General features: G+C 38.8%; 9 protein-coding genes across 14 annotated transcripts; 5 read left to right on the top strand and 4 right to left on the bottom strand.

Annotated features, from left to right (window-relative positions):
• Positions 1-24,239: 24,239 nt before the first annotated feature.
• On the bottom strand, positions 24,240-30,828 carry slc16a7 (solute carrier family 16 member 7). 2 transcript variants are annotated; one of them, XM_080295302.1, is made up of 5 exons: positions 30,709-30,828; positions 26,798-27,028; positions 26,526-26,669; positions 24,910-25,770; positions 24,240-24,787 (listed from the first exon to the last, which is right to left on the bottom strand). In XM_080295302.1, the coding sequence occupies exons 2-5, from the start codon at positions 27,012-27,014 to the stop codon at positions 24,564-24,566; spliced, it is 1,446 nt and encodes a 481-aa protein (XP_080151428.1). In that variant the 5' UTR covers positions 27,015-27,028; positions 30,709-30,828; the 3' UTR covers positions 24,240-24,563. The 2 variants fall into 2 exon arrangements, with proteins under 2 accessions (XP_080151428.1, XP_026016599.2); XM_026160814.2 differs by lacking the exon at positions 30,709-30,828 and adding an exon at positions 27,143-29,054.
• On the top strand, positions 29,020-31,155 carry LOC145423123 (uncharacterized). The gene is made up of 3 exons (XM_080295304.1): positions 29,020-29,299; positions 30,451-30,639; positions 30,730-31,155. The coding sequence occupies exons 1-3, from the start codon at positions 29,168-29,170 to the stop codon at positions 30,922-30,924; spliced, it is 516 nt and encodes a 171-aa protein (XP_080151430.1). The 5' UTR covers positions 29,020-29,167; the 3' UTR covers positions 30,925-31,155.
• A 1,291-nt stretch (positions 31,156-32,446) lies between these two features.
• LOC145423119 (uncharacterized) lies at positions 32,447-38,595 on the top strand. The gene is made up of 9 exons (XM_080295298.1): positions 32,447-32,763; positions 33,523-34,958; positions 35,093-35,245; positions 35,328-35,485; positions 36,060-36,154; positions 36,251-36,422; positions 36,520-36,577; positions 36,732-36,926; positions 37,723-38,595. The coding sequence occupies exons 2-9, from the start codon at positions 33,606-33,608 to the stop codon at positions 38,179-38,181; spliced, it is 2,643 nt and encodes an 880-aa protein (XP_080151424.1). The 5' UTR covers positions 32,447-32,763; positions 33,523-33,605; the 3' UTR covers positions 38,182-38,595.
• A 1,941-nt stretch (positions 38,596-40,536) lies between these two features.
• Positions 40,537-57,957, top strand: nfascb (neurofascin homolog (chicken) b). The gene is made up of 28 exons (XM_080295297.1): positions 40,537-40,992; positions 41,677-41,821; positions 42,657-42,784; positions 42,885-42,990; positions 43,094-43,284; positions 43,644-43,766; positions 44,861-45,079; positions 46,199-46,310; positions 46,469-46,656; positions 46,740-46,871; positions 46,968-47,111; positions 48,086-48,197; positions 48,287-48,450; positions 48,547-48,694; positions 48,850-48,974; positions 49,065-49,166; positions 49,294-49,491; positions 52,322-52,392; positions 52,489-52,711; positions 53,156-53,271; positions 54,033-54,243; positions 54,380-54,502; positions 54,742-54,915; positions 55,116-55,247; positions 55,495-55,564; positions 56,322-56,333; positions 56,463-56,498; positions 56,637-57,957. Exons 3-28 carry the CDS (start codon positions 42,709-42,711, stop codon positions 56,866-56,868), a joined length of 3,540 nt encoding a protein of 1,179 aa, XP_080151423.1. The 5' UTR covers positions 40,537-40,992; positions 41,677-41,821; positions 42,657-42,708; the 3' UTR covers positions 56,869-57,957.
• A 3,168-nt stretch (positions 57,958-61,125) lies between these two features.
• On the top strand, positions 61,126-64,026 carry LOC145423122 (acidic mammalian chitinase-like). The gene is made up of 7 exons (XM_080295303.1): positions 61,126-62,006; positions 62,117-62,282; positions 62,437-62,561; positions 63,019-63,142; positions 63,255-63,437; positions 63,544-63,660; positions 63,857-64,026. Exons 2-7 carry the CDS (start codon positions 62,127-62,129, stop codon positions 64,007-64,009), a joined length of 858 nt encoding a protein of 285 aa, XP_080151429.1. The 5' UTR covers positions 61,126-62,006; positions 62,117-62,126; the 3' UTR covers positions 64,010-64,026.
• A 7,093-nt stretch (positions 64,027-71,119) lies between these two features.
• LOC145423121 (chitotriosidase-1-like) lies at positions 71,120-76,078 on the top strand. The gene is made up of 11 exons (XM_080295301.1): positions 71,120-71,236; positions 71,321-71,347; positions 71,434-71,638; positions 71,720-71,776; positions 71,872-72,037; positions 72,105-72,229; positions 72,309-72,432; positions 73,463-73,645; positions 73,769-73,885; positions 74,008-74,140; positions 75,591-76,078. The coding sequence occupies exons 1-11, from the start codon at positions 71,134-71,136 to the stop codon at positions 75,848-75,850; spliced, it is 1,500 nt and encodes a 499-aa protein (XP_080151427.1). The 5' UTR covers positions 71,120-71,133; the 3' UTR covers positions 75,851-76,078.
• A 274-nt stretch (positions 76,079-76,352) lies between these two features.
• On the bottom strand, positions 76,353-87,751 carry LOC145423120 (N-fatty-acyl-amino acid synthase/hydrolase PM20D1.2-like). Its single transcript, XM_080295300.1, has 13 exons — positions 87,476-87,751; positions 87,308-87,394; positions 78,963-79,198; positions 78,790-78,876; positions 78,561-78,694; positions 78,362-78,481; positions 78,146-78,221; positions 78,004-78,065; positions 77,832-77,910; positions 77,661-77,732; positions 77,418-77,583; positions 77,231-77,330; positions 76,353-77,009 (listed from the first exon to the last, which is right to left on the bottom strand). The coding sequence occupies exons 1-13, from the start codon at positions 87,693-87,695 to the stop codon at positions 76,880-76,882; spliced, it is 1,569 nt and encodes a 522-aa protein (XP_080151426.1). The 5' UTR covers positions 87,696-87,751; the 3' UTR covers positions 76,353-76,879.
• Positions 87,752-93,682: 5,931 nt separating this feature from the next.
• Positions 93,683-99,651, bottom strand: LOC145422670 (N-fatty-acyl-amino acid synthase/hydrolase PM20D1.2-like). The gene is made up of 13 exons (XM_080294253.1): positions 99,330-99,651; positions 99,162-99,248; positions 96,604-96,839; positions 96,433-96,519; positions 96,205-96,338; positions 96,006-96,125; positions 95,790-95,865; positions 95,648-95,709; positions 95,476-95,554; positions 95,305-95,376; positions 95,062-95,227; positions 94,856-94,955; positions 93,683-94,349 (listed from the first exon to the last, which is right to left on the bottom strand). The coding sequence occupies exons 1-13, from the start codon at positions 99,547-99,549 to the stop codon at positions 94,220-94,222; spliced, it is 1,569 nt and encodes a 522-aa protein (XP_080150379.1). The 5' UTR covers positions 99,550-99,651; the 3' UTR covers positions 93,683-94,219.
• A 93-nt stretch (positions 99,652-99,744) lies between these two features.
• On the bottom strand, positions 99,745-111,357 carry lemd1 (LEM domain containing 1). Of its 5 annotated transcripts, none has more exons than XM_080294258.1 (11): positions 111,130-111,357; positions 104,492-104,618; positions 102,636-102,744; positions 102,342-102,485; positions 102,202-102,254; positions 101,879-101,923; positions 101,614-101,757; positions 101,359-101,434; positions 101,166-101,257; positions 100,515-100,588; positions 99,745-100,349 (listed from the first exon to the last, which is right to left on the bottom strand). In XM_080294258.1, exons 3-11 carry the CDS (start codon positions 102,715-102,717, stop codon positions 100,139-100,141), a joined length of 921 nt encoding a protein of 306 aa, XP_080150384.1. In that variant the 5' UTR covers positions 102,718-102,744; positions 104,492-104,618; positions 111,130-111,357; the 3' UTR covers positions 99,745-100,138. The 5 variants fall into 5 exon arrangements, with proteins under 5 accessions (XP_080150384.1, XP_080150381.1, XP_080150380.1 ...); XM_080294255.1 differs by lacking the exon at positions 111,130-111,357 and adding an exon at positions 105,206-105,240; XM_080294254.1 differs by lacking the exons at positions 104,492-104,618; positions 111,130-111,357 and adding an exon at positions 103,722-104,048.
• Between the last annotated feature and the right edge of the window lie 7,715 nt (positions 111,358-119,072).

Raw genomic sequence — 119,072 nt, 5'->3', positions numbered from 1 at the left:
AAAGTCAGGATGTTATGTTACCAAGTAACAAAAGATTCGGGAGAAAATAAAAGCAGTCCTCAGCATACCTTTATTTTGTTGTGGGGAGGTGTATAAAAGAAGATGAAGAACATGTTTCCACATGCTCAGAAGAAAAGAAAATTGAAATTGGGTTGTTTTGAGAAATAAAAATGTCCATTCATCTGAAGGCAATCTTCACCTACTGTTGGAGGGAGTTCTTCAGTACACCATTATGGAGATATAATGATGATCATAGGGGGGTGAGAGCTGTAATATGAAGTAAGTCAGTTCCCATCTGGATCAGTGGAAAACAGCTAGATCCTCCCTGTTTTCCACCACCTTCATTATATGGTGATCTCTACTTTTGAATTGTGTCTAGATGTTTTTTGTTTTTTTTTATCACTGGCATGCAGAACATGCCCAAGGCCTGCAGCTCACACTGCCATCTCTACGGCATGGAGACATCACATTTTATTTTGATGCTTGCTCAGGAAGACAGGGTGCATTCCCAGTTCAGGAAGGAGCGAAGAATACCCACAGTGAGAGAAACTGCAAGAAACTGCTGGAGATGTATGCACGTTACAACACAGCATTAATGTCTGTGGCTTTGGCAGAGTCAACTGTGTGGGGGTTTGGGACATATAGGAGAAAGCCAGGCAGCATAAATTGCTGAGTTGTTCAGAGCAGAACAATAGTTTCCAGAGATGAGGAAGTCATTAATAGTTTATAGAGGTTTTTGCATGATGACACTATTTTTTAACAAAGGGCTGAACTTCATTCAAGTCACCTGCTTCTCAAACACAGAACCCTGAAATCAATACTGCCATTGATCTTTATTCCTGTGACTCACACAGACAATTACCCAGAACCCAAAGCAAGACGTGGGCATATGGTCATAGTTAAATATTTGCAAATGGTGTTAGTGATACCGTCAGATTACTTTTTGATATGTGACCAAGTAGCATGAATAACTTAAAATGGATTATTGAAAGTGACTTATTCAGTATAGTATCAAGAAAAGGTGAAAGATGCACCATTACGTCTGAGTACATCTGATTAATGTACCACTGAATCAACTGTTAAACATTTACTTGTCTCTGTGACTTTTATAAAAGTCTATATTAATTCTCTGAACTGACAGGCAATCACTGCATTCAGGAACGACACAAAAGCGGTACATGTGCAAAGGACACTCAAGTATCAAAAGCGTATTGCAACGTGAGACTGAACAATTATTCTGACATTGACCCGACTGAACCTGGTACTAATGCATCCCTGATGTCCAACTACTTGATGAATGGCTAATAATGAATCTCTAAACATGAAATAAATTTAGACACACATATACAAACATGGTCACGTGCACACACAAACAACAAAGCCACACAAACTATGCTGTCAGCAGACTGAAAGAGGTTAGAGCCTAGTGATGTGCAGTGAAGAGCTTGTTTGCAGCCCAGTCAGAAATAATAAATCTTAAACATAAGCTACATAAACAATTTTGGTATTTTGAAAGTTGTGGTTTTGTTGTGTTTAAAGCCATCTACAGTATTATGAAAAAGTCTCAAACTGCTCCTTTAAATTTTTCTTTCAAGGAGCCAGACTTTTTTTTAAGCTATTTTAAGCGAGAGTTCTTTAGGCTCTCTAAAGGTCTTTCAAACATTGGGTGCTTTTCACTCTTTTTCAGTCTAGTCCTTGTATCTGACCTTTTTTTTTTTTGTTAAGCCACTTAACGCTGACCTAGTGTACGAATCATTCAAGTGAGGTGTCTACATATACAGTAACAGACAAATCAAATCTTTAGACACTTTGTGACTAGCAGCCTGTTGCAAAAAAAAAAACATAATTCACTCCTACTTCTTTAGCTGAAAAAGGTTTCAGTTTGTCCTTCTACTGTTTACTGCAGCCTCGTCTAAAATGGTCTCACTGAAAGGTTGACTGTGAAAAAGTAATTCTTAAGGAATGAAAACAGGGTGAAAAAAAGACTGAGGAATGCCAAATTACATAGGAAATGTGCTGGGAATAAGTAACAATAGGTCTTATAAAGTGATGAGTGCAAATGTAAAATTTTTGGTTCAAATCGTCATTAATAAGTTCAGCGAGTATCATCAACCATTTTTAACCATGCTGCATTTCAGTCACTGGAGTTGGGGATGTTGTCAAAAACACAGAAAATTACCATCAGATTTTTGTCCACCAAGCAATACCATCTAGAAAGTGTCTGATTGACATAGGCTTTATTATTTAGTAATGACAATGATAACAACACTGCTACAATGAAAGCACAACTTGGTACTCCTAGAGCAGGGGTGGGCAACTCCAGGAATCGAGGGTCGGTGTCCTGCAGGTTTTAGATATTACCCTGGGTCAGCACACCTGAATCACATGATTAGGTCGTTACCAGGCCTCTGGAGAACTTCAGGGCATGTTGAGGAGGTCATTTAGCCATTTAAATCAGCTGTGTTGCTTCAAGGACACATCTACAATCTGCAGGACACCGGCCCTCGAGGCCTGGAGTTGCCCATCCCTGTCCTAGAGTATTTAAAAGTAGAATGGGAGGCAGAGGCTTCAGCTTTCAGCCCCATCTTCTTTGGAACCAGCTTCCAGTTTAGATTTGGGAGACAGACACCGTCTCTACTTTTAAGACTAGGTTTAAAGTTTCCTTTTTTATAAAGCATATAGTTAGAGTTGGATCAGGTGACCCTGAATCCTCCCTTAGTTACGCTGCAACAGGTCTAGGGTGCTGGGGGATTCCCATGTCTCTTCTTCAGCCACCTTTTTCACTCACTATGTATTTATACACCTCTCTGCATTTAATTATTGGTTATTATTAATCTATGGCTCTCTTCCACAACATGTCTTTGTCCTGTTGTGTCCTGGCAGATGGCCACCCTTCCCTGAGCCTGGTTCTACTCGAGGTTTCTGAAAAGAAGTTTTTCTTCCCACTGTCACGAAAGTGCTTGCTCATAGGGGGTCATATGGTCATTGGGGTTTTCTCTGTTTTCTTTGTATTTTTGTCGGGTTTATACCTTATAATAAAAAGCACCTTGAGGCAACAGTTCTTGTAATTTGGCGCTATATATTGAATTGAATTGAATTGAATTGAATTGAATTGAAAAACACACAATGGAACACTGAGTCATGGATTGGCCTCCCCAGCAGACTCACATTGGTGAAGGAAGGTGGGATTACCTAAGAGAGTTCAGACTGTGTTGAAGAATAAAAGTGGTGATATCAAATGCTGACTTTCAAGCTTGTTAGAACTGGGCAGACTCTGTTTTTTGCCTTATACCCTCTTATTTCTTTCTGTGTTTGCACATGTTTCAATAAATGATTACACTTATTTCCTATTTTCCCAGCAAAATATGAAGAATTTAGGGGTGACTTGAGACTTTTGCAATAGTGCGATAGGTGAACTCAAATATCACACCAGGGAAAATAAGTTGGAGAAAGTAAAGAAATGAATTTCCTTCCTCATGTTCTGTAATTTGTTATTGCAAACGTAGGCCATAAAAAAGGAAACAACATGTTGTCTCTCAAGAGTTTCTATACAGCCTGTGTCATCACTTTATCTTTCCTCAGCTGAAAGTCCACTAGCTCCCACTTTAAAACACCAAATCCTTCAAAACAAACAAGTATATACTTTCATTTTTCAGTTTTTTTGGACACAGCTAGGCACTGTAGGTTTGACATTTTTGACACTCACACAAACAGTAGTAGCAAGTGTGTATGCCAGGGGATTAATTAATACTTGCACTACAGAGGCAGGCTGTTATTTATATACAGTCACTTCAAAATAATTTACAGTTCTTTTCATGGATGCATTCAATTCAATTGTGTTGCTCACTGATATGTTTTTAAAAGGTTTGGAGCAGCAGTGAAACTCACATCAAATGAATGCACTCTGTCAGATATCAGACATTGTTTTGTTCTTTACCGGAGATTTTTTTTTTACAATAAGTAATATATAGAGTATCAGTAGGAAAATGACTGTGTAGATAATTATAGTGCACATCAATCGCATGCTCATTTAGTTTGACATTTGCTGAGGCTAATATATTTATGCTCTGATAAATGAGAACAAACAGCACAAGAAAAATTTACAAAACTCTCTAATTATTGTGCACATGTTGGGTTTTTCCCCTCCTTTCTTAGTTTGCTCACAGCTGAACAACAAAAAACAAAAAAACAAAAACAAACTTTGTTGTGAATTGAGAAAAAAATCCCCTGAATCTATATCTATCATGTTTGCAGTGCAACAAGCCAATCAAACATACTTTTTCCTGACCGGCAGACCACCAGTATCTGTCTGAAGAAGGTTCATGCACTGCTGATTCAATGGACTCTTTCCTGAATGGTTCTGACGGCTGCTCTCTGAAAAGCAAGGATGATTTTTGTGAGAATGGCCACAAGAGTTGTCTCCTAAATCTAAAATGGTGGGTACAGATACATGCAGGAGGTACACAGCCCTGAGCTCCCAAGAGCTGCTGGCTCGAATGTTACGTCGAGGGTGACAAGGTTTTTAGGGGCACGTCATGTTTGCTCTTATATTTGCCAAATGACATGCATAAAGTCAAGTATTTTACAAATAATGGCAGCAATATAGATCTAGTGATGCCAGATTTCTCTTCCGAATAGCAAGCCTACAAGATAAGGTGTTGGCTGTTACTTTGTCCAGAGGGGGAGGCAGAGTAAAAATGTCAATAAATCATTGAATTTTGCTGAGGGTGGGAACGCTGGAGATAGCTCAGGAAAAAAAACACATAGCAGTTTTGTACTTAGCTTCGCCCTCAGCTGTGTCTACTCTTTCAATGTTTCCTATTATGTCACCTTTAAAAAAAAATGACATTTTATTAAGATGATATTACTGCTGATTACAATGACACCATTCCCCCGAGGCTGATTTCTATCAGACACAGAGAACATGTCATACTGTAGATCATTTTATGCATCACCACACAATGCCTTTTGAACAATAGTGTGTGTGGGTGTGTGTTTTGGAGGGGGAGTTTGGTAGATAAAAGTCATATACTTCTATGGGCATTCCTGCTATAATATCACACACACACATAAATTAAATAAATAAATCACACGCACCTTCCATACACAGTGTGTTTAGTCCCATGGCTCTGACACAAGAAAGACAAGTGGTGTGCAAACAGTTTCAAAGATTCAATAATAGAAGAAGATAATATCTTGCTGTTGGTTTAACAACTCAAATTTCTTTTCCCTGAGATCAATAAATCACTGCCAGCAAACAACTTACATTTAAATAGTGGGGAATGCCTTTCAAGTGATTCATTTGCATTTCCATTGAATGTTTTTGTTTTCTCAAGCATTCTCCTGCTCCTTTCTGGAAAGGTCAATGGGAAACAGTTGGTGTCTATTTTATCTGCCTGAGCCAACTCTCAAGTTCAGCCAAGTAAGAAATAAGATTATCTTTATAGAAGGCAGTGTGAGAAGCTGGCCTTTGAATCTTATTCAGTAGAGTATTAATGTCTTAGTGGGTAGAATCAGCCAAAACTGCTATTAAAATAACTGAAGTCTTGAGCCGGATGTTTTTCAATTCGCCGAGCTCCTCATGTTTAATGGAAATTGAGTGTCTCACCTTTTTCATCAGTTGATCTTAACATTTAATAGATTCTTTTAAGGATATCAATCTTTTCCATTATATCTTTGTCGTGGATAAGACTGAGGCACATTTCTCTCAGGCGAAACAACTCATTAACTTCCCAGACACAAACCTTTCTACACCTGAAGTGTGCGATATGAAAAAAGGAAGGTGAAAAGCAGAATAAAAAGCTAACACAGTGCACACCTTGCTCTTTTATTTTTTTATTTTTTAAAGCCTTCATGCAAATGGCTTTTTCCTCCATTATTTCCCAAGTCCGACTGACATTTACTGAGTGCTACTTGCTCTGTTATTTGATCCCACCATTGAGTCAAATGTCACTGCATGCACATTATGAAATTTTAAAATTAACAAAGAAAACTACAGTATTGCAGTGTCAGGGGAAAAAATAGACCCGGCGCATAGACATTTCAACATAAGTAGCCATTCTTTTAGGCCAAACTGCTGATGACAGTCTCCAGAGAGAGCAGATGCTGTTGCCTTCTGGCTCCTCGCTTCACCACTCCATTCCAGCAACTATCTCTGCGCCTCCTGAGATTTGCTACAGTAAAAACGGATCTCTCTCGTGGCATCCAGGTGAAGAAAAATATCAATAGGTGCCTTTTTTATTCCCATCTTTATAAATGTCATCAGCAGTCGTTTTTATCTGGGTTAAGTGCACAGGACTGTGTTAATAATTGACATTAAATGTATACTGTATGCCAACTGTCATGTGCTTTTTTTTTTTCATTTGCTGTCTTAAAGATTATAGACTCAGATATGACAATGTTAAACATAGAGATTACATTATCTTTAAGGCATTTTGAAAGGGAAAGAAATCTTGTGGGAAGACATTTTTCTCCCCAAAGTCACATTCAATCAATTTCATTGCCTTTATTGTGCCTGCCCCAGTTCATATGGTTGACATGGCACAATGTATTTGTGCTGGCTCCATCATATCACATGACAACCCCAAAATTGCTGTTGCTCGCGTAATTGAACTCGCCAGTCCTCTTCTGATGCCTGTATTCATCTCGTGAGACGAAGCCACGTTTGCCCTTCAAATGTTTACATTAACACCTGAAAAGCATGAACATAATCATTCAGTCATGTTTCCCCATTGGTTATTTGTTACACACCAGAGATGCCCAAACTAGATAACGTCTCTGAACAAGCTGGTGCTGCTGAAAGATGCTGAAAAGCATTTTTTTTTTTGCAAGCTATCTACTGGTAGTCACAAAGCTCGTATAATCCAGTCAAATTCAATCCTTTCAAAACTGTCATGCATACAAGGACAGAAAATTCATGCATTATTTCTTGTGGTATCAAGTTAAAGATACATAATTCAAGAAGAAATCAGTGAGAGCTTTGTCACATTGCTGCTGGTCTCTTCTGCAGTCAGAAAGGGATTCTGTGAAATCTCCTTCTAACCCCCTTGACAAGGTCAGAGAGTCTCATGCAACCTTTTGTGGAAAGCACTCAGCACAACAAATAGACCCTAAACTGTTTGATACCTGCTGTTTGCACTCTAAAGGCAGCCCACTAGAGTTGATTATGGATACCCACCCCGGCACTCTCCATCCCAGACTATTTTGTTCTGGGCCAATGCTTACTGAATATGACTTGAACAGCTGGAAGAACCTTACCAGCAGCAGTCGGAAAAATAACAACCTTTTTTTGTAAAGATAATATGATGCTACCTTGCCCAAGCAAGGTAAATCTATATATTTATCACGAGTTCTTGTTTTGACAAGACTTATTTTGTACTTGTGTTACTCAAGTTATTATTTATAAGAAAAAAAAATCAAATACATTTTTCTCGTAAAATATCCTGCAGCAAAAATCTTATTTCTCACCAAACGTTCTTTGAATGATGAACTCATGGTAGGTTTAGGATTTATACAATATAATTTTGTCTGCTATTTGACTTAATTTCAACAATACCCTTCACTCTAAACTGTTACTACAAAGACAAAGCAGGGGGGAAGACCAAAATGCTCCACTGACTTTATATTGCCTGTCACTTGTGTTTGCTATAAATATGTGTTTGTGGTTCTAGTCCTGCCAAAAGTCACAAGCACAATAACAAAAGCTGACAAGAAAATCATTTTAATTTTGTCTGCTCAGTTATTTACCGTTACTCACACTATATAAGTCGTTGCAGAAACAGAATGCAACTTAGCGGTATCTGCTACAGGATGCATGCCCTCCAATCTGAGAAGCCAACCACCTGCGTAGCAAGCAGATATCTGGGTAAAGACTCCCATTTATAACTCCTGGACATTGTTTGCAGAATAATCCATAATAATTAACAAGAAAATAAACTTATATACTGCCAAACTGTCAGATGATAGTCCATATCATCATAGCAGTTTTTGGTCCTTGTGCCTTTTAGTTAATTGCTGTCACACAGGCTATTTACAAGCATGCATTTAGAACCTGAAGAACTGAACAGAGAACTGAAATTTTATATGTGGCAGTGAACACTTGTATTTTTTTTTCTTTGCCTGTCCCATTTAGTTCTTTAGCCATCAGATTTGTTGTCTGAAGACCAACAAGGATACCCAATGGATTTACTTTGCCGAATGGATCATCACGGCCTTGCCATATTGGTCCATTTGATCGAGCTTTGTTGTTATTGTTTATTTTATTTTATTTCCAGTTGTTACAGACGGGACAGACATGACTGGGGGATAGGCAAGGGAGAAAGAAAGATGAAGGAAAAGAAAGACAGAAGGGGAGAGGGACAGTGAGAAAGGGCACTTAAAAAGAGAAAGAAGAAAAAAAATTCTCCTGGATCACCTGTTGAGAGAAAAAGAAGAGAAAACAGGCAACAACAAAAAAACAGAGCAACATACTAAACACAACACCATCGCATTAATCTAGCGGCAGTGAACACTTGTAAAGATGAAACTGTAATACTACTTTGCATCGTTTTATCAAAAGGTAAATTCATATTTGTGTAAGTTAATTTACAGTTATAATTTGGATAACAATGGGATATTTACAAATCAGAGAACTACACAGAATGTTATAATGTGACTTTGCTATCTATAGTAGCTCACTAACACAAAGCAAGTGCTTTTCAGCCATCTTGCCCTATTATTCTTGTTTGTATCTATATCCTGCTACCTTCTGTATCTGGCTCTACGGGTATTTTTGGTAGGGTTTCATATGCTATAGATAAAAGATAGATGAAGACCATTCCCACTGGTTTGCACACTGCCATAATTAAATCCTCAAGTTCAACATTTCGATCATTGCTCTCTTAGTAAAATCAAATGTGACAACCAGTGTTGGTCAAGTTACTTGAAAAAAGTAATCAGTAACTAATTACCGATTACTCCCCCCAAAAAGTAATCCCGTTACTTTACTGATTACTTATTTTCAAAAGTAATTAATTAATTATTTAGTTACTTAGTTACTTTTTAAAAACACGATTTACAACCTGAATAGGTGATAAAGCGATAGATCTTTCAACCCAATTCTACTTTTTCTACATAATCCATCATACAAAATGTAATCAAATGGAAAAGTCTCTTTTTTTGACTTGTTTTATTAGTTTTAATCTTTTAACTTTATGCATCAAGCAAAAATTTTATTATATGCAACATTCTCTGACTGGAAGAAATTTGTTTAACATTTAAACTTATTTTCTGCACATTCCAGCACATAAAATATATATTTTTTGTGTGTTTACACTCACTCTTTCAAATAGATGCAAGTAAAACACAGCAGAAAATAAATAACATCAAAGACTAGCGGTCCTGTTGCTCTATTTTCACCTGTAAAGCAGGAGTAGGGTAGGCGGAGGTTTACCCTGGTGCAGGTGTGCCGCAGCGGTCAGTGGAAGAATCCACGAGTTTCTCTGTGAGTTTCCCATTACGTGGTAGCGCACTCCCGGTGCTTGCATGGAAGTTTAGGGGGTTTTTTTTTTCGCTTTAAAAGAAGTTTTCTTCCCACACACAACGGACACAAATGTTTTTGTCACTTTTTATGGAATCAAACTCAAAGTAAGGTCAGTACTTCCACGCTTTAAACGCTGCACGCTCATACTCTCTCCCGCAGTCAATATATGATGCACTGTTGATCTGCACACAGCTGTTGTCACGAATGGCGCACTCGCTTACGTCACTCTCATGAGACATTCTCGCAAAAAAATCACGGTTTTAGTAACGCAGTAACGCAGCGTTCCTACGGGAAAGTAACGGTAATCTAATTACCGTTTTTGCAATAGTAATCCCTTACTTTACTCGTTACCTGAAAAAAGTAATCAGATTACACAACCATGGAGTGGATCTGACTGACACCCAAGGGCAAAATCCATGTCCTCTAGCATACTCTCTTTTATTATCAGGGCTCCAAATGTTGAATACTATGTCTTTCATATTTCAATGGTAAATATAAACCGACAGCCCACAGCTGGTTAGCTTACTAGAATACTGGAAACCTTGTGAAACAGCTGGGCTCCATCTGACACATATGATGCGTTCATATGAAAGTTTCATTTCTTTATATTTTGCTAAGAGATGGGAAATAACCTGCTGTTTTCAGGGGGTGCTCCGCTGTGTGTGACTCAGGTCGCTTAACTCAGTGTTGGTTGATCTGTTCCTTGACACCCAACAGTGTGATAAACTTTTATAGACTGGAGGTTGTGTGAGTTTGATTGTGTGAGAAGGTTGTGTGGGTAAGTTGCAGATGAACTGCCTTTTCTTAGGATTAATAAAATTATTTGAATCTCAATCTGAAATAGGTGCAATGCGTGAAAGATGCAAACACACGTTTAAATAAAGTATATAATAAAGTATAGAAGGCAAAAAACCGTGTCTGGCTTGACTTTATTTTTTATCCAGATATGCTTTTAGTTATTTGGCAGTGAGTCATACTGTAAAATGAAGCTGTTGCAAATCAGTATTTCACGGGTGGATCAAAATATGGTGGTTTTTTTTGCATTTATAATTCAATCGCTTTTGTGAAGAACCCTTACACCACTGGCTGAAATGCAGTCCAAAACCATGACAGAGCCCCCACCTTGTTTTACAGATGGATGTAGACACTCTGTTGTACCTCTCTGCTAACCTCATCTCTATATACACTGACATATTTGAACCAAAACTTTTAAATTTGGATTCCTCACTCCTTAAAACCAGTTATGATTGATTTTCAGCTTGTTTCCTGTGTAATATGACACCCCGGCCCACGAGAGTTGAGGCTTGGGTGTTAAGTTTAGGGTTTTCAAGGTTTTTATCGTTAACTCGTTTTCCCTGGGTCTTTTCCTGTGTCTTATTTTGAAAGACATATTATGCATTACCATAGCAATAAGAGAGCATTAAGGGACAAAGAGGAGGATGTTACTCTCAGTGTTGTTGGCACATACAGGAGGACGCTGTTAATAAACAACAATTACACCCTTAATTCACTTTTATTATTATATTTACAAAATACCACCATTTTTGTCTTGGTGGTAGCGTTTTATTTTGTTGTATTTAACTGTGACACCTAAAGGCCGGTCTGTGAAAATATTGTTTGACATTAAATCTAATATGGCATGCTTCAGCATTCTCTCCCTGTTTCTCTTCCTTAGTTGTGGTTTCTTGACTGATTCTGATGAGGTTTTTTTTTTTCTTAAGGACTTTTAGATATTGTTAATCTGTTTTTTTTAGGTCTGCCACTCTTCTCAGGCTGCTAGTAACAATTTAAAATATTTTTTCTGCTAAGAACCAGTGTTGTGTAGACACATAAGGTTTTGGGGGGTTTATTTTAACATTTTTTATGTTTGAATGATTCATACATCAGCGGCTTACCAAAGTACGACAACAACAAACAATAAAAAAAAGAACATTCTTCTGAAACTGGTCAGGTACAAGGACTGGACTGAAAGTGAGTGAAAAACGTCCAACATCTAAATAAAAACGTTCATAGCAATTTTTTTGTTACAAAGAAGGCCCAGCCTTGGCATATCTTTCTTTATCGTCCTTTTTGAGTCTCTTTGAGTCTCACTGGGATCATAGCTATGCTATTAAATAAGAAGTGGAACTAGCAACTGAAAGCAAAAACTCATAAGGAAATGTGGGGGCACAGATTAAGTGAGCAGCACAATCATCTCCCCACACTCTTTACAATCAAACTCCCTTTTGCAGACAAAGGAGGGACCCTGTGCTGGACATTAGAAAGAATTAAAGCTGAAGGCACTTCCTCATTGTCTTCACGACATCCATTTTTTTAAAAAATTTACAGTGTTTGTTCTAAAACCACAAACATTCATTTTTTACCAGTTTTACTTGTTTTTGAAAATTAATATTGTATATTCTACATTTATTAGTTGACCCAAAGAACTTCTACTTTATTTTCCAAAAATTTGAAGCTCACCTGGCAATAGATGATATGGACATCCTAATTTGAATTCCAGTATTTTGATTCCCAAGCAAAAAAACTAAGATTTTAAATTATAATGAAAGAAACATGATAAAATATTTTGGGTTTTTTTTACTACACAGCAGGCTGCATAACAGGATTCGAAGATGACTGAAGTAAAAGAATTACCAGAAATCATTTCTGAATACCTTTCCAAGCTGTTCAGCTGAACTTCATTTCACCATTGCTCACCATTTCTCCCCACCTCCACAGGCATAATAGGAAAATAGCTCATATAAAAACTGAAATTGTATTCTTTCCTCTGTAAAGAGAGATGATTGCATATCAAGTTGGCTGGTTGAAGTACCTCCTGTGTATGACTCCTGTGTGGTGGGAGAGGAAGCATTTTTCTTCCAACCAATGGAAGAGTGAGTCAGGTTTATGACTATGGGGAGCAGAGGGTGGCCTTTATTTCCCTGAGAAGAGTCATTATTATTGCCCTGCAAATTTATGGCTTGCTTCTGGAGAGAACCTACCAGCAGAGTGCCTGTCATTTCTCTCACTATCTTATGCATTATTGATAAGTCTATGGTCCTATCATCCATTGTGTGCTATTGCCATAACTCAACAGCAAAAAAACAACATATACAGTATTGTAGATGTGTAGTGCAAGTCTTTCTTTTGTTCTCTCCACTATATTTTACACCACTATTTTATGAGGAATTTCATCTGTTAACCAGAAGTTATGAGAATACCTATAATGTCAACTTAACAACATAATAACACTGACCACACTTAAAGAAAATAAATATTACCACTTCTGTCTTAATAAAAATGTTGTCCAAAATTCATGACTGGAGGGAGAATGTATTGCACAACCACTTTTTCCTGCATAATTCTCATTTGTAAAAACAGACGAGTCAAATCAAACAGTGTGTTGTGAACCAGTTCACATGGGTTTGTGCATGGAGACAAAGAGAGTGGCTTCAGAGAGAACAGATATACAGTTTAATGATTGTGCTAATACGCTGAAGAAACTGGCTCAGGCACAAGGAACAAGAGCCGTTGCTTGTTTTCTAAAAAGAAGGTGAACCTCCATTACATATAATCTGCTCAAAAATAATTTAAAGGGATACTAATGTTACATATTTAAGTGTAATAAATCCTGACAATTATGTGGTTACACTACTTTGGAAGAAAACAGCTGTTTTATTAGGCTATGCGAGAGTAATTTGTCACATGACAGCTGATTAATTGTGGTAGTCGTCTTTTGTTAATAAGTCATGATAGATGCTTGCTATTAGCTATACACTTGGCAGTTACAAGAAGAGGTAATTAGATCATCATATTGTTAAAGGCTAATAAGGTTCGGCCATAACAAATAGATACTCTCCCTTGACCCAGTCCTTCACCTGGCTGTGATGCAGCTGCTGCTCAGAGAAAAGGTGAGAACAAAGAGCATCTGTGCCCAGACATCTTTCATTAGCTTTTGTTAAAAGTCCAAGTAAATGTGCCAATTTTAGATGCGGGAATTCACACAAATTGCAGTTTGTATACTGCAAGCATACATACACCACAATCACTGCGCAGCACTGAACAAGTTAATCAGTGATGTTTTATTTGGCACCTCCCACATATGCTACCTCTTTCTCTGTCTCTTTTCTCCAAAGCTCCTCTCACTGAAGGACCCTTCAGGCCAGCAGCAATCATCCTATTTAGACAGCTAAGAGGGCTGCTTTTTGAAACATGCTATTGTATAATGCTGCCAGTGCTTGCAATCATGCTCTTCACTCTGTGATGATGAGGTTAATTTGGGGTCTTTTGTGTATATTTTGCTGATTTTGTTGTTTACATAAGCTGTTTAATTTAGCTGCAAAACAAGCACATGTTCTTAATGTCCTTAATTGTGAACTATCAGCTTCCAATATCTTATATTTTTGGAAATTATGAATTAATTGGACTGGTCTTAGTTTCTCATTCAGATTTCAGTTCCTTTTGTTGCTTATGTGTGTTGTAAGAATTGACCTCTAAAGTATTTTTGCACACCATACATCCACTGTTAAGATTTTGTTTTTATTATTCTTTATAAAATTGTAAAAAAAAAATAAAATGTCCAAGTGACAGAGTTTAAACTGTACATGTGGTGATGCATCCAGACCTACAATGGTAGAAGATTAATACTTAACAAGTTTGTTTATTAGCAAACCCCTTTAAGCTCAGCAAATCCATCACCATTGAACGACCTTATGAATACATTACAATACATTAATGCCGACTGTCAGCACACGGCTCACTTTGTGAGTTATGTTGTTTCTAATTCTGTTGCATTTGCACCCTCAGGTGACAGTACATACTCATCTTCATTATAAAGAAAAGGATCTCTAGTTTGTATTGATATTTTTCTAGATAGAATTAATAAACTAAATACTAATACAATTAGCATTTTAAAATTGAGCATTCATTTTTCTTGCCAATAGGGCTAAAGGGTTTTATCCACTTGTATCATTAAATGGTATATGATAAGCTTGTTATTGCTGCAGATTCTTTGCATCATTTTGTGACATGTAGTCTTTAAAATGCTAAAACATACCCAAACTTTTTCATGTGTCATTTAACTTTGAAAAATGACACACAAAAGGCATAAAGTGTGTCGACATGACAGGCAGTTGGTGCTTCTGCTTGTTTATACATAAACCCATTATGCCATATCTGATCTTATTTGACGACAGCAGATGAGTAACATAGTTTCACACATTGTGCAGTCATAGACTACTCATAAATTACTATCACGTATAATGTAAATCTTTAGAAATCCAGTGTGTCACTGAATACAGACATTGAAAGTGCTACATTCTCCTAAAATGTGATATTTTGACACCAGTTGCACAGTACAAGGGGAATAACATGTCAACCAAACTGTAATTATGAGGAATGATTTTAGGTAAGTGTTATTAGAAATAGCAAATAAAGCAGTGGCATGTTTGAAAAGAATACATTAATATGCATTAGTTTGTATTAGCAAGCTGAGTTTTCACTGTTAATATGTCATATAAAGTGCATAAAAAGTGCATTTGGGAAATGCTTTAATGACAACCTGCAGTGAGAACCTTTAATTTTCTGTTTTCAATTCTGATATTAAAAAAAATAGCTGATATTGTTTTCATTTGGGGTTTTTTTTCCCAAAACATTTTTCAGTTGTTAATTGGCAGCTACATTATAGTAAGTCTTTGTCTGTAAGAGCCTCCCAGATCTGCTGAAGCCCAGGTTGTTTGTAAGTTGTTGAATGGGTTATTTTTGCTCCTCTTTAGAAACAAAACATCATCATTTCAGTAATTTGTTTTTAGTTCAGCAAATTAGACTGCCCTACAAATCAAACTGTAATTTGATTTTATAAACTGTACTAGTAGATGACAACAGATTTCCCAGGTACCCCTGTGGGCAATTTAAAATCACCAATTAACCTAACCCCATGCATGTCTTTGGACTGTGGGAGGACGTCAGAGAAAACATGAACTCCACACAGAAAGGCCCTAGGCTCGATTCAAACCCAAAGTCTTCTTGCTGTGCGACAATAGTGCCTGCCACCACACCACAGCAGTATCTAACACTCACACACACACTTCGACACACTCAGCATCTTGCCCAAGGACACCTCTACACATGGACAGGAGGAGCCAGGGACTGAGCCACCAACCTTCTCATTTGGACGCGACCCACGCTACCACCTGTAGTATTTGTTTAACAGAGCTGCTCTAAATTAGCACTACTGATAATTACCAAAATATTTTTTCTCTAATAGCTAATCGCCAGCAGTAGAATGTAGATTGCAGATTGCTCTGTAATATAAATTATACTTTTAATGTTAAAGGTATATGTATATTATTTGCATTCCTCAAAAGAAAAAATTGTTAATTTGTTACTTCTCAGAGAATTCCAGCGTACCCACCTCAAACTGGGGTATTAAAACTTAAATCCAGTTTGTTATTTCATGATAATAGAATTTTTAGTTTTGAACAAGTTTTTTTTATTGTTTATATCATCGTCTTTTAATAAATAATTTATCTATAATTTTATATCTTTAATTTACATATTCTGTGAGGTCTTAAATAATTAGTGAATCATTACTCATTTATTACTGGCAGGCAAGAGATTGAAGAAAATCTGAGGACTTTAGCACTTGGAAAACATGACTCAATGGGGTAGTTTGGTGCGCTACTAGATATTTGCAATACTAGATTAGTTGAGAGTGACTCAAGATAAACTACCACTACATTTTACTTTGTGTTTTGTCCTGCCTGCCTGTGCTCTCTTTTTCTTTTCTCTCCACTTTCTTCTTTTCTCTTTGCCCTCAGCCTCAAACTGGTCACAGCAGATGGCTGCCCCTCCCTGACCCTGGTTTTGCTGGAGGTTTCTTCCTGTTAAAAGGGAGTTTTATCTTCCCACCATTGCAAAGTGCTTAGCCCTAAGGGGTTGCTTGACTGTTGTTTTTTTCTGCAGAATACTGCAGGGTCTTTGCGTTATAGTATAAAGCCACTTTATCCAACTGTTGCTGTGACATGGTGCCATGTTAAAAAAAAAAAAAAAAACTCAATTGAAATGATTGAAATGATTGAATTTTAATTTTACCAACAAAATGCAAAGCTGTGCTAAAAAAAAGAAAAAAAAAAGAAAAAAAAGATTAATAAGATCAATTAACTGCTTGTTTCAGTAACTTATTGGAATAAAATTCAAACAATAATAAACTACTAATTATACTGAACAGATTGTGTTGCCCAGTGTTTCCTATTGCAACCAACCTCAGCTCTCTGTAGCAGCCTTAAAAAGTCCATATTATTTTTAATAATATGGCAAAACCGTATACATTGGTTGTTTAATGGTTTCAGCTGGTTCTTCGAAATAACATAAAAAGAAAAAGAATGGATTCTTCAACCTGCAAAGCAGAAAATTAGGTTGACTTTCCACCTGTGCAGCTATTGACAGCTCCTTTAAAACTGTTGCTCAACTACATGAAAGGGGAAAAAAATCCCTCTGTGTTCATACATACTGTGTGCTGCACACAAAGACATCCTTTTTCTATTGTAATTTCCTTCTGAGAGAACCTATAAGGTCTGCTTTAAAGACATTTTATTGACTTGTCCATGTGGTTTATAGGTTTCTAAATGGCTCCACTTCTCTTTAGAAAAAGAATGGGAATTTAATCACACACCTTTGGCGGGCTTAGTGAGGCAGCTGTGACAGTCAACAACCTCATCATGTCAGGCAGAGACTCAGGAGAGACTGTCCTTGAAACACAAAGAACCTCGGAGGACATTGATTCACTTCAGCCACTGTAGCGCTCATTCACAGTTACAAAGGCCAGTGTTCACCAAACCTTTCAGCACCAACAAGAGACAATAAAACAACATAAATCAATGTGGGTATCAAAATAAGTTAGTCATTAATGCCTCCCACATTTCCAGAGAAAGCTGCTGTCACTGCAGCTCCCTGCTCATGGACAATTTCAGTTCAGGGTAATGATACACTTAATTATTCTGGGTCCTGGCCAGAAATGTTCAAATGGCACAATTTGGTAACAGAATTCCAGTAATATGAGGTTCTTGGTGTGTAATTACACAGATGTTATGAGTGAATCAGGTACTGTATATGGGCTTGCAGTTGATTTGTGTCATCATGTTTCATCCTGCTTTTCATTTTGAGGCAAGGACAAGCCGATACGCCTCAGTTGCTCTCATAATTATTTCTGCTCCTCTCCCTTTTTCCATGCCTAGTGTTTCTGTCTTGCTCTCAGTCTTGGCCCAGGCCTGGGTGTCGATCCCTGAGGATATGATGCTGGAATGCCTATCACAAGCGTCTCCAGATGGGTATTGGGAACCATCTTAGATTCGATAAAATTTTACAAATCAAGACTGAGGAATTAAATGAAATCTTACAATGTTATCTCTCGGGTCGAATTGGTCACTGAAGTGTGCTGCCTTGATAGACCGATAATGCAAGCCACTTGCTTTTTATCATCCACATGTCATAGATTCCATCTGAGTGCTTATGTGCACAATGTGTGAATGTTAAAGTCCTTGCAGGCAGTTTATGTCATCCTTCCATTCTTCAGTTCTTCAATCAAATTTGTTTATATAGCAGTGTGGTATTCAGTGGATAGATTATAATCCGCAGGACAATCCTTGTATTCTCCCTGTAATATGCATAAAACAGCAGCACCTTCCCCAGACGCACAAGCTTTCGTCGTTGGCTGCATTCAACAGATAAAGAGGAACAATGGTTCTAATAGGCTGCACAGAGTCTCTGCAACCAGTGTTTCGGCAATGCACATTTGTTCTCACAAAGGCTAAATGTATTTTGAGTGGCAGATTAAGGATATTGGTCAGAGGCTCTGCATTGTCAACTCTGAAAAGTGGGGTAAATGTGTGCTTGGATGATAATTCACACATTCTTAAGCTTGACGGCGAACAAAAAAGCAGCTCTGTTCTTGGTTTTGGGAAATGTGTTTCACAGATTGTTAATTATGGGTAGCATAATCTCATTAAGTCCTTTTGCTTTGCGACTCAATTTCTTTTACAAGCATTAGTCATGATTGAGTAGTTTAGAGGTTTAAGTTCCTCTTTTGTCTGAGTTCAAAAAATGTCCGTCTTCATAAGAGCTGTTTTTTTGGCCCATTTGTATTCCACAAGGAAACCTGATGTCCACAGCACCAGTAGCACAGTTTGCCTGCTTGAGTGTCTGTAATATTAAACTGTCTTGGCTTATAAAAAACATAAACATTCAATGTTGCGATTCTACCAAAAAATAAGGGAATGTAAGATTTACTGCTACCATCTGACTGTAGAATACAATATACCAGCAACCTCTTATACAACCTCTTTTCACCAGTGATGTTTACTTCGTCACGTAACAAATGACACTGTGAAAACAATATGACAATGTGAGAGGGTCACTCGTAGTGACAAACCTATAGAAAATTGTCCCCTGAATCTGCAGCTTCCCTCTGCTTTACAGAATTTTAGAGTTTTAACTTTTTGTTTTGCTGCCTGGCCTGTAACTTTGTTTTGTTCAACTTTTTTTTTGGTTCACCCTTTCTGTGAAGTTTTAGAAAACCTCAGTTAGTGTTTAGCTGATAAAAAAAAAGTGCTTCAAAAGAAACATGGACAGATGCTTCCCTTAAGACATGGTATAGATCAAAAACAACTAAAAGGAGAGTGAATGTTGAACGTATTCTCTTGTGGAGTCCCCCAAGGCGCTGTATTAGGACCACTGTCATATAAAATTTATGAACTGAACAGTTAAGCACTGAGCTAAAACTGGCTCCATAAAGCTAAAGAGCTGCAGATAATGATTTGCTATGGATTTAGAGTAGTAGTCGCTTTTTTATTCTTACACTGTATACATATTCTCATATGATACACTGGTAGAGAGACAGCGTAATGAATGACAAAGAAATTGCTCTGCTTTAGTATTGTTGGGTCACAGTAAAGCCTTGATGCACCAGACGCAGGCAACGTGTCAGTATTTCTGGGTCAGTTGCTGTTTTTTTTCTACTTCTTAATACAGGTATTTTTCAGATACTGTTCTTAATTCTACCACCTCATCTATCTATCTATCTATCTATCTATCTATCTATCTATCTATCTATCTATCTATCTATCTATCTATCTATCTATCTATCTATCTATCTATCTATCTATCTATCTATCTATCTATCTATCTATCTATCTATCTATCTATCTATCTATATATATTCTTTTTTCATTTTTCTTTCTTTCTTTCTTTAGCCTTTTAACTGGAAGATAACTACTGTAGCTAGATGCATGTAACAGTATTAGATATATTCAAGAAACGTACAGATACCTCACATTTTTACCAGTGTAATGTACTTGAGCAAATTCACTCTGTTATATTCCATCACTGCTAACAGCTTACTGCTCATATGTCTGTGAACAGTCCTTTAAAGATGAACCAGTATAATCAGCCATGAGTGTTTCGTAGAACAGATAAACTTTCATCTGATTCAGGTTGCCCTCTTTGGGTTTTTGAGGGTGAAGTAATATCTAGATTCCCACCATGTTACCCTCTTTATATTCAGATGTTTACTGCTTTTGCAGGAGAAAATCTATTTTTCTAAACATTTGTGATGTGCGTATGATTTTGATCTACATATATGTAAATCAGGGTGATTATGGCCTAAAACAAGGCAGTATTCTTTCAAAGTGTTTGATTTTGAGAGTAGAGTACTGCCTTATCTTTGATGATCTGATATATCTAGTCTCGGTTGGATATAATCCTTGGGGACTCCTTGGACAGGCTGATGTAGCAAGTGGTCCTCTCTCTGCAAGAACATGTCAACGCATCTAATATATCTATGCATAGCCAGATCTGGCTATCGATGTTTATTTTTGACCAGTGATGTCTTGTTAGCAGCTTCATCCACAGGGCTGATGAATAAACTCTTAAGTCTCTGGTATATGCACGATGTTGCCCTCCCTCAGAGTGTAAACAATGTGCAGACAGATTAGTTCTGCTGCTGTGGGTGAAGCAGATTAGCAGAGATTATTAACAAACATGTTGAATTAAACAGACAGTATCACTTATTTCTTTGCAAACATCCCAGCTGTGTGGTTAAGGGTGCAAGTGCTTAAACCAGCATGGTAAAAACACCATGTCTCCCCACGGGAGCAGTCATCACCTTGATTGGACACAGAGCTGCCTGGATTCAATCTTCTTGGTCCCAATTACGGTCAGATTTACTGACATCAGTCACAGTTCATCACAGTGATTATGCTCAAGCTGTTCAGTGAGGAGATGATACAGAGCTTATGGGAACCACCACTAATTGGTGGTCTTCACTCTCTCACTTTCTGTCTACTCATATCTATTCCACTGGGATACATACAGATTTGTCATATCTACACTGCATAATCCTTTTGGGTTACAACAATTTTATAATAATGTATTCGAGTTTTCCTTTATGTACTCTCCCAACTGTCTGAAAGCCTCCACTATCATTCTCATCCCCAAAAAGACTAGTATAAACAGGCTCAATGACTACAGACCTATAGTCCTCACAGCAGATAATGTTAAAGTACATGAGAGATTGTCTATCCCCCTCCCTTGACCCCCACCAGTTTGCTTGCAGAACTAATCGGTCCACGGAGGATGCCATCACCATCACCCTTCACAGAGCGCTGAGCCATCTGGAGAACAGGAAGAGCCACGTGAGGATGCTCTTCTGGGACTACTGCTCAGTGTTTAACACCATAATACCAGACATCCTCACCAAACTGGACCACCGTCAGATACCCCCTGCCACCTGCTACTGGATCAAAAACTTCCTCACCAACCGACCTCAGTCAGTCCAACTCAGCCCCCCGTCACTCAGCACCAGATCTCGCTGGGCTGCATTCTCCGCCCTCCTACTGCACACCAATGCATCCAACCAACGTTATCGTCAAGTATGCCGGTGACACCGGTGACGGTGGTTGGGTTTATCTCTAATGGAGATAATACAGTGTACAGGGCAGCGGTAGAGAACTTGTCCTGCTGCTGCTCAGAAAATAACCTGAAGCTGAACGTCCATAAAACAAAATAACTCATAACTCATTCCCCACTCATTCTAAACAGAGGACGGGTAGAATTCGTGTCTACCTTCAGGTTTCTGGGCACCCACATCTCAGCTGAGCTCATCTGGACCCACAACATCAACACCCTGGTGAAAGCCTCCTGTCTCAGAAGAACGCCTTGCACCCCACCCACCACCTGTTTGATCAGCTGTCCTCTGGTCAGCACCTCAGGTCAATCAGGTCCCACACCTCTAGACTCACAAACAGCTTCTTCCCTCTGCCATTTGGAGTGTCAATAAACACTATCCCCCCCACACCACATCCCTGTCCACCCACTGCACTAATCTGAGCCATGGTCTGAGTAACCCCCATCATTCAGGTCACTCACACACAGACTCTATTCAGATCAAGTCTTGTCTTTGCACTACTTCCAAGCACTTTTCAAATTGTATGTACCTCTACAATGACATGGGGCTATTCTATTCTGTTCTATGCTATTCTATTCTACTGATACTCCACTGGTACCATCATTTTCTCCATGGTTTGGCTTCAAATTGTATTTACTCCAGTTTTTGTAGATGTACATGACTGTTAATAATATGCTCTTTCCCCTTTTAATGTCATGTTCAGAGTAGTGGAAATTATTCATGTTCAGTATTAAGAAGAAATGTGTCGCTTTGTGAAATATTGTCTTCTTTACTTAGCAGCAAGATAGAGTCATTCTTTACTTTTTAAACTTATGAACAAAAACACGACTTAAAATGACAAAAACTGGACTAAAGTTACAGAAATTATTTTGGACTTGGAGTATTAGTCAGGTAAATGAGGACAACTGAAAATGTCTCTTTGAGGTCTGGGTAATTGTGATGAAAATGTATTCCTGGTTATCTTCCATTTTACAAACCACAAAATGAATGTGCTGGTGAGAAAATAACAGACAGAGATAGAATGATAATGATCATGTTACTGATAAAAAATATAAATTCATTAAAAAAAAACAGAAAATAAATAATAACCCTTAAAAACAAACTCCTCAACAACGATCAAATTTGTAATTAATTCACGAGAAATCAAAACATATGTAAACCAGAGTATAATATATTTTTAGACGTATGGAAATTAAAGCAATTTTGTGGTCGTATTCGAGTGATCTTATTCAGCTGTCTAATGAGTGAGTCATCGCTTGCTATGGTATAATCAGCATAAGGCACCAACTGAAGAGGAGCAAATGGAAGCAAATCGAAACAAGCCTTTGTTACACGATCATGACCACTTGCTCTTGTCAAACAGAAGGACTTAGAAAGAAAACCCTGTCTCTGATGCAAGCCTGGCTCAGATATAGTGCTGTTGCTTTCTGCAGTTGAGATAAATAAATGTCCTGCCACTGAGAAAATGCAGTATATACAGTGGATACATGGATACATGCTTTTGAGACTTTTCATTTTCAATACTTCTCTACAATTAATAATCTTACCAGTTTGGCTCATTTGTAATTCTACTGTAGAAAAAAAAAATCTTTAGGTCAGATTAGATTCTCATACCATTAAAACTGGATCAAAACAACCCAAAGTCAATCAGACTTTCATTGTTGCTACTTTTGCCCAAACTGGATCTGATCAAATGATGCCTAGTTGACTGAAATTGGACTAAAATCCAAAAAGAAGTTCATTCAGCCATAACAAAGGGATTTACACTGTTTATCTGATTTTTAAGTAACATTACTTTACACTATACATTAAAGTATTGATTCACTCACATGAGCAATTTTTGTTCATCCAGAAAGGGAGTCAATATGCACCTTACAGGCACATGATGAGGATGGATCATTTAAGCATACATCTGTAATAATAGCATTGTTCATTTTTTATGGCTTGCACATGAATCTTGTATTGCATTAGTGCTTGAGGATGAATTCTAAGGGTTTAAAATCATGATGTGTGTGCAGAGAAAGGTTGACCTATGGAGAGACGGGCTGACCTGTCTTGATTGTCCATATGACAGCAATGTATATGTTCATTGCAGATTCACATTCACATATCTAAAGGTCTGACCTACAGCTTAAATGTGTTATATGCACAATACATTTTTTTCTATGTCTGTGAGGATAAGTAAAGCGTTTCATTTCCTCAGCCACACCTGCAAATCCAATCTTATTAAATGCACATTGGGTTCACCACACTTATTTAAAAGTTAATTCTCAAATATTTCCATAACTTCATACTGAATTTTTATGACTTCACTGAAGCTATGCTGCAGTGAAACAACTTTTACAGATCCCCATGACATTCAAAATGTGTTTTACTGTAGACTAGAACATAAAGAATGAATCTTCCTTTCGCCTTTTTAGAGTGAGAAGGATTTCAGGGAAGCTATTTAAGTCAGAAACTGCAGTCTTCACAACAGACACCTAAATTTTGTTTTTACTGTTGCAAATGTTGTAAACTATTCAAAATAGCTATCTTCCCATTGGGCCGGGGGTCATGACCCAGATTATGGAAAGCGATGCTGTAGAGAACTGAGCCCGAGGCATGAGGATGCCTGTTGTTTAATTGAAGTTTAATGGAAAAGATGTGTGTGGCTTCAGTTTTCATGTGATAGGGTTCAGTGCCATCTAGTGGTAATAAGTAACACAGTTTAGTAACACTAAACTGTGACTGCATGTGGGTTTGGACTTCTTTTCTTACATTATTCAGAAATAAGAGTCAGAAGATTTATTATTATTTAATTGATGAAGAAACCAAATGAACTGCTTAAGTTTATAAAGCCATAAGGATTGCATTAGAAGGAACATAGTTAGTTCCTGGAGATTTATTAACAAATCCATGAGAGTTACATATGCCACACACTGTAATAATAATAATATACGTAATATGAGCATTTACAAAATAACAAATGTGAATCTGCAAATATGTAAAAGTCTAACTACTCTAACTAAGTCATTTAAGGTACAAAATACATTTACATACTGGATAAAAAGCCTTTGTAGTGTCATTTTGTATGCATCCACTGAAATAAAGTCATAGTCAGCAAGTTCATTCATCTGTTTCATTCATCGTTCTATCAGCCTGGTTCATTTTTAGTTGTACTGCCTCGTCAGAATTCCTTGTCTCCATTGCTTTGCTCTTTCCGCGCTCCTCATCCAGTTTTTTATAGTTGTAGTAATGCATAACGAAGAAAAATATGCCAGAAACCAGCATGAATACACCGCATGCATAATATATGTATTTGTAATCACCAAAATAATCAACCAAAGCTCCTGAAAGAGAACACACATAATCTGTTAGTAACTCCATCTTGGAAATTTCTATACTTTGCTTATGTGTATAATCAAAATCACAATTCAATGGAAAAAAAGAGAAGAAAAAAAACACCACAAACCTGCCATTGGAGGTCCCAGAAGCACTGGCCCACACTCAATAATGGTGACAAGTCCAACGGCAGTGGAGAAACGAGGAGCTCCAACAAGGTCCATTAGAACTTCAAAAAGGAGTGCAGAAAGCATCCCAAATGCCAAACCAAAGAAGACAGCATATACAACTAGGCCCGTATAGCCAGATGCCAGTGGGCACATTAGGTGACATACGCCATTGTATGAAACAGCAAAACTGAAAAAATACTGTATTCTCGGCCTGATCCACTTGGTGTTGCCAACTAAGCCAGTTGTCGGTCTAATGAACATGTCCGCCAGAGCAAAAATGGAGAGCAAGAAAGCTGCTGAATATTCATCAATCCCTTGATGTTTGGCATATGGAGCCATGAAAACCACAGGTGCAAAAAAGCCAAAAAACAAGACCACATTACCAATTAGATAAATGAGGAAGCCCCTGTGTCTGAAAAGTGAGAGATCTATGAATTTCTGCACAAAGCTGTGACCCTTGCTCTCACTTTGATCTTCAGTCTGAAGGTTATCGGAGTGGGTAGTGGTGTCTTCAGCAGCAGCGTGTTCCTGAGCTTCGCTTTCACACTTTGATGCCTCATCTATTGTTTTCCGTGGTATGCTTTTGTTGACTGGTCTCATCAAAGCACCAGCTACACAGCAGTTCAAAACAATGGATCCCAGGATGAGGAAGCTTCCCCTCCAACCAAAGGAATCAAACAGAAACTGATTGAGAGGCGCCAGAGTGGAGAGAATAACCGGACTTCCAGTCATAGCGAGTCCATTGGCCATGGGCCTTTTGACCTGGAAGTAAGTGCCTATGATCGTCAGGGAGGGCTGCAAGTTGAAGGCGAGACCAAAACCTGTTAAAAATAAGGTTAAAATTACACACAGTAATTTATGAATTATTCCCTTTAGAATATTTTGAATAAAGTGCCTAAAGTATCAGTTTAAAAAGTACTTTTAGACAGTTGAATGCACCTCTTATTATTATCTGTGACATTAGTTTTATATCGGTGATGATTTGTTTACAGAAAAAAAAATATAACTAGTCCCATGGTTTGGGCATTTCTTTTCTGTACGTCTCTGACTGGTGCAGTGCTACTAGATTAAAGATTAGGTTTAAAGTCTGAGAGGTTTGTTTGCTCTCAGTTAGTAAAATGATCGTGTGGTTTTGCCTGCACATGTGCATGTGTGGATGTTCCAAATGCACCTGAATTAACAGGACAAAAAAGGTTTTACCCAAATCTAAACATTGCTTTGATGTTGTAAGAGGGGATTATAACTTATATTATATCATAAGGGTCATTGTACTCGCTGCACTGAACGACCAACTCTGCTTTACACAGGGACATAAACAATCCCTGTGGATTGATCCTGATAGTAAAAGACTGAATGAGAGTTACAACACAACCACTCCTTCCTTCAGTGTAGTCCAGTTACAACCAGGTATCATAAAGCAAACATTATAAAGGACAGAAACAGCTATACCAGAAAAATAACACAAAACTGAATTGAACATGTGCACTGTAAGAAAGTGAATCGTTTTAAAGGATAGTTTTTTAAATTGTTGGACTAGCCTATCTGACTGTTAACAAAAAAAGGAAACATAATTTACCTCCAATTACTCCAACACAGAGGTACAGATGTATTATATTAGTTCCAAAAGAAGCGAGAGCCATGCCAGTGCAAACCAGGACCCCGCCAACTATAACCACAGGTCTGCTGCCATAGCGATTGACCAGTATACTGCTGACAGGGCCTGCACACAGGAGAGAAATATCTTACATTTTTGGCAACGTTCTGAGGGACAAATTTTTCTTGACAAATCCGGTCATGGGATACGCTGCTTGGGAATGTGCCAATACTTGAAGTATGACGGCCACTAACCTCCTGCATACATAGAAGCAAGCATGACTGAGGACACCCAGGCAATCTCACTGTAGGAAACTGAAAAATATTCCTGAATCTCCTTGAAATAGATGGTGAGGGACTTAGGAAAGGCATACGAGAATCCTATGGAGATGAAAGCGCCGAAGACGACAGCCCAGCCCCAGCCTCCGTCTGGTGGGGTGTAGCCTAGATTGGTTGCTGCTGCGGGGGGCATGTTCAATTCTCCGGCTAGAAAGTGGGAACAGCAAAAATAAGTGAACAGAAAATAAACAAGTGCAACTTTTCAAAGAAAGAGTTAGATTCACATATTTTGCATCCATTATAAGTTTCACAAGACCTCACCTCGGCCCAGTCCTTGAAACTGTATCGCAAAGTCTATGAACTCAGTCCATGTGACACAGTCTTGCACTGGGACAGAGTTCACTCTGCTGTAAGCTCTTTGATCTCATCACGTGTGCTGTCATGCAAAATATGAGTGGCCATACAAAATAGAGCAATAGCCAAGCACTAGATATTGATGACAATAAATGCTTGTAGGAAGTGTAATTCAACTGCTAAAATATGTTTCTTTTAACATACGACCCTTTCATAGACATACATTGGTTTTACTGCCGAGGCCCTTTGAACTCATGTAAGCAGTGTTTGTCTACTCCTATGTGTTTGTGCACTGCAGGTGGGTTGGTCAAAATGACATGCTCTTTTGGGAAACCTTTAAAGCTGGGATTTATGTTTTGATGTCATGCCCCCAATACAATGGCACCCCCCGATGGCAGGGGGTCTCCCTCAGCAGGGCTAACTGAAAAAAAAAATGCTTGGAACTTCGTGCCAATCTAACTAGATCCCCAGAGCTGTTTTTTCAGTACATGTGGGAGGGACTTATACAATATTAGGAAGGCTTTCTTAATTTTATGGTTTGTCTGCACGCTTTGATTAAGTAAAAATTAATTAACTGAAAAACTGTGTTTTGTACATGTTGTGAAAAACAGCGCTGGCTACAAATTCAATGTCAGCAGTGTTGGGCCATGTGGTTGCTGAATGTGAATGCTGGAAATAATTGGTCTCTATTTTATTTTCTTAAAATCATGAGTTGTTTAAATTGATGTAGTCACTGGATATTCTTTCAGCTTAGCACAAAATCCCTAGTTTTTATGCAAATTAATCCGGTATGGATTATTGGTGTATCTTTTAGAGGTGCTGTGAGCTCTGTTTTTTTTCTTTCATGAGTTATTTAAAGATGTCTAGATGCTGAGCGATAATGTGCTCCAATTCAACCTCCTCATTAATCAGCTATTGAGACTGCAAACCGCATGTTTTGAAAGAAATACAACAAACACTACATAAAATTCAACTGAGAGAATAATAATTACAATTTATGGATTAGAATTTAAAGAAATTAAACAGCTGACATATCCTCACTAACCACTTCATTAGGTACGCCAGAGTTGGGCCACTTTTTTCTTTCCGAACTGCGTGCATAGATCATACAAAGGTGCTGGAAACATTCCTCTGAGATTTTAGTGTATAAAAGTATGTTAGCATCACACAGTTGCAGCAGATATGATGTTGCACAAACATGATGTGAATCTCCGGTTCTACCACATCCCAAATATGCTCTGTTGGCTTAAGATCTGGAAAGTGTGCCAGAGAAACCAGTCTGCTCAGTTGGTACTAAAGGTCTCAAAGTGTGTCAAGTTTGGTAAAGATGTTCAAACTGTAGCATCCCTTTCCTGTCCTTATCTTTCACAACCGGCACCAGGTGTGGTCATCTGCAGCTCTAACCCATCTGCTTCAATCTTTAACTTGTTGAGCATTTAGACATGCTCTTCTCCATGCCTTGGTTGTAATCAGTGGTTATTTGAAATGCTTCATTTTGGCTCAAAGCACCTCTGGCATCAACTTCATCAATCAAGTTTCCACTCGGAAAACTGGTGGTCACTGGATATTTCTCTTTTTTTTTGACCATTCTCTTTATGGTTGTGTGATCCAAGCAGTTTCAGACCAGCCATCTGGATACCTGCAAAGTCACTAAAATCTCATTTTTCCCAGTTCTAAAGCCTGTTCAGTTGGCTAATTAGATGTGTGTAAAAATAAAATAAAAAATCAAACTGAAAACTAAACGTACAAAAACATGGAATGTGGAAATGTAAATAAATACTCAGCATTTCTGTTTGTAGACGTAAGTCAGGGAACTTCTCGCACTCCAGTCCACTAGATGGCGATAATAAAACAAAGCCTAGATTGCCTCAAAGGGGGAAGAAGAAGTTATTCAAGAGTTATTCAAACGCTTGTATAATCTGGTTGTTAGTTGGGGAAAAGTCGGGTTGATTCCAGTGCAAGTTAGAGCTGTGTAGCCATTTGTAGCTTCAGATGTTTTCAAAAGTGAGAACATGTTTGACTTCGGGTTTAGCCAGATTGCCCAGTTGTGTAAATTCAAGAGTAACATCTGTGCTCTGCAAACATCAGCATCGCACCTTCAGTTCTGAGTCTGCTGGTGTCAGGGTGAGTTGCTCCCACTGTCTCTCTGTTTCTGCTAAACTTGTCTTTAAAATTTTAGTTAGCGGTCTGTAAAACGGGTAAACCGTTTTTAGGATAATATACTGGTTAATATGTAAACCCTGTAAAGTAAATGATTCCGCGTTACTGGTTGAAACGTCTCCAGTTTGGCAGTATAATATAAAATGATTTAAAACCACGCTTACGATTTCATAACGCTTATTTTACATGTGTAAGACTCATTTTTGACCTTGTCCTCACTGTGTGGTAGTATCTGTGCCAGCTGAGCAAAATGAAAGTTGCACTTTGAACGTTGTTAACTTAAGACAACGCTGTGGCAATACGCAACTCAATTTTTAGTTGATGGACGTTTTCCTGGACCAAATTCAAATCATTCAGGATCTTTGATGTAATGACTATTAATGAGGTAATCTCATCAAGGTTAACATGCCTTTTTGAAAAAAGATTATGATTTCTCATGTCAGTCACATGTGTTCAGTGTGAACCTGCATTTATTTGTGAAGCGAATGGGGTCCATCGGTGGACCTGCCAGTCCTGCTTTTCTTTGGTAAACTCAGTTGAGCTGCAAGGTCAGGCCCTCATGTCATGCACGTGGAGTCTGGTTCTTCTTACAGTTTGATCAAAAGCTGGCACAAGTAGGTCATTCTCAAGGGCTCTGTTCCTCCTCGAACAAAGGCGCAGTTATCTCTCCTGCTGCTGCGTTGATGCCCTTGTGCAACCCTGTCCAGCTCTTCTTGTGTAGCAGCCCGTCTCCTATATGTCCTCCACTCTCCTGTGCTGAGACTGAGACTGTAAACCATCTTGTGATGGCATATTAGTATATGGAACTACCTGTGCAACCTGAATGGGCTGCAAGTACCACCTAACGCTACCAGTAGAGACAAGGAAACTAGCAAAAAGGAAAGAGAAATATCAGTCAGGAGCGATATGGGGGAGAGCAACAGTCTCACCATTTTGCTGCTTCTCCAATGCAACTGTTGTACTTTCATTTGAACCAAAGCAGGTTAAATGAATCCACAAGGGTTTATGCCTCCCAACAGGATTGATATCCTTCAAGTTTAACTGAATTTTGGAAAATTAGGGATAAAATATCAGACAATTCCTCATGTAAATGTCTGTTCTCCACTCTTTTCCAGGTTCTGTATGATGGGCTTTGTCCAATATGTGTGACTGAGATCCGTTTGCTCCAGTTTCTGCAGAGAAACCGGCCTGAGAAAGTACATTTCATTGATATCTCTCTGCCAGGTTATGATGGAACAAAATACAAGGCTATCACCTATGAGATGGCCATGAAGGAAATGCACGTGATTGATAAGAAAGACAAGGTGATTATTTAACCAAGATTTTAATGAACCTCACAATATGCAGTTTAACCTAAGTGTTGTATTATGCACCTTCATGCTGTGTGTTACCAGGTTCACAGCGGAGTCCCAGCGTTTGCAGTCATGTATAGCGCCGTAGGCCTCGGTTGGTTGGGTCGCTTTATGATGTGGTCACCTGTGAGACCATTGATGGACAAATCCTATGACATCTTTGCCAGGAACCGCTTAAAGTGGACCGGACGTGGAGAGGAGTGCACCACAGGACGCTGTGAAAAGAAAATACCCTGACGCTCCAGCACTGTTTTATAAGTACTGTAAATATATGAAGAACTGCATAAATATCATGCTGATAATCCTGTAAAAATGGTTATGTTGGTTATGTAGTTCACCTAAAGTAATTTAAAATAACAACAATAATGCAGAGATAAAATTACAACTGTAAAATAGAGCTGAAGATGAATGTATTCAAAGAAATATTTCTGGATGTACAGGTTTCATTAAATGCAGTTTGAAAATCTGTTTTTGACTGATAACAGCATTTTGTCATGATTTTTATTCTTCCTCTGGTGTGTATTCGTATCAGCAGATTGGTCCAATCTTACTTCTAACAAAATCACTGGGGAGGTGGCAGTCAGACCCAAGATAGTGGCTATGGAAACAGATTTTTAAAAAAGAAAAAAGCTTTGCTGTACATGGAAAGAATCATTCTTGACAGAAAGGATTGTGTGTTCTGTAAAGGACTGTCATGTATTCATCATATACATGGTGCAGAGATAAGACTCAAAGTCACTGAAGCGGAATATGATCAATTTCCTGTCATGCACAGCGGTTCATTCAAAGCCGATTAAGAACCAAACTGTCAAGAATCTGCCACTAGATGTCATTGTAAGTCTGCGAGAGTGAAATCGTTCTTTAGAAATTGTGCTGAATTGTAGCAAACTGATCAGATCATAGCCAGAAGAACAAATACGAGCAGAAATGTCAAATTTAGTGGATTTGTTTAACAAAAAAAATTCAAAACTACTGAAGCTCTCTGATTATTTATGTCTTTTTTATGACTATTGTTTTGAAAGTAACGTCAGTGTCTGTGTGCTGGAGAGAAACACGTGAGCCCCTCCTCTTATGTTTCACCAAAAATAAACAGCTGTGTAGAACGGCATGTGCTGGTGAAAGATTACATGAGATCCTGCAATAGGACAAAAGTGTTTATAAAACACTGTTGGTTACAGCGTAAATGTCAAATGGAATTTACTTGTGTGGCACTTTTTTCTTCTTACTTAATCAATTTGAGCATTCGAAGTGTTTTCTTGCTACGAGCTTCATTCACCCATTCAAACATGCCTAAGCAATTTGCATAAAATTCACAAACACACTCGTGCTCCACTGGGGGGAAATTTGGGGTTCAGTAATTTGCCCAAGGATACTTACACGGACACTTACAGACCTGGAAGACGATACTCCGAACATACACGCCAGGGATCGAACGCTCTAGGTAGGGGACTTGCTTCTGCCTCCTTGGGCACAGCTGCAAAGAAGGAACATGACACAAGGTCACATAAGCACATATTTAATTGTTTTTGCTGAATAACATTGGCCCATTTAAATCATACATCCAGGCTCTAATTTAAAACATGAGCACACTTCATAATATCCATTTACAACTGTAGACTTCCAGTTGTTTGCATCACATGTACCTTCCAGCTTGGGCACAGCTTCTAAGAATTGGAGTGCTGTTTGCAGTGATGAGTCACAGCTCTGTCTGTTTGGTGTGTGTGATGTGTGGTGATGTTTAAAGCACCCAACATGAGTTCACTGAGACCTTAAGCTGTCACCCCATCCCTAATTTTAGACTTGTGCTTGTCAGCAGTGACAACACATGACCTTAAGCCTGTGTGTCTTATTGAACACTGGCCGAGCCAGTTCGCACCCCCCATACACACCCCCAGCCCAGCCCAGCAAATGAGATTAAAGTCCTGCGTGTAGGAAGGATTGAATCAAGTGTCAAAACACAGCAGAAAAAAAAAGCGACTCTGACAGTCTGTCAAAACTGCTGTTCTGGATTTTAGAGAGCAGGCATCTGCACGAAGAGGAATTGTGAAGACAGGAAAACTTGGTGTTATGTTTCAGGTAAATCTTTAGTGTGTACGCTTTCAACACATATTCTGTCAAGGTTACATTTTCTGTCATTCGTGACCTCTCCTTGCTTAAGTGGAAGACTTTAACCTATGTCGATGTTTGATTATTGCATACCCGAGCTGTCTGCCTTTTAGTTTGTATAGCCACCTTAGTGCATGCACTTCATTTTACATGGTATTAACCATTCCACCATTATTGATAAGGATAAGAGATTAACTACAGGCAAAGCCGTGTGTGTGTGTTGTCAAAATGGAAATATGGAAGTACAGATACACCATAGAGAGTTATTTATAGGCCACGCTTTTTTCTGGAGGTTTCATGTTACATTCTTGTGGAGACAGCATAAGGAAAGAAAGGCACCAGGCTATTGTAAAACATGATGCCTGTAGTTTGATCAGTCAGAGTTGTTTATAGTTGTTTATGTGCATGTCATCAGCGCAGACAAGCTTTGGAAACATGAATGCAATAATTTTATAATTTTATGTAATATCCCTAGTATTAATATTTCATCTTTGACTCATAACTTTCCCATAATTAGATTTACAAGTAAAAATGACGAAACTATCATGAGCTGCACTTCTTTTTGTTATAATTAGCAAAGTTTCTGATCATGTATGACTACTAAAGCTCAACATGTCAATATCATGTGTCATGTAAGCATTTTGTTTAACACACTCCTGCAGCCACAGAGCGTCATTATTGTGTAGCGCTGACTTAGTTGTTGTTCAAATGTTTTGTTGACTTTTCCAGATTCCTGCTGAATATGCCACTGCAAGCTGACTCAGTGCTGAGTGATATTTAGGCTTTGACTGAGTGCCGCTCATCAAGACAACATGGGTCGTTACCTGAGCACAAAATTGTGTTCATGTTGTGTGAACAGGACATTGAAATTGTACAGCAAATATAAATACACAATGAACCTTCTCAGAAAGGACCATGGTCTGACTAAAGCACCACTCTGCCTTGACCTACATAGATATTTACAGCTGTCACCTCCTCAACCTTCCAGGTTTGCAACAAAAGCCACTTTTAAAAAAGTAAAGCACAGCGATACAACCTCTACCTTTTATAGCCTCCTTAGAGACCTTACAGAAAAGGCGAGACATCCTCAGGCTCTGCGTTTTTATTCATCTTCTAATAAGGATGTCTTCAAAGCCAAAGCTCCAGTTGGGATTTTTGACGAGGCTCAGAACAATTCTCTTTTAAGTTCGGTTGGAGGGTGTCTTGGTCAATCATTTAATCAATTGTCCAGACACATTAACATTTATTTCAAAAGAAAAGAAGTTTTAAGTCTGTCTGAAAATGCCAGTGTTGTCATGTCTACTCCAGAGTATGCTTGCAGGTCACAGAGGATTAGTCAAAGTCAGCAAGCAGCCACAGAGGAAAATATACCTGAAAGCAAAGACACAACACAGACCTTGAAATGTAAGGACAAACAGTGGGACTCTGTAACAAGTCATTCAACTCAAGAAACATCTGGACTGCAGTTATTTCACATCAGCTCTCTCACGACAAGATTTGGTGAGGGTTACAATTATGTTGCTCATCACATTAACACAGTTTTCTCTCAGGGTTTGGCAAAAGTTCAAAAGCAGGAGAATTTGGAGCCTCCTTCCAAAGAGACAAACAGAAGGGAGAAGAGACGAAAAATACAAATCAGAGGTAAACAGTCTCAAGTAAAGGCAGCACTGGAACCCGACAGTAACTCCAGTACCTGGGAGGAAGGATACCTTCACTTTGCAAGGCACATTAATAAATACTTTGGTGCCAAAGTAACAGATGAAGCTCAGAATACGAAAGAACAACCTCTCATAGAGAAGGATTGGACTTACAAGAAACACCTTTTAACACAATCCACCTCACAAACTCACAGTGCCAGTTTACAACTGAAGCAAGAAGAATCTATCACCCCAGGAGCTGCAGGCAGTTTCCACAGCAGCTGTAATACAACTAAAATCAGTGAGAACTATTTCCAAACATCCCAACACACCAATCAGTATTTCAAGGGTCAAAGTGGAGTGAATGAGGACACTGAATCCCAGAAGTCCCCCAAGAGACTGAAGAGTGTATCTTTTATGGATTACCTCTGCAACCCCACAAGTACCATTCCAGAACTGCTGGGTGTTTATCGAAAAAGCAACTCCAAAACTGCCATCTCTGCCCCGCAGGCAGTATTAAATAAAAAGGTGAGTTAAAGTAACATTTTCATTAATTCCCAGTTAATGCCCCGATGAACTAAGTAAGATAAAAATCTGCTCTCATTAGTAAGAGGCTAAAATACATAAAAATGAACTTTGATGCGATTCTGCTTGTTTGTCAGCTTGTCTTGAATAGGAAACAAGCAGATGAAATGACATGTGTGTTCGCTGATAGCCTGAGACTGGCTTCTACTCCAGAAGATCTGACTGACTGCGTAGAAGCACTCAATGAACACCTTATCCACTACCCCTCATGCAAAGCCTTAATCTGGAAGGTCTGTTGAGAATTAAACACAAATACTTATATTTAACAGTTGTTTTAACCTCATTAAATTTAAAACATGATTTTGTTTCCAGGAGAAAATTGCAGTTTCAATGCTGAGACAACGGAAGAACTATGAACATAACCAGGAACTTCAGGCTGCATTAAGAGAAACTTTGGCTCTTATCGGATATGCGGATCCAGTCAAAGGCCGTGGCATAAGAGTCCTCTCAATTGATGGTGGTGGAACGAGGTAAATGTAAGAAAAAATAGATCATTAAGCACTCAAAACAACTTTAACTACACATTCATGAAGCATTTTGTTTAGTACACATTAAGCACCATAACTAGCTAACATTCATGGTCAATTCAGAATTACCAGTTAACCTAGCATGTATATCTTTGGACTGTGGATCACAGGTATTACTTGTATGTGAAGTGATAAAGTACCTCCTTGAACTCTATCATTCAAAACCACCCTTTTCTTTGATTTGATCCATGTCGGTTAGGCTAAAATCCATCTGAATACATATAGGTGAAATCTGACCTGGTACAGCCTCTGTGCAGAAAGATTTGAAGCACCTGTACAAACTACAAATATTTTTCATTTGCGTTTCTTTTGTATTTTGGGTCACTCCAGGAAAAATCAATCAAATACATTTATTGTGTTTTTACTGCTGTTAAATGTCAAAATGGGTTTAATTTGAGCCAAACAGTATATAAAGGTTAAGCTGTGCCTGATGGTATCCACTGGTTCTGTGTATGACTATGCTAATGTGTTCATATTTCTGGGGGTTTATGTTTTCCTTTTTCTTTGCATTTTTCAGAGGTGTTGTGCCTCTTCAGATATTAAAGCTGTTGGAGGATCAAACAGGCAAAAAGATTCACCAGCTGTTTGACTACATCTGTGGAGTGAGCACAGGTGACATATAGTAAACTGAGACTAACATTTTAATGCATGCCTGTCTGAATCTACAACTCTATTTAAAATGCATGTCTCCGCATCTGTTTGTTGAAGGTGCTGTCCTAGCCTTCATGTTGGGTTTGGCCCGTTTTTCTATAGAAGAGTGTGCTGACATGTATCGTCGTTTTGGTTCTGAAGTATTCCGGCAAAACCCGCTGGTTGGTACTGTGAAGATGGGCTGGAGCCATTCTTACTATAACACTGAGACCTGGGAGACGATACTCCGGTTTGCACATAAGAGACACATTAAATGTGCTTCAGTCCTTCAAAGGAGTAAATTTTTAACAAGTTAATAAGACACTGCTTGTTTTCATTCTCATTAGAGAGAAGCTAGGTGATAGAGTACTTATTAAAACAGCCAGAGATTTCTTCAGTCCCAAGGTAAGAATATTGCACTTTCACAGAACACCAATAAAAGGACTTCCAAGCTGCTGTATTGGAGCACCCCGCTGTGGTGAGATTCCATGTTTTGATTCCAGCTTAAAAACTGGAGCTTGCACAGCTTTAACAATTGGTTTTGTTGGTGTCTGCTCAGGTTTCTGCAGTCAGCACAGTGGTAAACTGGGGTACCAGCCCTAAGGCTTTTGTCTTCCGCAACTATAACCACAAACCAGGTTCTCTCAGCCATTACGCAGGAGGCTCAGGCTACCAGATGTGGCAGGCAGTGAGGGCATCGTCAGCCGCCCCAGGATACTTCCAGGAGTTTACCTTAGAAAATGACATTCACCAGGTTGTTAATGACAGTTTCCAATGTTGACATGTCCTTGTTTTGTCTCAAACGTGAATAGGCGAAATAAACATGTGATTAACTGAAGGACTATGAAGGGGGTGAAGGTTAACCTTACTTTTTGCTTTAAGAAAAAAAAAACATTAATAAATAAAACGCCCCAATAACTAGTGGCAATTGTTAGCCATTAATCTTTTTTCTAATGACAGTCAATGAAGTGAACACAAAAATTGGTGAATTGCAGTGATGATGCAGGCACACACATAATAGATGTGTGTGCCTGCATCATCACTGCCTGCATCATCACTGCAATGATGCAGGCACACACATCATTGCAGTGATGTGTGTGCCTGCCCCAATCTTCAGTGTAAGAACGTAAGTGAAATAGCATTAATGGAGTTGGTTTACAAGACCTTATGTGCAAAAAAGCTCCAAACAAGTGTTAAACAGTATAAAAGCATCATTGTAGGAGCTTTTCAGTGATGTCAACACACTATGGTCATCCTTTATATACAGTCTTTGGTTGGATACAAATTCCATACAAAAACCCAATTCAACATATCGCATTCCGTTCAGGAAAAAAGAAAAATGCCAGTCGCTCCCTTTCCTATCACTCACACCTTAATACTTTTCTACAATTCTTAAATCAAAAATATAAGAACCTCTGTTGATATTGTATTTGTTTTACTTTAAAGGAGTTCTAATCATTCAGGCTTTTTTTCTTAAGCTTTTTTGTGCAGGTTTGATTTGAACAAAATGCTAATTTCTCGGCTTTATAGATTAATTTGTGTCTTATTAGGATGGTGGAATCACCCTGAACAATCCCTGTGCCGTGGCTGTCCATGAAAGCCATTTGCTGTGGCCAAACCAGGACTTCCAATGTGTGCTGTCCCTGGGCACAGGTCGCTATGACAGTGCTAAGAAGGGACCTGCTACCTCCACGAGCCTGAGGGCCAAAATCAGCAATCTGATCTGCAGTGCCACTGACACTGAAGGTGTTCACACCCTTTTAGATGACCTGCTGGCCCCAGATGTCTACTTCCGCTTCAACCCCATGCTGAGCTCTGATGTGTCGCTTGACGAGAACCGGCCGCAGGCCTTGGACCAGCTGCAGAGAGACACACAGAACTATCTGGAGAGAAACCAGCCAAAACTGGCCAGACTTTGTTTAGTGCTTTCAGCAGAACGCTCAGTTATTGGGAGAACTAAGGACTGGTTCAGTGAGAGGGCCTGGGAGATGAAACAGAGATTGATGTGAGTAGGTGAGGTAAAAGATGTCTACAAAGAGATGTATATCATATGCATAGAAGCACACATAACAGAAACACTTTAAAGGCAACATCCATGATATAAACGCTGTTTGACAAAATTTCGTTTTTTGGCTTGTGGTATATGTCATGATTTTGAGTTTATGTGAGGCAACCAAAAGCTCATCATCTGAGCTTTGCTAAGCAGTTCAAATGTGCAGAGGTTTTGTGTGTTTTTGTCTGATCTTTTGATATATTTTCTTTTGACTTTATGACCTAGACAGAACAAATACTCACAAGCACTTTGATGCACTTTTTAAAAAATGCCTAATGTATAAATATAATTCACTATAGGTCTTTCTGTCTTTGAAAATCAAAGAATATTTATTTAAGAGTCTATGTTTCATTAAACATATTAAATGCCACTCTTCAGGGTTTTATTTTTCAGATTACTGCAGTCTTTAAAAGTTTATAAGTGAAAAAGAAGTCCTCCAATCACTTGACTACAATGGGTTAAATCCCCCCCATGTGCCTGGAAGCCGTGCCCCCGTGTCCACAAAAAGCTGACTTTGTTTCAGACAGAAACGCTTTGTCTAAGAGAGAGTGTGTATTCGTGCCAGCCAGTGTGAAGATACAAGGTCAATGACCCACCCCCCATCTACCATCTATCTCAAAATCAGAATCAGCACAGACAAAAGAAAAAATATCACCTCTTACAAAGCTTTAAATTATTTTTAATAGATGCTGGCTGGATGCCCCCAAAACCTAATCTGGTGCATGATATAGCAGTTCTGTTTTAACTTCCCACCCATCACAATGAAGATGACGTTATATTTATGTGTGGATTTCACAATGGATTTATTATAACAAGCTCTCAGGGCCTGTTCGCCAAGCGTGTGACCCAGGCTAAGGACAGCCATCCGAATCAGACTCCCTTGCCAGGCTCTGTCACCTTTTTTAACATAATGGAATAAAAGAATTGTACTATACTCAGATGTTGCTGGAGAGGTAAGGCACAGTGTGGACATGTTGCTGTGACAGAAGATCGGGAAAAGGTAGGGATCTGCTTTCAGCTGAACACGAAGTGGAAGAAGCAACCAAAGACCAAAAAAGACTTAAAGGTAGGACACTACACATTTACCAACTGTAATTAGGACTACAGTATATGTGGTGTTATAAAGAACATTAGAAAACTTTCGATTAGCATCAAGTGTCTTGTTGGGCCAATGAGTGTGTTATTCCTTGCATCTGTCTTTCAAGGAAGTCTTAATGATGTCATAGTGTGAACTGAGATGTGGGGCTGGTCGACAAATGCATCAGCAGATTTATGTGAGAGTGAGCACTATGTTGTGCAGTTCCTGCGCCTGACATTTAGAGAACTGATATGCATTAGCATCATTTTTGGAGCGGTGATGTTATAACATGAGGTGGATTCGGTGTTCATGCATGATGTCCCAGGAACAAATCCATATGACTCATGTAATCCTTTGGCTTTTCCTCTAACACCACTATCAGGTCCATCTTTTGAAATATCTATGGAAATGTGCCACAATTTTCTAGATTAATTGACACACAGAGATTTTGTACAGATGGCCACTGACTTCTTCCCATGAAAGTGACATTTGTAGTTTAATTAGTAAAATTTATAACATCTATGCATACCCCCATGTACTTTGTATTCAGTGCAAAATGACAGCTAAGGTACAGTAGCTGATACCTTTTAAATATTAAAATATGTGTGCATAAGATGTTAAACATTTAGATCTCATGTATTTAAAATATGGTAACATGTGTAGTCATACAAATATAAAAAAAATACAGATATTATATTGTATTTCATTCAACTGAGCACTTCTTCGTAATAAAGTGTATGCATTTTTTCCACATGGACATTTTTGGGGGAGAAATGTTGTTACAGTTTGCGCTCATCAAACTATAAAATGAGTATTCAGCTCAGTGAGGCAGTATTGTTTTGGCTGCACAGTGGTGATGATGTAATTTCGCACTGTGTCCTGCTCAACAGAAGTTTCTTTCCATCCTATTCTTCTGCTCTCTCTGATGCAGTGACGTCAAAGCGCAAACGATAGGTGCTCTGACTCTGAACAAGCATCTTGTGTGGTTGAACACTCCCTCTCACATGCCATCTGCTCTTACCCGAGCCCTGGGCACTCGTGCCAAAGGGGACCTACGAGCATAGAGACCTTTTTGTCGTCACCGAGCTGGCCTCGTCTGCCTCAGTGCCATGCAATCTGGTGCATGGCACTGATCACGGCTCACTGTCAGGCCTGCTTCAGTCCAATCTATGGGGGGAAAATGCTTATTCTGAGAGCCAAAGGGCTTAACACACCCCTTGTGCTTTTGTGTCCTATGTGAGCCAAGTCAAGATGTGTTTCTGATGTTAATGGAGGATTGTAATGGTTTCCATTGTAGATGCACTGATATTCTCTCTTCTCTGAATGCTTTTTATTCAGTAAAAAAAAGAAAGAAAAGAAATCTATTACCATGATAAAGCACTACTTAATCATAATATTTAGTTTTAAAGATTTGGAAATACAAATTTTGACTATACTTTTATTTTAATCCTTAGGTTGCAGTGCCACCTCATATTACCCCACCTCAACACCGAGCTATTGTTCTATCCAGTCGGTGCTGGTCTGTACATGCAGCATGTGAATGCCTGAAAGCCTACACAGGTCAGGACACTGTCAACAGCCGTGAGATGGCTTTTGTCTAACACAAATACAGCTTCTCCTGCATCTTTGGCACCTTCTAGAAAAGAAAACTGCTCTCCGCCTACCCCGTAGGATTTTCTCAGATGAATGGTAATGACCTTTTCCTGCTTTCCAATGAGTGTGAATGACTGAGTGTAGAAAACTCTCTTTCACAAAAAGTCAATCAAATCATAATTGGTATTTTGAAAAACAAAAAAACAAAAACAAAACATTAGTCTTGTTTCAATTGCCTTTGTCAGGATGTCATGTGATACGAGATGTGCCAGATGCAGTATTCATACACTGGAAACAGATATTGCTTTCATGCTCTGCTTCCCAGTTCTCTGCATTCAACAATAAAGCCCACATTTTGATGTCATCATAACCAGCAAGAATGCAAACTGTACAGAATCTGGGTTGTTCTCTGCTTTCATGTGGTCCAGCCTCATTTTTACTAAACAGATTTTGCTCACACCGGATCAAGCAAACATTTTTCAGCTGAAGAAAATACAGGTGCTGCCAAAATATGCTCAACCATGTGACAAGCCTCTCTTGATATACCGTAGTCATTTTTTAAAAGTTATTCTTTGAACTTCAATTTATTTATTGTGCAAAATTAGTTTTGTGACCACGTTGATGAAGTGTTCAGCATTATGACAGCCTGGTCAGAGCAGTGAAGTGGGTGAGGTGGAGGTGTTGTGTGGTGCTCATTCATTATTCATGAGATGGGTGGGCAGAGTGTAAGTGGCAGTGACGGACAGAAACTCAATTACTGATGTGTATGAACTCCTCTAGGGTTCTTGACCTGATATTTGAAGGGCTGGAGTATTAATTTCTACACTGCAAGAACAAGAATAATTTCCTGAAGTCATTGGATTATTGTTGCTGTGTGAAAGTAACAGAGATGGGGAGGAGAAAACCCTGATTTGGCACAAGTGAGGTAGGTTCGCATAACTTTTTTGTTTCGAAGTCCTGACACATTCCACAGTTCATTACATATTAATAGCAAACAGTTTTAAATATAGGCATCGAATGAATTGGTTTTTGTTCACACTGGCAGATTAATTGTATTCGACCTTCAACATGAACTTAACCACAATTTATTCTTGTCAGGCATTCGGAGGATTCATTTACATATGTGGGAGGCAGTCACTTGTAGACAGCTTAATAACCACAGATTGTGTTGTTTGTGTAGTTTGCTCGCAGTTGTGAAAATATTCTGTTAGTAAATCTAACACAGCAGCAGCTTCTAAACAAGTGTTTCTAAGTACAAATACACATCACGTATACTGCAATTTTATGTCACTTCTTTTAGGTTTTCAATGGGAAATATTTTACTTACTACATCTACAAGATTTTTCCTTAAAAAGAAAACAGTTTAATGCTAATAGAGTTTTAATACTACATTGTTTTATAGTAAACCAGTTATTCCCACCCTATTATGCTTAGACTCAATTGTCACATGTTTCAGATATGTACTATCTGACTGTCAGATTATGCAGTATTTCACGCAAACAAGAAAAATACAAAACTGTGTAGCAAAAATTATGTTTGTCTTATTTCCATACTTTTTAAAAAATCTCATAACTGCACCTCAAGCGCCACTCATAATAACTACAATATACGGCTATCATTTGTCACAGGAAAATTTGAAAGTATATTTGCTTAGGTACAGTTTAGATTGTGAACTATGAGTAAAATGTTTTCTTCACTTTATAATTTGTTCAAGATGTAATGTCTTCTAGATGTCTTGTGTTACTTTTCGTTCAAACTAGGAGTAGAGAAATAGGTGACCACAATCAATTCTGGACTAAATGAAATATAAAGATGGGGACACTGGTCAAACCAGCGCTGCTGCTACTTTTATGGCAGAGTGTTGGGGCTTTGAACGTCCCTCTCGAAGGTAAGCGAATATCTTAAGACCATTGGCTAGTTGTAAATTTATGTCTATGAATTGTTTTTTCACATTACTTCTTAAACTGACTTTATTTCTCTGCCTGCAGTCAGACAACCCCCTACTATCATAAAGCAGTCAATGAAAGAGCACATTGTTGACCCCAAAGGGACCATGGTAATAGAGTGTGAAGCCAAAGGAAACCCTCATCCTATGTAAGACCTAAATAATCCACTGAACTGATTTTTTTTTTAAACTTAGATTGGCAAACCACTGATTTTTTTTTCCCGGCCTTTTTTCATTTGCTCATTTATGAAGTTTCTCATGGAGGCGTAATGGGAAGTATTTCAATGTGGCACGTGACTCTCAGGTGTCAATGCGCAGGCGCTCAGGGACTCTGGATATCTATGCCCGGAACAATCCAGAAAAGTATGAGGCAGAGTATCAATGCATTGCCTCCAACCAGTATGGATCTGCATACTCCCACAAGATCATACTACAATTATACAGTAAGTTTGTCTGAATCTAGCAGTGAAAAAGATATACAATGACTTCAGTGTATTGGTTAAAAATATCTGGGATGTATAAATAAATGACAACAAACTGTTTCCATCCCAAAAGGCTTTCATTGTTTAAAGAATAATTTGCTATGGTCTTTTCCATTTATTAAATTAAATTTAAACTTAAAATACAACTAGAAACACAGAAAACCAGAAGATCCAAGACCCAAAACAACAATATGTATATTAAATATTAGCAAGTATACCAGTAATTGGCATGGGGCCAAAACATCCAGCATCAGCCAGAATTTAATGAGCAGTGTCAAGCAAACTTTGCAGCTGAGAGGAGTTTGATTCTATTTGTGCAGGACCCCCTGTGTGGCCAAGAGAGATTGTGGAGCCTGTGGTGGTGAGTGCTGGCTTACCACTTGTCCTGTCCTGTGACCCTCCACCTGGCCCACTTAAACCTGAAACATACTGGATGTCCAGTTGTAAGTGTCTGATACCAAATGAAATGCTAGATCAAGTCTAGGGTCAAATGAGCAAAAACAGGAAGATTTTGATCATGTGGTATCTATGTTGGCCCTAAGAGGTCAAATGCACTGCAACCTAAGAAAACATCAGCAAAAAGAATAATGCTACAAAAGCACTTAAAACACAACAAAAGTGGAATAAAACATAATGAAAATAGAATAGAGGGAGATAATAGCATGATGTAACAGCTTCAGATTGCACTGATATGCACTGAGAAGAACTGCAGGATTGATCTATGTTGTGAGGGAAATGAAGATGCAAAGTTTTGTGTGTTCTAATCGCATGATTCATATAATACTGTAAATACATGCTTGCTATTATTTGTAACCAGTTCCATCTGTCACGGTGGGGTGTGCCGGTGTTTTAGAAACAGGACCCAAAAGCAGAAGCTGACAGAGGAATTGCAGGTTCTAACACAAAACGAGCCTTTATTTTGGCTGAAAAAACAGCAGCAAACAAGAAACTATTAGAAAAAAAAACTAAGAACACTATGAAAAAACTGTGAACAATATGACAGACTATGAAAACTGTGGAGAGAATAACAGACAACCTGACAATGAAACACAGAAAACAGAAGACTTAAATACACAGGAGCTGATCAGGGGAAGTGAGAACACATGGGGAAACAGCTGACTGAAATTAAGCATAATGACTCACAGGGACATGAAGCTAAACACAGTCACAAAAACACCGCAGACTCTTTCAGAATAAAACGGGAGACAGGGAAAAATACAATAATCCACGAAATAAAACTAAAATACACACACCACTGGGTCTCAGTACCATGACACCATCAGGCTACTGTCTCACCTAAATAACTTCTATTGTTTTATGAGCTTTTGTGGTGTTTTTCTACATCTGTTGTGTTGTATTGAGGCTTCCACCGTGACTTTTTTTCTACTTCTGTTGTATTTTGTGCACTTTTGATGCATTTGTCCATTTGATGGCATTTCCTTGGGTTGCGGTGCATTTTACTTTTCAGGGCCACCATTGGCATTACACTTCTAAAGCAATGTGAATAAGGAATTTTTAACTCTGTCCTTCATTTCAGGTTCATATGCGAGACCTTTCAACTGGCCCATTCAGACAGCTTTCCCCACCATGCAGCCTGTGCGGCAGGACCGCAGGGTTTCCATGGGAGTCAATGGAGATCTATATTTCTCTAATGTGTTGTTCAATGACTCTGTTGCTGATTACTGCTGTAATGCCCGATTCCCGTACAAAAATGTCATCCAGCAGAAGATGCCTGTAGTTGTGAAGGTGCTTACGAGTGAGTATAACTGTGTTCATAATTATTTCTAAATGTCCTACATCCTCAAGGCTTTTCAGTTTGGAGGTTCTGCACAATATCTAATCCTGAAATCAGCTGGAACCACTCTTCCAGTTTCCCTTTCACAGCACCTAATAGTCCTATTACATGGGTCTACTACTGGGACCCTTCTGGACTTTATCCTCCACATCTGCTCCTTTTAATATCTCAGCTCTTGGTACTTCTTAGTTCCATTGTGCTAATCCTTTAATGTGGCTGTTGGCTGGTATTAGTTTATCTATCAGAGCTGCTATCTTTGGGTTCTAGTCAACCACTGGTATTTCAGACTGGTTTGCCAGAAACTGTCTGGAAGCTGAACTTCTGTAGAACCTTACCCCTGTTTTTCTTAACCATCTTTAGAGGTGTCTCCCATCAGGACTGGAGATATTCAACTACATAATCATGATCACATGATACTGTATGCTGTCCAAGTTTGCATCGTACAGCCTGCTACTATGTGCTGGACATAGCATTTTTGCACTATCTGCAAACTGGATCCTGTATGGATCTGGTGCTTAGGCAGAGTCTCTGTGCTGTCCTTTAGACTGCCTGGTAGGATGTCAGCCACTTCTTCTGTCTGTTAGTAATACAGCCCATGGAGGGGGTGAGGTCTCCCACAATACTATTTTGCCCCGTGTCTTGTCATTTTGCTCTTATTCCAGATCACCTTTCTACCATTTGTCACTGTTTGAAGCCACTTTATAGACACCCACCCAGCCCTTTACACATAACATGCAAATAGCACAGGTACATTTCAAACGTTGACCAAACATAGAGTACAGGCACAGCACATTAATAAATGCAGTAGACAAAAATTAATCAAATAACAAGTTGGGATGTTAGCATATGTTGTTTGAAACACAGGAAGATGCCACTAAATATAATCACTACCAGCACATGACAAATTAAAATCCTATTCCTTTTGGAGCTAGTTTAGCTCACTGGTTGAGTAGGTGCCCGTGTGCCACAAGGCTGAAATGTTAATTATTAATCTTTTATACTTGCTGTTTTGGATGAGGAGTGTGATGACTCAATGTTTGAGGTATTTGACGGGGATTTTCTGGTTATTTTTCTCCAAAGCTCATGCAGTGGTTGAGGCTGCTCCCACCTGGCTGTCTCCTACAGGCTCATCAAGCTCAATATTGGTCCTGCAGGGGGAGGAGCTGCTCCTGGAGTGCATTGCTGCAGGAATGTGAGTCTTCAATAAGGATCACACACACAAAAAAATTTCTAATTTCAAGTTTATGCTACAAATGATTATACAACAGTTTATTTTGTGTTTAGTGTAAGTATTTTCACCTTGAATTCATGAAAGTTATCCTGTGTAAAGCCTTGTTTGTGATTATTAAGGCCAACTCCTCACATTACCTGGGCCAAGGATGGAGAGGACTTGCAAGTGGCATCTCGCATGAAAGTGAAGAACTTCAACAAAATGATTCAAATCCCAAAAGCATCTTTTGAAGATGCAGGTGAATACACCTGCACTGCTAAAAATAGGTTAGGCTACGCTGAGCACACAATAACTGTCAGGGTCAAAGGTGAGTTCTTCAGAAACATAGAGTATTTTATGTTTGGACTGATCATTATAATCCAAACTAATAACATATTTTCTGTTTGACAGCGACTCCTTTCTGGTTGGAAAAACCCACCAACCTGATTTTGGCACCAGAGGAAAATGGACGGTTGGTGTGTCGCGCTGATGGGGCTCCTCGTCCCACAATCAGCTGGTTCATTAACGGAGAACCGATTGAAAGTATGTTTTAGGAGATCTTGTCTAAAAGGCATAAAAATGAATAAAAAAATATTGTGCCTAACTTTTATTTTTCCTTTTTGGTGGGGTTTTTTTCAGCTGCTACACCACTGCCTAACAGACAGGTTTCAGGAGAAACGCTAATCTTCCGCAGTGTAACAACTGAAAACACTGCTGTCTACCAATGCAATGCTTCAAATCAGTACGGCTACTTACTGGCCAATGCATTTATTAATGTGCTACGTAAGTTACCAGCCACTGTCATTCATAACATTAATTAAAACAGAGTTATTTTTAAAGAAAACGAATGTGTACACTTATGTCTGCATTTTTATTTTGTTAAATATGAACAAAATTATAGCAGAAGTGCTGCTACATATCTGGCCAGAAAGACCAGTACCAGTGTGTTAATTTGATAGTTCAATAAAAGGCTTCATTTGGTTAAGAGTGAGAAAAAAAAATGAATTCACGTTTGCAATTTTGTCTCGTTATACAATATTTTAAAAAACAAACAAAATGCTAGATTTTTGCAAATATTTATGGGTGTTTTCTTGTTTTTTTTTCTGTGCTACTTGAACACTAAAGTGGCCCTCCAATGAGATGACAGTGCCAGCAGTGGCCCACAGCTCATTTAAGTTTGAGACCCCTGCTTTACACCGATTTATAATTACTCATTTGAAAAGTTACTCTTTAGGAGAGTGAAACTGTTTGTTAGCATTTTTTTTTAACTTTCTTTACTCAAAACTACATTTGAAAATGTAATAGGTCAATTTATTAAGCACAATAGGCAGTCACAGTTCCATATTTTATATAGTAAATATTACATTTAAATAATAATCCTTTAATTTCGCTGCCGATTGTTTTGACGTAACATTGAGTTTTTATGTGTATCAGGTTTAAAGATTTGCAGTTCAGTATAGGCTTAGGATAATAAAGAGTAATAAAATCAACCATGCACATCTATCAACAATGGCAAAATACTTAACAAATTATGTAGTTCAGTTCTTACAGATGAGGGTTTAATTAAATAATCACATTTTGGACCGGTCATTCCCTATCTGAGGTAGAAATAACACGTTTTTCTACCGCTCGTGTCCTTGCCATGATGCATTGTTTAGGCCAAATTTGCTTTTTTTTATATCATGGGAGAGTATACTGGGTGCATATTGAAGTCAAATAATCACTGATGATGCTGCAGTTGCTCCCTTTTCCCATAGATGCAACGCCACGAATCCTTGGGGCAAGAAATGAATTCATCAAAGTGACTGAGGGTAGTCGTACCTTTTTAGATTGCCAGTACTTTGGTTCTCCAGTGCCTGAGTTGAGATGGTAAGATGGCGTGTGACACTGTTATGATTTATAAATCCACTCACAGTAAGTGTGTGTCTTAACATATGTCCATGCTTCTTCTTACACAGGTCCAAATATGGGCAAGGAAATCTTGAAGGAAATCGTTTTAAAACCCACAGCAATGGGACTCTGGAGATTAAACATATCAAGATAGAAGACCAAGGAACTTACGTGTGTGTAGTCAGCAACATTGCAGGGAGAGATGAGGATCAAGTCAGAGTAGAGGTCAAAGGTGAAGAGTCATTAAAATAAAAAATAATTGAATTGGCAATAAAATTTGACATAATTTTTTTTTCATTGTACATTATTGTATTTATTTTGTTTGCAGAACCCATATTAATTGTCACAAGACCACAGAGTATGAAAGTCATGCGTGCAAGTGATGTCCGCCTGGAGTGTGGTGTAACAGCAGATGTCACGACTCCTATCACAACCACTTGGCTGAAAAACAAAAAGCATCTCACTCTTGGTTGGAGGTAGGATTATTGTGTATTATTTACTGTTAATTAAAGTACATTTATGCATATATGAGTACATATATGAGGCCCGTTTGTGCAACTAAGTTCATATTATTAGTTTCAGTGTAATCAAATGAGCTTCTAGGTCTCACCAATTTTATTCAATTTCTCAGAATCTCAATGGATGAATCAAATCTAGTGATTACTAATGTAAACACAGGCGATGAGGGAAATTATACATGTGTCATCAAGAGTGAGCTTGAACAGAAATCTGCCTCAGCACACCTAATGGTGATGGGTATGAAACACTGAAACCAAAGATATTTTATCAACCATATGACATGCTGAAATGTCTTTTTAATTATTTCTGTATTTAATTTATTTATAGACCGTCCAAATCCTCCCACTAACTTGGAGTTATCTGATCCATATGAACGTACTGTAAGACTGAGCTGGGTTCCTGGAGATAGCAACCACAGCCCCATAACAGGTAAAAGATGAAAACTCAAAAAATTACAAAAGTAAACACTTTTTTAAACATTATTACCATTTTTGAGGACTCTTTTGCTGTATTGACTAGCATTTTGGTTGTTTTTGCATTCTTTGTTCTCTCGCAGAGTTCTTAGTGCAGTATGACGACGATGATTGGTTGCCTGGAAAGTGGAGAAATCTTTCAACGTACCCAGGGAACCTCAACTCTGTCATTTTGCATCTCATACCTTTTACGTACTATGAGTTCAGAGTCATCGCTATTAACGAAATTGGAGCTAGTCGCCCTAGTCGTCCATCTAAGCGTTTTCAGACCAGCGGTGCACGTGGGTGTCATATGTTTTTGTTTGGGACAATAAATACTCAGAGTAAAGACTGGGATATATGACAATGTTGTGCAAAAGTTTTGAAGTACCTCTTATTTCTTTATATTTTGCTAGGAAAATTGTAAATGTGTGGAAATACAGTATATGAGGCAAAAACAAAGTTTTTATAAGTCTAATGAGCTTCAAAGTTAGTATTTGGTATGACCACCTTTATTATTTAACAAAGCCTGAACTCTCTTAGGCAAGCTTTAATGTAATTTCTATAGGAAATCTTCTAGAATAGTTCTCTTTTTGGATATTTGCAGTTTTTTATTTTTCTGTCAAGAAGATCCCTACAAGCTTCAATAATGTAGCTTTCCAGGCTCTGGGGAGGCCAATCCATGGTTGAAGTGTTCCATTGTGTGTTTTACTATCCAGGTATGCTTTTAGTGCACTGGTTGTGTGTTTGAGATCATTGGCGTTGCTGAATAATGAAGCCATTGCCAATCAAATGCTTTCCAGATTATACGGTAGCTCATCTGTCATTACATTTATGCTATCATAATTCCATCAATCATGACAAGATCTCCAACACTGCTGACTGAAATGCAGGACCAAACCATGACAGAGTCTCCACCATGTTTTACAGATTTGAATCATTACTCCACAAATCGCTACCTTATCGTGGTGGAGGGGTTTGTGTCCCAGGGATCCCAGGGGCTATGTTGTCTGGGGGCTTTTGCCCCCTAGTAGGGTCTCCCATGGCAAATTGGTCCTGGGTGAGGGACCAGACAAAAAGCAATTCAGAAGATCCCTATGAAAAGACCATCGAGGGAACAGTTCACCCTGCCCGGGATAGGGTCACAGGGGCCCCGCCCTTTAGCCAGGCCCGGGGAGGGTGCCCGAGGGCAAGCATCTGGCCTGGCCGGGCCCCATGGACTAAGGCCCGGCCAGGCACAGCCCAAAAAAGGGACATGGGCCCATCTTCCTGCAGGCCCACCACCCGCAGGAGCCACCGTAGGAGTCGGGTGCAATGTGAGCCGGGCAGGAGCCAGGAGCGGAGGTCCTGGCTTCCAAGACTGGCAATTGGGACATGGAATGTCACCTCTCTGGTGGGGAAGGAGCCTGAGATAGTGTGTGACCTCACCTCAACGCATGGTCTGGGCTCTGGAACCAGCCTCCTGGAGAGGGGCTGGACTCTGTCTCAGTCTGGAGTTGCCCCTGGTGAGAGGCGGCGGGCTGGGGTGGGTATCGTGGTATCCCTTGGGCTTGGTATATTGGGGTTTCTCCCCAGTGGATGAGAGGGTTCGTTCCCTTCGCCTTCGGGTCAGGGAATGGGTCTTGACCGCCGTCGGCACTTATGCGCCGAGCAGCAGTTCAGAGTACCCAGCCTTCTTGGAGTCCCTGGGTGTGGCACTGGAGGGTGCTCCTCCTGGGGACTCCGTTGTCCTACTGGGAGACTTCAATGCTCACGTGGGCAATGACAGTGAGACTTGGAAGGGCGTGATTGGGAGGAACAGCCTCCTGGATCTGAACCCGAGCGGTGTTTTGTTATTGGACTTCTATGCAAACCACAGTTTGGCCATAATGAACACCATGTTCGAACATAAGAGTGTCCATCAGTGCACGTGGCACCAGGACACTCTAGGCCACAGGTCGATGATCGATTTTGTAATCGTATCGCCAGACCTGAGGACATGTGTTTTGGACACTCGGGTAAAGGGAGGGGCTGAGCTGTCAACTGATCACCACCTGGTGGTGAGTTGGATCAGGTGGCGAGGGAGGACGCTGGACAGACCTGGCGTGCCTAAACATACAGTGAGGGTGTGCTGGGAACGTCTAGCAGAGGCCCCAGTCCACGAGATCTTCAATTCACACCTCCGGCAGAGCTTCAACAGCATTCCGACGGAGACTGAGGACATTGAGTCCGAATGGACCATGTTCAGCACCTCCATTGCCGAAGCCACTGCACTGATCCACGGCGTCAAGGTACTTGGTGCCTGTTGTGGTGGTAATCCCCGAACCAAACGGTGGACCCCAGAGGTGAGGGGAGCCACCAAGCTGAAGAAGGAGTCCTATCGGGCTTGGTTAGCCTGTGGGACTCAACCAGTCTACATGTGTTTTGTGGACTTGGAGAAGGCATTCAACCGTGTCCCACGGGCTTGCTCCAGGAGTATGGGGTGTCTGGCCCATTGCTACGGGCCATTCAATCCTTATACAACCATTGCAAGAGCTTGGTCCGCATAGCCGGCAATATTCAGACTCGTTTCTAGTGGGTGAAGGGTTCGCCAGGCCTGCCATTTGTCACCAATTCTGTTCATAATTTTTATCGACAGATTTTCTAGGTGTAGCAAAGTGGCGGAAGGCTTTCACTTGGGTGGCCTCAGGATCTCCTCTCTGCTTTTTGCAGATGATGTGGTTCTGTTGGCTTCATCGGGTGATGGCCTCCAGCTTGCCTTGGAACGGTTCGCAGCACCTCCAAATCTGAGGCCATGGTCCTCAGCCGGAAAAGGGTGGAGTGCCCACTCCGGGTCAGGGACGAGTTCCTGCCCCAAGTGGAGGAGTTTATGTATCTCAGGGTCTTGTTCTCGAGTGATAAAAAAAGATTTGTTACTTTTGCAGTTATTTTTCCTTTTGAGTAAATAAATGACAAGTAATAAGTTAATCACTAAAAGTCCCAGAAATAAGCTTTTAGATGTTTTGCAAAACCAGGCACCTCCCAACTCCCAACTTCTGATCTTTATGCTAAGCTAGGTTCCATTAGCTAGCTAGCTTATGTTTCAACTGTAGTAAATGTATCTCTCTGAATCACAAACAGTTTTTCAAAATTGTGTTCATTTTTTTTGCACAGCTCCAGATATAATCCCAAAGAATTTAAAAGGCGTTGGTACATGGAGAAATAACATGGAAATCAGCTGGGAGGTAATCAGAATTTACATAATCCTTTTATTTATCACTAATATCTTCACATATCTTCGCACAATAAAGCTTTCTAATTTTATAAAAACATGCTTTTAGCCTCTAACCTACAGAGAGTGGAATGGACCCCATCTAAAGTATCTGGTCTGGTGGAGAAGGAGAGATTCTCGAGAGGAGTGGAAGAATGCAACCACTAAGTGGCTAAAATATTACATCTATGATGCGGATACCTTTACTCCTTATGAGATCAAAGTCCAGGCAGTGAATGACTTTGGGCTGGGACCAGAGTCTTCTGTTGTCATTGGTTATTCTGGTGAAGGCCGTACGTACCTACATTTCTTTTATCATAACATAGTAAGGAGTAGGAATTTTGGAAGGAAATCAATACATGTTGGTGAACTTCATTGTACTTCGGTAGATTCTCTGCTTCACTACATTAGAGATTACAAACTGTTCTATAGATAGACTTTCTTTAATTTGGTATAAAGCACCATCTAAAGCCAGACTGTTCCCCTGATTAATTTTTTGCATTTAGTTTTTTGTCAGACTGGCTGTCAGCTGATATTCAATTTACAATAATGGTGGGTGTTCAGTATTAACATGGGCAGAATCTCAAATAATGAGGTCAGTTTACATCCAAGTATTCCTGGTGAGACAAAAGCAGGGAATCATGAATAATTTCGGAGGAAAACGGTTTTTGTCATTACATGTTTTATGCTCACTGATAGCAAAGACGAAATTCAGTGCCATCTCTGTTTTCCCCAAGGCCCAACAACAGCACCCCTGAACCTGAGAGTGTCCGACATCGAGAGCACTCAGGTGACTCTACACTGGGATCCAGTGACAAGTGACACAATTATGGGAGAACTGAAAGAATACAAGGTGAATTCAGCATTTGATAATGGACAGTAAATTTGCACTACATTTTTATTTATTGACATTCAAAACTAAGGGCATTTAATCATTTTAATTTAATGAAATGCAGCTGGTGATGAACGCAATCAAATGACTAAAATATGCCAGGTTTCATTTGATATAATGGTGTCTAAAACATTAATACCAGCTGAGAAAGAAGTCTCAGAGTGTGCTCTGTGTGAAAAGTTATATACTATACATCTAAAAGAATCAAATGCAAAACAGTTTTTAAGCTAACCCAGTTAACCCATTCTGCATTTTCCATAATTGCCATTCAGTTAAATTACATTTTGAGCTGTTGCTTTATCATTTGATTTCTAAAATTTCATTTTTCACTGTATTATCAGTACACCGGGAGAGCAGCTTGCAGCAACCACATTATATATTAAATAGTGGGCCTGACCATCCAGTAATTAATCAGTTACACTATACATTAGATATTACTGAAATTCTGAATAATAATATAATTTTTTATGTATGAACTTATCTATCTTTTCGGCTAATTTCAAGGAAAAAAAAACCTTTACCCTCATGTAAAAGAAACTCTGGCTTAATTGGTCTGTCATTGTTTTATCTGCTTTTGCCATCTTAAGAGGAAATCAAGCTTAGGTTGATAAAATCATACAGTAGAAAGATTACTGAGTTTCATGTTGCTATGTAACGTGAATACTCGATTGCTTGTTTGGAGAGCAGAAGATCTAAAATGTGTGTTGTCGCTCGTCTCTCAGGTCTACTACTGGAGGGACAGCAGCCAGCTGAGGTGGCATTGGGTTGACAGAGGGATGAAGTCCAAAGAATTTCCTATCAATGGCCCAGACCCCTCTGGGGTCCTTGATGAGCTTATTCCCTACAGCAACTACAAAATGTACATAGTTGTGGCAAACAGTCGATACGAAGGGCCGCAAAGTAATAACATACATTTCTCAACACCTGAAGGAGGTAAAAGTGTTACCACTTTGTCAACAAAACAATAATTTTAGAGATTAGCCTCTATCAATCACAAGCAATTCACAAATTAATGTGTTTTTCCTCCCCCTGGTATGTTTATCATCTGCTGCTGTGTTCTCTCCTGTAGTACCATCTGCTCCTAGATCCTTCAGGATCCAACAGCGACATCTGGACAGTATTTATGTTGACTGGGGCCTGCCAGCAGAGCCCAATGGCATAATTACTGGGTATTCCCTCAAGTACCAGACAGGTATGAGCTGAAAACACTCTGAAAGAACAGGAATCTGATTATTCTAGTAAAGCTGGCAAAGGTCCTCATCTATGTAACTCAACAGTGCTCTTAAATAAGCACTCAAAGATCAGAATATGACTAAAGCACGTTCTTATGAACACTTGCATAGTCACTCTCTGAGTAGGGGAGGTAGTTAATAGCTCAGCACCAGTATCAACAGTTCTCCCTATAAAAGGAAATGCCCACTCTCTCCACAGTGAACGCCACCAGGGGAGAGGAGCTGCGAGTTGAAGAGCTTCCTCCTAATGTGACAAGCTTCTCAATCCGCCGATATGACCGATACACTCGATACAGATTTTCTGTGGCAGCACGAACTCGCCTAGGGATAGGCGAATGGCATACAGAGGAATCACCCCACTATACTACAGAGAGTAATTAAGTCCTTTCTTCAGCTAAAACTGCTTAAAGCTGCTCCATTGTCACAAGGGGTCACAGCAAGTAGCTCAGCACATGCCCAGCAAATGTGTAAATCACAACACTTTAGAGCCACCTACTCAGACAAATAAAATAAACACTAAATGACTATGTTCACGTTGGTTTACTTAATGATGTGTGCCCTTGCATGTCTCAGTTTATGCTCAGGATCAGGTGGATATCACCACTCAGGGCTGGTTCATTGGGATAATGTGCGCTGTGGCTCTCATCGTGCTAATCCTTCTCATCGTCTGTTTCATCAAGCGGAGCAGAGGAGGAAAATACCCAGGTAGGGTGGTGATGCCTAACTGTATCTGTAGAAAAATTTTAAGGCCTTACATTTTGTAGTGTTGGTTGAATAGAATTTTAAAACATCTTGGGTGTTGTCATTTGGGATGTTTTACCAAATTTTAATACAGTATAAAACAAACAATTAATTTATTTTTTAAAAAGAAATACAAACTATCAAAAAAACTGTTAGTTATAGTCATATTCAGGCTCCATGGTGTTAATAAAGCTCATTGGTACTATTTCAGTACGGGATAAAAAGGACATTTCACTGGAGCCGGTGGATGACAAAGATCAGGAGGGATCATTTGATTATCGGTAAGTTTTACCTTCTCTGGAAAATGAATGAATTTTTAAATTCAGACACTAACAAAAACTTTTACTGCTTCTCCCTGAGGGAAGTTGTGATTTAACAACACCTCAAATCAGTAAATAATATTATCTTACCAAACTGCTTTACAAAGTATTCAATGTTTGCAATGTTTCTTAAGTCATGTAATTTATTTTGTAATTGCACAGTAATAATACTCGACAAGGAAGATGTGTATTATGTTTGTTATTGTTATACTGTAACACTGCACCACACTATCACTGTTGAAAACTATAACTAAAATTAAAACTTTGAAACCCTGAAAAATTAGATAAAAACAGCCTATTTGTTTACCTATTATCCATTTGCTCCTGTGCATTTTTCTCTTGGTTTCATAAATTAAAGCTGCCCAGTGGAACTGCTGTTCCCGTGTCCTTCATCATAAACACGTTACACTTAACATTTTATTTTGCTAGCACATTGCACCCTCCTTCTGCATGTATGTGATCAGTGGAACAGCAGGGAACTAAATACTTATATACCATTATTTCTTTATAACTTTAATGTTGATTTAAAACTCCATTGGGTATCTTTAATTTTGATTAGATTTTAGCATCACAATGCACAGGTTCAAATCTTATTTTCATTTGATTTATAATAACTCTTTGATCATAATTACATTAATCTGTGTTTTTCTTTTTTTTACTCTGCCTTTTCTATCTAAACCCTTCCCCTCCAAAACCTCAATCCTTTTCTTTTTCAAAGATCCCTTGAAAGGTATGAAAAAAAACAAATATTGACACTTTGATATTATACCTGTGCGATCCTGGAAAGATGCAAAAACTGTATTTGTACTTGCAATATGTAGTCAGTCCTCTGACACACTGAATTCTTTTCATATTTTAGAATAGCACGTGTGTCCACTCTCCCCTACCCTCGCAGGTATGATCATTTAGTACTGCAAATTCTTTACAACTACTTTATAATAAGATTGAATCATTTTATTTTTTTTATCTTTTCCATAATATCTTGAGTTTTTATTTATTTTTTAATCATTCATTCCTTCATTGTTTTTTGTAGAGAAGAGGAACGAGGGCTTCAAAGAGGTCAGCCATCTATTGAGGCAATGATGAAGCGATCAGACAGCGATGACAGTCTGGTGGAATATGGAGAAGGGGGCGAGATACCATTCAATGAAGATGGCTCATTCATTGGCCAGTACACAGGAACCAGGAGAGACGTCAGGGAGTTGGACTTTGGTGGAAGTCTGGAGCTGCACTCACCAATAAATACCATCTATTCCCTGGCTTAACACTCAGATGTCAGACTGTGCTTCTGAAATACACAGAGCTATTTGTCATGTGGTTTCACTATCCCTGCATCCTCCACCTTCAATTTAGAACCTGGAGGAACTTTTATTTGTCAGCAGGACACAGCTTGAGAGTAAAGTGCTGTTTAAGCCCTCCCTATCCTTGCAGACAGCACAACTTTCAGGCATTTATGGAATAAAATGTAGAAAAGTTGGAATAATTTTTCTATAGAGATGTGATTTTCTTTTTAAACAAAGCTTTTATCTCTTTTGTAAAATACAAATATACATTGTTCAGTTATCCTATTAGGAAAGAGACACTTGCTGCGGATCACAGGAGATGGAAGTGGAACAGTTTATCATGTTGATAAAAATGGGTTACAAGGACTGATCTAGATTGGTTCTATCATTTTTTTTTCCTGCTAATTTCAAGAAATCTATTATTTTTGAATACTTGCAGTTTCATAGAAGGGAAGTATCCTACTTTCACCTGAAGGGGAACCATCTATCAATTCAATTTTTTTTCTGCTTATCCAATTCACAGTCGCCAAGGGGGCTAAAGCCTATTCCAGCTGTCCTAGGGTGACAGGTGGGCTATACTCTGAACAGGTGCCCAATCTGTCACAAGGCTAAAATGCAGGACAGACAACTAGTCACATTCATACCTATGGGCAATTTAGATAATAAAATATCCTAACCTCATGCCTGTCTTAGGACTATGGGAGGAAGCCAGACTACCCAGAGATAACCCACACAGACATGGAGGTTATCGTGTCCGCAACTGTGCCACAAAAAGGGAACTACAAATAAAGGAAAATAAAATCTCTCCATGGACTAACAATTCATTTGTCAGTTTCAAATCTGATTCTGTATGAAACAAGATGTCAAACCATTTGAGGAATCAATTGTGAGCCATAAATCAACTATAAAATCAGAGGTCACACATGAACCGGTCTCCTAATTTCACTCACAGTAAAAATGATTAATATTTATGTAACAGCAGGTTTTTTTGGGTTTTTTTTTTTGACTACTAATGCCACCTCTGTATTAAGACTGTTATATCTGATTTTAAATAAAGTGAAAGTATTTCTAGGATGTTTCATATGACTAAATATTGAAACCAGCTTCTGTATCTTGGAATTTTAAAGGGATACCCAAAACTTTCTTTTATTATCATTCTTAGAGTTAGCTTTTAACATCAATTTAGGGTTAACCACTGTAACACATAACCACAAAATAATGTTCAGTCATGTTATTGCAGAGTGGAAAGAACATGAGTAACGCACACATGTCCAGATGTTACAGTCACATGAGATAAGTATATATATATATATATATATATATATATATATATATATATATATATATATATATATATATATATATACTTATCTCATAGTGTAATCTATCATTCTAATTGTCCACAAGGATGTTTCACAAGTGGAAAACATTCATGACAGTTGGTGGTCTTCCCAGTCAGCTTAAACTTTGTCAAAATTGGGTCATGCAACAGGGCAATGACCTCAAGCACACCATGAAATTTACAACAGAATGACTGAAAAACAACAGAATGAACGTGTTGCAATGGTCCAAAGTCCAGCCTCCAGCTTAATCCAAATGCTATGACAAACAGGAAAGTGAACTGAACTTAAGCAACACTAAAAAAAAGAGTGGGTTAAAATTCCACCACAATGATGTGAGAGGCTGCATGACTGAAAGTCATACAGAAAAACATTAATATGTTATTGCTCCTAAAGGTGAATCTAGAATCTAATTAATCTTTCATACACTGCTTCTGCATTTTGGCTTGATTTTTGTTAAATAAATATTGACTTCATATATTATATCATGTGTTCTTGTTCACTTGAGGTCGTTTTAAGGCTCAATGATGGTGTTAAAATTACAAAAAATCGAATTGAAAGAGACTGTTAATTACAAATTGCACTAAAAAGATAAAAACACTTTAATTCCCCTGAACCTTGGACAATTCACTACGATGTGGCAGGTTCACTGTAATCCATCATTACACCATTGGGGATTAACTTAAAGACAAAACGATATGTTATCTAAAATCTTTCTGGTTTATCTGCTATAGCTCTGAGTTATCTTTGTCATGCCCCTCCAATCAAGCATACCTAGGGGTTAGCTGGTAATGTTAAAGGGTTCAAGACTATGAGAGAGCTGAAAGAAAAACAATGTTAAATGAACTTCAAATTATCAAAGATGTTAGATTTGGATCAGAAGGTTCCAAAACTAGATAAAAATTAATCCTTTGGAGGTTTTTAATCATGTATCATATAATAACATTCACTGAGCTTATCAATTTACTTTAAGTTTTTTATTTAGAAAAATATATGTTGAGATTAAAGAAAAATAATAAGCTGTTTTTTTGTTTTTCTTTTGTTTTTCTGTGAGAGGAAAAACATCTAATAATATCCTGAAACTGTCTTTCTTGTTGTTCTTATCCTTCTGAAAATGTTCATCTTTAAGCTTGGGACTGATAAATGCCAACAACTGAACAACAACTGAACAACTACAACAATGATCCAAATCATTAATTAAACCTCTATTATCAATTATTTTATCAATTACATCTCATTTATAAAGGTGATTACGTGTTTATCATATAAAAATTACAGAAAAATGATCATCTTTGGGTTTCGGACTGATTATTTGTAATTGCAAATAAACACCAACAAACTATTTTTTATCGACCAAATGATCCAAATTATTAAATAAACCATCAATTATTTGATCAATTACTTCATAAAATAATCTCATCATTAATAATCTCATTGTTTACAAAAGTGATACAAAGCTGCAGCGCTAATTTATTTGAGGCATAACACGAAGCAACAGTGTGTAACTAAACGAAAGACCACTTTGAAGTTTGTTGTTAGCTGTTTATCAAGACATTTCTATGGAAACCAGTATGATCATGATGTTCTGTAAAATACGATGCATCGGCTCACAATGTTATCAGGTCCTCTTATCAGCAGGAAATGATCTGAGGTGATTTCACTGTAGCAGGTTGAAGAAATTTGGAGTCAGATTTATCAGGTAATAAAAGCTATAAGCAGTCATCTTATGACTGATGCATTTATTACATTTTGTTGGCACACAGCCTTTGTCCCTGCCCTATCGGAACTATAAAAAGGACTCCCTAGAATATTTGTGTCAAACTACCTGTGAAAAGTTCATCATCAGCGCAAGAAGGTTTTCGTGACTTTAATATGCGTAGCAGCAGTTCACAGAAGAATTAGCTGTAGAACGCAGAGTTAGTTTGATTCTGTCAAAATCAGTCTTACAGTGATTCATGAAATTTTGAATAATTATCGTAAATAACTATTTGTTGGTGTTGCAGATCACATGTTGCAGATAGAAAAAGGATCAACTGATTCAACATGGCTCAAGTAACAATCTTGGCTGGTAAATAAATCATCATTATTTCAGTTACTAATTGATTCAAAAGTGTAAAATTCTGCAAAATAATAACTAATATATTTGTTTTTCCAGGTTTGTCCCTTTTGATTTGTCTTCAAGTTGGTATGTATTGATCATCTATATGTATTACTGACACGTGTTTCTGAATTACATGACTTAAAATGAGAAAAAAAAATTCTCCTCTTTGCAAAAGTGTCTTCAACCAAACTGGCATGCTACTTCACCAACTGGTCCCAATACAGACCGGGTGCTGGGAGATACATTCCTGAAAATGTAGACCCCAACCTGTGCACACACCTGATCTACGCCTTCTCTGTAATCAGCCCTTCAAATGAGATAACAATGTACGAGTGGAATGATGATGTTCTTTACAGATCCTTCAATGCCCTCAAGAACCGGTGCGTGGTTGAAATATTACTTTAACCGTGGCTTTGTTCTCAATCATTAATAACAAAAGTGTGCAAGGTTCAGCAGCTGTTCTGGCATGAACGGTGAAGTGGTATTCAAATAATTTTTAACCCTAAGCACTTAATTATTGACAGATTTGTTTTAATTTTACTAGTGCAGCCAAAATAAAGAGGAAAGAGGAAAGAGTTACATGCAAAAATCTCAAAATAAAACAGATTTAACAAGACAGTGGTCTTTAAATGAACACAGAACCTATCATTTATATATATATATATATATATATATATATATATGTTTAGGAAATTTTGGAGAAAAAAACCTTTTCTTAACTAGAGATGATGACACTGATGAATATTATGTAAATATTATGTAAAATTATTATGTAAAATTGCCCCTTGGGGATAAATAAAGTCTTTCTGATTCTGATTCTGATAATGTTCTACGAGTGTGCCACTGTTTTTATTGCATTCTTATCATGATTCTGATATCCTAAAAATCTTTATACGTATTAAGTGTTCTTATAGAAACTTATATTAGTTTCTGTTATATATTTGTATTTATACCAGGATAAGAAGCTTTTTTTATGAAACACACACCATTTCTCAAATGTAGCATTCTTGTGCTTCATTCGTTTTTGCATCAAATTGGATAAATTTTAAACTGTGTTCATATATAAAAGACATGTCACATGTTAATGATTTGTGGAAACAAACTCAAGTTGAGCTTTTGGTAGTCAGCATTTTGCTTTTATTAAATGAGACATAACAAGAAAGGAGTGAATCTGACTAAAACAAAATAGGACACTGTATCCTCACATAACCTGTTTTAAGGGGTTCAAATTGACTCAGTACTGAGATACAAAATCCAGTTAGCAGTACTGTGGTTTTTTTCAGACCTATACAAAATTCAACCTGTTTATACAAACAGAAGAGTCATTCCCTGCTGACCAAAAACAACCCAGGTTAAAGACAACTTCTGCCACCTCGAACCACAAAGAATTATTAAAGGACTATCACTGATCATCACTCCTTACACAATTTTTGAAGTAAAGGGTTTCTAATGCAAAATTTTCATAGGAGTTATGTTAAATGAATAAAAAAATTGGTAAACAAATAAAAAGAGTTGGATGATTTTACATGACATGAGGAATGAGGACTTGCAAAATGTAGCATTCTTGTCAAGTCACATGGTTTAATTATAAATCTACCTGTTTTTCTACATCTCCATCACAGAAACCCCCAGCTGAAGACTCTGTTGGCTGTTGGTGGCTGGAACTTTGGCACTGCACAGTTAGTCTACATGACAACAGCATCACAAAGCTGTAGAATTACATTATTTCACATAACAACAACAAATTCATCATCACCTCAATATATCTATAAACTTTCCATCTCAATAGGTTTACCATCATGGCTTCAACTCCTGCCAGTCGCCAGACATTCATCCAGTCTTGCATCAGATTCTTGAGGCTGCACGGCTTTGATGGACTTGACCTGGACTGGGAGTATCCTGGAGCACGGGGAAGCCCACCAGAGGACAAGAAGAGATACACAGTGCTCTTACAGGTTAGTCTGGAAATCAATGTATACTTGTTAATACTATGCACATTATATTTTAGTATGTTATCGTTCCTTTTATATGTATTTTACATATAAAATATGCTTTCTTATTAAAATGAATGCACAATATCATCCTTGTCTACTGTATTCTTGCGTCTAGGAATTACTTGCTGCCTTTGAAAAAGAAGCTACTGAGACCAAACAACCACGGCTCTTGCTCACAGCTGCAGTGGCCGGTGGGAAGGGGAACATTGACAACGGCTACGAGATTGCCGATGTGTCAAAGTGAGTTTATTTGATAGGAAGTCACTAACGTTCCAATCCTAAAGATTTCATCCCACTTTTCATTTTGCAGCACTGGAGATTACTTAAATAAATGCAAGTGTTAATTCATACTAAAACACTGACGGTCCCAGATTTACAGGGACAGCAAATATTTGATCAGAAGAGCTACCTGTGGTTTTATTTACTATACACACATTGCTTAATGTGAAAGGCTTAGACAGCACACCACAGTAATAACATGAAAAAATGATGTAGAGAGATAGTTACATAATGTGAATACACTGAATGATTTTTCTTGAATGATACATGCTGATAAAAAGTATTAAAGTTACAGTTTGAATACATGGGCATTTTTAAGGATTTTTACTTTAAATATGTTCAAGTTCTTAACTTATTTAACTTATTATTATTATTGATATTATTTTGTTACATTGTATTTAATGGTGATGTTTTACAGGTTTCTAGACTTTATAAATGTCATGACCTATGACTACCACGGAGCTTGGGACCCATTCACTGGTCATAACAGCCCTCTGTACCGCAGCTCCGTCGATCAGGGTGATAACATATATTACAATGTGGTGAGTGAAACTTTCATCAACATTCATATATATATATATATATATATATATATATCACTATAAAATATCATTATAATAATATTATATAATATACTATTTTTTTCTCTCAAAGGATTTTTCTATGAAATATTGGAGGGACCAGGGAGCTCCTATGGAAAAGCTCTTAGTCGGTTTCCCCACATATGGACGCACATTCACCACATCAACAGCTGCTAATGGTCTTGGAGCTGCAGCCACAGGACCAGCGAGCGCTGGGCCTTACACCCGTGAAGCTGGGTTTTGGTCTTACTACGAGGTCAGCTAATATAAAGCAGCTTATGTTCAGATTTATTACACCACAATGTTTTCCATAAATCGCAAACTGTGTGAAGGGTGTTGAAGTATTATTTTCTTCTCTACAGATTTGCACATTCATCCAAACAGGCAGCATAAAGTGGATTGATGAGCAAAAGGTGCCCTATGCCATTAAGGGCAATGAGTGGGTTGGCTTTGATAACAGGCAGAGCTTTGAAATCAAGGTACCAATGCCAATTTATGTTTAAGGTGATAATACAAAACAAATCATAATGTTCTTATTAACTGGAAGCTATATCTTACTGCTCTTAAAGTAGTACAGACATCAGGTAAAGTTTGGTCACATTTGGTTACTTTTGGATTGTGCACTGGTGGAAATGTGGTAGTTTTAAATTGCAACTCACAGTTTATATTTCACAGGCACAGTATGTGAAAGACAACAGATTTGGAGGAGCATTTGTCTGGTCTCTGGATCTCGATGACTTTGCTGGACAGTTCTGTGGACAGGGACATTATCCTCTCATTAGTTATCTGCGCACTCTTTTGAATTCAGGTAAACTGAAAAAAGTATAAACATGGACACTTTAATATTCATCAGTGTCATCATCTCTAGTTAAGAAAAGGTTTTTTTCTCCAAAATTTCCTAAACTTATATATATATATATATATATATATATATATACACACACACACACACACACAGTGGGGCAAAAAAGTATTTAGTCAGCCACCGATTGTGCAAGTTCCCCCACCTAAAATGATGACAGAGGTCAGTAATTTGCACCAGAGGTACACTTCAACTGTGAGAGACAGAATGTGAAAAACAAATCCATGAATCCACATGGTAGGATTTGTAAAGAATTTATTCGTAAATCAGGGTGGAAAATAAGTATTTGGTCAATAACAAAAATACAACTCAATACTTTGTAACATAACCTTTGTTGGCAATAACAGAGGTCAAACGTTTACTATAGGTCTTTACCAGGTTTGCACACACAGTAGCTGGTATTTTGGCCCATTCCTCCATGCAGATCTTCTCGAGAGCAGTGATGTTTTGGGGCTGTCGCCGAGCAACACGGACTTTCAACTCCCGCCACAGATTTTCTATGGGGTTGAGGTCTGGAGACTGGCTAGGCCACTCCAGGACTTTCAAATGCTTCTTACGGAGCCACTCCTTTGTTGCCCGGGCGGTGTGTTTTGGATCATTGTCATGTTGGAAGACCCAGCCTCGTTTCATCTTCAAAGTTCTCACTGATGGAAGGAGGTTTTGGCTCAAAATCTCACGATACATGGCCCCATTCATTCTGTCCTTAACACGGATCAGTCGTCCTGTCCCCTTGGCAGAAAAACAGCCCCATAGCATGATGTTTCCACCCCCATGCTTCACAGTAGGTATGGTGTTCTTGGGATGCAACTCAGTATTCTTCTTCCTCCAAACACGACGAGTTGAGTTTAGACCAAAAAGTTCTACTTTGGTTTCATCTGACGACATGACATTCTCCCAATCCTCTGCTGTATCATCCATGTGCTCTCTGGCAAACTTCAGACGGGCCTGGACATGCACTGGCTTCAGCAGCGGAACACGTCTGGCACTGCGGGATTTGATTCCCTGCCGTTGTAGTGTGTTACTGATGGTGACCTTTGTTACTTTGGTCCCAGCTCTCTGCAGGTCATTCACCAGGTCCCCCCGTGTGGTTCTGGGATCTTTGCTCACCGTTCTCATGATCATTTTGACCCCACGGGATGAGATCTTGCGTGTCTTCCATTTTCTGATGATTGCTCCCACAGTTGATTTTTTCACACCAAGCTGCTTGCCTATTGTAGATTCACTCTTCCCAGTCTGGTGCAGGTCTACAATACTTTTCCTGGTGTCCTTCGAAAGCTCTTTGGTCTTGGCCATGGCGGAGTTTGGAGTCTGACTGTTTGAGGCTGTGGACAGGTGTCTTTTATACAGATGATGAGTTCAAACAGGTGCCATTCATACAGGTAACGAGTGGGGGACAGAAAAGCTTCTTACAGAAGACGTTACAGGTCTGTGAGAGCCAGAGATTTTCCTTGTTTGAGGTGACCAAATACTTATTTTCCACCCTGATTTACGAATAAATTCTTTACAAATCCTACCATGTGGATTCATGGATTTTTTTTTCACATTCTGTCTCTCACAGTTGAAGTGTACCTCTGGTGCAAATTACTGACCTCTGTCATCATTTTAAGTGGGGGAACTTGCACAATCGGTGGCTGACTAAATACTTTTTTGCCCCACTGTATGTATATATATATATATATATATATGAAAAAAACACCCAGCACGCCCCTGCGGGCGGTTTATCCTTCAAGCTCGGGTCCTCTACCAGAGGCCTGGGAGCTTGAGGGTCCTGCGCAGTATCTTAGCTGTTCCCAGGACTGCGCTCTTCTGGACAGAGATCTCCGATGTTGTTCCCGGGATCTGCTGGAGCCACTCGCCTAGCTTGGGAGTCACCGCACCTAGTGCTCCGATTACCACGGGGACCACCGTTACCTTCACCCTCCACATCCTCTCGAGCTCTTCTCTGAGCCCTTGGTATTTCTCCAGCTTCTCGTGTTCCTTCTTCCTGATATTGCTGTCATTCGGAACCGCTACATCGATCACTACGGCCGTCTTCTTCTGTTTGTCTACCACCACTATGTCCGGTTGGTTAGCCACCACCATTTTGTCCGTCTGTATCTGGAAGTCCCACAGGATCTTAGCTCGGTCATTCTCCACCACCCTTGGGGGCATCTCCCATTTTGACCTCGGGACTTCCAGGTTATACTCGGCACAGATGTTCCTGTACACTATGCCGGCCACTTGGTTATGGCGTTCCATGTATGCCTTGCCTGCTAGCATCTTGCACCCTGCTGTTATGTGCTGGATTGTCTCTGGGGCATCTTTACACAGCCTGCACCTGGGGTCTTGCCTGGTGTGATAGACCCCAGACTCTATGGATCTTGTGCTCAGAGCTTGTTCTTGTGCTGCCATGATTAGTGCTTCTGTGCTGTCTTTCAGTCCAGCTTTGTCCAGCCACTGGTAGGATTTCTGGATATCAGCCACCTCCTCTATCTGCCGGTGGTACATACCGTGCAGGGGCCTGTCCTTCCATGATGGTTCCTCGTCTCCCTCCTCTTTCTTGGGTTTCTGCTGCCTGAGGTATTCACTGAGCACTCGGTCAGTTGGGGCCATCTTCCCAATGTATTCTTGGATGTTCGTTGTCTCATCCTGGACTGTGGTGCTGACACTCACCAGTCCCCGGCCCCCTTCCTTCCGCTTAGCGTACAGCCTCAGGGTGCTGGATTTGGGGTGAAACCCTCCATGCATGGTAAGGAGCTTTCTTGTCTTTATGTCAGTGGCTTCTATCTCCTCCTTTGGCCAGCCTATTACCCCAGCAGGGTACCTGATCACGGGCAGGGTGTACGTGTTGATGGCCCGGATCTTGTTCTTACCATTCAGCTGACTCCTCAGGACTTGCCTGACCCTCTGCAGGTACTTGGTGGTTGCAGCTTTTCTAGCGGCCTCTTCATGGTTCCCATTCGCCTGTGGGATCCCCAAGTACTTGTAACTGTCCTCTATGTCTGCAATGTTGCCTTCTGGTAGTTCAATCCCCTCAGTTCTGACTACCTTCCCTCTCTTTGTTACCATCCGACTACACTTCTCCAGTCCGAACGACATTCCAATGTCATTGCTGTATAGCCTGGTAGTGTGGATCAGTGAATCGATGTCTCGTTCACTCTTGGCATACAGCTTGATGTCATCCATGTACAGGAGGTGGCTGACAACTGCTCCGTTCCGTAGTCGGTATCCGTAGCCAGTCTTGTTAATGATCTCACTGAGGGGGTTCAGGCCTATGCAGAACAGCAGTGGGGACAGAGCATCTCCTTGGTAGATCCCGCACTTGATGGTGACTTGTGCTATGGGCTTGGAGTTGGCCTCTAGTGTTGTACGCCACATCCCCATTGAGTTCCTGTATATACATATACATATATATATATACATATACATATATATATACATATATATATATACATATACATATATATATACATATATATATATACATATATATATATATACATATACATATATATATATATATATATATACATATACATATATATATATACATACATATATATATATATATACATACATATATATTAGAGATGGACCGATCCGATATTACGTATCGGTATCGGTCCGATACTGACCTAAATTACTGGATCGGATATCGGAGAAAAATAAAAAATGTAATCCGATCCATTAAATATCACGAAAGCACCTCGCAAAACTTGCAACACGCCGTAACTCACCTCAGAACGTTAGCAGTCGGAGCAGTATGCATCACGTGATAGAGCAGCTGTGGCATGCGGGACCTGTCAATAGCATGTGGAGCTTCGCTAGCAACCCGGCATTTCATCTCCGACAAAGTTATCCCCGAGAGAAGTAAAGCAAGTGTGTAAGTCCATCTCTGAATGTTTGTAAAGCATTCCCACGTTAAGCTTAACAAGCGACTGCCTCTCGCTCTCCGGCTGCTACTTCAATCGTGAAACTGCTTAAATGATCAGCTGATCGGCTTTTCTGTCGCGAGTCCGTGTCTCTTGTTTGTTTTTGGCCCACTTTGCACCAGAAAGAGGAAACCAGCGGCTGAACAACAGCAGAACGTTTAAGCTTGATCAGCTGTTGTTAGAATTTATTTATTATTACTTTCTACTCGAGGATCTTTTTCTACGTAGCTGACGCTGGTAACTGTGCAGGGGCGGATCTAGCAAAGTTTAGCCAGGGGGGCTGATAGGGCATGAACAGGGAAAAGGGGGCACAAAGACATACTTTTCTTTCTTATTCTCATTTAAAATGTCGAGCTTTTAATAAATAATTATCTGACACCCAAAGTTTTAATTTGATGTAAAATGAATAGAAGTCAATTACTGTATATAGTGACTATTAAGTCTAATATATACCCTAGTAAGCTATAGTACTTTTTACTTTGGGAAGGTACCATCTGTGCAGTCTGCAATTTTGTTGAAGAAAGATGTTGAATCTATTTAATATTTCTTGAAAAATAATTGATTTCTGTGCATTTTTTTTCACACTGCATCAAATTAAGGTTGATTACGTCGATTAAGCATCATGAGGTGGCGCGTGAGGGGTGGTTCCTTATTTTTTATTTATTTCTTTTTGTTGTTGCTGGGAGTTGGAACCCTATTAGTTAGGTTGCTTAATATTTATGCTAAGTACTCTTTAAAATACCAGAATAGGGAGGATGGTGTAGGTCTAAGTTTATTAGATTGATCAGTATTGCTGAACTATGAAATATTTTTTTTGTATACAGGTATAACAGAATAGCTTTAGTGTAGTTGTTGTTTTAAACTTGAGTATGAACTTGCAGACTTGCAAAATGCAGCAAGATATTTTAAAAAACAGTTTTGTTGATTAAAAAACACTATATCGGATTCATATCGGTATCGGCAGATATCCAAATTTATGATATCGGTATCGGACATAAAAAAGTGGTATCGTGCCATCTCTAATATATATATATATATACATACATATATATATATATATATATGTATGTATATATATATATATACATACATATATATATATATATACATACATATATATATATATATATATATATATATATATATATATATATATACATGTATGTACTTACTGTATTTACTAGATTCTCCACCACCTCCACCGGTAACCACACATCCACCACTCGTCTCTACGATCCCTCCTGGCCCAACAGCTACTACCACTACTACGGCTACTACCACTACTGCTACTACTGCCAAAACAACCTCAAGTCCTGTTTCTGGAAGTGGATTCTGCGCTGAAAAGCCAGATGGCCTGTATGTAAATGATGAGGATCCCCACACCTTTTATCAGTGTGTCCATGGACATGTCTACATCCAGACATGTCCAAATTATCTTGTTTACAGTGATGCATGCAAATGCTGTACCTAATTGACACTGAATAAAAGTTGTCTTGATCTAGCAAAAATGGTTTTTTATTCTTTTTATTTTTTATGAGAACCACACTGCCTGGACAGTCAATAAAGCCATAAATTCTAAAAACTGTATTAACCATTAAGCAAATGTACCCAGTGCTCTGCAATACACATTATGTAATGCAGCTACTATAGCCTGAACTACATATAGGTCCATTTTAAAGCTAGGATGGGTTTGCCAAGATTTGCAGCTAGCTGTAGATTTTTTTCTTTAAAGGTTAGAATTAGATGAACAATATTGAATTTTTGGTCTCTGGATTGAAAATTGTACACCCAGTTAATGTACTTGAAACTGGAGCAGGTTTGGTTAAACTTTACATGAAGGTAACTAAAAGATTGTACAACAAATACAAATCTGGCCATGTTTCCTTTTTTTCTGTTTGTCTGGCATTTATCTGGCATTTTCTTTTCCTCGAAACCTGCTGTGGCTGTCCCTGTGCCAGCATTGTAACGGCTGGCTCAAACACAATAAAGGTCTCAACACCACGGTGAAAGGTTAAACCATTATTTGAATAGTTGAATTAATAAAGGAGAAGAGTGGCTGCTGCAGCACGGTAGAAAGAAAGAGTGAGTCAGAGCTTTACAAACAAACAGCTGACATAAATTGAGCCAACAAGTAAGCACATGCACTTTCCAGCCATCCGACCAAGCTGAAAATTAGGTTTTGTTTTGAGGAAACACCAAAATAAATTATGTGTCAGTATAATACTCGCTGCAATTCCACATCATTGGTACTCAAGCTTTTTCAATGCACAGCTCAATATAATATTTAACAATTGCTAACATTAAAAATGGCTTTGAGGTTTTTTTTTTTGCAAGGTTGAATTTTAGTAAAACAAATGTTGTTGCAAAAGCATCACTTTGACTGTTGTGGTGCTGCACCACTGTTACCATCGTGGTGCTGCAGTAGAATGAAAACGCTTTCCTTTTGCTAAATATTGTTGCTTGACCCTGTTAGGATATCTAATAAAGCATAGGCAAATTATAGAAATTACATTTTGTGGGTCTTCTGCAATGTTCAGGTCCTGCTTTACTGTCATTTCAGTCTGTCACTGGGAAGCTGCCAGACAACATGATCAGACCATAATATATTCATTATAATATTCAACATTTGTGCATATAATTTGATTTTACTGTAATGAAATTAAGATGCTAAGTTTCTTTTATAGGTGTATAACTACTAAACTGCTGCTTGGTAGCGGGCTGCTAGGAAACACGATGACGTCATAATATCAGGTAAGATCCTTCAGGGGCCTAAGATGTACCCATGTGACGGTTTTGGTTCCTCAGCTCCTAACGGTGTAGGAGTAGTTCACAGACAAGCAGACAGGCGGGGAACATATGTAAAATAGTAAGACAGCTGTTTTTTGTATATCCGCGTAATTTTAACTTTCAGGTCCAGGTGTTTGCAAGCTATGTGATGAGCAATCTTAGGTTTTCTGCAAACGTTGTGGAGGCTTTCAAAACAATGTGTGTGTGTGTGTGTGTGTGTGTGTGTGTGTGTGTGTGTGTGTGTGCGTGTGTGTGTGTGTGTGTGTGTGTGTGTGTGTGTGTGTGTGTGTGTGTGTGTGTGAGTGAGTGAGTTCATGAATCAGTTACTATTTGACTTATGAAGCAATACCAGAATGTCCTTAAATTTAGGACATTTGGTTTACTTTGAGTTAATGATTATCATAGATTCTGCTTTTTTTTTTTTCTTTACTGCACTGTTTTATTACATTACCAGTCTGACCTCAGCTATCATGCGCATCCTAATTGTGATCTCAGGTAAGGGAAATTGAAATACAGATTTTGCAAATGCAAATTTTATATTTAACTATTTGTATGTAACAAAAAAATGCAACTGTTAAGGTCTCTGTCTCGCCTTTGGCAGTCTGGGTGAGTTCATAAATTGTACCAACCCTTTTATATTGGACAGTCATATAATGTTTTAAAGAGATTGAAAAATGTTCTTTCATATTCAGTCTCATCCTCCAGACTTGTGTGTTACTTCACAAACTGGTCCCAATACAGACCTGGCAATGGGAGGTTTATGCCTTCAAATATTGATCCAAACCTTTGTACGCACCTAATCTATGCCTTTTCTGGTATTAATGAGGCAAATGAATTAGTGACCATAGAATGGAATGATGAGGAACTCTATAGATCCTTTAATGGACTCAAACAAAGGTTAGTCTATTTTCTCCTCATATCACTTACAAAATGTTGAGAAAAAATAATCTTTGCTGCTGTATCTTTACATTCCCACAGGAATCCAAATCTTAAAACCCTGCTGGCAGTTGGAGGCTGGAACTTCGGAACGCAAAAGTGTGACACTAAGCATAAAACAATAATGAATCATAAATTTTCTCTTTATACAGATCTTTTTAATTGTGCCTTTCTTTTGCCAATCGGTTTCATAGGTTCACTACTATGGTGTCAACGCAAGCCAAAAGAAATACATTTATACAATCTTCTATCAAACTACTGAGAAAATTTGGTTTTGATGGACTAGACCTAGACTGGGAATACCCTGCAGCAAGAGGAAGCCCTCTGGAAGACAAGCAGAGATTCACAGTGTTATGCAAGGTCAGATTTGGAGTTACTGATGATTGGCATGAACCACGAAGTTACCTTTCTTTTCTGTGGTTTATAGGAGCTACTACAGGCCTTTGAGGCAGAGGGAACATCAACAGGACAGCCCAGGTTAATGATTTCTGCTGCTGTGTCTGCTGGTAAAGGAACCATTGATGCCGGTTATGAAGTCTCAGAGATGTCAAAGTAAGCTTATTAGTAATATCACATTGCATGCCCTGCAAAACCTGTTTTGCTGACCTTGACCTCTCATGCACTTTATCAGGTATGTCGATTTTATTAATGTGATGACATATGACTTTCATGGTACCTGGGAGAGTGTCACAGGACATAACAGCCCCTTATACAAAGGATCCCAAGATATTGGGGACCACGTTTACTTAAATACTGTGAGTAGATGGGTTCATTTTTCTCCCTGAAAAAGAGGGATTATGTAATCCATTCCGTTTGTTTCTTTGTCTGTTTGTTAGCGGTCTAGTGTTTCAAATTTTATGAAATGATAGATACCAACAAGCTGATCTAAGGTCATTTAATTTTCATGAAAATCAGGTCAATGTGAAAACTAGTAAAAACTTTACATACACAATTTTTTTATGGGTCATGTTCAGACTTCACAACAATATACTAGGTCTTGGGGAGCATGTGTACCTAGGTTGGCCAAACCTTTGACCTTTATGAAATAAATTCAAACAACCATATTGAGTTATATATCATATAAAAGGGTATGGAGAGAGCTGCACAAGACACTACAACATCACTATGACACTATAATATTTCTCAAAATTACACAATGACTGAAAATATGTTAAAAATGTTCAAATCTCAAGCATGTAGATTTGCATGTAAATCACAAAGATTTCAGCTAATTCTGATCCAATCATATGAATAAAGATGAAAAATACACCCTTTTAGTATGTATTAGGAAAAAGCTTTCATTTTGATCAAATCATCTCCAAATTTTGAAGCAATATATTTGTCAAAGGGGAACATAAGCGCTTTCTTTTTCTGAGCTCTTTAGAAAAAATTTTGATATAACATTATATGACTTCACAATGACACAAAAATATTAATATAGTGCAGAAATGACTATGAAAACAATGCAGATATCATTATTGGGGATAACAATACCAGTGAAACATAAAACACCAAACTTTTAGTATAGCCCTTGCCCTTCAGGGACAGTTGTGCTCTCTGAGTGCTTTGTTTTAGACTGCAATTGCTCCCAGCCACGCTCCACTTTTCCACACAGTTCTCAACCAACTGTCGATGGATTGACATTGATTGTCACCATTTTTACACCCTTCTCTAATTCTAACACTTGAGAATTTAAATCACAAATTATTTATAAAGTCAATGAGTCACTGAACCTGATAATACTAGTATTAATGACAATATAACTTACATATGTTTACATTTTAGGATTTTGCTATGAGGTACTGGGCAGAAAAGGGAACACCTGTACAAAAGTTAAATATGGGCTTTGCTACATACGGACGCACGTTTCGTCTTTCTACTCAATCCAGTCAAGTTGGAGCCCCTGCCAGCAGCCCTGCTGCTGCTGGCACATTTACAAGGGAGCCCGGCATTTGGTCTTATTATGAGGTAAAAAGAAATCCCCACTCTCATATTAATATGTTCATTTTAAGTCAGTTTCTATGTCTTAGTAGCAGATCAATGTTAATATGTCAAGTTACCACACAGAATGCATTTTTTATCTGTTTTCAGATTTGCACCTTTCTTCAAGGGGCCAGTGTCCACTTGATTGAGGACCAGAAAGTCCCATATGCCACCAAACAAAACGAGTGGGTTGGATATGACAATAAAGAAAGTTTTATGACTAAGGTAGACATGTGCATCTGGATGTTGCTCAGTTTTTCTTTGCCAGATAACATTAGTACTAAAACAACATATCACATTAAAATGTGCATACTGTTATTAAGTTGTTTCGATTGTTACTGCTTCAGGTCCGTTACCTAAAAAACAACACTTTTGGAGGAGCCTTTGTCTGGGCTCTGGATCTAGACGACTTTAATGGACAGTTCTGTGGACAGGGACAATACCCCCTCATCGGTTCTCTTCGCTCTCTTTTGTTTCCAGGTAATAAAATTCCTACATTAGCATTTTATGTTTGTTTTGAGCTAGCCAGTTTTGGATTTGGGGAAACCTGCAGTCTGCTGAAACTGAAGAAGTCACTTGGATGAGTGACGAAACGTTTCTCCCACAAAACGCTACGTCCAGATGAACAGAATCAACTTTTGGACAGCTAGCCAGTTACTTATTAGTATGCATATTTTCCAATTAGTCAATATAAAGGCTGTTAATGCCTTATTTGGGATATCTGTATTCTATCATAGCTTCCTAATGTTTGTTAAATGAAATACGTAAGAAGGCTTCAGCACATCAGTGACAATCCTAACATTATTTGCTCTTTAGCAATAAAAGACTGGTCAATTTGTCATAAAAGCACTTGAGGATGATCTATTTTTATTAAATAAAACACAAAACAAGTGTTCAATGTATCCAGATGAATACTGGTTAAATCTTTGAACTCGGGATTTGAATTTTCACTCACAGCAAATGCTCGAAAGCTACTATTACAGTGACACTTATTAACCCAGACAGGATCTATATAATATGAAACAGAGAGACACTGTTGAATAGCTTTCTGGCCTTTTGCAAACCGAAAGCTGGTCAGCTGAAATAAACAGAAAGTTTAAGGAGGAGATCTGTTCTAAACATTTAAAAAATAAAAATAAAGATAAGGAAAAAACATGTAAAAATATTTTAATACCATTTTAAAATGTCTTAAGTTGTCCATTAAAAAATATTCAAATAAAATGTGTGTATAACTCCAAATTTGATTAAGGTTTATTGAAACACCTGAGAAAAGGACATATAAATTGCAACAGGGAAGTGTAAAGAGGAAGAACTCGTACGGAGCCCATGTGTGCCAAGTGTCAAATTTCTGGTGACTTACGCCTCACTTTAGAACAAGGAGCAAATGGAAGCACATTTTAAGAGACCATCATTTAATAGGAGGTTATCTGAACATTATTAACATTTGCAGTTCATAAGAAACAACTGCAGTTATTAGGGCTATCAAAGAGTATTGACTATAGGCCCCTACATCCATGTACAACACCTTGCTTACTAATTAGCAAGCAGTAATTACAAATGTTTTAGGAAAATTTCGTAATTTAGGAAAATTATTGGCCTAATTGTTAAAAAAAAAAAAAGGTTTTGCGAAGAATTTTATTGTTGGCATTATTAACAACTTTGACTAATAAAGAGCTTGTATGCTACTAACATGCACACTAGCAAATGTTTAATTTATTAACTGACTATTAATTTGCGCACCCTAATATAGCCGTGGTTTTATGTAGGATATTTTTTTATATTATATTAACTAAAAGTTAACTTCTTTAATTTAATTTCACTTACTGATAAGTAATAATAATAATTTATGATGATAATAATAAGTATTATTATTATTATTATTGTTGTTAGTAGTAGTAGTAGTATAACTTTATAGCTATTGTTTCTACAGATCTTCCTCCACTTCCAACTGCTCACACAAACCTGAATCAGGAGACATCAACAAATAAGGATCACATTTTGCCTCATCCCAGACCATCAATCACTACTACAACCACTGACAACTTCTGTGCTACAAAAATTGGTGGGCTCTATGCCAAACCTGACGCTCCAGGTTCTTTTTACAGCTGTGCCAATGGCATCACGTGGATCCAAAACTGCCCAGCTAATTTAGTCTTTCGAGACAGTTGTAAGTGCTGTGACAGGCCGTAGAGACTCTGGACTATTTGTTCTGAGTTTTGGTTTTCAGCTTGTTTTTATTACCATTTGGGTCACTATAATGTCATGTCACATTTGGTCAGTTTTGATCATTTTAAACATAAATGCATGATCTTCATCTGAATTTTTTTCTTTTGAGGTTTGGCTTTCAGAGTCTAATCCTTATGTGAACCAGTCCAGGTTTTGCAACGTATGAAATAAAATATGATTATAATTACATTACATTATTCATCTGAGGATGAACGTTGGTCAGTTAATAACGTTGTTCCACTTTACTTTTAAGTGTTGCTGGAGTTCCTACGTTGTTAGTTCCTTGTCCTCTTCATGCACCTTGGAAGTAGGTGAAGTTGCTGCTGAAAATCCTAGGTGACACAAGGCTTGGGTTGACAACACCCGATCAGCCTTTTAATACCTGAGCGGTTATTAAAAACTGTCAAATTGCTCATACTGTTGTGTTAAGAAAGCCTATCTAAAATTGTGAACAGATTCAATCACATTTACAAATCTGGAATCATTTTAATGAGTCAGCCAGTAAAACAGCATTCTTTGAACATGTAGTCCAGTGTTTGATTCAAGTTAAGCATCCCTGTAGGTAGTGCTGTCATTTGTACCATTCATTATGAGCGGTCCAAATCAAAAAAACATGTATCTTTATGACTGCACTACTATCAGTGTCCCACAATAAGACATATATAATAATTGGTTAATTGAATCATATCATACCACCATAGAGTTCAGAAAAAAATAGTACATCAGTCTGCATAGAGCACCAAAACTTAATCTTGAATGCAAAATTCTAGATAGCCAATTCACAGTGATTTTACTGCAGAAAGGTCAGTGCTCTATCTACTCACATATCACTGAAAAGAGTCAGTAGTCCACATAAAAGATAAAAGTACATCCCACTTTGAAATTAGCAAAATTGTAGTTTCTGATTCTATAATGCAAAAGTTATTTAGTGCAATATCAATGCATTTTGTATGCTATTCATGTGTTTATCTTATCACCAATGTTGTCAATTGCTTAGAGTTCATGGACAGAGCTGTGGGGCTCAGGGAGCTTCCTAATGTCACAGTTCTGGATCAAATTGAAGTAAAAAACAATCATCTCCTCGTAGTTCTTAGTGGAAATCCTTTCATTGATGCCATGGAATCTGAGAAACAAAGGAAAAAAAGGATTCATGGTACTTGGAACAAGAAAGTATTTTATATATTCCCCTCTTCTATTCATGCTGCATGATCTGTTTCTAGAGTTGAGAAATAATCACTGCACGTGGAATTCTTCTTACTGTATTTGTTCAATTTTAAATTGAGGTCTGCAGACATTTTTGGTGAAAATATATTTTGACAGTATTAAAAGCTGCTGAATTCTCACCTCTCAAAGTCACCTGGCTTAAACCAAGCCGGGGAAAACCGATAAATATTTTTGGTCAGGTCGACGAAGTGTCGACTGTCTGTGTTTCCAATACAGATAGCTGCACATTTAAATATGATATTAAATTACTTATAATGTCCTGAAAGATGCTTTAAAATGCTTCCATACAAATCTGTATGAACCCTACCTGGAGCAACTGTAACTGTTGGAAACAAGTCCAGCACCGTTTTCTTAATAATTTGGAAGCCAAAGGCCTTGTCATCAGCACCGCTGATGGGTAGAGGGTCAAATCCATTAACAAGTTCTACCTTCACTCGCTGGTCGCCCACCGTATCCTTGATGATGTCCAGTACCTAAAAATGACAGCACACATCTCATATTCATGTCAAAGTGTACATAGTAAGGCATTCATTCTCAAAAAGGACTCTACCTCTTGTACCGACTGCGCTGAGTGAATTCGTAGATTTACATAAGCTTCAGCAAGGGAAGGAATAACATTTATCTGCAGAGGGAGGGAGATATTGAATTTTTACAAAGAAAAGTAACAGGCTTAAAATCTTACTTCTTGTGAATTACATTCAATTTAAAATAATCACTGCACCTTTACTCCTGCATTAAAAAAGGTGACTGCTGTGGTAGTCCTTACAAATGCATTAGATACTGGTTTTCTTTCAAGTATCCTGAAACATAAAAACTGGTCTATTTCACTGGAACCAATCACAAGAAAACATGACATTTGAATTTATATTTAAATGATATTTAGCAGTTATTACCTGCTAAGGAGCGGAGAGAAGAGCCACAAATTCGACATTATGAACTTTAGTGGTAAACTGAACTGAAGGCAAAGAATTAGTAGTTGGTAAAGAATGAGTACATGAGTATACTACTAGTAAAGAAGTATTTAGATTACCCTACCTTGTGGGCCAGATGCTCAAAGGTGTCACCTTCAGGACCATAACCAAATAACCTCGGCATTGGGTTGTCCTCTAGTCTGAGGAAACAGGATCACAGTTAAATCTTTTATACTAGCTTTTTAAACATGGGGTAGTAAAATTATGGAAGGCAGTGAAACATATGAACAGAGAAGCTAAACAGAACTCATTATAGTTTAAAAAACAATGTTCCTCTCACCTTTTGACTGCTGTGGCTAAGATCCCAATGCTAGTTTCCCTGGGAGGCATCGAGGAGTGACCAGGGGCCACAGACACACTAAGCTTTATAACGGCCTGGCCTTTTTCACTTAACCCGATTCTGCAAATCATAAATCGTACACATAAACATAAGATGTGATCAACACAAGTGCACAACACATGTTCAGGCAGGTTCTTACAGAGCAGCAGGTCCTTCAATAGCAGGAATGATTCCATCAAGTATAGTCAGGCACTCATCCATGACAAACAACAGCTGGACACCACGTTGCTTCAGAATACGCACTATGTTCATCGCTCCATTGAGACCACTGATCTTAAAAAAAGAGATTTTGAAGAGCACAGCCATTAAAATGTGATATTTCCAATCCCACTTAAGTTTGTAATGTCATAGTAAAACTGTTAACATACTTCTTCATCATGACCAAGACCGATGTAAAATCCCCTGCGTGGAGCATAGCCCTTTAACAGCAAGTACTCCAGCGCCTGAAGTATTCCCTAGAAGAAATAAATCAGCTGTTTAGCCAAATATACCTCAAGTCTGTTTAAAAGTAAGCTCACACAAAAGTAATATGTTTTCACACCATTAGATTGTTTTTGTCATCTATGGTTCCTCTGCCGTAGATGAAGCCATCGATCTCCTTTGCAGAAAATGGTGGTGCTTCCCAACCATCTGACTCTGAAGCAGGTACTACATCAATGTGGGCCAGCAGCATGTATGGCACCAGTTCAGGCTGTGATCCTTTCACCCAAAACAAGTGGCTGTAGTTTGCCACCAATTCATGATGAACCAAGCTAGAAGAGAAAACTGTAGGGAAGGCTGACAAAAACAAAAAACTTAAAAACAAGCTGAAAGAGCAATTGTTATCTTAAATTCATCCTATCTTTCATGACTTATTTATGATAACTTTTTCATGATTATGACTTATTGATTTATTTATAGTAAAAATTCAACTACAAAAAGCATCTACTTGTTCCAGCTTCAAGCAAGTGGTGATCTATGGTAAATAAAATCACTATTGCACATTTTAGAAACTGTCGCAAGCTGTCATCTGCTAAAATTGAACTATAGAAAGTTTCATTTCACAAGTGAGATAAAACAACTGATAGAGGAGGCTATGAAAATTGCAGCAAATGCTTTACAAATGCAATCACTGGTTACTTTACTAGGTGCACCTGTTTAGCTAGTCATTAAAACAAATATCTAATCAGCTAATCACATGCAACCGAGTCAGTGCATTCAGGTATCTAGACATGGTCAAGATGGCCTCCTAAAGTTCAAAGTGAGCATTAAAATGGGGGAAATAAATGTGACTTTGAACCCAGATTTGTTATTGGTTTCCGATGGGTTGGTCTACGTATTTCAGAAACTTGTGATTTACTAGCATTTTCCCACACAGAAAAATCTGGGATTTTTCCACTTAAACAAGTGAAGACCAAGCAGCAACATCTGCAATTCTTATAAGTAAGGACTTTTATTTGAAAATATTCGTTTTTTAATTGTTTTGGGGCAGAGTCAGCTTCTTTTCCTTACATGACTTGGCATCAAAATACACTATATTGCCAAAAGTAAAAAAAATCAACCATCCAAATCATTAAATTCAGGTCTTCCAATCAATTCCATGGCCACAGGTTTTATGCACCTGTGGCTATGGAATCAATCAAGCACCTAGACATGCAGATTTCTTCTACAAAGATTTGTGAAAGAATGAGTTGATCTCAAGACCTCAGTGAATTCCAGTGCAAGCTCAGTCGTGAAATGTCCTTGCTACTAAATATTCCACAGTCATGTGAACAGCAGACGCTGAGCCTCCAAAAGTTGAGTCTGTTCATCTGGACGTAGCGTTTTCATTGGGAGAAATGTTTCGTCACTCAGCTGACACTGAAGAAGTCACATGGATGACTGCAGGTTTCCCCCAATCTTATAAACTGTACATTTGCATAATGACTGAAACCAGCCCACGGAAGGAACAATCGGCTGGGAGGTCACCTTCATCATAATTATGCAAATTCTCATGACCATTGATCAACAACCACTGATCAAAGACCACTGATCAATGGCCATGAATACCATTCACAAAGAGTTGGGGAATGGCTGCAGTCACAGCATTGTAAGATGGTGAAAGGTGTACTCTTAAGCCCCCTCCGCGATTCAGAGATGGTCTTTCCCTTTTCACATAAATGGCTTCCTTGACTCCGCACTCAAACCAGCGTTCCTCCCTGTCTAGGATGTGTACATCCTCATCATTGAAAGAGTGTCCACTGGCCAGTAGGTGTAAATAGACTGCAGAGTCCTGGCCTGAAGAGGTGGCTCTTCTGTGTTGTGCCATCCGCTTCACCAGAGGTTGTTTGGTTTCCCTGATGTATAAATGCTGGCAATACTCCTGGCAGCGTACACTATGTTACTCTGTTTGTGTCGGGGGACCCGATCCTTGGGGTGGACCAATTTTTGGCACAGCGTGTTTTGGGGTTTAAAGCCACAGAGACGTGGTGTTTAGAAAAAATGTGTCTCAACTGTACTCCTTACACGTACGGGATCACTACAGGTTTTCGTTTAGGCAGCGCTTGCCCTTCTCTCCTGGATCAGTTGGCGCCTTCCCAACTTTGACAAAAGTCAAGCTGGGATAACCACGGTTACTCAGAGCCTTCTTGATGTGATGTTGTTCTGCTTCCCTGGCTGCTGAATCTGTGGGGATGGTGTTCGCTCTGTGTTGTAGCGTTCTGATGACACCCAGTTTGTGCTCCAGTGGATGATGAGAGTTAAACATTAAATACTGATCCATATGTGTAGGTTTCCGGTACACATCAGCTTTTAGATGTTCCCCATTACTGATGGAAATTTCACAGTCTAAGAAGACTAACCTGCCACTTTTCATATCCTCCCTGGGGAATTTGATGTGTCGGAATCTGGCTTTGACAGTTGCCAGGAGAATGGTACTTGTTTCAGATTATTCACCCAGATTATAAAGAACAACAAAATAAACTACCACAGCTATGCAGATGACACACAAATATATATCACAATGTCACCAGGAGACCGAGGCCCTGTACAGGCTCTTGGTAAATGCATTGAGGAAATCAATGACTGGTTGTGCCACAATTTTCTCCAACTAAACAAAAACAAAACTGAAGTAATAGTCTTTGGCGCCAAAGAAAAACGATTACAGGTCACCAGAGAACTTCAATCTATACATCTAAAAACCACAAACCAGGCGAGAAATTTGGGTGTAGTGATGGATGCAGACCTAAACTTAGAAAAACACATTAAGACAATAACAAAGTCAGCTTACTATCACCTCAAGAATATATCAAGGATAAAAGATCTGATGTCTCAACAGGACCTGGAAAAACTAGTCCATGCATTCATCTTTAGTAGGCTTGATTACTGTAACAGCATCTTTACAGGTCTACCTGAAAAAATCAGTCAGACAACTACAGCTCATTCAGAACTCTGCTGCTCGAGTCCTCACTAAGACCAAAAAAGTGGACCACATCAGTCCAGCTCTGAGATCTTTACACTGGCTGCCTGTCCGTCAGAGGATAGACTTTAAAGTTCTGATGCTGGCCTATAAAGCTCTGAATGGTTTAGGACCAAAATACATCAGTGACCTCCTGACCCAGTATGAACCTTCCAGATCCCTCATGTCATCTGGATCCGGTCTTTTATCAGTTCCCAGAGTCAGAACCAGACATGGAGAAGCTGCATTCAGCTTTTATGCTCCTTATATCTGGAACAAACTCCCAGAAAGCCTCAGATCAGCTGAAACACTCAGTTTATTTAAATCCAGGTTGAAGACTCACCTATTCTCAGCTGCATTTGAATAAAGCACCAAATCCACACTTTTAAGCTTAAATTTCAAAACTTACACTAACTACTGATCTTATCTATTTCTGATTTTATCTGTTTTGATTTTATATACTGTTTTGTTTGTTTGTTAAGCTTAAATTTCAAAACTGATTTTATCTACTGTTCTGATTTTATCTGTTTTGATTTTATATACTGTTTTGTTTGTTTGTTTGTTTGTTTGTTTGTTTGTTTGTTTGTTTGTTTGTTTGTTTGTTTGTTAAGTGGGTTTAGAGCTCTGGGTAGCTCCCCAGCTGGGTCTAGACTGGGTCTAGAGAGTATTTTAAATTCAGGGAATTTAAAATAGAAAGTAGCTCGTCCACAGAAGGACTGGTAGCTCCCCTTACGATAAGGGTTCAGATCGCGCGAACAGGTGTGGGATTAGAGCTCTGGGTAGCTCCCCAACTGGGTCTAGACTGGGTCTAGAGAGTATTTTAAATTCAGGGAATTTAAAATAGAAAGTAGCTCGTCCACAGAAGGACTGGTAGCTCCCCTTACGATAAGGGTTCAGATCGCGCGAACAGGTGTGGGATTAGAGCTCTGGGTAGCTCCCCAACTGGGTCTAGACTGGGTCTAGAGAGTATTTTAAATTCAGGGAATTTAAAATAGAAAGTAGCTCGTCCACAGAAGGACTGGTAGCTCCCCTTACGATAAGGGTTCAGATCGCGCGAACAGGTGTGAAATGTGTGTGTTTAGTTAGTTTGTTTGTTTGCTTGTTTTAATCAATTTTAAATCATGCTTTTTATTTGTTTTTGTTTCTAATGTCTCTGTAAAGCACTTTGAATCACCTTGTTGTTGAATTGTGCTATACAAATAAATTTGCCTTGCCTTGCCTTGTCTGACTGACTGACACAAACCAAGAGTAAAGTTTGGTGGAGGGGGTATTATGGTTTGGAGCATTTTCAGGAGTTGGGCTCGGTCCCCTAGTTTAAGTGAAAGGAACACTTGTGCTCCCAACAGGGAGATGGCCCTTTCCTGTTTCAACATGACTGCACACCAGTGCACAAAGCAAGACCCATAAAGTCATGGATGAGCAAGTCCAAGATGGAAGACCTTCTTCCAACCAAATAGAACACCTTTGGGCAGGCCTGGACTGGGAAGAAAAATAAATAAAGTATCAGCCCTATACATTATTATACACGTCCTGCCAATTGTGAGATACCATTCTGAGATAATCAGCTGGCCAAAGGAGGAAATAGAAGCTACTGACATCAAGACAAGGAAGTTCCTTGCCATGGAGGGTTTCACCCAAAGTTCAGCAACCTCAGGCTAAGCTAAGTGGAAGGAAGGATGCCACGGACAAATGTGTGTCAGAACAACTATCCAGGATGAAACAACAACAATCCATGAGTACATCAGGAAGAGGTCCACTCTTGCTGCCCTTTTCTTGGCTTGTTCTAGCAATAGCCGCCTCTTGTGACTGCAAGGACTTTAGATTGGCTGCTGCTATGGTAAATGGCCTGCATTTGTAAAAAAAATCATTTGTATAAAAGCAACAAGTCCCTAAGGACTAAGTAAGTAAGTCCCTAAAGTGTACTGTAAAGCTCTATCAGTGCTGTAAAGCTCTATCAGTGCCCTGGGGCGCACTGACAGAGGCGAGGCTGCCGGACACTGGCGCCACCGGGCCCTCTGACCACCACCAGTAGGCAAACATGGGGTTAGTATCTTGCCCAAGGATATCTGGCATGCAGCCTGGGATCGAACCACCAACCTTCTGATTAGTGGCTGACCTGCTCTGCCACCTGAGCTACAGCCACCCCACACTAGTATTACTGTTGACACATTTTGCTGCATCTGTTTTCAAGTTCTTTTTCTTTTTCTCACTTAGCTTTTCAGTCCCACATTTTTATTTATTTTTGTTTGCCCATCTGTATCAACGCTTCTTCCACATTTAATTATGTTCTACAAGGTGGAATATTGTTGAGGGACTGCAGCCCTTCAAGATAGCCTGTAGCCTGTCTTATATTGACAAAGCAAAGGGTCTCACTGCAGCCACTGTGGAGCTCTGCAGTAACTGGAAACACATGACCTCAACAGTAACCTGAAACCCATGACTTCCACACTAGGTAGAAACACGTCCAACATATTGCAATACGGGACACAACACAAAAACAAAGGATGTTTCTCAATTCTAAAGTACGTGAGTCCAGACTTCTTAGGCGCACACGGGAGTCCGAACTTCCCAAAAATGCAAGAACGCAGCACGATCATTTTACAATAGACCCTGCGCACAAGAAAATGCTAACTTCCTGTTTTAAGACCGGATGTAGGGTTGTACATTTCCGGTAGCTTTATTTGGCAGTCAATTGCTACTGCAAAGGTGAACTCAAAAATCATGTCCAAAATACGAAAACGGAAAGATTACATTAAGTTACAAAGAGCAGAGGGTGGTAACACTCACCATTGCTGTGTCATAAAAAAAATCAAATGATCAATTTTGATGTTTGAAAAGCGTAGATCGATTGTTTGTTTACATCACTCAACCCAAGCAGAACTACATTACTGCATGCAGAAGACACATTGTCCACATTCAGAAGCACATCTCTCTATAGTGACAGTTCTTATGATTTAAACAGGCAAATGTCCAGCATTCAAACTACAGGTGAACAATAGTCAAAGCCAGATGTTTCCCCGTTATGTCGATATCAGTACACACCTACACAGGATGTCAACAAACCGTGAAAAAAAGCCACAGGATATAAAAAAAATACATGATTGATTGCAGGTAAGGGTCTGTATATATTAGTATTTACGAAGAGTATGTTGTGACTTATTACTTACAATTACAGTGGTCCCTCGCTATAACGCGGTTCAACTTTTGCAGCGTCGCTGTTTCGCGGATTCTTTTAGTGCAATTTTGCATGCTTTTTTTTTTTAAAGCACATTGTGTTCTGCATCCCGATCACTTTTTTTTTTTTTTTTACGAAGGTTTGAGCTTTGAGAGTTTAAACAAGAGAGAAAAGTGTGAAACTGTTCATGCCTTTCTGAGAAAAGTGTATAAAGTGTGTAGTGATGGGTTTTACAGCCTTACATTTTAAAAAAAATTGTAAAATATAAAGCTGGCTACTTCGCAGATTTCACCTATCGCTGGTTATTTTTAGAACAACACCCGCGATAAATGAGGGAATTCTATATACAAATGCTGAGAAATTTCAATCCCTTCTCTCTTTTGCTCTGAGGCGCGAGGGAAAAATATAATAAGTCGATGAACATCATCTACAGATATATTCAGTAAATGCCCAAGACACCTTGAGAAATGTAAATCGCCGCTTGGCTTTTTTTGGAAAACCCGACCATAAACAAGATGCGAATATCACACCGGAAACGAAGTGCCCTACAGGAGTTTCCTCACCGGAAGTAGCATATGCTAAGGTGCACATAGTCTATTGGAACAGCAGCATACTTGATGACATCACCGTTCCGGAGTTTTTACTGCCATCCCCTCTTAATTTAACTGTGATTAATATTTACAATGGAAATTACACATTATGTTTTTGATCTTCTCTCTTTTTTTGTTTTTTAAAGATAATTTTCAAAAAGTATCTTAAGCACTCTGGCAAAATTCGCTTTTATGTATGATCTGTTCCATAATGTCTAAAGAGCTTCATGCAGTTAAGCACAATTACTGCATGTATGAAAACACAAGCTTAATCTCTCTATTAATAAAAATAGTATACATGTATGCCTGAATAATAAGAAAGAGGTGAGATGTTAGAACACTTTTATATTTATTTTAATAGACACTGGCCCTTACAATAGACAGCTGGGGTTTGGAAGAGAATTGAACAAATATTTAAAATATAATCGGATCATTTGGAGCAGCCGTCAGGATCTCCACGAATTAACATGTTGTTTTTGCTCTCAGTGAAAACGTTTCCTCTTGAATTTAAATATTTTTAATGTTATATTTAACTCAGAGTCAGCTGTTTAAAAAAAGAACAGAATATTTTACATCAGGCAGTATAACAGGTGAAATTTAAAGTACACTGACAGCTCTACAAGTAAGACTTCAGTATTAAATAAAACAGTCCAGTTATAAAGCTTAATCTGAGCCAAACTGATTTGCTCAGGAACAAATGAAACACTGAAAAAAAAAAACCAATAAAATTTTTAAATGATCTAATTGACTTGTATCATGTTTAACTTGAGTAGCGAAAGACCACAGGGGGGGTTTGAAAATGATGTCCGCTATTGTCGCAGATCCACAGCTTGTTTTTTGTCCATAAACTTTGCAGATGAGAAGAAGAGGCAGAGTTCTTCGTGAAAAGTGAAAAAGAATGGCTTAGTTTTCAGAAATCGACATTTATGAATGAACCCATAATAATTATCACATTTAAGACATTTTCAAGTTTATTTTCTTTTCTTTGAGATTCAAAAATAATATCATTTTTAGAAAATTCAAGTAAGTTTGGAATCTTTGGGAAAAGCCAGTAGTGCACATCGTCCCACGGGGCTTTACAGTATATACATTCGTAAAATAAAAGTTCTGTCGAATCAATATTCCCATTACAGAAAGAACAAGACTTATTATCAATAGGAAAACGATGTCTGAGAAATTCTTTGGAACGGTAAACGCCTGAGAGTATTTCATAATGGACCTCCTTAGCTTTTGGAGGAATGGGAAGTTTTAGGTAATTTGCTCTGATTTCTTTCTTTTGATCGCAGGAGAACGGTTGTGAAATGGAATTTGGATTTGATCTATATGGGGGAAAGCATTAGTGAATAATTCCTTAATTTTAGAGTTTTTTTAGACTGTTAACTCCACAGTGGCTGCAGCCAGGTGCTCTTGGTCGACAAAGGGTCATGGGTCATGTGACTTGAGGGTTTTGAACCACGTGCATCTCGGTGTAGCGTTTCGACATACCTTGGCTCAGCAAGACGTGGAAAGGTTAATTCTGAATAAGGTGTACGGAACAAAGTACATCTGCACAGCAAACATTAACTTTATCCATTTATTAGCGCTATACAAGTTTGACATACAAAAACTACATTAACGTTTAGAGTTACAGCCATCAGCTAGTTCCACGTTGACCACATTATATATAAAAGAAAGTTACTTTAAGCACGTTTTACTGGCAGGTTTACCTTTTCGGAGGAATCTGTCAAATTCATGCAGCGCAGTGGTGTTGCTTTCTGTATTTGAGAATGACACGGTGGGGATGCGGATTGCCTCTGGACAAATGGAGACAAATTGTTACCAAACAGAAGTGTCTCTGCCTCCATCTACATCCACTACAACACGACTCCGAATACCTTTAAAATTTGCTAGGAGCTCCTCTCTCTGATGGTGGTCAATGACGAGCGATTTGTTATTCGTCTTTTCCCAGTGTGCGAGTTGAAGTCCGGCGTTAACGTCCAGTGAAAGAGTCCTGATAGCCGCTATTGTAAATAACAGCAGGACTGTAATAAGCAAGCTGCTAATAATTATCTTTAAAAACTTAAATATTCTTAACTTTGAACCCGACTCAGTCATTGTAATGGTTGTTGTGTTTACAGCAGAACTCGTCGACTGTGACTGCAGGCTGAATTTGCATTAGAGCCACCTGCAGGCAGACAAGGACAGTCACGCCTACATTATGTAGAGAGCAGTTTTTTAAGAGCTTATTTCAGTTTTAGTTAAATCACCATCACCATTCGGGTGGAGAAAGCTTGTGTTCAATCTCCCTCACGACGTGCAGGTTTTTAGTAGTAAAATAATTGCCAAAATACAAAGCAAACACTTTATTGAAATACATTTTTCTCTGCGACCTGCTGGAGCGGGGGGGGGGGGGGGGGGGGGGGCTAGGAGGAGGAGTTGGCTGTCCGACTGCGGTCTGGAGTGTGGGGCCTTCCTGCTGCTGCGGAGTCGGGGCGGTCTGCCTCCCCCCACCGCAGGGAAAAGGGTAACACCACCTGGGTCTGGGTGCAGTTCCCCCCCTCCAGGGGCAAGGGTACCTAGACCCGGGGCTTAGAGTACGCTTGGGGAGTGTGATCGTGTGTACAGCGTCTCTTTATGTCTGTCTCCACGTTGGTTGAGTGTGGAGTAAGTGTATATGAGAGCATGAGGGTGGGAATGGATGTTTGTATATGTGTGTGCCTGTATTTCTGTGTCTATATGTCAGGTTGGGTGTCAGGCGCCACCTCTCTGGGGACATCTTAGGCCCTCCAAGGTATGGAGGCCTATCTCCCCCTACCACCACTTCCCCTGCCAGTGGCGGACTCCCTCAGACATCGGTGCGTTGGTGGTTCTTTGTGTCCGGGGATGGGCGTCCAGGTACACACCGGCTCACTCCTTGGCGGCCGCTTATCGGGGCCTGGAGCCTGGGGCTCGCTCGGGCCCCTTCGGAGGTGGGGTGCCCCCGGCCTCTCGGCCTGGGGCTCGGTCACTCAGGCACGGCTGGCTGCCGGCGGAGCTCACGGGCGCGTCACTGCAACTCCCCCTGGCTTCTGCTCCGCGGCTGCTGAGTGAGCCCTCATCTGGGACTCTCCTCAGCTCTTTCTGGGACAGTGGCGCGGCTGCCCCTCTGTTGGTCTTCCTTGGTCTCTTGTGTTCTGCGGGCCTCTGGATGTCTGGAGTTTTGATCTCCTCCATACCTGCTTCATGCCCTGGAGGACGGGGCTGTGGCCCCCCCACACCCTCTAGCAGATCATTACATGAAGGAACCTTTTAAAAAACAAAAAAACAAACGCGTCCATGCTCACAGGTGTACACACGGGTGATCACACCCACAAACTACACCCTTTTTGGCTCCTACCTCAAAGCACACTGTGTTCTGTTGATCTTATGTGCTGCACAATAATGTTTAATATTTAGTATTTACTGTCATATTCCCATATATCATTGTGATGTTGTTTATTCTATTACTCTTGTTCTCTTCTGCTTGTTTTCTTTTTTCTTTCTCAGCAGGTGACCCAGGTGATTGATATATGCATTTTTTTTCTTTTTTTCTTCTTTTTTTTCTTTTTCTGCTCATTCTGTTGGTTTTTGTCTTTTGCCCTTCTCCCCCGTCCCTCTTCTCAGCTGTTTCTCTTTCCCTCTTTCTTTCTCCCCTTCTTTCCCCCAGTCAAGTCTGTCCCGTATTCAGCAAGTGAAAATAAAATAAACAATAAAAGGTGAGTCAAATGGACCATTACGGCAAGGCTGGGATGGTCAATTTGGTAAAGTAAATCCGTTGGGCATCTTTCTTTGCCTTTAGACAACAATTCTGATGGCAAAAGAGCCAAACGGGACAGGCAAAAAAATAAAAAATAAAAAATACATTTTTAACATTTAAAAAAATGCATGTAAGTACGTGACAAATTCTTTGAAAAGGCAATATTACAATTAGGTTTAAGAAAATGGACAATTTTAAAATTAGTCCAGCATCACTTCTATAGTGACAAGACCACAATGGCAAAATAATCACATAGAAAACCACATTCTGTTTAACTAATAATAATGATTATTACTATTATTATTAGTAATATTATTGTTTCTACAGATCTTCCTCCACTTCCAACTGCTCACACAAACCTGAATCAGGAGACATCAACAAATAAGGATCACATTTTGCCTCATCCCAGACCATCAATCACTACTACAATTACTGACAACTTCTGTGCTACAGAAGTTGAATCAGAATCAGAATCAGAAAGGGTTTTATTGCCAAATGTTGAGCAGGTTTACAACATTAGGAAATTGCTGCGGTGCTTCAGTGCAAACATACTGTCATAAATTACGCTTAACATCTGCCAGAAAATGCTGAGGATTTTCTATGAGTCTGTGGTGGCCAGTGCGATCCTCTATGCTGTTGCATGCTGGGGGAGCAGGCTGAGGGTCGCAGATGCCAACAGACTTAATAAACTAATCCGTAAGGCTAGCAATGTTGTGAGCTGGACTCCCTCAAGGTGGTGTCGGAGAGGCGGATGCTGTCCAAGATAAAGACAATGTTGGATAACACCTCCCACCCACTCCATGACATGCTGGTCAGTCACAGGAGCTCGTTCAGTGAGAGACTGAGATTACCGAAAAGCACCACTGAACGACACAGGAAATCATTCCTGCCTGTGGCCATCTCCCTGTACAACGCATCCACTTAACACACTGTTTGCTGCTACAACTACACATGTTTCTTTTCCAACTATTTATTTATGAGTGACTTATGTATGTATGTATGTATATATATGTATATATTGTACTATTCTTAGTTAGTGTATTGTCTGTCTTGTCTTAATGTTGGTTTAAAATGGAGCACTGTAACAAAAAATAATTTCCCCCAGGGATCAATAAAGTATTCTGATTCTGATTCTGATGATTCTGATTAAATAGACATGAAAATAAAAATAAGAATAAGAATTAAAAGTGCTAAGTAGATAGATATATACATGAGTGCAGGTGGTGATCAGTGCCAAACATGGAATGATGCAGTGAACACAGCGTAGGGTCATGTGTTAGTGGTGGGAACAGTCATACGGTTATTGTTCATGTGTCCAACAGCAGAGGGGAAGAAACTGTTCTTATGGCGAGAGGTTCTGGTGCGAATGGACCGGAGCCTCCTGCCTGAGGGGAGCAGGTCAAACAGACTGTGTCCAGGGTGTGAAGGGTCAGCTGTGATCAGAGTGCACGCCCCAGTGTCCTGGAGGTGTACAGGTCCTGCAGAGATGGGAGTCTGCAGCCAATCACCTTCTCAGCAGAGCGCACAACACGCTGCAGTCTCTGTTTGTCCCTGATAGTGGCTCCAGCGTACCACACGGTGATGGAGGAGGTGAGGATGGACTCGATGATTGCAGTGTAGAATTGCATCATCGTCCGTGTTGGCAGGTTGAATTTCTTCAGCTGCCTCAGGAAGTACATCCTCTGCTGGGCTTTCTTAATGATGGAGGTGATGGTGGGCTCCCACTTCAGGTCCTGGGTGATGGTGGTACCCAGGAAGCGGAATGAGTCCACAGAGGTGATGGGGGTGTCAGTCAGGATGATGGGGGTGAGTGGGGCTGTGTGCTTCCTGAAGTCCACAATAATCTCCACTGTCTTCTGGGCATTCAGCACCAGGTTGTTGTGGCTGCACCAGGACACCAGACGTTCAACCTTGGTTGGTGGGCTATATGCCAAACCTGACGCTCCAGGTTCTTTTTGTACCTGTGCCAATGGCATCGCATGGATCCAAAACTGCCCAGCTACTTTAGTCTTTCAAGACTGTTGTAACTGCTGTGACAGGCCGTAGAGACTCTTCTATATTTGGATTTACAAACAATCCCTGGCTTTATGGAAAAATACTGTCTTTGCATTTCCTTCTGTAACACTGATAGTGTAGAATTTATACTTGCAGTTTAAATTCATTCTTGTGATCTCCACATTGTATTTACTTACATTATTTATGAACATTACGCAACATCTAATCCAACTGGCATTACAATTATAACGGATCTGATTCTAAAAAGAATGTGCACATTTATAACATCCAGAAACATCTTTGTAATACATCATTTTCCATCACAAAGTACAGTTCTGTGCAACAGTTTAAGGCAGGTGAGAGAAAAAATGTTGTAAACAAAGAATGCTTTCAAAAATGGAAGTGTTAATCATTTATTTTCATCAATCAACAAAATGCAGTGAATGAACAAAAGAGAAATCTAAATCAAATCAAGATTTGGATTGACCCCCCTTTGCCTTCAAAGCAGCATCAATTCTTCTAGGTACACATGCACACAGTTTTTAAAGGAACTCAGCTGGTAGGTTGTTCCAAACAGCTTCGAGAACTAACCACAGATCTTCTGCGGATATAGGTTTCCTCACATCCTTCTGTCTCTTCATGTAATCCCAGACACATTGATGATGTTGAGATCAGGGCTCTGTGGGGGCCAAACCATCACATCCAGTACTTCTTGCTCTTCTTCATGCTGAAGATAGTTCTTAATGACTTTGGCTGTATATTTGGGGTTGTTGTCCTGCTGCAGAATACATTTGGGGCCAATAAACAATCATTTATATTTGTGAAAGCATTCTTTGTTTACAGCATTTTTTTTCTCACCTGCCTAAAACTTTTGGACAGCACTGTATTTAGGAAAAAAGGCTGTATAAAAGGAGACACAAATGAAATTTGCTAGTGACGGAATCAGTCAGTCAGACGGGGTTTCAGCTTGTTTTTATGGGTCAGTATAATGTTATGCCACATTTGGACATTTGTTTTGATCATTTAAGCACAAATTCATGTCCTTCATCTGAATTTTATTGTTTTGAGGTTTGGCCTTCAGAGTCTAACCCTTGTGTGACCTAATCCAGGTTTGGCAACATATGAAATAAAATATTATTAATTATAATTATTATAATTAGATTATTCATTTGAGGATGCTAACTATGAAGCAAGACCCACCGTTTCTGTGTAGAAAATATTAAAAAGTAATTGGTTTTGGTTGCTGGAAACGTGTATACCTTTGTAAAAATGAATGAAATTTTAATAAGATATGTGAAACACAAAGGAGTGACTTTGGGTTTCACTTTGGGTTGACTTTTAAGTCAGAACAAATATTTTAGTTGAACAGAATAAGAAAAACTACAACAGAGTACATTCTGTTGGCTCATCAATAAAACAAAATCAAAGCTTTTGAATGAAAAGTTGAAAAGCACTTAGTTTTGATGACCAAAATGACTTTGACATTTGTTATATGACTGGTTTTAGAAAAAGCTCATTACTTATTTTTTACAACTTAAAATATAAATTAAATAAAAATAAAATTTTCAAAATGAAAAATTCAGAATCTTTTTTTTTTTAATTGAAGTGTCGATTGAGCAGTCTGACAAATGTTTTCAAAGTAATTAAATAAATGTAATTTGCATATAAGAGTTTTAATTTGCAACATCTTTTTTTTATTAAAAATGTAAAAACTCATGTATCAAATAGGACACATTGGGCCTTGAGGGAATAACCATCACATCCGCTTTGAAATCTGCAAGTAAAAATCTGCAATTACTAATGACCTTCACTTTAAGCATCTTAAGATTTTATTTTAAGATTTCATGTTTTGGCTGCTGTGTTAATGCATTTTAATTTTTAAGGTCACTACGTTCCATCTGTGAAAGGTAATATGCAAATTTGTGCAAAACCACTTGTGTGTCATTTGCTTTAATTAATAACTCTTTTCTTGTCTTCTTTACTCTACATTAAAGCTATTTTTATTACAGATGGAAGATTGTTACCTGGATAAAACTGTCACATTTTCAGAAATGTTACTTATTCTAAACCTGTTGTAAAATTCCTCATATGTACTGTATATAGCACAAGTGTAAAAAGGAATTTCATTTTGTGTTTCATCAGAAATAATTATGGGAAAATTCTGTTAGGTCAAAGTAACTGTGATTCAGACTCATCTGAGATTTTTAGTACATGCAAGTATGGAATCATTTTGAAAATCCTAGGTGGCACAACATTCAGGCTGATGACAACACTCGATCCTCCTTTGTTATGGCTGATGGGTAATTAAAAATAAAATTGCGCACAGATTCAATCACATTTACAAATCTGGAATCATTTTAATGAGTCAGCCAGTAAAACAGCATTCTTTGAACATTAAATCCAGTATTTTATTTAAATTAAGCATCCCTGTAGGTAGTGCTGTCATTAGTACTATTCATTATGAGCGGTCCAAATCAAAAAGCCATGAGATGTATCTTTATGACGGCACTACTATCAGTGTCCCACAATAAGACATATATAATAATTGGTTAATTGTATCATATCATACCACCATAGAGTTCAGAAAAAAATAGTACATCAGTCTGCATAGAGCACCAAAACTTAATCTTGAATGCAAAATTCTAGATAGCCAATTCACAGTGATTTTACTGCAGAAAGGTCAGTGCTCTATCTACTCACATATCACTGAAAAGAGTCAGTAGTCCACATAAAAGATAAAAGTACATCCCACTTTGAAATGAGCAAAATTGTAGTTTCTGATTCTATAATGCAAAAGTTATTTAGTGCAATATCAATGCATTTTGTATGCTATTCATGTGTTTATCTTATCACCAATGTTGTCAATTGCTTAGAGTTCATGGACAGAGCTGTGGGGCTCAGGGAGCTTCCTAATGTCACAGTTCTGGATCAAATTGAAGTAAAAAACAATCATCTCCTCGTAGTTCTTAGTGGAAATCCTTTCATTGATGCCATGGAATCTGAGAAACAAAGGAAAAAAAGGATTCATGGTACTTGGAACAAGAAAGTATTTTATATATTCCCCTCTTCTATTCATGCTGCATGATCTGTTTCTAGAGTTGAGAAATAATCACTGCACGTGGAATTCACTTTTGTGTGAGAATCGCATCTGTAACCGGAAGGACGCCGGTTCGATCCCTGGGCTCTCTGTCCTGGTCGTTGTGTCCCTGGGCAAGACACTTTACCCTACTTGCCTACTGGTGTTGGCCAGAGGGGCCGATGGCGCGATATGGCAGCCTCGCTTCTGTCAGTCTGCCCCAGGGCAGCTGTGGCTACAACTGTAGCTTGCCTCCACCAGTGAATGAATAATGGTATTGTAAAGCGCTTTGGGTGCCTTGAAAAGCGCTATATAAATCCAATCCATTATTAATTCTTCTTACTGTATTTATTCAATTTTAAATTGAGGTCTGCAGACATTTTTGGTGAAAATATATTTTGACAGTATTAAAAACTGCTGAATTCTCACCTCTCAGGGTCACCTGGCTTAAACCAAGCCGGGGAAAACCGATAAATATTTTTGGTCAGGTCGACGAAGTGTCGACTGTCTGTGTTTCCAATACAGATACCTGCACATTTAAATATGATATTAAATTACTTATAATGTCCCGAAAGATGCTTTAAAATGCTTCCAGCTAATTCATAAAAATGTCTACAAATCTGTATGAACTCTACCTGGAGCAACTGTAACTGTTGGAAACAAGTCCAGCACCGTTTTCTTAATAATTTGGAAGCCAAAGGCCTTGTCATCAGCACCGCTGATGGGTAGAGGGTCAAATCCATCAACAAGTTCTACCTTCACTCGCTGGTCGCCCACCGTATCCTTGATGATGTCCAGTACCTAAAAAAGACAGCACACATCTCATATTCATGTCAAAGTGTACATAGTAAGGCATTCATTCTCAAAAAGGACTCTACCTCTTGTACCGACTGCGCTGAGTGAATTCGTAGATTTACATAAGCTTCAGCAAGGGAAGGAATAACATTTATCTGCAGAGGGAGGGAGATATTGAATTTTTACAAAGAAAAGTAACAGGCTTAAAATCTTACTTCTTGTGAATTACATTCAATTTAAAATAATCACTGCACCTTTACTCCTGCATTAAAAAAGGTGACTGCTGTGGTAGTCCTTACAAATGCATTAGATACTGGTTTTCTTTCAAGTATCCTGAAACATAAAAACTGGTCTATTTCACTGGAACCAATCACAAGAAAACATGACATTTGAATTTATATTTAAATGATATTTAGCAGTTATTACCTGCTAAGGAGCGGAGAGAAGAGCCACAAATTCGACATTATGAACTTTAGTGGTAAACTGAACTGAAGGCAAAGAATTAGTAGTTGGTAAAGAATGAGTACATGAGTATACTACTAGTAAAGAAGTATTTAGATTACCCTACCTTGTGGGCCAGATGCTCAAAGGTGTCACCTTCAGGACCATAACCAAATAACCTCGGCATTGGGTTGTCCTCTAGTCTGAGGAAACAGGATCACAGTTAAATCTTTTATACTAGCTTTTTAAACATGGGGTAGTAAAATTATGGAAGGCAGTGAAACATATGAACAGAGAAGCTAAACAGAACTCATTATAGTTTAAAAAACAATGTTCCTCTCACCTTTTGACTGCTGTGGCTAAGATCCCAATGCTAGTTTCCCTGGGAGGCATCGAGGAGTGACCAGGGGCCACAGACACACTAAGCTTTATAGCAGCCTGGCCTTTTTCACTTAACCCAATTCTGCAAATCATAAATCGTACACATACACATAAGATGTGATCAACACAAGTGCACAACACATGTTTAGATAGGTTCTTACAGAGCAGCAGGTCCTTCAAGACCAGGAATGATTCCATCAGATATAGTCAGGCCCTCATCCATGACAAACAACAGCTGGACACCACGTTGCTTCAGAATACGCACTATGTTCATCGCTCCATTGAGACCATTGATCTTAAAAAAGAGATTTTGAAGAGCACAGCCATTAAAATGTGATATTTCCAATCCCACTTAAGTTTGTAATGTCATAGTGAAACTGTTAACATACTTCTTCATCATGACCAAGACCGATGTAAAATCCCCTGCGTGGAGCATAGCCCTTTAACAGCAAGTACTCCAGCGCCTGAAGTATTCCCTAGAAGAAATAAATCAGCTGTTTAGCCAAATATACCTCAAGTCTGTTTAAAAGTAAGCTCACACAAAAGTAATGTTTTCACACCATTAGATTGTTTTTGTCATCTATGGTTCCTCTGCCGTAGATGAAGCCATCGATCTCCTTTGCAGAAAATGGTGGCGCTTCCCAACCATCGGACTCTGAAGCAGGTACTACATCAATGTGGGCCAGCAGCATGTATGGCACCAGTTCAGGCTGTGATCCTTTCACCCAAAACAAGTGGCTGTAGTTTGCCACCAATTCATGATGAACCAAGCTAGAAGAGAAAACTGTAGGGAAGGCTGACAAAAAAAAACAAGCTGAAAGAGCAATTCTTTTCTTAAATTCATCATCTATCGCTTTAATTAATTGCAGCTCTGCAAGATCCCTCTGCTCCAGAAGGCACATGTGCAGGCCCGTCCTTAATTCACCAGCGAACATCTAAATGATTCAGAGGATTTGAAGAAAGTTCTATTGTCAGATGAAACCAAAGAACCCAAAGAACACCATCTCCATAGACAAGCATGGAAGTGGAAATATTATGCTTTGGGTCTGTTTTTTCTGCTAAGGATACCGGACAACTTCACCACATAGAGTGGCTAATGGACAGGGCCATGTAGCATAAAATCTGGGATAAGAACCTCCTCCCCTAACCCACAACACTGAAGATGGGTCATGGATAGGTTTTCCAGCATGACCTAAAACATACTGCAAGGCAACAAAAGAGGTAAATGGTTAAATAAAGAAGCACATTAAGCTTATGGAGTGCCATAGCCAGTCTCCAGATGTCAACCCTTTAGAAAGTCAGTGGAGGGAGCTGAAACTTTAAGTTGCCAAGTCAGAGTCAAGAAAACTAAAAGTTTTAGAGAATTTCTGCAAAGAGAAGTGGGCCAAAATCCCTCCTGAAATGTGTGTAAAACTGGTGATCAACTTCTGTCTCACTTACTTAAAATTAAACTTCCATACAAACTGGAGACTGTTCTTTTTTTTTTTAAGTGAGCAAGCTCACATTTTCAGCAGGGGATCAAATAATTATTTCTCTCACTGTACAAACAATAAATGTTTTTGAGAAGTCCCCATACACCAAAGCAAAGAAAACTCTGAGACAGTTAAAGACAACAAGCTGTGATTGTAATGAAGTGTTTCAGCAAATATAATTTTCCCCCTGTTAACATACATGAGGCTTTTTCAGTTGCTTAGTAACAATCCAATTTATAAAATAAAACATACTGAGAAATGGCTGCTATGTTTATTCTTATAACCGCAGTTAAATGTCTCCCACTTTGTCGGGGATGTTTGGAAAGAAGGGTGAATGTAATGTAATGCATGTATTATCCTTATTGTGAATGAAAATGAACAAGTGAAGATCAAGTAGCAATTTCTGCATTTGTTAAACATAAGGACTTTTATTTGTTTTCAATTGTTTTTAAGCAGAGTCAGCTTCTTTTCTTGAATTGGAAGAATCTGTTCTCATGGCACACCTGCAGCAGGTATACATAGGCATCATTTTACCAAAATACACTATATTGGCAAAGTCAGAAATCAACTGTCCAAATCATTGAATTCAGGTCTACACTAATGGAAAGAAGGACGCCTTGGACCACTGAGTGTCAGAACAACTATCCAGGATGAAACAACAACAAACAATCCATGAGTACATCAGGAAAAGGGCCACTCTTTTGTTGGGACTGCTCTGTCTCTTGCTGCACTTTTCCATGGCTGTGCTAGCAACAGCAGCCTCTTGTGACTGCAAGGACATTATACTAGTTGTTGCTAGTACAACTGTTGATGGTGCAACTGCTAACATGTTGACTAATTTGACAAATTTTAGTGCACCTGTGTTTTTTTTAGTTACAAAGGGTAGGCCAGCATAATATTAAACTCTATGGCCAAGAATGGGATGTAACTCAGTTACTATTAGTGTGAAGGCAAACAAGCAAATACTTTTGGCAATATTGTGTATCAACGCACTGAAAGATACTGTTCCAAATAAATAGTAAAATATTAGATAAAACAGTGAATTGTGTGTCACTGACAAAGGCATCAATTAAGTATTTTACAGTGGAATTGAGGGTTACATTGTGGTTGCTGTGGGTTTCACTAACCAGCTGCCAAAAAAGTGCCATGAACTGCTGTGTAACTTGCTGCTTAATGATGATTATTATTGTTAACCTTTCTGGAAGTTTACCTGTCATCAGATTTGTTCTACACTTCCAATAAAGACTAGAGTAAGCAGGTAAAACGCACCAAAACCTCAGGTCATGTGACTTGATGTTTTGAACCACGTGCATCTCAATGTAGGTTTCGACATACCTGGGCTCGGCAAAACGTCGAAAGGTCAATTCTGAATAAGGTGTACGGAACAAAGTACATCTGCACAGCAAACACTAACTGCGTCTTTATCCATTTATTAGCGTTATACAAGTTTGACATACAAAAACTACATTAACGTTTAGAGTTTGCTACAACTGACCGATCAAATCATGCGTGCAAGCGTCGACAGCCATCAGCTAGTTCCAGTTGAGCATATTATATATAAACAGTGTTGGGGAGTAATGGAATACATGTACCGCCGTTACGTATTTAAAATACAAAAACTAAGCACGTTTTACTGGCAGGTTTACCTTTTCGGAGGAATCTGTCAAATTCATGCAGCGCAGTGGTGTTGCTTTCTGTATTTGAGAATGACACGGTGGGGATGCGGATTGCCTCTGGACAAATGGAGACAAATTGTTACCAAACAGAAGTGTCTCTACCTCCATCTACATCCACTACAACACGACTCCGAATACCTTTAAAATTTGCTAGGAGCTCCTCTCTCTGATGGTGGTCAATGACGAGCGATTTGTTATTCGTCTTTTCCCAGTGTGCGAGTTGAAGTCCGGCGTTAACGTCCAGTGAAAGAGTCCTGATAGCCGCTATTGTAAATAACAGCAGGACTGTAATAAGCAAGCTGCTAATAATTATCTTTAAAAACTTAAATATTCTTAACTTTGAACCCGACTCAGTCATTGTAACGGCTGTTGTGTTTACCCCGGAACTAGTCGACTATAACTGTAGGCTGAATTTGCATTAGAGCCACCCGCTGCCAGACACAGACAGTCACGCCTACATTATGTAGAGAGCAGTTTTAAGAGCTTATTTCAGTTTTAGTTAAAGCACCATTCGGAGAAAGAATATACAAAGCTTGTGTGCAATAAAGGCTTGTTTTGCAGTATGAAAAGGCGCATAGAAATTTTATTGAAGTACATATCAAACATTTAAAAAAGAGAGGGAAAAAAAGGCATGCAAGTACCGTGACAAGTTCTGTGAAAAGGCAATATTACAATTAGGGTTAAGAAAATAGACAATTTTTAAAATTAGTTCGTTTCGGCATCACTTCTATAGTAACAAGAACAGTGACAATATTATAGAAAAAACAAAACAACAAAAAGAAAAAAAAACAAGTATAAAACTGGATTTTGTAGTTCGCTTCCACAAAAGGGGAAACAAAAATCTGTCGGTGTGAAAGTAACACTAAATTAAAGCAATGTTAATCCTGTGCATAGTCAACATCTGCGTCCTGTGACTCTGCCTGAACCAGAAGCCTGTCCTCACCGTATTACCAATAGCTTAGACTGTCCTCAACATTAACATAAATAAGGTACAGGACACATGCTACAATTATGAAAACTAAAATCTGTATGTGAATGGGTACAAGATAGCGCTCCACCTCCCGTCTCTGCTGGGTCATGGGACTCACAGGACTGTCAGGGTAGGAATACTGAACAGGTCTCTGTGCGGCACCCTTGATGGGTCTCCGTCGAGTGACGCTGAAAAACAATGGAATACACATCCTTATAATTGAGTCAGAGCACTTTCACCATGTGAAAGATGTTCATCTGCCAAACATTTTTTATTTATTTATTTTTTAAATCTTTTTATTTTATCTCTTATGCAGCAAGTAAGAGTTTCAACAGGGTTTGTGTGGTACTTACTAGATCCCTGTCGGAGTGGTCTTACTGTCTGGAAGGATGTCCTTGAAAGCATCTTTCACAGGTTCCTGGGGAGGCTAGAAAAGACGGTAAAAATGAGTGAAATCACACAAATGAAACCAGAAACAGTAAAGACAGGAGCCCTGCATTTCAAGTAGAATTGAAAGATGGTGACCGTAATGAAAACAAAGGTTCTGCTCCCAAGTTTGATGTACTGGGATGTTTGTTTTGTTTTTTTAAATTAAAAACAGTGGGTTGGGAAAGGAAAGACTAACCAGAATATTGACGATGCATGACATTGGTATATGATTTGCAGTTACTAGAGTTTGGTAAAACATTTAAGCAATTGTTAAAGTTAATGTGCCGATTGAATTTTATAGATTGATTTAAAATAAAAATGACATCAAAGAAAGTTCAATCAACACCCCATCAAACATATAGTGCTTGTGTAGTAAGTGCATGTGCATCCCATCAAGTGATATGGATCAAAATCCAAATCTTAAGAGCCAGTAAGATGTATATGACACCATTCTCCATTAATGTGAAAAAAATAAATAAATAAATAAAAAAATAAAAATAAAAAAAACCTCTGAAACAATTCAGCCGGCACCAAAGTTTGTGTGTAAAGTGTGACTGAACACCATAAGCTCTGACCCTGTCTGACTGTGCCCAGTTTTCCTGCACACTGGTCCCATTGAACTCGCACGCATTGTCTGTGACAGACCGTGAGCTCGAATTCTCCATCTATTTACAGCAAGAATGTAAACTGAGCAACAACTCCAGCAGAGATTATGTATAACAAAAATAAAGACTGAATATGGAGCTTTAAATGTGGATCAACTTTCCTCCTCAACCATTTGAGTGATGCTGAAGTATTGAGAAGAAAGTGATGAGTCATCAGTGGACTTTGATCTAGGTAGAACCTGCAAGGTATCATGTTAAAAGCAATAAAACATGATGCATCTCCATATGAATGGTAAATAAAAACCATCGAACTATGGTATGTTGAGAGGTTCACAAAGCAAAAAAAAAAAAAAAAAAAAAAAGACTAAGGAATGCAGAGAATTTAAAATTCATAGGGCGCCTACTAAGACCAGCCTACCGTTGATCCTAATCGTGTGTGGTGATCTGCAGCGGATGTGCTAATAATCTGTGAGCACTGAGATTGACTCCGCTCTGAAGACTTTAACGCATTCCGTGAATTCCAGTTGGAACTACATCTTGTGTTCCTAGGAGGACAAGGGCGCTTAAAAAGCCAAGCCCATGAAAGGGGGGGGGGGGGGGGGGGGGGAACAACTTTGTTATCACTTAACAATTCAGTTTGACAGAATGTTCTTGAAATGATATGAAATATCTGCAGTAATTACCAGCCTTGATGAGGGTAAAAAGCACTGTGGGTAAAAAATGTGATTCTGAAAAGTTAAAGAAAATAACATCAAAAGTTACAATTCAAATGCTTTGGCAAAAATCTGAATCCAGTATTAAAACTGCAATGAGTAACCATTAGGTGGCACTAGAGGGAAGTTTTGTGCTGTGATAGAACTGTTGAGTGGCAGTATGATACCCAGCAGATGGCAATAAGGCCAACTTACTTCCAGATTGTTAAAAAGAGAACGTTTAAAAAAAAAAAAAAAAAAAAAAAAAAAGTGACTCATCTAAAAGAACCAAAGTCTCTAAAATAATTCCTCACCTGGCTGCTCTCTTGTTGGGTTTGGTCTGAAGGGTCAGGTTGTTTTTCTGAACCTGTACAAGCCAGAGAAAAATACAACGTTGTGATACGAATAAAGCAAGATCTTATTCAAATAAACCCCCAAACATTTCTTGTCATACCCAAGTCTTCATCTTTCTCCTGCTGCTTTTCCTCCTCTTCAGAGTCAGAGTACAGTATGGCTTTGTCTGCTTCATTCAACCTTTCACATCTGTCAGACTGTAGCAGTTTATGGAGTTTTCTTTCATACAAGACCCTAGTGGAGGCTGGCATTGAAACACAGCATGAAACCAATTTCCTCTTAAGGTCTAGGTCTATATAGATCTAAAAACCATCTGAATGTTATGTATAAAGACTTTCTTTCAATGGGGAAAAAAAAATTAAAAGGTGCTTAAAAATCTTTTCATAACCCTCACCAGTTATAGGCCCAGGTTTAACACCATGTTTGCGTAATGTGGCCTTGAGGTCCTCATCAGTCAGACAACTTGGAACAGGCATCTCTGCATCCTCTGGATCTTTCTTGTCCTAACAAAGACAAGATTTGCTCGATTTAAAGTGATAACAGCTGTGAGTTAAATGCCAGGAAGATCCAGGTGTGAAGATAGAAATAAAAACAGCTGGAGGCTGTCATTTATGGATCCGTTCAGTCTTCTAATCATGTTGTAAGTCATTTGCGTTCATGTTTAGATATGATAGAAAAAAAGATAGAAGTAAAAAAAAAATTAAATTAAAAAGCTATAAAGATTTTAAATTTTATTCACACTAAAGCCAAATAAAGTTACTTTGTTGTACCCCACCAAACCAACTGAAAAATTTATATAATATATAAATAAATTTAAAAAAAAAATCTGATACATAATATAAAATACCAAATAAAAATAAAAAAAAACGAGAGAAAAAAAAAATGTATAAACTTAGGTTGCAACTCATAATTCACATTCAGGGGGAGACCAAGGAAACGTCACATATTTATTACCATTTCTCAGTTTAAACGCCTGTTCACTTTATCTTGCAGTTTCTAAAAGTGAAACTGACACAATGTTGTGCTTAGTTTTGATAGTTTACCCAAAACATGACAAGCGCCAGCGTTCCCCTTCATAACAGAGCTAGATGAGCGTGACAGGTGCGCACACGCCTGTAATGGTAGCCTCCATTACAGAAACATCTCATGTAACATATACCAACTGTACAGCAGGTGGTTTAAGTGCTTGAAGTCCTCAAGTGTGCAACAGCAAGAGGGCTGTTCGGAAGCAATGGTCCAGAGCTCCACACCTCCAAAGCACACAGCTGCTGAACTTGTGCTGCTGCGGTGTGAAAGAATTAGCATTGGCAACGTCTGGCATTATTGATACCAATTTAATGTATGGACATCAGTTGTGACAGCCGATACTAAAGAGCCGTTGCACAGAGCGAATACTTTGTCATTGTCACTCATTAAGTTCGTCTCTACTTCGAAAAAGTCTACAGTAGAAAAACCATGTAGCCACAAAATATGGACTCACATCTCCTGCACGGTCCTCCTCGTCGCTGGAGAAATCCGCCGCGTTTTTCTGATCAATGTGTTTGAGGTGCAGCTCCACATACACTGCCTTTTTGCTCGCTGCAGGTGGCAGCGCGACGTTATGAGCGACTAAAGCCGACTTTAGACGAGATTTAGAGAGATGGGCGGGCTCCTCCACAAACGGCATTTCACAAGAAAACAACAGCAAAATGTGAGAAAACAATACTGTTCGGTGCCCTCGGTGGAACTGCGAAGAAAGCCTTCTGCTGTAATCAGACTAAATTGAGAACAGCTGCAGTCCAAGACTTGATTGGCAGCAAGAAACTCCGCGTTACATACAGGAGACCAGTATCCAAGCTCGTTGTGAATTTATATGTTTCAGCTGCATGTAATGTCTGTTTGTTAAACTAAGTAGAAAACTGAAAATGCAGTCCAGACTTTGCAGTACAACTTTGAGCTAGAATATTAGTCAGAAAGAAAAAGATTTTTATTGTAATTTTACTTTAAAGCTAAAACTATTCATTCCCAAAAATATTTCCATCTAAATGGAAGTCTATTTATTAAAATTAGAGCTGGTGGAGACATACTGCCATTAAAAAGGAAAAGCACAAGCGTTTTTAATTTGTATATTTTAAGTCCCCTATTGTGATGGATACAACCATTGACATTTAGAGGTTTATGATCAGTTAATTTTTTTTTCAGTGAGAAAAGACTGATTCTCATTATGAATTTAAAGATGTATACAGCAGTTTCAGTAAAATAATCACATACCTTTGACTTCCAGGTGTGACCCACACTTTGGTTGCTGCTGGCACTGTGATATATGTTGCTGCAGCAGCATTTTGACACGAGTGATGCATTCAGGCCGTTGAATTGGTGAGTTCTTATTTTCTGACACCTGTGAGCAGATGAAGAACAAAAGGAAAAACACTGGTTCAGGTGATTATCTGTTAAGCAGGGAATCTAATATGTCAGCAGACATTGTTTTCACTTGTTTTTAGTTACTTTTGTGACATTTACAATTAACCATCTCCCATATTGTACAATCTGACAATATATAACGGCTGCATCATATTTGCATGATCAGACCTGTTTCCAGCAGTTTAACAGTAATAATAATAATATATATATATATATACACTTGCGCTATTTGCAATGTTGTCATAACCTTGAGGATTTTTCCACATAATGCAATTTACCAGCAAAGATAAATTCATTATCACTGTTGCATCAAGGCATGAGCTCATTGTCAAGGGTGCTAATCTCAATAATAGAGTTCACTTCACTGATTAATTCATATTTGATGTATTTCCATATTGTTGGGGTACAACAACAAGATGAAAACATCAACATATCCTCCCAGCGCTGAAGATAAAAGTATTATCACTATGGTGATTATTCTGCAGGCTTGTCAGCATATTGGCATATCTATTCCCTACCACAAATTTTAATGTTTAGCTGCTGTTTAGGTGTAGTTCAGCTCACTCTGTGCTGACTTCTGACATAACAATCAGGTCTTGTTTAGCATACGACTGTGTTTTAAGCTCCTGTAACTTCTGATTTAGCTGAACTGGTTCTAAATTCAGCTAAGCTGGTCAAAAGCTGAAACTCAAACTGAGCTCTCAGATAGGATTAGTCTCTGTGTCCAGGATTCCTTGTCTTGCTTTCAACAAACCACTATAGATTACTAACCTGCTGAGTAATAAGATAGATCGTTGCAAATGAATTTAATTCATTTGTTTCAGGTGCAATCAATTTTAAACAGCATCTCTATTGGAATGGAGTTCTTAAATATTCCTCTTCTTCTTTAGATGCATAGGATGTGTAAATACACTCATCGGCCACTTCATTTGGTGCACCTTGCAGATACTGGGTAGGACCTGCTTTTGCCTTCAAATTGCCCAAATTCTTAGATTCAACAAGATGCTAGGGGCCCAAAGTGCCAAGAAAATCCTCCACACCATTATGGCACCACTAGCCTGAACCATTGATACAAAGTAGGTTGGATCCATGTTTTCATGTTGTTTCTGACCCTATCATCTAGATGTTGCAGCAAAAATGGAGACTCATCAAACCAGGCAATATTCTTCCTAACTTCTATTACATATTTTATTGACCCCATGCAAGCTGTAGCCTTAGTTTCCTCTTCTTAACTGACAGGTGGTCTTGAGTTGCTGTAACTCATCTGCCTCAAGGTTTGATGTGTTGTGCATTTAGACGCACTCTTCTGCTTACCTTTGCAGTAACAAGTGAATATTTGAGTTACTGTTGCTTTCCCGTTAGATGGTAAATGGCCTGTATTTGTATAGCGTTTTACTAGTCCCTAAGGACCCCAAAGCGCTTTACACATCCAGTCATCCACCCATTCATACACACATTCACACACTGGTGATGGCAAGCGACATTGTAGCCACAGCCGCCCTGGGGCGCACTGACAGAGGTGAGGCTGCCGGACACTGGCGCCACCGGGCCCTCTGACCATCACCAGTAGGCAACGGGTGAAGTGTGTTGCCCAAGGACACAACGACCGAGGCAACCTTGCGATTACAAGGCGAACTCCCAACTCTTGAGCCACGATCGCCCCGCCGATCAAAGTTCAAAGATTCTGGCCATTCTCAAAAATCCTTTTTTCTTTTCTTTTCTTTTCTTTTTTAAAGAGGACTGCAGCACTGTGGATATTTTCATTTTTTCAGAACATTCTCTGTAAACCCAGGTGATGGTTGTTTGGGAAAATGCCAGCAGCTCAGCAGCTGAAATAGTGAAAGCCATCTGGCACCAACAACTATGACATGTTCAAAGTCTCTTACTGTAAATCACCTTTCTTCCCCCTTCTGATGCTCAGTTTGATCTTCAGTGGGTTTACTTGACCATGTCTACATGCCTAAATGCATTGAATTGGTTATATGTGATTAGCTGATTAGATATTTATTTAAACCAGGAGTTGAGCAGGTATACGTAATAAATTGGCTGGTGAAATGTATTAAGGAATTTATATACTCAGAAATTACATTGTCCTATTTGATATTGTTGCATATAGTGACATGCTGTTTGGCTAATAAGCTGGTATGTCTTAAAGTCTGACTTGAAATAAACTGAGTGTCAGAGCAACAAGATACATCGTGACCAGAATGCAATGTCATGCCCGTTAAAGTGTCCACGGATAAAGCAAAACCGATCACCTGAACAACACAAGCGTCATGTTAGCTCAAACACATGTAACTGCATAACTTCACTATATTGATCCGTGAATGCAAACATTACAGAAAATAACTGTTGAATTGTTGCTTATTGCCAATAATTTGCACCATTTTAGATCAGTTCAGTTAAAGTTATGAACCTGTATGCTGTTTTATGTCAATTCGCAGTGCTGCACTTGGCCAGTTGCTTTTGTGACTGACTCAGAGGAAACCGTAAAGGCCATTGTGTTAAAACTGGTGAAATGTTGCTATAGCAATCATCTCTGCTTGTCTTCAGAAGTCACTTAATTTTGTTGTTTTTAAATATCAAAGCCAAAGATTTTTTTTAATGTACACAAAGTCTTCAGATAAGATTCAAGAAGGCCAATTATGGATATATCAAAGTCACGAGATATTCATCAGGGAGTTATTGTGGTCAAATGCTTTTTGAATCCTTTTGAAAAATCTAGTTAAAACGAGACAGCAGGCAAACCACAGCAATTCACATGTGAAGCACTTGATAAACGTGCTGTGATTGTTCAGTTAGCTAAAGTGCAAACCATCTACTCGTGACATGAGTTTTGTCACTGATCATTGCCAGCTCCTCTAATTTATTTATTTATTTTAAAGTGATAATATTAAAACAATCGACCCTAGAACTAAATCGAGCCAAAGCCACTAAAACATTCAACATTCACAAATGTCATTTTATGCTACTTTTTGCTTTACTTTTAATCCAATTTGTTTTTATTTATTAATTACCCAATGACCACCACTGTTATTATTTCACTGGTCACTAGAAAACAATAGAAAACAAAGAACTAAGGAAACCTGGAAAGGAAATATTTCTTCTTTTTTTTAAAGTGACATAACATAAACCCAAACGCAAGCTCAGGAACTAAATCATTAGAAGACGGTACTTGGTTGGAAGAGCTGGAGGCAAAAGGTCCTTTTGGCTCAAAGGGCTCTGGGGACTCCCTGAGGGTAAATACCCACTGAAGGGCTGCCTTGTGAACTACACCCCTTTTTAAAGACTTTTGTTTTGTTTTTTTATGCATTCACATCAACAGCAGGCATGCTAAAGTGACTTTATAGTCAGTCAGCAGTTGGTATGAGTGAAAATATTTTTCGTTTCCTTCACTGTGTATTTTCTTTTTCATTTTTAAATGCCAGTTGTTGTTGCTGCATTCATGAATGCACTTCCAAGTCTTGACCAATCGCTGTTAAACCTATGTTACTACGTGTCCCTGAAGCAAGATCTAGTACATCTCCTCTTTCATCATTTCAAAAAACAGGGTGTTTCCTCCAAAAATTAAAAGAAATGCAAAAAAAGAGTCTATGCTGAGGCGAATAGGCTTACAAAGATCACAGAGTCCACTTTAAACGGGCAGCTGGTGCAGAACATTCCACATTACTGAATTAAACACATCTCTGTATGCAAAGAGTCGTGACTATGACAATAAACCTCCCACTGGAAAACAAAGCTCTTTGTGGATGTTTTGGAAAGGCTGGCAGCAGCAATAAAAGATTTGTTTCATTTCCTTAACCATCTGCTAAGTCGCACATTTTATGAAATCTAGTCAGTCATTTCCCAAAAAACATCCCTAGGAAAATATCTTATGTAAGCTGCAACTCAAACTGACTATATGTGCCCCCCAACTCCAAAAGTTTGATTGAAAAGAGCTTTGTGATCTCGATGCTCTAGGCTACAGCTTTGTTGATGTAATTACAAAAGATTTCAGAGGCAACAAATAGCTGGTCTAAATAAAATGCTACAAACCCAAAGTAACATAAATCATCCCGCATGCTGGGAATACTTTATTTGTAATTTATCATTCCCTAACTAGTTTGAACTGTATTTGGTTTTCCGGTTTGATTTGGGGGGGTTTGTTGGGGGGGGGGGGTTGTATATATGAAAGGAAATCACAATAAAGACACCTGACAATTTTTTTTTTTTTTCCAAAAAAAAAACCCCAAACCCAAAAATCTTCAAATAGAGTTCCTCAGTTGAAAGTCCACTGTGTATCCAATGGCTTTAAACCCTACATGACATGTTAGAAAGAACTCACATAGGAATAGAAAGCCATAAGACGCATGTGTGGTTTGATTTGGAAGGCAGTAATACACAAACAGTGACTCGGATGCATTGAGAGAACTCATGTATTTAAGGTCCAGAGCTCGAAAACAAAAAGAGAGGAAAAACAAGGGTAGGTTTCAGACAGCATTCAGGATTTAAAACTCACATCCGCATGAATAATTAACTAAAGAAAGTGGAAGTATTCTTCTGAGGCCCAGGGGAGTAAAATGAGACTGTCTTGTGAGTCATTAGACAGTAGAAATTGTATTTTTCACAGCACAGACTCAAATAAATTGACCCCTTGCTGATGTTTGAATCTTACAGCAGTATTCTGCAAGGTCTTCAGTTCCTGAGGGGGTTTGGAGAATAATCTTTGATTAAAAATGCTGTTTTAAATCAATGTCTATAGAGAAAAGGTGCAGTGTTAATCAAAAGGATTTTGTTTCTGAATTCAAAACACATTACATAAACTATATTCTCTAGCAACCCTTGCCTGACTTCATTAAGCACAAATGAGATCATTTCCCCAGCACTGGGCACAAAGCTCTGCAATTTTTAAAAATGGCAGAGATTATTTTTCACAAAAATAAAGACAACATTTGCATCCATTTTGTCTAAAATAAAAGCCATGATACTGATAGGCTGAGCTTCATTCATTTGTTATATTTCTTTTGATATTCGTTCATACAGCCATGACTCTTGAATCCTAAACAAGTTCCAGAATTTCTGTATACTGAACCGACAGACAAGACTGTTCACCCCAATTTTAAGCACTGCTAACTATTGGAAGTGTTCTGGGCCATTTTCAACCCCTCAGTGAGTGGAGACTGAGAACTCAAGCTATGCAGGCCAAATCTGCTCACCCAGATGTCTTCTCAGATTATAGTAGCCTTTATAAAAACATGAAAAAATCTTGTGGACAGAAAGAAAAAGGGCCACTATGGAGGACAGAGGAGGCATTTGTTGACATTGTATCAAGTGTAACGCTGAGGTATTTGAGGCACAGAGAGGCCAGGTATTTGTCAGTCAGTTTTCCTTGTGCTTTTGCTGTCTCCAACTCAAACAACAAAAGCCCCATTGAGACAGCCTCCTCTTTTTTTTCCTCTAGACAAGCACACAAAGCTTCCTGTACTAGGCTGCAACTGTCCGGTACTGAGACAACCACTTTTAGTTGCCCTTTTATGCACCTGTTTTATGTTTTACAGTACTAGCAAGAGCATAAAATACTTTATAAGACATTGTGTCTCATGATTTTTCTGCGTTTGACTTTGCTTTTTATGTGTTCGTAAGGCCAAACTTCCATACAAGGCAACTTTATTCCACAGAGATAACAAAATGAAGCACAAGCCCAGCAGGATTTCTTGAGGTTCCAATCATCTGACTGTTTGCACACTTAGATCAATATCTCGCTGGTATTGCATATGCTGGATATTCACATGACCTCTGACAGAGAGTATTAGCTACTTATTGGAGGAAAGTGTTTACTCAATCAGCCATTTCCAGGTTCAAAAAAAGACCATTGGCACCGAGCTTCAGGGAGCCTGTGCTCGTGCATGTCTCAGCATAAATTAGTAAAGCCCCTGTGTCAGTCTCTGTCCAGACGGGAAGGTGAATCTCAGCCACAGGCAGGATTAGCTTTAATCCCTAAACATCGTACGTGGTCCTTCTCAGCTGGGAGCCAATTCAGGCAATCATCATTGTCCAGATGTTTTTAAAGGCTCTTGATTATGGCTATATTTTATCATTTTTAATGCATTTCCCTGTTTTGTAGCAGAGAGGTATGGGCAGTAAGCAAACTTTCTCCAAAATATACAGGTGCAAAGATACAAAAGCACAGCAAATGATTCATATTGAACGAATTGACATCTGGACACTGATTTTTACTCTTTATAAAAGCTGTGGAGGTATGTTATCCTATACTTAATTGTAATTAACCAAAAACACATGCATTTCACTGACAGACAAGACAGCCAAAACATGCTGAAGTACTGCATACAACATATGAAAGCGCTGGAACATTACTGAAGCTGCTTCTTTTCCTCACTGTCAGCCTTGATGAAAACAAACGTCTATTTTGGCCGGCACACTTCTTAAAGTGATGGTGACCTGCATTCATAGTGCCCGATGCATTCCTGCGCTATAAATCTGACTCTTACCTCCTTCTCCCTCTCCTGCGTCCCTCGCTGGACCAAGTATGGCATCCCGTCAGCCTAATACTGTATGGAGAGACAATGGGTAGTGGGGGGGAGGAGTTACTATGTGAGCAGGAGCTAAAGTGGGGAGACAGAGGGAGTAAAAGCAGAATGAAAACTGGGAGAGAGAGAGGGGGGGGGGGCGCTCAGGAGGGAGATCGTTCGCTCACAATACTCTCAAAACACGAATGTGATGAAACGTTACATGAATGGCAATTCACCCCCCAAACCACCCCCTGCCTCCCACCGCCACCCCCTTCCCACCACTCCTCAAATACGTTAAAAACAGCAATCCAAAATCTGTCCTCATGTGGGAAATGTAAGGAAAAACAAGAGACCAAAAGAGAATGGGTCCTGATTTTAAACAAGTCCCTTTCTTTGGCTTTCTTTGAATGAGTTCTTAAGATTCGTAGTTGGCAGAGTGCCCATGGGTCCTGGATGGAAAAGGATAAAAGAGGGGCTGAGGTAGGGGGGCTGTCTATTGTGTTTGTTCCCTTCCTTTCAGTCTTGGCACTCCAGTTGATCTTTGCAGCCAGTTTGCTGAATATTCCACTCATTTATTCCTAGGTGGCATACAGAAGATTACATTTTTTCTTATTCACAATGCCCGTGTCTTCTCCCACTGATGACACAAACTTTGTCTTTTGTCGTTCTCCACGTACAGCGTTGACGGTCTGGGTTTAAAATTTTAAGGCTTTAAGCCAGTGCTGCTCTGAAGAGCCTGGTGTCTTTAGAGTTTGTCAAGCTTTGTTTGGGCCTCTTTTCTCCCTCCTTTGTCTTCCTTATAGTCTATCACTAGTAGAGGGAGACTGCTGTTTTGCCTCGTGAATCTGAGCTGAAGACAGCAGGTGCTGTTGCCCCTCTCTGAGCCACACTCAATCACAGCTTTCTCCCCCTTCATCCATTTCCTCTACTAATACCCCCCCCCCCCCCCCCCCGCCCCACATCGACAGGGGGAGGAGGGGGGGGTTGGATAAGGAGAATGGGCTACTGTATAATGAAACACACCCTGTGAAAAGATGCAGTTTGCCGAAGGTTTTAATTGAGTGACGTCACATTAGTGTGGTTAGAATGGCTTTATGAGCCATGTGGCACAGAAGCGAAGGCGATCATGTAAACAGCGTAAAGGATTAATGCAACTGTATCGCTTGTCAGTCACCACTGCTGCTTGTGCTGCATCAGTGCCGCAAGAAAAGCCCTGTTTTCACTCAGTCTACACCCCCCACCCCTCTTCCTCCTTACCCACAAACCCTTCGCTCCCTCTCGCTGTCTTTCTCTCGCTTCCCCTCAAATAGACACACAGGCTTGGTTCATTACTATTCACCAGGTTTCACTAAGACACGCATCATTGCTCTGCTCTCTACAACTGTGTCGGGAGAGGCGCGGGGGGTGGGATAGGAGGACAGGGAGAAGAAGGGAAAAGCAAGAGATATCTTATGATAGAAAAGAATAAATCTCTATTGTTTTCTGTCCTTGGACATGTGTACAAACATATATTACCAGACAGCTGTATGTATGCATGAGTTCTCTCCTCTGGCTGACAGAAAAATCTTCAGGGGGAATACAGCTGGGTTCAGTCCTCAGTGAAGAAATCTGTTATCCTTTGTGTGGTTTTGAATTCATCCCTTGCCTTTCATTGACTCTGCTGAGATCATACACTCTATCGCAGCATTCAAATTATTATCTGCGCTGATATACTGACAAATTATTTCATCCATGAAAATGGGCACAGTGCTTGATTTTCTTTCTGTGTGTTAGCTCAGTATAAGGCATCTATAGTCTAGAGCACTTCACTGTGAAACTAATCCTTTGTTATGCTGCTTTTAATTGCACTCTTTACTCAGCTGCTGTCGCTAGATTACAATTATTCACAGGGAAATGCAAAACCATAAGACAGGAGGAAGCTATGGAACAGTGTTAAGTAGATTTACTGTTAAGTGGCGCTGCAGGGACTAGTTAGTCCTCAAAAAAAGGTATGACAATCACATGATTTGATGCTATGACCAGAAGTTCCCTGATATTAGCTTAACAACATTAGTATTTGAATAGTGTATCTTTACTGTTTATTGCTGAAATATTTGTGAACAACCTTTTAAAAATGTAATAGGCATTTTTCTCATGAGCTGAGCGTCAGTGGCATCTGATGAGTAATATATTTAAAGATTAAATGTACTATTGCAAATTAGAGCCCATCAAACACAGTAAAATTACTCTAAGAGGTTTTAATGTGGGGCAGCATGGTGGTTAGGACTGTTGCTTTACAGCAAGAAGTTCCATGGATTTAAATTCACCATCTGCCAAAGCCTTTCTGTAAGGAGTTTGCATGTTCTCTCCATGACTGTGTGGGGCTCCCCAGAGTTCATAGACATGCAGTTAGTAGGGTTTAGCTCATTTCTGATTCTAAATTGGTCCTATCTCTAAATGGCTGTCTGTCTCTCTGTGTTAGCCCTGCGACAGACAAACTGTCCTGGGTATACCCTGCCTCTTGCCCTATGGCAGCTGGGATGGCCTCCAGCTCTCCCATGACCCTGAATTGGATAAGTGGAAGAAAATGGATGCATGAGTGATTTTAATGCCAACATTAAAGCATTAGATGAAAAAAAAAATCCAAATAGAGAAAAACCTAAAAATAAATGTTTAAAAGTGAACGTGAATTAGAAATGCATTTTTCAAATGTTTTTGAATTATCTGTCAAAAACAGATGTCATACTAGAGCAAGAAGTGGCATAATTAGCTATTAAACAGCTATCAACAGAAGCAGCGCTGCTCTACTGATCTGAACTACACAAGCTCCAGATGTGGGATCAGCAGCTGTGCTTTGAGCTGTCCTTGGTGTGGAATCCTGACTGAAGTCTTTGGATAATCATCAATGGTCCACTGAACTTAAACATCAATTGACATATTATTAAAGCCTCAACTATTAGAGGAAAAGGGTATTACTCAGTCCAGTTCTTTACAAACCCGAGTGACATCCTCAAAGACGATTTATACTCATTAGAACACAAGAAAAGCCTTTTTTAAAGATTCATGATAAACTCTGGAGCTACATTAAAACAAAACTCCCACAAGGCCAGGCCTTATTTCTCTTGCTTTCTTCTTTTTACTAATATGTATATACTACTTGTGCAACCCAAAATGTTTTGTTTGAAGTTTTTTTCTGTTTCTTTGTTATCATAATTAGAAAACTCTTTTAATTAGTATACCTGCTAAATGTTTACTGAGGATATATTTCATTAATTTCTTCTGCAATATACACAAGAAGCAACTAAAAAGAAATGTTTGTTTGTTTGTTTGTTTGTTTGTTTGTTTGTTTGTTTGTTTGTTTTTTACAGGATATGATTATCCATTTTAATTCAATTCAGTTCAATGAAATTTTATTTATATGGCACCAAATCACCAAAACTGTTGCCCCTCATTGGACAATAGCCAGTTATTGTTGCCATTAATGTTGCCATAATAGTTACTGTCAAGATCCCAAAAGGGATGTTATGCAGGGTGGGATAGAAAATACACAGAACTGCAATGATGTGTAAATATCTACCCCTAAATTCAGACTAATCTAGCTTTTCAAAATGTATTTTCTAATGTTATAGAGAGAGATCATTATTTTGTTTAATAGTTCACAAGTCATGTTTGATCACGACAGTCGTTTGACTCAACATACTTACTTTTTTTACACTGGCAAATATTGGAATTTTCTTCCACAGGGAACACCATCCTGTACAGCTGTTTAGATGTTAATTGAGCTACACCTGAGATGACTTGAAGGCTGTGGAAATGCTATGTCAGAGTTCAAGACAGTTGTCTGTGTCACAAAAGTTGTTCTCACTTTACTTGATTAAATCACTGTGGTGAGTCATAATGAACACGACTTTGTTTGAAGCCAATTATGTTCAGAGTTTCAGTCTAAGATCAACTGAAAGTTCTAGTTTAAGTGCTGTATACGTTCTCTGCTGGGGGAATTATAGTTCTTTATACTATATTTTACACTGAATTCTTTGTAGATTTTGTAATTATGGTTCTATGCTATTGAGTGTTGGACTTTTCTTTGTGTATTGTGAATGTGAAAGCCCAACAGGGGTTGAAAATTAGCAACAGCTATAAACTCCATATGCTGCACATTAATTTCAGCCTCCATATTGGTATGTTAAACTATTTTGTCCCTTTTAAAATAAGTAAATAACAAATATATCACTAGAAAGTGCATTTTCTGAAGAAACTGCAGTGTGAATGCTTGAATCTGAATGTATGCACTGAAATGAATTAATTACTGAATTTAAGTTAAAAATCTTGAATGAGATAAAAAAAAAAAAAAACAACCTGAATTTAACCTGAAAACAAAAGTGCTGAACTGCTAAAAGCTGAAGGTTACACAGAAGAAGAAGTTGGAAAAAAGCTGAAAATGTTTTAATTGTAAATTAGAAAAACCTAAGAAATGAGAAAAGAACATTTAGAGTCAGAAAACATCTGAAAGAATATTAAAAGGTCATATTCTTTGAATCACTGAATGACTAAAATGTGATCCCTCCACTTGGACCCACACAGTTTAAAAAGTTGACATCTCTGAGCTTTGAAAGACAAGATGTTGGAAAGAGAACAACGATGGCGACGTTTTGAGGGTAAAATGATGGCTTTAACACTGTGGACACAGCAGCAGTTGAAAGAGAAGTGTTTAAGATTAATCTTGGCAGAGTGGCAGGCAGAGCTCGTTAAGCAGGCAGGTGTGAGCCTGGTTGCTATAGTGACCGCACCCAATGGCTCCATACACACGTACACAGACATGCGCCTCACTTTTGCTGCTTAAAATGAACAGAAAAGTCAGGCCGAAACAAATCGTTCCCAAATGAAAAGTAAAAGTCGTACTGACAAAATTCTTTCACCGTGAGCGACAGCCATGTCTAGTCTACCAAATTCTCAGTTTTCATGTCTGTGGAGTTTATTATATGCACGTGGTGACAGTGTAAAGACACCATGCTCTTCTGATTTTCAAACGAACCTTCTGAGCCATTTTAACATTAGAGTCTATGGAAGAGTTGGAGGGAGGAGGCTGTGCATTGGTGACATTTATGAAAGAACCATAACACCTAGTACAATAGTAAACACATTGGATGAAAGAGGACAGCCATGGCTACGTTTTGAGGGTAAAATCATACCTGTAGAGCAAACGCTGCGGACACAGCAGCAGTTTTAAAAAAGATTTTAAGATTATTTTTTTTGCTCCTCTCACTCTAGCAGTTGAGCTGCCTCACTCTAGCCCCAACATTCCGTCCCATACACACCCATTATAAACTCTGAAACGGGTGAAAAAACATCATGAAACTTAAACTGGAACTGAAGAAAAAGTATAATAGATATTGAAAAGATAAATACAAGTTGAATAGTTGAATGTCTTGTCTTCGTTTTAAAGTTTGAATGGTGGCTCTATGTGAACGTATGTTGAAGTAGTAAGAGTTTAAAAATTAGTAAGTTGAATGAGAATTTGAAGGGTCTCCCCATTGAAATACATGGGAAATTTTTGTTGAATAAAGTTGAATAAAATTAAAAATATAAATGTTAAAAATGAGAAAAATACAAGCAACAGTGTCCAAAAGAATAGGAATCTAATGGTGTTTGAATGGTTTTTCTAAGTTGAACGGTTTTGAAGGAGTAGGCTTTCAAAAAACGTACGGAATAGATAATAATAACTAGAAAGTGCATTTTCTGAAGAAACTGCAGTGTGAATGCTTGAATCTGAATGTATGCACTGAAATGAATTAATTGCTGAATTTTGAGTTAAAAATATTGAATGAGATTAAAAAACAAACAAAAAAAAACAACGAATTTAACCTGAAAACAAAGGTGCTGAACTGCTAAAAGCTGAAGGTTACACAGAAGGAGGAGTTGGAAAAAAACTGAAAATGTTTTAAATGTAAATTAGAAAACCCTAAGAAATGAGAAAAGAACATTTAGAGTCAGAAAACATCTGAATGAATATTAAAAGGTCATATTCTTTGAATCACTGAATGACTCAAATGTGATCCCTCCACTTTGATCCACACAGTTTAAAAAGTTTAAATGCCTGAGCTTTGAAAGATACGGTGTTGGAAAGAGAACAATAATGGCGACAATTTGAGGGTAAAATGATGGCTGTAACACTGTGGACACAGCAGCAGTTGAAAGAGAAGTGCTTAAGATGAATCTTGGTACAGTGGCAGGCAGAGCTCGTTAAGCAGGCAGGTGTGAGCCTGGTTGCTATAGTGACCGCACCCAATGGCTCCATACACACGTACACAGACATGCGCCTCACTTTTGCTGCTTAAAATGAACAGAAAAGTCAGGCCGAAACAAATCGTTCCCAAATGAAAAGTAAAAGTCGTATTGACAAAATTCTTTCACCGTGAGCGACAGCCATGTCTAGTCTACCTAATTCTCAGTTTTCATGCCTGTGGAGCTTATTATATGGACGTGGTGACAGTGGAAAGACACCATGCTCTTCTGATTTTCAAACGAACCTTCTGAGCCATTTTAACATTAGAGTCTATGGAAGAGTTGGAGGGAGGAGGCTGTGCATTGGTGACATTTATGAAAGAACCGTAACACCTAGGACAATAGTAAACACATTGGATGAAAGAGGACAGCCATGGCTACGTTTTGAGGGTAAAATCATACCTGTAGAGCAAACGCTGAGGACACAGCAGCAGTTTTAAAAAAGATTTTAAGATTAATTTTTTTGCTCCTCTCACTCTAGCAGTTGAGCTGTCTCACTCTAGCCCCAACATTCCGTCCCATACACACCCATTATAAACTCTGAAACGGGTGAAAAAACATCATGAAACTTAAACTGGAACTGAAGAAAAAGTATAATAGATATTGAAAAGATAAATACAAGTTGAATAGTTGAATGTCTTGTCTTCGTTTTAAAGTTTGAATGGTGGCTCTATGTGAACGTATGTTGAAGTAGTAAGAGTTTAAAAATGAGTAAGTTGAATGAGAATTTGAAGGGTCTCCCCATTGAAATACATGGGAAATTTTTGTTGAATAAAGTTGAATAAAATTAAAAATATAAATGTTAAAAATGAGAAAAATAGAAGCAATGTTGTCCAAAATAATAGGAATCTAACGATGTTTGAATGGTTTTTCTAAGTTGAACGGTTTTGAAGGAGTAGGCTTTCAAAAAACGTACGGAAAAATAAAATATAATAATAATAATAAAGATTAGAATAACAATACTGTGAATGCTTTTCAAGCATTCACACTAACTAGAAAGTGCATTTTCTGAAGAAACTGCAGTGTGAATGCTTGAATCTGAATGTATGCACTGAAATGAATTAATTGCTGAATTTTGAGTTAAAAATATTGAATGAAATTAAAAAAAAAATCAAAAAATCAAATTTAACCTGAAAACAAAGGTGCTGAACTGCTAAAAGCTGAAGGTTACACAGAAGATGGAGTTGGAAAAAAACTGAAAATGTTTTAAATGTAAATTAGAAAACCCTAAGAAATGAGAAAAGAACATTTAGAGTCAGAAAACATCTGAATAAATATTAAAAGGTCATATTCTTTGAATCACTGAATGACTCAAATGTGATCCCTCCACTTTGATCCACACAGTTTAAAAAGTTTAAATGCCTGAGCTTTGAAAGATACGGTGTTGGAAAGAGAACAATAATGGCGACAATTTGAGGGTAAAATGATGGCTGTAACACTGTGGACATAGCAGCAGTTGAAAGAGAAGTGCTTAAGATGAATCTTGGTACAGTGGCAGGCAGAGCTCGTTAAGCAGGCAGGTGTGAGCCTGGTTGCTATAGTGACCGCACCCAATAGCTCCATACACACGTACACAGACATGCGCCTCACTTTTGCTGCTTAAAATGAACAGAAAAGTCAGGCCGAAACAAATCGTTCCCAAATGAAAAGTAAAAGTCGTA

The sequence above is a fragment of the Astatotilapia calliptera genome, chromosome 20, assembly GCF_964374335.1.
Source record: "Astatotilapia calliptera chromosome 20, fAstCal68.1, whole genome shotgun sequence".
NCBI lineage: Eukaryota > Metazoa > Chordata > Actinopteri > Cichliformes > Cichlidae > Astatotilapia > Astatotilapia calliptera.
This window is presented reverse-complemented; position numbering and strand designations above follow the sequence as displayed.

What these genes read in the sequence shown, in the direction of transcription:
- LOC145423119 (XM_080295298.1), top strand. Translation starts at nt 33,606, where the DNA reads ATGGGTCGTTACCTGAGCACAAAATTGTGTTCATGTTGTGTGAACAGG. An exon ending in AGGCAGTATTAAATAAAAAG is followed by an intron (nt 34,959 to 35,092) that starts GTGAGTTAAAGT and finishes CTTGTTTGTCAG; the next exon opens with CTTGTCTTGAATAGGAAACA. An exon ending in TAGAAAATGACATTCACCAG is followed by an intron (nt 36,927 to 37,722) that starts GTTGTTAATGAC and finishes GTGTCTTATTAG; the next exon opens with GATGGTGGAATCACCCTGAA.
- LOC145423121 (XM_080295301.1), top strand. Translation starts at nt 71,134, where the DNA reads ATGATTATCATAGATTCTGCTTTTTTTTTTTTCTTTACTGCACTGTTT. An exon ending in TTTAATGGACTCAAACAAAG is followed by an intron (nt 71,639 to 71,719) that starts GTTAGTCTATTT and finishes ACATTCCCACAG; the next exon opens with GAATCCAAATCTTAAAACCC. An exon ending in GAAGTCTCAGAGATGTCAAA is followed by an intron (nt 72,230 to 72,308) that starts GTAAGCTTATTA and finishes GCACTTTATCAG; the next exon opens with GTATGTCGATTTTATTAATG.
- lemd1 (XM_080294254.1), bottom strand. Translation starts at nt 103,907, where the DNA reads ATGCCGTTTGTGGAGGAGCCCGCCCATCTCTCTAAATCTCGTCTAAAG. An exon ending in CCCAACAAGAGAGCAGCCAG is followed by an intron (nt 101,924 to 102,201) that starts GTGAGGAATTAT and finishes TTAACTTTTCAG; the next exon opens with AATCACATTTTTTACCCACA. An exon ending in ACACACGATTAGGATCAACG is followed by an intron (nt 101,435 to 101,613) that starts GTAGGCTGGTCT and finishes GATACCTTGCAG; the next exon opens with GTTCTACCTAGATCAAAGTC.
- LOC145422670 (XM_080294253.1), bottom strand. Translation starts at nt 99,549, where the DNA reads ATGACTGAGTCGGGTTCAAAGTTAAGAATATTTAAGTTTTTAAAGATA. An exon ending in CAGCGCAGTCGGTACAAGAG is followed by an intron (nt 95,228 to 95,304) that starts GTAGAGTCCTTT and finishes TGTCTTTTTTAG; the next exon opens with GTACTGGACATCATCAAGGA. An exon ending in AAGCCAGGTGACCCTGAGAG is followed by an intron (nt 94,350 to 94,855) that starts GTGAGAATTCAG and finishes TTTGTTTCTCAG; the next exon opens with ATTCCATGGCATCAATGAAA.
- slc16a7 (XM_080295302.1), bottom strand. Translation starts at nt 27,014, where the DNA reads ATGCCCCCCGCAGCAGCAACCAATCTAGGCTACACCCCACCAGACGGA. An exon ending in CTGTGTTGGAGTAATTGGAG is followed by an intron (nt 25,771 to 26,525) that starts GTAAATTATGTT and finishes TATTTTTAACAG; the next exon opens with GTTTTGGTCTCGCCTTCAAC. An exon ending in TCTGGGACCTCCAATGGCAG is followed by an intron (nt 24,788 to 24,909) that starts GTTTGTGGTGTT and finishes GTTCTCTTTCAG; the next exon opens with GAGCTTTGGTTGATTATTTT.
- nfascb (XM_080295297.1), top strand. Translation starts at nt 42,709, where the DNA reads ATGGGGACACTGGTCAAACCAGCGCTGCTGCTACTTTTATGGCAGAGT. An exon ending in GATCATACTACAATTATACA is followed by an intron (nt 43,285 to 43,643) that starts GTAAGTTTGTCT and finishes CTATTTGTGCAG; the next exon opens with GACCCCCTGTGTGGCCAAGA. An exon ending in TGGTTATTCTGGTGAAGGCC is followed by an intron (nt 52,712 to 53,155) that starts GTACGTACCTAC and finishes GTTTTCCCCAAG; the next exon opens with GCCCAACAACAGCACCCCTG.
- LOC145423122 (XM_080295303.1), top strand. Translation starts at nt 62,127, where the DNA reads ATGGCTTCAACTCCTGCCAGTCGCCAGACATTCATCCAGTCTTGCATC. An exon ending in GAGATTGCCGATGTGTCAAA is followed by an intron (nt 62,562 to 63,018) that starts GTGAGTTTATTT and finishes GATGTTTTACAG; the next exon opens with GTTTCTAGACTTTATAAATG. An exon ending in ATAACATATATTACAATGTG is followed by an intron (nt 63,143 to 63,254) that starts GTGAGTGAAACT and finishes TTTCTCTCAAAG; the next exon opens with GATTTTTCTATGAAATATTG.
- LOC145423123 (XM_080295304.1), top strand. Translation starts at nt 29,168, where the DNA reads ATGTTTTCAAAAGTGAGAACATGTTTGACTTCGGGTTTAGCCAGATTG. An exon ending in CTGAGTCTGCTGGTGTCAGG is followed by an intron (nt 29,300 to 30,450) that starts GTGAGTTGCTCC and finishes ACTCTTTTCCAG; the next exon opens with GTTCTGTATGATGGGCTTTG. An exon ending in TGATTGATAAGAAAGACAAG is followed by an intron (nt 30,640 to 30,729) that starts GTGATTATTTAA and finishes GTGTGTTACCAG; the next exon opens with GTTCACAGCGGAGTCCCAGC.
- LOC145423120 (XM_080295300.1), bottom strand. Translation starts at nt 87,695, where the DNA reads ATGACTGAGTCGGGTTCAAAGTTAAGAATATTTAAGTTTTTAAAGATA. An exon ending in GTCTTGGTCATGATGAAGAA is followed by an intron (nt 78,695 to 78,789) that starts GTATGTTAACAG and finishes TCTTTTTTTAAG; the next exon opens with ATCAGTGGTCTCAATGGAGC. An exon ending in TTAGCCACAGCAGTCAAAAG is followed by an intron (nt 78,222 to 78,361) that starts GTGAGAGGAACA and finishes CTGTTTCCTCAG; the next exon opens with ACTAGAGGACAACCCAATGC.